Source organism: Mytilus edulis, chromosome 9 (assembly GCF_963676685.1).
Source record: "Mytilus edulis chromosome 9, xbMytEdul2.2, whole genome shotgun sequence".
Classification (NCBI taxonomy): domain Eukaryota; kingdom Metazoa; phylum Mollusca; class Bivalvia; order Mytilida; family Mytilidae; genus Mytilus; species Mytilus edulis.
Window position 1 is genome coordinate 67,061,312 of NC_092352.1, and position 144,179 is coordinate 67,205,490.

A 144,179-nucleotide genomic window follows, 5' to 3' on the forward strand; every position below is an offset into this window, starting at 1 on the left:
TGATGCGACTGTCATACAAGTTAGAGGTTTAGCTAGCTATAAAAACAGGTTCAATTCACTATTTTTTAACATAAAAAAACGTTTGTACCAAGTCTGGAATATGACAGTTGTTATCCATTCGTTTAATGTGTTTGATTTTGCAATTTAATAAGGGACTTTCCTTTTTGAATTTTTCTCGGAGATCAGTTCTTTGGTGATTTTACTTTTTTCAAACCATGACTTAATTCAAACATTTATATCACATTGTATCACTTTTTTGCGACACTCGAATACTTAAAATCAAAGTAAATTCTTCTCGTGCCAATTTAATAGTAATTACCAGGATTAAATTTATATATATTATTCCACTGTATGTTAAATTTAACCATTTAATCAGTTTTTGATTGGTTGAGACCATTCCATGTGACATCGAACAAAACATCATATTCCCCTCTGTAGATGTGGACCTCATCGTATGACGTTACGCGCGTTTAATGTTTTTTTGAATAGCATCAAATAGCGTTAGTAAATATATTACACTCTTCTATTTATTCTGGGACTATTATACTATATAGTTAGTCCAAGATTTATTCCAGCGGAAAAAAAGACTGTTAATCTAATTTTGATCGGTACTGTGTATCAATGCTTATGTCGTGTTTAGTTATTTAAACAAGCGGAAAAGAAAACAAAAGTATGTACATTCATATCTTATATTGAGATAGTAAACAAAGCAAAGGCAGTGGAACAGCTTTTCACAAGATGTTAGTTGTAATCCATCAAAATTTACACTTAAAAATTATATAAATCTAGATACTAAAAAAAGTCCCTACATATTATATAATACTGGTTATAGTAAAGGCCAATTACTTTACGGTTGAACTGCAGTGGTTCAAATGAACACATTTTCCAGAAAAATATTGTTCTTTCCAGCCTCTGTATATGTGGGCAAGATGAGAGCAGCAAACACTATCTGCTAGGATGTCATAATTATAGACTAATCAAAACTAAAACCATTTCAACACTACCAAGATATAATATACAAACATTATTATCAGGGAGTGAACTCATCAGTGATGAGGAAAACGAAAATATTTTTAAATTTGTACAGAGATTTATTTTAGAAACAGGGAGATTTGATACACAACAACTACTTTTATGTCGATTTTGATTTAGATGTTGAAACTTTAATTTAAAGGAACCTTATTTTCGAAACATTTACATATGTCACACCATGGAAATTACACTTCTAAAATAATTGCTGTCTTCATTTCCGTATAGTGTGATAACGACTATGTCATGTTAATTTAATTATATAGAATTATATAGTATGACAATATTTTGATATAATAAGTTGACAAATTATGTGACGTAAAAAAAAACAAAAAAAAAACATTCATTTACGTCGTTTCTCCAATTATCACTCTTTTTTAAATTTAGAATATCATTTTTTTTCTTAAATAATCTAACAAAATCATTATGACTGGACTGTACTATATCACACAAAATCTATTTTGTTTCATGATACATTTGTACATTTGATTGAGATATAATAAATTATATACACTTTTTAACGTTGAGTCGTTTGTGTTTTCTCTTATTTTTGAGAAATTGAGATAAGACGTGGCACGGTACTTGTCTATCCCAAATTCATGTATTTGGTTTTCATGTTATATTTGTTATTCTCGTGGTGTTTTGTCTGATGCTTGGTCCGTTTCTGTGTGTGTTACGTTTCGGTGTTATGTCGTTGTTCTCCTCTTATATTTAATGCGTTTCCCTCGGTTTTAGTTTGTTACCCCGATTTTGTTTTTTGTCCATGGATTTATGAGTTTTGAACAGCGGTATACTACTGTTGCCTTTATTTAAAGCAAACTCTTTTAACATTTGTGAGCAGTACTAATAAGAAATAATGTTATTATATACACATTGATAAACACATTAATTGGCTGTTTTTCAGAAATGTTTTGACTTTCGGTCACACAGCGGATTTTTACAACGATTTTGAGCCTGAATTTTTTTTAATTGTATTCAGGATCCATTACCCGAGCTGTTTTATTATAGTTTAATTTTATATTATGAATCCTAGTTAAATTGTAACATCTTGGTAATTTGATAACTATATAATAGGCTTGTATTGAGTTGTACATTTTTTTTAAAGATTGTCGGTAACTATCTGGTGTCTATGGATTAAAGATCAATATTTAATAGAAAACGACGGTTCATTTCTCATTTGAACAAAGGTTTATTCATGCGCACGAAAAATTATATATCTAGCAATATTGCAAAGTATTTTTCCAAGAAACAAGAAATGTAGAACTAAACATTAACCTAGTTCTAAAAAAAACCACCAACAAAAGATGATTTGTCTGCGCCCACGTCACCAACTTTGTTAAACACTTTTATAAAATCATTTAGTAATTGCAAAGGCGAAGAATAAAAGAAAACTGATGCAATATGATCATATATCAGATTGTTATACGTATAGAAATATATTATCAGTCTATTTTGATATGAACATGAAACTCAACATAGTTTATCCAAGCCACATGAAAAATATGACTGAGTAAAGATGTATTTCTATGTTGTGTCGTGTGTACTATTGTTTTTCTGTTTGTCTTTTTCATTTTTAGCCATGGCGTTGTCAGTTTGTTTTCGATTTATGAGTTTAACTGTCCCTTTGGTATCTTTCGTCCCTCTTTTAACATGATTATAGGGGTAAACTGTGTCTGAACTTATCAATCAGAGAAATTTCGAATGAACAACGATCAGTTATGTGTCCAAACCAATGGTATTACCTCTTTAGAGACACATACAGTATTCAGATCTTGATATGTCGAACAAAAATTGCTGTCAATTCAATATAAAGCCTTCACTGTTAAATTAACAGACTTTTTACATTTCAATGACAACGAACAACACTGTAAAATATCTAAGTGTAATTCTAGATATAATTGTAAAACGTGCGACATGTTAATAACGGACACGTGTTTTACCAGTAGTTTAACTAGCAAAACTTATAATAGACGTAGTCATGATGATTTGGATTGTAAGTCCTCTAATCTAGTTTACGGAATAAGTGTACTTTGTGTGGTTAGATTAATGTAGGCGAAACAAAGAGCAGATTAAAATGTGTACGATATTCATAACCAACAAATCGTTTACCAACATTTCAACCAAATTGACCATTCAGGAAATTCCATTAAAGTTAGCATTTTAGAAAAAAATTTATCACCACACCAATAATCCAACATGAAGTACACCGTTTCGCAGACAAAGAGAAGAGTACTGGATCAGACAATTAGGTACTGCAACAACTTGTGGATGTAACGATAAAATAGATACTGTAGGTAACTTGAGTAGCCCTATCTGTAGTTCAGTGAATGTGATGGAATTATTCAATAGGTCTCTTCGTCGGCCGAGGAGCCATGGACATCGTCGCTATAATCCACCTGATATGCATCTGTTTCTATAGATGACCTTGCCGAACATATCAATAAACCTCTTGGAATTCATCACATTCGCTCTAAACTGTACTCACTTCCGCTTTCTAGACTTAACTCTCTATTGAAATCGTGTGGAGAATGCCACACTACAGATAGTCGATCTACGATACGAAGTATAAAATAGTTGCCATGATGATGGATATTGCTAACAATAGATTATTCAGACCCGTTTTTGAACATTCGGAGGAACTGAAAAAACGTTCATTCTTCAATTTGAAGTTCACAAACAAGGGTATTGATGCTATAAATATAAGTAATGTTCTGCACCATAAAAGAGTAAAAAGCAACATTCCTTCTTACTTTAAGGACCACTCTTCTCCTGTGGTGAATTTACAATCTTAATCATTAAAACATGGTACCAACATTAAAACCTTTGATTTTTCAACTCTTTATACCACAATTCCACATACTAAACGTAAAGCTTATGTTTCTTCAACAAATAGGGCACTAGACGTTTTAAATATCTTGTTTTGGGCAGAAATTCAGCTTACTTTGTGAAAAAATCATACAGAGTCAGGGAGAAAATACACCGAAGAGGATATCACTGCCATGCTGGACTTTTTGATTGACAACATATTTGTTGAATTTGGAGGTTTGGTCTTCCAACAGACTATTGGAATCCCAATGGGTACCAATTGCGCTCCTCTACTTGCAGATCTTTTAATTCTTAAAATTTAACCTTTTTTTATAGTGATGATGTACTGTCTCTTAATAATAACATATTCAGTGATCACTTACATTTAATATATCAAAGTGAACTTGAAATTAAAAATACTACCGACACAGATAAATCTGCTTCATATTTAGACCTTTTTTCTCGAAATGACTCCTGATAGTAGATTGAATACCAAAATTTATGACAAACGCGATGATTTTAATTTTCCTACAGGCTACTTTCCATTTCTGTGTAGCAACATCCCAGCGGCATCAGCATATGGAGTATATGTGTCTCAATTGATACGTTACTCTAGAGCTAGCTCAAAGTACGTTGATTTTGTTGAACGAGGAATACTGCTTTCTCAAAAGTTGCTAAGACAGGGCTATGAATTAATCAAATTAAGGTCATCACTCAAGAAATTTTACGGTCGCCATCATGAGCTGTTGGCCATTATGACAAAAGTGTGTCAGAAATAATATCTGATATTCTTCCTCAGTCATAATAACTTTCCATCATTACCGAACTGTGGAGTTCGTGTTCTTTCTTATTTATTATTTATAACTGTTGATGTAAATGTCCTTTGGTTTTTTGAGTCTTTGTTTACTCCTTGGTTTTGATTGTTATTGTCTTCAAGGAGATGGCTTCAAAAACACTATTCAAAGCTTTTGAATTGATTGCATTATAAACTTGTAAATAACAAATGCAATTGATGATAGTCCGTCGGAAGGGGACTATAAATTGCTGACCCGTGTTACGAGAGAGCCATACCTCTTGCACGTTAAAGACATCCTTGTAGATTTCGAAAAAGAGCAGGCTAATCCCGCTACAAAGCAGCACTCGCAGCAGCAAAGGGGAAAGGGATTAATGTAAGTTGCAATTGTTTCCCAATCCGCTTTAAATAAATATGTTGAAATTAATTTATAACCCCTGATATATGTCAAAATAGATATAGGGAGATGAGGTATGAGTGCCAATGATAAAACTCTCCATTCAAGTCACAATTTATAAAAGTAAACCATTATAGGTCTTCAACACAGAGCCTTAGGTTACAACGAACTGCAAGCTATAAAGGGCCCTTATCTATATTTTATAACATCACAACATAGAAAGACACGCTATAAAATTTCAATTGGAATGACTTAACTCAATCAGGAGACGTAGTAACACAAATGAACATACACTGAACGAATAAATTTGATCTATGATACAGTGTAAATACAAATTTAATAAAAATAAGGGTTTAATAATTATAGTAAAAATATTGTACTTCAGTGAAATGCTAAACAAATTCAGAAAAACATCAACTTTGAAAAAAAAAAATAGGCCATTTGCAATATAAAAATACACAGGTAAATGAAAATAATTTTGTTGTTAACAATACGTCTTCTCTATGTATAACGTTCCGTTTAGGAATACCAAGAAATTTCTTGTATATCAATAAAACTATTCTAAAACTTTGTACATGTTAAGTGAAAATTCACAATTAAAATTTATATAGAAATAAGTAGGGTACACGCATAGCTTGTTTGGGAATGAAAATGAAAACAATAGTCACATTGGCTGATATATTTTGTAAAAAAACTATTTCATCAAATTTTAAGAAAATAGCCTTTTTGTAAACAATATAAGTTATATTATGTAGAGCCTACGGGTTGTACGGCAAAAGGAGGCAAATCAGAATGAACAAATTTAAATTTCGTCAGTATTTGATTACTCTGGTGATTTTAACAAGTTTTCAGTTATCAAAATCGGTTTTACGTATTTTTTAAATTGGCTTACATATTGTAACTTTGAAAATTTCTTCGTAAATGATCAAAATGATCTTTAGACGTAGTGTCTCCTTCAACCAAAATGGTAAGTGGTACATCAGAATCCAGCGGGACTAAAATTTCAAGTGGTCGCGACTGTTACTCAGGCAATTCATTTTTATTGTAAGAATCTAGTCCTGGAAATTTTTCCCAATTCATGCTTCATATTGTGCTTTTTATTTTAGCACATACACTTTGGATCTCTTTTTCTATTCTGGTTTTGAAACTGAATATATTCTATGGTCATGATGGTAACATCTATAATAATAAAAGAACACATTTTAAAAATATTAACAAAGAACAAAACAGTATTTTATGAGTTATTGACATTAATCATTCCTATAGACAAGATTTTGATATTATGTAATAATAATATCTTCTATTAATAATGTTAGAAATGAACTTTACTGTCAAATTCAATGCATATCTTGATTTCCATACAACAATTTAATTGAAAATAGTTTCAGTATATCAGTAAATAATTATTTATAAGTGAATATATCATTGCTGAGGAACGACAGATTTATGCAATTTAGTATTAGATAATGAAAAATTACATTTTGTCGGAATCTCCTATAATTGAAAAGAATTGTACTCTTAGACATATATTGTCAGGATGCAGATTTTTTTCTACTGATATTACATTTGTTACATTTTAGTAGCAGACCTTACTATCTTTATATTGAGTAAATAGATAAACGTTTCCAAATGCACACCACTCCTTAATGATTTGTTGCATATACACAAAGTTCCACTTAGCCGTCGAAGTTTGATACATACCTGACTTTATACTTAAAAACGAACGATATTGCGATGTTACACCTAACTGTTCGAAAAACGTGGTAATTATGAATAATTAAGTACTGCTAAAAATTGTGTCAAAAACCTAGAATTATGCCCAAAACTTAGAATTGTGTCAAAAACTTAGAATTGTGTCAAAAACGGGGACTTCCATTTTGGAACAATCTGTCCATCATAGAAACTTGTCACAGAGGTTACACTCAGACTTGCCTTGTGGTAATTATTTCGATGTATTATTATACCAAACTCAAGTAGTGTGATAGTATGGATGAAACATTATCATTATACAGAGTATATGAAATCCCCTCGCTAAAAAATGAAACACAAAAAACCAACTTCTTGAATTAGACAATGTGTCTGTTTCTGAAAATGGGAAATACCAATATCAATGCAGTATTTGATTTTTTAATATTCTATTTTCGGTTCCAGACTCCGTTCATACAGTTCTGTTTGAAAATAATTAAATTTATAAGAAAAAGAGTTTTGTTGTACATGTACCTGTGATAAGAGAGAAGAATTGCATGCAAACACGTAAAAAATCATTGCAAGAATGACATAAACCTTATTTAGTTTACACTGTTGTACATGCTTAGGACTGCACACGGCTGTTTTCATCATTATCTAAACCAACGACGTATTACTTGTACTGTTTCATACCGAAAATGCTGATCACAATTTAGAACCAATAAAAACAACAAATCTAAACTCCAAGGAATATTTCAAAAAGAAAGTAAAATTGAGGATGTAAATGGAGAATATGTCAAAGAGACAAAACACCAAAGAGCAAAAAAACCTTCTGAAGTGCACCAATGGGTCTTCAACACAGCGAGAAATCCCTCAACCGAATGCGTGCTTCAGTTAGCCCCTTATAAAAAATGTGTACTAGTTTAAAGATAATGGAGGCAATAATAAACTTCAAAACACATAAATGAACTAAATTTACAAATCATTCAAGACTAACAAAAGACAATATGCACCTGACTTGGGACAGGCTAAAAAATGCAACGGGGATAAATAAGTTCTTTCAAATGTAAAAAAAAAAGTCCATCCAACGAATGAACAAGAGGTTTCATATTCATGACTTGGTAATATAAGTTCACTATGTATAGTACTTTTTGGCTTTGAGGGTATACACTGTTCTGTCTGTGTATTTTACCTTGAATCCAATAACACAAAAAACACTATACAGGATAACAATAATCTAAATTTGAAGTCAAATTATCTTTAAATTAGAAAATTACTTTTTAATTGGATTTGAATTGCCTCAATTTCTACTAACTTTAAATGAAGAACTACGATTGTTCATTCAAAAGAATGCATAGGTGAGTAACCTGGTAATAAAGTTCATCGGAAGATCTCTGTTAATGTATATTTATAACTCATTAGTACAAATCTTTCGGAATTATTCAACAGATATTGGCATATTTCAGAGAATCAATATGAAAACCAAAAATGATTCCTTTATAATACGGAAATCGAAGTCAGTTACAAGAAGTCATTACTTTAGAAGGTTAATGAAGTTAAATAGCTGCAGTAAGATACAGTTCCCTGTATAATGATCAAAACAGAACTTTATAACAAAGCTTTTCATTAGCAACTACTATTAGCAGGCTTCAAACAAAAGTTGACATATTTAACGGTTGCAAAAATAAATGCGAAAATAGCAAGATCTCAACGTTACAATGTCCGATTATTTTTTTTAGATCGGATGTTGGTCAATACTAATTTATTTTCTACCTACCTTCCAATATATGTTTTCTATATCGTGTTAAACAAACACTACTCGAAAGATTTTCAAAATGCGGTATGACAATGGTGCACTTTCAGAAAAAAAAAGCGTTGAATATTTTTTTTAGATATATATACCTAGGTCTAATGTACATGATGTAATAGGACCTCACGTAAGAAAGATAAGATTTGATGGAATTCTACTGTGTACGTTGTTTCTTCGTGTGTGTGTGTAGTAATTTCAATTGGTGACACGAATTAAGACGTCACATCATTAATTCTACATACGTATCATGTTGTCGAGTAGGCCATGGAAATGGTCATTGTTATGCATTTATATTTAGGGACTTTACAAATTAAGTCCGGTTTTACTCCGTTAGGGTAGACTTATCTTACTTAAATAGAGTAATAACGCTTGGGTCATGATTTTTCTGTTATGAAAAAAGTGAGGTAGATATTAACCGACATTCATTAAATGAAATAGTGTTCATAAGAAAATAGTTCATTTTCAAGTTTTGTTATGGCTGTCATATGCTTACCGATATATCGTCCCATTGACTTCTTCTGTTATGTGGTTGTTTCATCTGAATGCCAATCAGGTTAACTTTCACAATTATTTTAAAGTCAAATCATTGAGTTAATAATTCGCGTGGATTGAATTGATTACTTAATTATATATAGGTAACAATAATGACAGGTGTGGCATTCACATATTCGACTTTGCGTGTTCCCGATGAAGGTATATCCAGTATGGCTCTTCGAACGCATAAAGCTGATATACACAAGACCGGTTCACTGCGGGTCCGTGACTGAATTAAAGAACCTACGCCTTATGTTTAGCCTGGATTTGTAGAATTCGTATTGTCTTTAGGTAAAGTCACGCTGTTTATAAGGTGCACAGTTAAACCCAGTAGAATGACGAAGTTCAGGTGTCATTATTGCCTGTGTTGATAGCAAATCCTGAATACACCGTTAGGTTGTGCGCCTGACAGAGGCTGTGGTACAGATTATAAAACCGTTATCAACAAATTTTGTGACATATACTATTGGAATCGGATTCGACGCTGAACGTGTTAATTATTGGTAATATTATTTATGTGGTAAAAAAATAGGGCCTGAAATCGTGTAATATTTTATCCACAAAATTGTCCTATATTAATCATATATTGAGTTAAATTATGCGGGTAGTACGTCAATTGAGCATGCACTAAAGCGAATTATAAAACACGGATCGATAACGGTCCCCGAATGTGGACGTCGGTCTCTTCTTTAAAAACATTTGTAGTATAGATTGTGTTCATTTAATTTTAAACACCTATCTTAGTTTTACAATGAATATTTATATTACACAATCCTTTGTGATAACAATGTTACTAGATTTGTAATATAACTGTGACCGACTGCTATTATGTAAGGGATATAAGCCGATAACAGTCCATTCTGTAAAATATTGGACAGGTCTGAGGCCGCAGACTGTTAGAGGCTTATATCTTACTTAAAACATTGTTTAACACGTCGAAAAAGGTAAAATCAAAGAAAGAGCATGAAATGATTTATGTTCATATAGTTTGAAAATTGTTTTGTGAATAAACTTCCTTAACATTCAAATGTATCCTAAATGATGACCCCTTTAAACAGTAGCTCAACTTAAAAAAAAATAGACAAAAAGAAAGTACAGCTAAAGGTAAACAACATGTATTGCTACATGAAGAATAAGACACAGCGTATCATGAATTTTGTGTGCGCAAGGACTACTCATAGTTTCCTCTCATAGTTTCTGGAATAACTTTACATGCGAGTTTGTTTCATAATGGATAAAGTGATGAAAGTATATTCTTAATGCAAAAACGATGAAAGAGAGGTCGTTATAAGTGATTGTGTTCACTCTTGTTTCAAACTTTGCAACTGGATGAAAATCAAACGTGTATTCAAAATCTATTCAGACATTATTTCAGTGTGGATTACAAAGAGGATATAGTCAAAGCAGCTAATAATGGCAAGTTATATATATATACTAGTATATAATATTTTACAATATAGTCCTCTCCTTCTAGTTTCTTGGGGTTTTTTTCGTCCTGCAAGGTCACGTCGCTCGTTTTTCGTTCATTTGTATATAACCCTTGCATGTCTTTTTTAAATGTTACCGAAACGAAATTTTGTCTAAGTTTTATTTTGAAAAAAACCCTTTTATAAAACGATCACTGCGAACAAAGCGCGAATTGGACACACGATTGGTTTGTTTGACAGATAAAATGCGGTAGTATCTTCCTTTAGACTGCTTCCCATATTCATCGTCGTTCATAAGCGAAGTGTTGCATTATATTCATATTTAAGCAATAACTTAAAAAACAACAACTTGTAAATCAACGCCAAAATCTGAAAATTATTATAGTCCCCTAGTTCATGAAGGAAGTTCTAGATTCGCACTTTGTACACATGAAAAGGTTGAGGGTGTTCATGACCCTTGTATTGCGGCATGATATATCAAATTTTAGAAGCATTACTTCGTTGCTTTTTTTATCTTGATTGTAGTTGAAATGATGAAAGGAAGAATGAGAGCAACACCAGAGGTCAATTGTGATTACTTAAAGACGGACGAGGATAAATCTTTTGAAAAAAGGAAATTCATTAAGGTAACAAAAACAAGACTTACAACGAGCATGCTTAACTTATTAAATTAGTGCTAAAGGAAAAAACCCAAAAACATGAGAAAAATGTCTGTGATATAAGTGATGGTAGTGCTACAATTCAATTTAAAAGAGATTTGTTTCCTCAAGAAACCGTTTTGATGATTGACAACATTGTTGAATTGGAAAGTGATTTTAATAGAATGGTTTTTTTAATTGTCATTTGTTCTTTGGTTGTTTTTAAATTTGTTTACATGATGCAAACAATCGGAGTAATAAATACTTTTTTTTTATTTCAGTGATTGAACTATCACCTGTAATAATCAGCTATGCTACCTTTAAATGTCCAATATTTTTAAGAAAGAAGAGGGCTATCCAAAGGTAACATAATAGTTTCTTACAGGTAAATGATAGTACAATCACTGAAATTAAGAACAGGTAAAACAATAGAACGACAATGTTTTAATCAAAGTGCAAAACAAAAATAAAACTGCTTTTACTCATTACAATTGTATTTGTTGATATTGTCATTACAGATTATTAATGACTTTTAAACATTAGATGTGGGCGACGACAATTGTACTTAAATATAACTTGCAGCAAATAATTGAATACTTAGCTGAACTTTTATGATAAGTCAATGTTTGGATCTTATTAAGCATGATTAACCAATGATAGCGGAAAAAGCTAGAAATAGTTACGAATGATAATAGTTCTTTACGTTACTTGTTTAAAGTACTTTCAATATGCACTATTAATCGTTGTCGATTCAACTATATTAAAAGGCTATATAAATCAATGTAGCTATTTGTTCGCTGTGCTAAATATTTTCCGATAACCGATATATAAAAGATCGTTTGTCAAAAAAACTGAAATATTATTAAGGTATAGAATTTCAAAACTAAAACAAAAGTCCTAAAAGTCTATTATCAAATATATAAGTCGAATGTCTCACCAATATGTGATACTTTTAGTCATCCCGAATTTACAAAAATGAAATCAAATCAAAAAAGAACAATCAAAAGTATGCCATCAATAACAAATCCAACCAATTCATAAATAACCCAGAAACGAGTTGTTCTACTATGGATAGGGTACTTTTAAACATAGGCAAAAGTAGTTCACCGATGTATCTCAATAAATAAAAATCAGTAATGAAGGTTAATCAGGTTAGCTTTCAAAAACGCATGAACTCAAAAAGGGGCGATTCACAATCAAAAATATAATACAATCGGTACAATTACAGATAAGTGATCAGTAAGTTAATCAAAGCCAAGGAATGCGAAACTCTTAACTAGTCCAAGGTGAAACATAAATTCGTATTGGTCAACCAATTTGTGATGGTGACCGTTACATTTTTTTTTATAGATTTTATTTCATTTTTCCCATAACTATTTTGAGCAAGGGGCATACTCCTACTATGAAGTATGTATGATATTACAGAGTGTACTGTTTCTTAGAATTGATAAGTCAGTAATTTGAAAGTTGAATTCATACAATCATCTTCAACTGTAGTTTTAAGACGTCTTTCTGTGTTAATAAAGAAAAAAATCAAGATATGAAGCAGTCTTTGTCTTCATTTTAGATTTACTGTAAGTTTCGATTGTGACTATCCCGAAAAGCAAGTTCACTGGGATATATGAGGTGCAAGCACTCCCTGCAATGTTGGTTAACATGGTTAATAAATGAAAGGATCTGTATATACATTTCCAACAACTATAATAGGCAATTGACGAAAATTTCCAAAACGATATTAAAATCTACATCATAAGCAAAATTAAACCACACCAAAAAGATTATGAAACAGTGATAACTCGAAGGAGAGACGTATAATACAATCAATATCTATCACATTCATATTATATTATGTATTATTCGTCTGAATTACAGCACATCAATGTTGAATCTCTAATTTGCGAAGGCAAATATTTGTTCTTCCATAACCAGGAGTATAACTCATGCTACTGAGATATCGTGGCAGCAAATCGCCTTGCACTAAGCCCGGCGCGATATAAATATTAAAAGTTTAAGGCTAGATATATCTAGGATTTTTGTATAAAAACTAAGGAAAACGGCACACTGAGTGGATTGTGAATTAGAACTAAATAAGGGTAAACCTAGAATACATTAAATTTACATTCTAGTTTTGTCTATCTTTACTTGCCATGGATTATATCATAAGCTCGAGATTTCATAGGTGTAGTAAGTACTTTGGCTTCATAAACAACTACACACAAGCCGTGATGTCATTCACCAATTTATAGAAAAAAAAAGGATTGATGTGCGATGAAAGGGAAAAAAATTGATATACAGCAATAGTCGATCATATGATTGTGTCGTTGCACTCTATGTCTAGTCGAATTTCAAAATATAAAACGATAAATGACCATTTGTTACTGGTTAACATACATATAGTTCCCCTTTTGAAAATTGAATCCATCATTCTACATGTTCTAAGCACATCAGTTTAAAAAATACAATATTTTTAACTGCATTTCCACGTCGTAAACATACAAAATAGCCTGATGTGCAACCACTTAAGAATCTTTACATCTTTACAAGGAATGATTAATGGTTTCAAATTAAATGTTAAAAGCCATTAACTGATGTTTGAAAAATTTATTATATAAAAAATAACCTATGATGATCATTGCAATATTTCTCCAACTTCATTGGACTGTGAGATGAGTATAACACGCCAGACTTGATTGATAAATCTAATATTATATCTATAAGAAGAACAATAATGTTTTAAATGCAATGCTCGTTAATCTCAATTGCGATAAATTGAATAATTCCACAAATATCTTGTTTTCTAAATGTTTATATAATGTGTTAATGCTTTAACTACTGCGGGTCTCTCGACCATCGAGACCGGCCAACTGTACCGCGGTAAAAAATATTTACTCATCATAGTAAATTGACTTTATCAACAACATACAATCAGTATATAATAACTTTTTAAGATACTTTATTAGTGTTTGTTCAATTAATTTAAATTACGTAATAAAACTATACTGATATAGTCACAAGGCGGTTTTATTATTGAGACAATTCAGAAAGTCATGATACAATAATTGTCAAAAGCTACATCTCAATAACTACCGGAGTCTTTGTATTGTTTATGTCTGATACGAGTAAGCTATTAAGTCTTATGTACAAAATGGTCAATTTAACCTGGTTTTTAAGCTAGCTTAACCTCTCACTTGTATGACAGTCGCACCAAAGGCCATTATATTGACAAAGATGTGTGGAAAATACAAACAAACATAATAGGTAAACATGTCACAAATAGGGGCTACTGCAGTCAACATTGTGTTATAATCGTAATCACTACAAAAACAAACAAATATGTAACAAAGAAGCACAAAAAAGGCATACATGTACCACATCTTCATATATCTATGTAAAGAAAGCTAAAAATAATTACATACGCAAGTTTTCATTATACGATACAAACAAATTTCAAGTCAGAAGTTCTTTACTAAGAAATTAATTTTCTGCAAATCAAAGTTTCATAACCAAGGTTGAATATGTAGTTTGTGTATAGAGATAAGTCCATTCACACTTTAGAAGCAAACCTATTTCTGAATCTCTTACGTTATTGTTCTCGTAACTCTGCTTTGTGAGATACGACATTTGAGTTAAAATGTACTCTCAACAATATTTCCTATTTCGAGTGACGTCTTTGTAAAAAAAAATCAAATCCCTCTCTTTAAATTTACCTAATTTATTCTCAGTTGATTCACTAAAAAAGTGTGTTTGTTAACTTTGCTGCGATACTTTAGAATTATCTTTTTAGTGGTTCTTAAAAAGAAACCAAGCCAGTACAATTATACACTGCCTCAGATAACACGAATAAGACATAATCAAATAAAGATAAGAAACAAGCTTGACACGCAGAACCAATCAGATACTTTGTTCTTAAAATTATAAAATACTAGCTATAGGAGAACGGACAAAATTCAAAAGATTTTAACCCTTTAAGTAAGTTAGTAAGTAAGTAATGACTTTATTTACAGAGGGTGACTCAATTAGCTTTCGCTAATCTACCTTGAAGCCCTCACAAAGAACAAACAGTACAAATATTACAAAGCTTACAGTTTCTAACATATTATGTAAATGCACTTTTCATACTAACTATAAACTGTCTGTAGAACAAGAGAAAAATAAATTCATTGATATATATATATATACATAACATTCAAATCATTAGAATATTTGAGTAAGTTGTTATAAATCATTTATAGACAAGAAATCAACACATTTTTGTTTAAAAGTGTCCAGGTTTTCGCAACATTTTATTTCATTTGGTAGTTTATTCCAAAGTATAGATGAGCTATATGCAAAAGATTTCTTCATTGAATTTGTGTTCGGTCGTACAACAGCTAAATTATTATTTGCAGATGACCTTAGATTTCTACTATGTAGGTTAACAATTGGACAACAGAGTTCCTTTAAGTAATCAGGTGCTTTATCGTTAGAATTTTATGAACAAGAATAAGTTTATTATATGAAATTCGAGATTTGAAATTCAACCACTTTAGCTCTTTAAATAAATTTATACTAGGTGTTAGTATTGGTGCATCAAGTATAATCCTTGCAGCTCTTTTCTGCATTTTAAGAATTTTTTTATATCCATTCTCATAGCAATTTCCCCATATTGAGCAACAAAAATCAAATATGGGCAGAATATAAGCATTATAAAACAGCTTTCTACTACTTATATCCAAAAATTTCTTAATTCTAGATAGCAGTGCGATACGAGAACTTAAGTTTTTACATACATAGTCAATTTGAAATTTCCAGTCCAAATTTTTGTCAATATATACACCCAAAAGTTTCTGTATTTCAACGGGTGTGATTGGGCTATCTTGTATACATATATTCATATCATTTCCTAGCAAAGTCCGTTTCTTATTTGTTCCAATCAACATAGAAGTAGTTTTTAAGGGATTTATAACCATCCTATTGTTCAGACACCAATTATTTATGGTGTTGGTATCGTAATTTAGTTTCCTTTCTATCTCTTCCTTATTTCTTCCATATGTATGAAGTGTTGTATCATCAGCATACATATCAATGGATATATGAGTGGTTTCTAAAGTCATGTCATTTATGAATAAGACAAACAAAAGGGGACCTAAAATGGACCCTTGGGGAACCCAATATTTGATACATTTAGATTCTGAGGCTGTATTACCAGAGCACACTTTTTGTTTTCTATTAGACAGGTACGACTCGAACCATTTTATTGAATGATAAGATACTTTGTATAAATGTAATTTATGGCAGAGAATGGTGTGATTTCCGAGAACAAATGCCTTTTTTAAATCTAGAAAGACTGTTCCTACAACATTACCATTATCAATACATTTGAGCCATGTGTCAATAAATTTGGCAAGGGCTGTCTGACATGAGTGGTTAGATCAAAATACAGATTGTGCCTCATGTAATACTTTATATTTTGACAGATATAGATAAAAATGTTTTGCGACATGTTTTTCATATATTTTTGATAATTTAGGAAGTATTGATATAGGTCTGTAGTTTTCTGCCATATGTTTATCACCATTTTTAAATATTGGAGTTACTTTAGCTAATTTAAGATTTTCTGGGAAAACACCCTCTAGTATACTTAAGTTTATTAAATACGTTATACTTGGGGCTAAAGCTTTCGATGACAGTTTAATAAATGGACCAACTTCATCAAGTCCAGTTGCTTTTGATGTTTCTAGTTTAGAAAGTAATTTCGTTGTTTCGTCTAGTTTAATAAATCCGTAAATCTAACACCAGCGGGTATTTTATCTTGAACATAATCATTCAAATTATTTGTTTGATATTGCGTGCTATTTGTAACATATTTATCACCTATTGTTGTAAAGTGAGTGTTGAAATGATTTACTATATCTTGCACATTATCATACTCTTTATTGTCAAAATTCATGGTAGATGGAATTTCATTTTGGGTTTTGGGTTTTAAATCTTTGAGTAAAGCCCAAATTTCTTTAGGTTTTTTGTTATTTTCTATTGCTTGCTTGAAAAAGGACTGTTTAAATTTTTCTATTAATTTAGTACATTTGTTGCGCCAATAACGGAATTTTCCCCAATCCCTCTTGCTTTGATAATAGTTTCTTTTCTTTTGAGCGTCTTTTATCTCATCTGTAAGCCAATCTGGTTGGCGTATATGTTTAATTCTTTTTACTTTGACAGGAGCGTGCCTGTTAATAACTGACAGAAATAGTTTATACCACATGTCAGTGGCAGATTGAGTATCACTTATTTGTTCAATTTGAGCAAAATTTGTCTTATTTAAATCCTCCAAAAACTTGTTTTCATTAAAGTTTTTGAAACATCGATACCTAATTTGTTTATGCTGTAAGCTTGGAACATCTTTTTGGTTTATTTTTCTCGTAATACATACTGGATAGTGATCACTAAGGGCTATTTTTGGGACATTTGTTTCAACTATATTTTCAGGGTGAATAGTATAAACATGATCAATGATAGTACTTGATGTTGATGTGATACGGTTACGAGTATCAATTAATTGTACAATAGATTGTGTTAGTAAAAGATTTTCCCATTTATTGTTCAAGCACCCCCCTGTAAAATCGATATTGACATCGCCCATTATTATCCTATCTAGTTCTAATTCATTTGCCTTCTCGATTTCCTTTTCAAATTCATCAATCCACGATTGTGGCATATCAGGAGGTCTGTAGATAAAACATATTAATAGGGATTTGGAGTTTTTCAAATGGATCTGAAGCCAGATACTTTCCAGTGAACTTATTTCTAAATCAGTTCTTCTTTTGTATTTTAAAGAGCTAGAAACGTAAGCAACTACACCCCCTCCCCTTTTCTCACTTGTTTCACATCGATCTTTGCGTTCAAGTTCAAATCCTTTAATACTAATAAAACTGTCTTCCGTGTTACTTGTCATTACTTTAGCATTATGCATTATGTGTAAAAATTTTGAGTCGTTTACTTAGCATAATACTTGTTCCTATTCTTACATTCATTATAAAAAAGAAGATGTGGCATGATTGCCAATGAGACAACCCTTGACAAGAGACAAAAATGAAACAGAAATTAGTTAACTTTATAATTGATGTTGGTAGAGTAACTATATCATAAAGGGTTAACATTAGTGGTACATCTCAACAGGGCAAGTACATAATGTCAATCATTAATATTTTGTACAAATGTTTTTTTTTATTTGTGACAATATTTCAAAAGATGGTTTACTACTTAAAATAAATCATGTCAGACTAAACATCACATTTCAATAATTATAGAGAACACGCATAAAAGTACACTAAATATTTGCTGTATGCCATATTGTTCATCATATATAAATCTAAATCGCTTTATACACCATGTAATTATTATGTTTAAACTAAACAATATAGATTTTTTTTCTATTATTTTTAAAATTGTATAAAATAATAATCAACTTTTTACTTTTGTGGAATTTCGTAAAAAAATATTTTCTAATTTATCATAATCAAGAGATATCTCACGTATAGTTGACATAAATGTGGAATCCAAACAGTGAATATATGTCTCTACGCTCAATTAAGACATCATCTATAATAAAAGGATACAATTGAAAATAAACTCATCATAGATACCAGGATTGAAAATTCGTGTATACGCCAGACGCGCGTTTCGTCTATAAAGACTCATCCGTGACGCTCGAATAAAAAAATGTTAAAAAGGCCAAATAAAGTGCAAAGTTGAATAGCATTGAGGACCAAAAGTTCCTAAAATTTTGCCAAATACAGCTAAGGTAATCTATTCCTAAGGTAGAAAAGCCTTAGTATTTCAAAGATTGAAGTATGCATTGTCATTGGTATCAGATAAAGAACTCGTAACGATACTTTCATCACGAAACCGATCCTCTGTTGAGTTTCACAGTTTCACAGTTTCTCTAATTTTTTTAATGTTGATTAGTGGTTGTTCAAAATATGAAGGATGAAGGATGTTCTACCCCAAGATTATATTACATAAGCTGCATTTGGGAAACATTTCGGTATCATCATGATCATTAGCCTCAATGCCCTTCAACTTTATACTTATGTGACTTTTTAACTTTTTTGACTCGATCGTCACTAATGTGTCTTTTGAAGATGAAACGTGAATCCTCAGTAATGGCACATGGCATCTAGGAAGTAATTTAAAATATGTTGTTGTGTATCAACCGTAATCATTCACTCTAAATAATGCATGAACAATCCTCTGTCGGTGTTTGATTTAAATTTAATAAAATAGAAGACTGTTTGCAATCTCATTTACATTGACACCATCTTCACTAACATATGATACGTTATATTAAAGTACACATACTTATCTTATTTAGTTTCAACTTGTGACTTGTATTGACAATTGTATTGTACATAATTAATAATAAGACTGTTTGCAATCTCATTTACATTGACACCATCTTCACTAACATATGATACGTAATATTAAAGTACACATACTTATCTTATTTAGTTTCAACTTGTGACTTGTATTGACAATTGTACATAATTAATCATTTATACGAAAGGACAGTATAATAGCATTTGCTATAAAACATGTCGTAATGTACGTAATAAGTATCTCGTCGATGCAGTAGGCATACATAATGTCGTCTTTACATTAACTCATTAATATAAGAAATGCATAATGTGTCTTGGTTTAAGTCAAATCCAAGTGAACGTTAGTTGAGCCCATGTTCTTTTTACTTTCTGACTAATGAAAACGCTCGATTTTCTACGTGTTGGGACAAAAAATTTCGCCGATTTCAATATTTGTGCGGATTCGAGTTCAAATATAGTGGTTTCAAGAAGTTTTTAAGTTGTGCGTTGAAACTGTGGACCCGCTAATTAAGAAACTTACTAAACCTATCATGAAAAGCTTATTTATTCTCCAGCCACAGTCGTTTCAACTTTGCACCGTATCCTTTTTTTAAAATATGAACCTCCAAATTACTAATTTGCTTAAAACATCACCTAACTTGAAATCTACATTTACTGTATTATAAATTGATTGAGATACAAACATATTTTAACATACTTTGTAGTAAGAAGAATTCAGAGTCAAATGTGTCATACAACTAAATGCATTTTGATCTTGTAAAAATACAAATTGATCGGCCAAGTGCATGCCAAATAGAGAAACGATTTATTTTGTATGGCATTTTAAAATGTCTTTGTGATTTTATCACTCGGTTTATTCTGCAAGATAGAAAGCAAAACCCCATCTAAGTACTTTTTTGTTTTAACTACCATTTCAGAATATTCATTCCAATCAGAGAAAGGAATATACATTGTACTTACTGGTTATATAAATAAGCAGAACAAATTATTTTATACTTAACATATTAAGTGAAATCTAATGGAAACGTAGTTATATCTAGCAACAGATCCATGAAATTTTTTTTTAGTGAATTAATTTTAGATAGGAAAATAATCTAAAATTGCACATAGTTATACTTAAAATCATTCACAAAAACAATACTAGTACTGAAAAATCCGAGCAAAATAGCAAAATTACCGATCTCCAAGGAAAGTCTTTTATCAAAAGCTCAAACACAGAAAAACATACTTAAATTTGATTTAATGTTTCAGTGCTTAAATGATCAACAATAGTGCACTTTAGTATAGTGAAATAAACATGAAAATAATTACCACAAATGAAACTACATTCAACGTCTAGTTCATCGAGTACTTTTATACGAGTAAAATGCATGAGAGATAACAGATGAGTCCGCTGTGGTTAGTATTTTTGTGGAGAATTGTGTGTTTTCCATTTTTATTACAAATGTTTCGATGATTACAAACCAATTGTCTACTTAAATCATTCTGGTCACCGATCTACTACATAAAAGACAGATAATACCCAAAGAAATGGAAAAAACAATATAAATGACATGCGGCCGTAGTGATCTTCTTTCGTATCTTAATTTCGAAAATTCAAAATGCATGATATTTTTCCAGAGAAGAGAAAAAATACCAAGGTAAAATTATAATAATAAAACAGAACAAACTAAACAAAGCCGAACACAAACACAAACAAAAGTACAGAAACATTAGGATTGAGCAACCTAAAAATGGTGTGAAAAAGTATCATATCGTAAGGTTCACAGAGTTTGCTCCACTATGCTCTAAGAAACTAGTATTGATCCTGTTGAAAAGGTCTGATGAATAAAAACCTTCTACTTAACAGTAAGTTTTGATATAATTGCATTTCTTTCTAAAGGTGATCTTACATCATCTGGTCAACAGTTTCTCATACAGTCCATACAATACACATGATACACATATGATGTTTACGACAAGAATATTGATAAAATGATAAAGAATGTAAATTGAGAAGGTGCAAAAACAAAGTTAGCTAGATAACGTTAGCCTCACAAAATAGTTCACTTTTTAAACATTTGTTAATGGAGTTCGCCTCTCAATTTCATAATAATTAACTTTTCAAAACAGTAGTTTATATTGATAGGGAATTAATAAAGGGATCCAAAGGGCAAAACAAATGTATGAGTCAATGTGCTATTAGCCATTGTAATTTTGAGGGGAAATAATCCCTCTGGACTTTTACAGATGACTTATCATTCATTATACATGTAAAAGATTGATAAAAAGAAAAATGGGGGTCAATGGACAATTTTTTTAAGGCATTCAAATGGATAAAACCAGAGGATTCCGAAATATCTGACAAAAATCCTAAAATATCACAAGCGAACTTCCTTAACAGATTTCATACTATTTCAGTTATTTTTCAAGTATTTGATTTGTCAAGATTATCGATAAATTTAATTCATTTTGTATGACAAATGGTAAGAATAGAGGAAATGAGTGCGAAATTTTTATTGACAAAGTTAAATATTTGTCTTATACAATTTACAATTGAAAGAAATATGTGCAGAACTATAAATCTCGATAATTGTGCACTTATAGAGAATTAAGTCACAGTTAGGAGTTTGAGATTTAATTTCCTTTCCTGAATTGCTACCCTTTGAGAATCATAAATGTCTAAGATTATGCTATTTATGCTACATATTTTGTTTTTAAAATTTTACTTTGCTTGATTAAACTTTAATTTATTTCTTATTAGAATTTGTTGTTTTTTATATGAAATTGATTGTTTTGTCATGTAGGAAATGGAATGTGTATTTTTTATTCAGATTTTAAGAAAATTGTCGTCATAAATGACCCTTGGTATTAAAACTAATTGTAATGCGGTGAATTTATCACGGACTTTTGACACATAACGATAAACAGAACATACGATAAATATAGTGCTATTATGCTGGAAATTTTAACTAGTCAATAACGTTTACGAATGGCTTTACATAATAATTGCATTGGTAAAATGTCAAATATAGTCAATGAAGAGTTAACAACAGTGCAATGTTTAATAAACAATTTCATGCTATTTTTTATTTATAATATTTGAATAGCTTGTTAGTGTATGCAGGATACATAAAAAATATACTTCATATTGGCCACATGCATTGTAAATTGTGATTTTACAAGAGACCATTCTCACTTCGCAAATTGAAATACAAGAAGATCTTTAATTGATTGTGCAATTTGATGTTTGCAAAACATGTCTGAAAAGAAATACTTTATACTACCCTTTAAAAGGAGTGTGTTTATTTTTGTTGTTGAATTGCTATTTTATTGACGGTTGAGATCAAAATGCTACGACATTAAATTGATTTCAGCTTTTAATCTTTGAATTTTCCCTTTTTAGGTAACAACATGCCAGCTGAAACTGCATATGGAGCATTCTTCGTCCAGTTTATACGATGTCCAATAGCTTCTATTTCCTATGATTATTTTGTAGTTAAGGATCGCCTGTTTCAAGGTTAATCATGATACTAGTGAACTTGTTCATTTAATCTCTTTTTGTTGTGTTAAAAATACCAAATAGTCCTACAAAAACTTGAATTTTTCCTCTGGTATGCTGTATGCACCAGCAAATATGATATATCATAATCAACCGCTACAGACCGAGCTGATATTTGTATTAAAGGAATATTTTCTTTGAGGAGAAAACAATGCTTTAGAGCCAGCTATGATTTTTACCAACACTAGGCCCTATTTACATAGAAACATTATATACAAAATTAGTCTGAATAATACCCCGGGATTAAAAGCAAAATACCATGTTATTAGGCTGGAATTTGTACTTGAAAATTGTGTTTAGTTGACAATATGTAAAATTTGTTTTGTCAAACATTACTTCCCTAATGAACAACATTTCTTAGCTGGTTTTAAAGTTTCTTTCATTACAGTACTTCAAATTTGAACACATACAGTAAACTATCAATTGTTGTTAAATTTCAGCAAAAACTTTATATATACTATGTACTTTCTGGTAATTTTAAATCAAATGTTGACAAAATCAAATTATGTTTAAAAAGGATAACAAATATCGTTGTTACGTTGATGTACCTTGATGAGGATTGGAAAATTATTTCCACGAAACCAAATATCGGAAGTTGAAAAATGTCAAATGTTAAAGAGCAATAAATCACAATAACACCGAACTCATTCAATATTCCTGCTATTGTTTTCATTGTCATGATGTACGTCAGATAGATTGGTTGTTTACAAGGAAGCTAATTAACCAAAGATTCGTGAGAGAAGTAAAATAGTTGATGGGACTTTTTTAATGTTTTACGGACACTATCGTCTCTTTACTCATCATGTACGAACAGTTTATATTTGTCCTATACGAAGCCAATGTGATGCTCTTTTTTTTTTATTTACGTGACAGTAAATAATGACACGCTGGATTAATTATTATTCTTGAGGTGCTCTTTGGTTTCTTTTTTTGTCGAATTTATGGGTTCAAGTATAAAATAACATTTTCATTATAATTTACTCAATAAAGTAAGAAATCAGGTATTCCCGAAATATTTTGTTTTTTTATCAACGAAAATTAGTTCAATGTGGTAAGTAAATTAATCTGCATATCAAACTTAGATTTAACATGCCATGAACATCACATTGGGTTCCTCTAGTGGAGCAGTGTCTTCACACGTTTATAATAAACATGTGAATCAAAAGCAATGGACACAAACAGATGTTTCTGGTCGGGGTACTTCATGTAATACCCAAAAGTCTAGAAACCAGCTTTGTTTTAGGCACTGCTAATATTCACATAACACATTTTGAGTTTATCACAAATAGAAAAGAAGTAAACAATACGTACACGGTATTCAAACTCATCAGTCGTTAACAAACTGACATGCAATAGCAAAAAAACGTAAATCGACCACAAGACAAAAATAACAGCATCAAACCACAACATAAAATCTATTCTATTTTCAGAAATAAAAGGTGTACAACTACAATATGTGTGCAATTCTTTAGTGCAGTTTCAGGACTTAGTTTGAAAACTTCGTATAACTGAGTCAGATAGAAACGAGTGTGTGTTTTTTTTTTAATTTTAAATGAATGTATTAACCGACAAAACATTTGTAATTTAAATATCAATAGTAGTATTTATAATGTCATCACTGTATCTATGCGAATGGTGATATAAGAATGTATAAATTCATATGAAATTAAACAATTTGCATTTATGGTGTTTTATGACGTAAATGATGTCGTATTTCAGTTTTACAGATTAAGCGAGAGAAAACGGATGTAAACGAACGCCTGGTGATTACTTCAATATTTATTCATGCTGCTAATATTACAATATAAGCGCCAAAGTTATTAAAGATAATTGATGAAGCGCGATGAAATTACGTAACTGGACATTATTCAGCCAACATGATAAAATAAAACATTTACCCAGACAGCTTTTACGTCTTACGACGGGAAATATATCAAATAAGATATATTACTTAATTAATAATCCACTCCATAAAGTGTTCGACTGCTTAAACTATGTGGTCGAAAAACAATATATATCTAAATATATAGTGATTTGATATGCCTTCTTCTATTTCTGGTGACAGAAGTCCTCTGTCTAAATGCTTGGTCTTGTTATGGACAAATTGGCGATTATAACTACGTATCAATTTATAACAATTACTAATGAAAGTAAAAAAGTTAATCGAAACAACGACACTAAATGTATATTAGTCGTACTTTTTAAGGCAATATCGTAAAACTGCTATCCGACCAGAACGTATTTTAGTCTTTCTAATGTAATCGTATGTCTAAAATTATTCTACTTGGATATGATTAACCTTTACGTATAGTCCATTTTTAGGTGATATCCCTTTGGCTTGTCTGAGTACTTCTGCTACTGCCAATATGTTGTGTTGTAGTCATTTTTTTGTATACATTTTTCCTTATCTGATTTACCTCTGTGCCATTTAGGTTTTCTGTGTTCACATATTTGTTTGTTTTCATAGTGATTAATGTGAATACACATATTTTATGTCTGTTTAGTTTGTTCAAACATAATTGTCAATATAATGACATTATATACGACTGTTATTCAAGTGACATTTTAGCTAGCTATCAACTCAGGTTAATCCACCATTTTATACACACAAAAAGGTTTGTTCGAAATCAGTAAAATGACAGTTCTTTTCCATTCTTTTCCATTCGTTTGGCGTGTTTTGTCTTTTGATTTTAGGATTTTTCCGAAATTTCCCTTGAAGATCGGTTCTTTTTATCCAACATACACCATGTTGCCCTTGGAACTCTCAATTGTCTGCTCTAGACCATGCTTGACCTTCATTGTAGCATCTATCTAATGTATTACTTGTTACTTAATATCAAAAACGATACTGTTTCCAATACCGACTGCTAGCAATAACGTGTAAATTTTATATGATTGTAATAGTTTGATATTGCATGGTGGTAATTGTTGAAAAGAGACAGAAGATACTATTATAAGGGGTAATATAAATCTAAATTCCAGTTAAAAGTAAAATAACAAAAATACTGAACTCCGAGGAAAATTCAAAACAGAAAGTCCCTTATCAAATGGCAAAATCAAATGAAAAAACACATCAAACGAATGGACAACAACTGTCATATTCCTGACTTGGTACAGGAATTCTCAAATACAGAAAATGGTGGATTGAACCTGGTTTTATAGCGCCAAACCTCTCACTTGTACGAGAGTCGTATTAAATTCCATTATATTGACAACGATGCGTGAACAAAATAGTTATCAAAGGTACCAGGATTATAATTTAGTACGCCAGACGCGCGTTTCGTCTTCATAAGACTCATCAGTGGCGCTCATATCAAAATATTTATAAAGCCAAACAAGTACAAAGTTGAAGAGCATTGAGGATCCAAAATTCCAAAAAGTCGTGCCAAATACGGCTAAGGTCATCTATGCTCGGGATAAGAAAATCCTTAGTTTTTCGAAAAATTTAAAGTTTTGTAACAGGAAATTTATTAAGATGACCACATTATTGATATTCATGTCAACCCCGAAGTGTTGACTACTGGGCTGGTGACACCCACTGGGACGAAACGTCCACCAGCAGTGGCATCGACCCAGTGGTGTAAATAGTTATCAAAAGTACCAGGATTATAATTTAGTACACCAGACGCGCGTTTCGTCTTCATAAGACTCACCAGTGACGTTCATATCAAAATATTTATAAAGCCAAGCAAGTACAAAGTTGAAGAGCATTGAGGATCCAAAATTCCAAAAAGTTGTGCCAAATACGGCTAAGGTCATCTATGTTTTTCGAAAAATTCAAAGTTTAAAAAAATTCAAAATTCAAAACAAAGACACAATAGGGGTATAACAGCAACACCTACCCTACCATAATGCTCTAGAAGTGTAAACACCTCAAGTGTTTGTTAGGCATGTCAAGTGTTCAGTTAACAGTTTTCTATGATTCGTTTATCTTATCACCGTCTTTCATCGTTTGACCACGGCACTGTTAGCCTTTCAGTAACTTTGCTTAAATCTTCTCTCTCCTTGATATCTTCAAGTTTTTTTCGACTTTGCCACTAAAGCCCTTTTAGCAACTGTCTATCAAGGAAATCATAAAAGGTAACGTCAACTCTAGACTATCGCAATAACTGGAAGGTGTTTACTCAATATATCTGAATACAGGCGTCCACAGAAACGTACAGTTAACAATGGACAAATGTCATCATCTTCTTTTTCAACCAACCCTCGTTGTCATGTTAAAGATCTGAGTCAATTTGAAGCACACTAACTGTACCGTGATAACTGTTATTTTAAGAATATTGAAACAGTTGTGTTCAACAGTCACCAGACTTCGATTATTCAGTGACATAAAAAGTGAAAGCCAGCTTTTCTATAGAGACGCTCCTCCAAATGTCTAAAATATTTCTTCCTTACAGAAATTATTCAATACCAGCTGATTCAGAGATTTTCTTTGTTTTTTGTAGTCTAAGAAAATTTATAAAGTTTGATTTATCCCTTCATAAAAGGTCAAAGTATTTCTGTTGATCATTCTTTATTTATAAAACAAAGACTAATGTTTTTTCAGGTTATAATGCAGAATAGTCACGAAAAGATAAAATAAATTCTTTTATTATTATTGCACGAGAAGAGTGACATTGATTGTATGTATGATAACAAATGTGATGAATGTTTCAATATGCACACATGATTAACACCGTAATTAGAATATGTAGTGTCATCATGGTCATAGAAACACTGAAGGTCAATTTTTTAATAGCTTAAACACAAATTTCAACAAGAATGTGTCCATAGTACACGGATGCCCCACTCGCACTATCATTTTCTATGTTCAGTGGACCGTGAAATTGGGGGTCAAAATTATAATTTGGAATTATTATTAGAAAGATCTTATCATAGGGAACATGTGTACTAAGTTTCAAGTTGATGTAACTTTAACTTAATCAAAAACGACCTTGACCAAAAACTTTAACCTGAACTTCGCACTATCATTTTCTATGTTCAATGGACCATGAAATTGGGGTCAAAACTATAATTTGGCATTAAAATTAGAAAGATCATATCATGGGGAACATGTGTACTAAGTTTCAAGTTGATTGGACTTCAACTTCTTCAAAAACTACCTTGACCAAAAACTTTAACCTGAAGCGAACGGACGCACTGACGGACGAACGGACGCACAGACGGACGCACGGACGAACGGATGCACAGACCAGAAAATATAATGCCCCTCTACTATCGTAGGTGGGGCATACAAACAGTTCACCCGGGATGAGCAGGCTTAGCGATTCATCGTCGATTTAAGGACATTTGTGAAATCTTTAAAGTGAACGAGCATGAAAGTTAAGTTAAATTATTTGTCGTAAAATTCAGTAGATTACATCGGATAAGCAATAGCAATCAATGTGACATGTCCATTTGCTTATGATTGAAGGAATTATTAACAAAATATCCATGAAGTTGTTCAGCACGACATGGTCAGATGGTTTGCTTTCATAAAAAGCACGTGTGTTTTTGTTCTTTTTTTTATTCAAAAAGGTACATCTTAGAATAATTGAATGTAAAACAAAAAAAGAAATTATGTTCGTCTCGACTCTGAAGATAAGTTTTTATAACGCGTTCATGAGTTTACTGACGTATTTACTACATACACAAATAAGTCTCATTATTAGTGTTATTGGAGGTTTTGATCTATAACATGATTATTGGAAATAACTCATTTAACTTAATTCAATCTATTTCACTGGGAATACAGAACTTAAATGAAACTTTGATCAAAACTACAGTAACAATATCATAATATGATCGAATTCAAAGCAACAGGATATGGCATCGCCTAGAGAATAAAACTACTTATGAAGACAAAACAATTTCGAAATTATATTATGTAGTCGAACTATTAGATAGTCTGATTTTTCACTTCTCACTTAACACAATTTGCAATGTTTTCCGTTATAAATTACTTTTAGGCGTTCAATTGTACTTGACCAGTGATAATGGAGAGCTTTACAATCCTTTATATTCCATTTGTACTAGATTTTTGTACATGGCATTTGGAAGTAGCCGATGATATCATTATACTTGTGGGTACTAAAATAAAGTTACATGTCTCAATCGGAATAAACTCTAGACAGATATTTCACGTTTTTATCAAATGTATAAATTAAGTAATTTTGTTGCAATGCTAAGGAGACAATAGATGCCATCACTTCCCAGTATTAGAGACAGCCTATTTCTTTCGTTGGATATTATTCCATAGTTTAAAATTAATCGGCATTGATTTTGACATGACGTTTGTCAAAAGCACTCTTGAATTCATTTTGTTTGGTCATTTCCTGCTTTAGTAACTTGTGTCATTTTCTATTGTGAATGTCGTTTCGTTTTTATTTCAACACACCAAATCAGTCTCTAGATTTTTTTAATACCATTTATTGACATATCTGACATGATGTTATGCTCAACAAAGCATCTGTTCTGGTATTTTTTGAGCGACATTCAATTACTGCTGTGAGCGGGAAATAACTATCGTATGAACATTGCGTCACACCTGTCAAATGTTGTCTGGTTATTTCTACAAGATTCACTTTTTATTTAAATTAAAAAAATGTTAAGACACGCATAATAATAATAAGTAAATAAATTTTCTTTAGCAATTAGCTTCAAAGGAAGGTAAACAACGATTAGTTTCGGGGTTTATGTTTTATTTATTAAGTCAAATTAATGAGGTATCGATCGACGAACATTTATCAATCATTACGTTGCGTATGTTTCGGAAATGTGTTCTCTGTACTTGGTTAAAAACCTCCCCGATTGAGTAAACTAACCAGTAATCTTGTTCGATTAAAAGTCTTTTACAAAGGACAGTAGATATAAATATCATATTTGACCATATCGTATACCCCGTCACAAAGAGAGAGGTAGAATTTATATATTGATGCACAGGTCAGTAAAAATATAGATTCCGGATGATTATTAAAGTTCCATTTGACCTAACCTTTTGAAACTGACCACAATATCGTTGATCATGCAAGGCAGGATATATCTGATTATGATACCTGGATATTTACCTTTTGCGAGTTATGCTCCTTAGCTGTTTTACGGATCAGATTTATTTTAAATGTCTGGATGAAAAGCTTGCTGGAGTTAAACTAATATTCCTTTACTACTATTGATGATATAAGAACTTTGGATCTTTATTTAACTCTTGATCCTAAAATCATTAGATTTTTAAGAACCTTTCAAACTTGTGACAATTATGCTACATAAATTTTGACAAATCCATTTATTCATATTTGTAAGTTGAATGTCTTTTTACTTCAATGGAAAAAAACTTTGTTATAAATAACAAAAAACTTGTATACTCTTAGGTCATTCAATCTATTTGTTGTGAAAGCTGTAAGCCAGTTAGCATGGACTTTAGATAAATATTCGATAATTAACGCAAACTGGTAAAACAGTGAAGCAAATTATGATAGCGTTTATCAGCCGATTAGAAATATTAGGAGAAATAGCTATCTTGAATGATATATTATATATGTATGCATTAGTTTTGACAAAGTCAATTGATAGTGTTTGAAATCAGATATTTTTTTTTTGTATCTAGTACTGCAATTAAAAAAATCGACGACATCAACAAGATATGCAAAAGTCATTTAATCGAATAAAAACAAATTCGATAATTTTATTTGAAGGGCTTCCAAATATCTCAAACAATCACACGTAGTAAGGGAGATTATCATGATACCGAGTTCAATTTCTTGTACTCAAATGATCTTAGACTTATGACACTAGACTAAATTATTCAAGCAATGTCGATGTCATCGCATTGTTATTTATACTGTGGCTTATGTATGGCTTTTTTTTCTTCTTTTTTCTCTCAAATTGAATTTTCTGCATATCAAAACCATATTATTTGTTCTCATACAGAGAAAAATCAAATGATTATATTGTTGGAGATATCTTGTAGAGTTATATTTTAGTTTTCATTTATACATTTGTAAAGTAAGCACCATTAAATTTGAATAAAACAACTGATTTGAAATGAAAAGTGTGATTACTAGTTACTTACCGACTGTTTCTAATGTTTTGAAATAAATGATGATACAATAACCGCTCTATATCATAATTGATCACACCATCTCTTGAAGAAATATCGAAGAACTCTATGATTAGGTCAATGAAAATCATTGTTTATAATTGGTAATGGAAACGTTACTGCCCCACAAATGAACACTTTTTTTTTAGTTTTAAGCATATTGTCAACACTCGTGCATTTGGAATATTAAGAATATTGTGTATGCAGTTCTTTAACAATAACCGGCTGTTCACCATAGAATTAATCTACATATGACTGAACCTAACATCGATAAGATTGAATTAGATCAAATATCGTTTATATATCAATCTTTTAACTTTAAAAATATCTTTTTTTTTTGTGTTATCGAAAACTAGCCATACACTTATTGCTACTTTTAACGAAAAAGTTTACTTATTTTCGTTTAAAATGACTCTAAAAAATGATTTGCTGGTGTTCGTAACTTTTGTTTACAAAAAAAAAGTGGTGGTGTTCGTTATTTTTTTGGGATCTTGGTAATTGTATCTAGATGTACAATGAGTTAATGTATGTGACGTACTGAGATAAAGGACGATGTGGGGTGAGTCCCAATGAGTCAACTCTCCATCCGAGTCATAATTTATCAAAGTAAACCATCATAGGTCAAGTTACGGTTTTCAACACGGAGCCTTGTCTCACACAGAACAGCAAGCTATAAAGGATTAACAAAAAATACTACTATAAAACCATTCAAACAGGAAAACCAAATGTATATATAAATTGCAAATTCGAGAAACTCTTTTAAAAACACTGTGTAGTTACTTAAACCAAACACAGTTTAATTTTGAGGAATTTGAATGTTATTCATAGCTATTAATTCATTTTGTTAAAACAGGTAATATTTATTTATCAATATGGGAAACTGACTTGTTTAAATCAGTAATGATCTAAACATTTACATTCAAACAATAATTTAAATTTAGATCATCCATACCAAATAACGTACATCTTTAAAATTTAGACAACTTATGTTACAGACATTCTTATCTAAAGTCACGTACGATAATTACTTTACATTAACAAATTCAATAAGTTTAAGTGTTGTGGTTATTAAGTCAAGAACTTCAATATTTATTTTTTCGTCGGTCAAAAGTGTGCTTTATTAGCGGTAGGTATTTGATCAAATTAAATATTGGCGATGTCAATGTCCGCTTTTATAGATGTACCAATGATGACGTGACCTTGTGTTCGCTTTTCCTCTCTCGATAGGATTACTTTTGAAAAGAAAATTCGTCAGTTAAGTGCAATTAAGTCATTCGTTCTTATGATGAAACAAATCTAAGTACAATAATGAATGCATATCTCCCACACTGAAGTTTAGAAATTTCATTAAAAATCACAATTTCAATTATACACTCCCTCTGATAAGAAGTCTTAATAAATTGTTGACTTACACTAGAATCTCAAATTTGGTTCGGTCACGACATTTCATACGAACATCGATTTGTGTTTTTGATTAAGTTCTTGCTTATTACGATAAAATGTATCAACTAATAAACTGTCTCACGCAATAACTTTGTGGCTTCATTGTGCGTAATGGAATGGCATCGTAACCCTGTCGGGGTTGTAGCAAACAATTTGTTATATTGTCGTATCTAGAACAATTATCATAATCACAATAATAGTAGAAGTGGCCATGGCCAAGGCTGTACTGGCATCTGGAGTATGATTTCGATTTATGCTTTTGTTATTCCTGGCTTTCGAATTTGGACGCCCTCAGCATATATAATCAAGCTCATAAAGTTTATCATAGAACTTTGTGACAACACCCCCCACCCGCTCTGGTGCCTTTTACATTTACATTGTCGTTCAAGACATCCGAGGCAAATAAACATTGACGAGAAAAAATATATTGTATATTTTGTTAAAAGTTTGCAATTACTAGTTTCAGTGAGCATATGCATTTGGTCGTTCATTGCATTGGTGAAATTCTTCATATAACTGCATAAATAATTTGCTACGTTTTTATTTGGGCTACATTAAAAATGTAATTTGTATTTGCTTTATGAACAATTACATAGTATTTCATGAAAATGGTGAGCAACAATTCAATTGCAAAAACAACTTTTTAAAATTAATATTCCTTAAACAAGAGAATAGAACAGACCATTTTATAGAATGCCAAAGAACCTAGATAAGATTGGTTGACATTTTGTAAATTCCATTTTTTTCAAAATATACTCTAACTTTATATGGAAAAGAAAGGCAAACGATACCGAAGGGACACTAAAAGTCATTAGTCGAATATAAACTGACAACACCATGGCTGAAAAGATGAAAACAGACAAACAGCAGTACACAAAACACAACATAGAAACCTAAGTACTGAGCAACAAAATCTAAAGTAATCTTAGGTGCTTCGGAAGGATAGGCAGATAATGTACCTCATGTTACACCCGTCGTGATGCTTAAAAAAATGATGCACATGTATATGATATAACATGTGGTGTTGAATTTTGTACGACTTCATTCTAGTGATATATATACTAACTATCAAGTTTGAATCTATTCATGATTGTTATGCAGTTCTGATGTTGACATTTTACCGTTTCAATCGCACTCTTAGTTAAGTGACTTAATAGAACATAACTATCAGTAGCTGTATTGTCGAAGACCGGAGTTCTTTTCCTGTTACTGTGTCAGCACAATTGGATCGAGCCAGTAATCTCCACGCTTGATGCAACAATGCTGTCACGAGATAGTGAATAAACATAGTTTCAACTTTAAAAACATGCTTTCTGGAATAAAATATTATTCTATTATAAACAAGTTAACTATACAAATGCACTTGTGTTAATATGTCTTTTTAATGCGTTAAGCCATTAACTAATATTTTATATTGTGTCTTTCTGTTTTGATGTTACACTATTGTTGCAGGTAAAAGTGAAGGTTGGTACCTATTCGAACGTTTAAACCCGCTGCAATTTTTTGCACCTGTCCTAAGTCAGGCATCTGATGTTTAGTAGTTGTCGCTTGTATTTCTTGTTTTTTATACAAATTAGACCGTTGGTTGTGCCGTTTGAATGGTTTTACACTAGTCATTTTGGGGGCCCTTTATAGATTGCTGTTCAGTGTGAACCAATGAGCCGGGTTGCAGACCGTTATAAGACCTCTAATGGTTTACTTTTTTAAATTGTGACTTTGATGGACAGTTGTCTCATTGGCACTCATTCGACATCTTCTGTTATCAAATTACAAAAAACATATTTTAAAAAACAAATCCGTACATTTTCTATTGTATGCAACACATATTTTTTTACGATTGAACAAATATAAAAGTAGATCACACTTTTTCAACCTTAATCAATCACTTTCAACTAAGACAGTAGAAGCACGAATTCAACAAATTTCACAAACGCAAAGGTTGTTGCACAATGCAATTAAAAAGGGAAATGGGGAATGTGTCAAAGAGAAAACAACCCAACCAAAGAGCAGACAACGGCCGAAGGCCACCAATGTTTCTTCAATGCAGCGAGAAACTCATGCACCCGGAGACGTGCTTCAGCTTTCTCATAATCACATATTATATGCTGGTTCAGTGATAATGGAAGTCATACTAAACTCCGAAATATATACAAGAAACTAAAAAAAAATCATAAAAGACTACCAAAGGCAAGAGGCTCCCGACTGGAGACAGGCGCAAAAATGCGGTGGGTTAAACTTTTTTGGGAGATCTCAACCCTCCCCCTATACCTCTAGCCAACGTAGAGTAAAACTCAGTTCAAAAGATGTCATAGTCCGATATCAGGATAGTTAACAATATCTGATATCGTCCCAAGACTTAAATTTTTCTCTTTTATACCCATCGGTTGTTCATCGTAATCGTCAAATATAGGGGTCGAGGGATGATACCCAGGCTGATATGGAAAAGGCCATATATTAATCGCTTTATCATATACTTCCGACAATAGTTTTATGTAAGGCAAATAAACTAATGCAATAACTAAAACAGTCAAACATTTTATAAAGAAAATTAAAATTATGAATCAAATATACTATAGTTGTCCAACAACAGCATTATACTCCTTATATATTTATGGTAACATTTCCTATAGAGGCATTTTGAAACATTGAAAATTTGGAAGAGTTTGACGATCATTACTACTCCATGTTTGTTGTACTATAAAATGATTCATAATTGTCAATGGCATTTGTTAGCAAGTATTAAACTATCCCCACAAAAGTTCCCGTAAATTTTGACGTCGTCATAAAAAACATCTGACGTCACAATGGAAAAGTAAACAACCGATACCGGAAACACCGGAAGTAACTTGCACGAGATGCACTGATATGGGTTTTTTGCACGAGAGGCACTTCATATGGGTTATCAGCCCGGTTGGGAAGATATGGCTTGTGCACTTCCGCCCATTACACATATGCAAAAGCTATCATATTAATGCTAAGTATATGATAAATGGCCTTATAACATTTTTTTATATGAGCGTCACTGATGTGTTTTTTGTAGACGAAACGCGCGTCTGGCGTAAATATAAAATTTTAATTCTGGTATCTATGATGAGTTTATATACATACTAGGTTATGGTTGCTGCGTTCACACAATAGCAAATGAACAGCAATGTTTTGTGGACTTTTGGAAATGTCTTAAAGACATGAATAATGCCTTTAAGGCATGAATAATGCTTTTAAGACATAAATAATGCCTGTAAGACATGAATAATGCCTTTAAGACATGAATAATGCCTTTAAGACATGAATAATGCCTTTAAGACATGAATAATGCCTTTAAGATATAGAATAATACATGGCAAAATCCGTATCGCATGATGTATCACCACGAGAAACCAATATCAGTCCCGAGGGCTGATATTGGTCGAGTGGTGATACAGCATGCGATACGGATTTTGCCATATTTTTTCTGTTTATCATATATTTTAATAGAATCAGATTCATGGGATATTCATTGTTTTTTTATCTTCCGAAATTATAAGCTAGAAAATAACTTTTATGATTTTCCTGTATTTTTCCAGCTGACTCTTTTTTTATAGACTTCCTTATTTGATTAATATCCCCATCGTAATGTCCCCTATAATCTTACTTCATTCTCAATATACGTTCAAGACCATGTATTAAAATGCATCCACTAACGATACTGTCCTATTATTTCAAATTAATTTAGTATTTATCAAATAAATGTCGATAAGATGTAGAAATGTTTAAAGTTTTATTATTTACTTGGCGATTATATTTTTCATTTTAATTTTCTGACGAGGTGAACAGCAGCAAGACAATTTTTCTTGATAGTTTGCCATCTTTTCTAACCAAATCAAAATCGTAAAAATATGCATTTGTGTCAGGTAATGAAAACAAACTTAACGAAAATTATGACAAAATGAACAATAAAACTTTAAAACTTTAAAATATTTTAAAATACATGTTATTGTGTCTTATATATAAAAATCACTCGTAAGTTACTGGGTAGTTATTTTTGGGAGAATATCGATTTTAGTTGAAATGACAGGATATTTTTTTTTAAGTGGGAACTCATTTTTTCTATCATGCAAGGAACTACAGCAACTGGACGTCATAAATCAAACGTTGATGTCACTCAAATTATGACGTCACGCCAGGTATGCGATACGGCCTTTGCCATGCGATACGGGGTATGCGATACAGGATAGGTGACCAAGATTGGAAAAAAGAACCTTTATTAGATATACAAAAGTGCTGTATTTTGTATTAAATATATGATAAACATGAATAATGCCTTTAAGACATAAAAACATAATGATTTTGAGTATAGTGTAAATAAGCTGAAGTCCATTTGCGTTGACATAAACATATATTTTTCTTATAGGTAAGTAATGATTTAAGCCAAAAAATCGTTCCTATTGACTGGATGACTAATGACGTATGAAAATGAATTTTTCATGTTCATCTTCCATTTGAAAATTCGACAAATATAACGAAAGTACTAATATCAATCTATGTCAACAATGAAACTCATTTTCGAAACTAATTTCAATTCACCAGAAATACGTAATAGCTGCGGACGTAATTATTGTTTCAAAATGATGCATTTGTGCAATGCATGAATACTTTCTGATAAATTACTCAATGTTATGGGCATCAGCTTTGAGGCATGCACTTTCTCGTTAATAGAAAAGGAGATAAACAAATTTATGATTAACAATTATTATAGCATATAATTCATTACAACTGTGCAAATTTTAATTAAACAAAAAGATTCCACTCCATATGCTTGAAAGGTTATAATTTTAATAAATTTGTGACATTTTGCAAATTAAAATGTTATCCATTTTCATATTACTTTTATTTTTGTATTCTTAATCACATATCAGATCGATTTGAGAAAAGGGAGATATTTTGATATGAATCTGTATTAATCTGACCTTTTCTTACTTTTTCTTGAAATGATCATGACTTCACTGATAAAAAGTATTTTGCCATGACTATGCAATCTGTCTTCGTCTTATGTGTTTAAATATCCTATTGATATCTTCCGTTGCTCTTCTATTATAAATCTGTAAATCTCTTAAGGCAGTGTCTTTATAGGTTAACCTAGTACAAGTAAAAAGACGAACATTAAAAATTAATCAGCATTAATTACAGGATACGAAATTTATACTTAACGTTACTTTCTTATGTTAATTGTATTTTGAGACATTCTAAAAGGAAGTTATTTTGATCCCGGCCCCACAAAACATTTACAGAAATGCCACATTAGTTAATTTGGTATATTTCTTCATTTTATTTTCAAATAATGTTAAATGTGAGACTGTGTTTATATGATCTCCAATATCAAGTAAAACGTTCATGAAGGGTACAACCATATTAAGGACGTAAATGTATACAACCAGGTTTATAACAGTAAAGATTAAAACCGAATTGTCGGTTATGTCAATGATATTTTGAAGAAGATAAACCAACACTGTACGTTGAGAAGGAGACCATGTCAATGTTCGTACACATGATAAAATTGAGAATCCATTGGGGAATGTGTCAAAGATACAACCACCCGACCAAAGAGCACGTATCTAGAGGCGGGATTCAACTCCTAATTTTTTGTTAAGATTCATTACATTTTTACAGATTTTATCTATTCATCACATGCGATATGACATTTTTCCACTCCAATTTGACAACAAGATCATTACGCAAAAACATAATCAACCGGTCGGGAAAAGTATAAATTGCCTAGAGTCAGAAAAATTTCAGTTTTTGTTATTTGTGTTTATGTATATTGCTTATTATAGATTTTCGTATCAACGTATTGTTTATTAATGCTTGATTCCATGGCGTAACTTGAACATGTAGCTAGTCAATAGTTTTATAAACGCTTCAATAGCTATACATTTTGTGTATCTTAGCGTATAAATACCGTCAACGTGTTGTTTTAATAAATAAAATAAAATCTAGTTTTACGTTATAAATCTTAATAGATCTTTAAGTGATTTGTTGCGAGTCTATTTTATATAACAGTTAAAATTTTCAGTCGTTTTCACTTTACATTGACTTATAGTTGTTAACTTCTATGTAGTTTGGTCTCTGGTGTAGAGCTGCTTAATATTGGCATTCATACCACATTGTATATGTATATCAGCCTTTTATAGCTGACTATGCGGTATGGGGTTTGCTCATTGTTGAAGGCCTTACGGTGACCTATAGTTGTTTTAATTTCTGTGTAATTTTGGTCTCTTGTGAACGGTTGTCTCATTTGCAATCATGCCACATCTTCTTTTTTATATATCGTTAAATTTTCCATAGTCGTTAATAATAAATTAATATTAATGACAAATATACAATAACAACGATTAATTGTTTTCTGCTAGAAATAGTTTAGTTGCCTTTTTGTGTTTACAGCTTATCGTAACTATGCTCAACCAGTGGTCCTACATTGACAACAGCTTTACATATATCTGTTTTAGATCCTGGTACTGCAAGGTAAAGAACCTAGGCAAACACGATTCTTACATTATAATATTAAATTTAGATTATTTTGCCTACAAATACATCAAACTATACTTATCTATATTTATCTATTTAATCACTCCCACAATGCATTATTTCACACTGAAAAAATATTTACAATAGACCAAACTTGTTACCGATGTGAATCTGTTATAAATTCATCACATTTATACTACAATTGTCATAATTATGGATATTTACCCTACAATTGATTTGTTTTGTTATGTTGTTGAAATGCGTCGTCTATTTTGAAAATATCAGATCTCTGTTTCATGTTCACCACAACAATTCTATACAAGAATAAAAAAAAATACCCATTATATTACAAAGTGTTTACGTAAATGAAATGCAACATGACTTTAATTCAGTTAAATTATTTGTTTTCACTTGAATATAGTTATCAAAAGTACCAGGATTATAATTTTATACGCCAGACGCGCGTTTCGTCTACATAAGACTCATCAGTGACGCTCAGATCAAAATAGTTAAAAAGCCAAATAAATACAAAGTTGAAGAGCATTGAGTATCCAAAATTCCAAAAAGTTGTGCCAAATACGGCTAAGGTAATCTGCTCCTGGGGTAAGAAAATCCTTAGTTTTTCGAAAAATTCAGTTTTGTAAACAGAAAATTTATAAAAATGACCATATAATTGATATTCATGTCAACACCGAAGTGCTGACTACTGGGCTGGTGATACCCTCGGGGACGAAACGTCCACCAGCAGTGGCATCGACCCAGTGGTGTAAATAGTTATCAAAAGTACCAGGATTATAATTTTATACGCCAGACGCGCGTTTCGTCTACATAAGACTCATCAGTGACGCTCAGATCAAAATAGTTAAAAAGCCAAATAAATACAAAGTTGAAGAGCATTGAGTATCCAAAATTCCAAAAAGTTGTGCCAAATACGGCTAAGGTAATCTGCTCCTGGGGTAAGAAAATCCTTAGTTTTTCGAAAAATTCAGTTTTGTAAACAGAAAATTTATAAAAATGACCATATAATTGATATTCATGTCAACACCGAAGTGCTGACTACTGGGCTGGTGATACCCTCGGGGACGAAACGTCCACCAGCAGTGGCATCGACCCAGTGGTGTAAATAGTTATCAAAAGTACCAGGATTATAATTTTATACGCCAGACGCGCGTTTCGTCTACATAAGACTCATCAGTGACGCTCAGATCAAAATAGTTAAAAAGCCAAATAAATACAAAGTTGAAGAGCATTGAGTATCCAAAATTCCAAAAAGTTGTGCCAAATACGGCTAAGGTAATCTGCTCCTGGGGTAAGAAAATCCTTAGTTTTTCGAAAAATTCAGTTTTGTAAACAGAAAATTTATAAAAATGACCATATAATTGATATTCATGTCAACACCGAAGTGCTGACTACTGGGCTGGTGATACCCTCGGGGACGAAACGTCCACCAGCAGTGGCATCGACCCAGTGGTGTAAATAGTTATCAAAAGTACCAGGATTATAATTTTATACGCCAGACGCGCGTTTCGTCTACATAAGACTCATCAGTGACGCTCAGATCAAAATAGTTAAAAAGCCAAATAAATACAAAGTTGAAGAGCATTGAGTATCCAAAATTCCAAAAAGTTGTGCCAAATACGGCTAAGGTAATCTGCTCCTGGGGTAAGAAAATCCTTAGTTTTTCGAAAAATTCAGTTTTGTAAACAGAAAATTTATAAAAATGACCATATAATTGATATTCATGTCAACACCGAAGTGCTGACTACTGGGCTGGTGATACCCTCGGGGACGAAACGTCCACCAGCAGTGGCATCGACCCAGTGGTGTAAATAGTTATCAAAAGTACCAGGATTATAATTTTATACGCCAGACGCGCGTTTCGTCTACATAAGACTCATCAGTGACGCTCAGATCAAAATAGTTAAAAAGCCAAATAAATACAAAGTTGAAGAGCATTGAGTATCCAAAATTCCAAAAAGTTGTGCCAAATACGGCTAAGGTAATCTGCTCCTGGGGTAAGAAAATCCTTAGTTTTTCGAAAAATTCAGTTTTGTAAACAGAAAATTTATAAAAATGACCATATAATTGATATTCATGTCAACACCGAAGTGCTGACTACTGGGCTGGTGATACCCTCGGGGACGAAACGTCCACCAGCAGTGGCATCGACCCAGTGGTGTAAATAGTTATCAAAAGTACCAGGATTATAATTTTATACGCCAGACGCGCGTTTCGTCTACATAAGACTCATCAGTGACGCTCAGATCAAAATAGTTAAAAAGCCAAATAAATACAAAGTTGAAGAGCATTGAGTATCCAAAATTCCAAAAAGTTGTGCCAAATACGGCTAAGGTAATCTGCTCCTGGGGTAAGAAAATCCTTAGTTTTTCGAAAAATTCAGTTTTGTAAACAGAAAATTTATAAAAATGACCATATAATTGATATTCATGTCAACACCGAAGTGCTGACTACTGGGCTGGTGATACCCTCGGGGACGAAACGTCCACCAGCAGTGGCATCGACCCAGTGGTGTAAATAGTTATCAAAAGTACCAGGATTATAATTTTATACGCCAGACGCGCGTTTCGTCTACATAAGACTCATCAGTGACGCTCAGATCAAAATAGTTAAAAAGCCAAATAAATACAAAGTTGAAGAGCATTGAGTATCCAAAATTCCAAAAAGTTGTGCCAAATACGGCTAAGGTAATCTGCTCCTGGGGTAAGAAAATCCTTAGTTTTTCGAAAAATTCAGTTTTGTAAACAGAAAATTTATAAAAATGACCATATAATTGATATTCATGTCAACACCGAAGTGCTGACTACTGGGCTGGTGATACCCTCGGGGACGAAACGTCCACCAGCAGTGGCATCGACCCAGTGGTGTAAATAGTTATCAAAAGTACCAGGATTATAATTTTATACGCCAGACGCGCGTTTCGTCTACATAAGACTCATCAGTGACGCTCAGATCAAAATAGTTAAAAAGCCAAATAAATACAAAGTTGAAGAGCATTGAGTATCCAAAATTCCAAAAAGTTGTGCCAAATACGGCTAAGGTAATCTGCTCCTGGGGTAAGAAAATCCTTAGTTTTTCGAAAAATTCAGTTTTGTAAACAGAAAATTTATAAAAATGACCATATAATTGATATTCATGTCAACACCGAAGTGCTGACTACTGGGCTGGTGATACCCTCGGGGACGAAACGTCCACCAGCAGTGGCATCGACCCAGTGGTGTAAATAGTTATCAAAAGTACCAGGATTATAATTTTATACGCCAGACGCGCGTTTCGTCTACATAAGACTCATCAGTGACGCTCAGATCAAAATAGTTAAAAAGCCAAATAAATACAAAGTTGAAGAGCATTGAGTATCCAAAATTCCAAAAAGTTGTGCCAAATACGGCTAAGGTAATCTGCTCCTGGGGTAAGAAAATCCTTAGTTTTTCGAAAAATTCAGTTTTGTAAACAGAAAATTTATAAAAATGACCATATAATTGATATTCATGTCAACACCGAAGTGCTGACTACTGGGCTGGTGATACCCTCGGGGACGAAACGTCCACCAGCAGTGGCATCGACCCAGTGGTGTAAATAGTTATCAAAAGTACCAGGATTATAATTTTATACGCCAGACGCGCGTTTCGTCTACATAAGACTCATCAGTGACGCTCAGATCAAAATAGTTAAAAAGCCAAATAAATACAAAGTTGAAGAGCATTGAGTATCCAAAATTCCAAAAAGTTGTGCCAAATACGGCTAAGGTAATCTGCTCCTGGGGTAAGAAAATCCTTAGTTTTTCGAAAAATTCAGTTTTGTAAACAGAAAATTTATAAAAATGACCATATAATTGATATTCATGTCAACACCGAAGTGCTGACTACTGGGCTGGTGATACCCTCGGGGACGAAACGTCCACCAGCAGTGGCATCGACCCAGTGGTGTAAATAGTTATCAAAAGTACCAGGATTATAATTTTATACGCCAGACGCGCGTTTCGTCTACATAAGACTCATCAGTGACGCTCAGATCAAAATAGTTAAAAAGCCAAATAAATACAAAGTTGAAGAGCATTGAGTATCCAAAATTCCAAAAAGTTGTGCCAAATACGGCTAAGGTAATCTGCTCCTGGGGTAAGAAAATCCTTAGTTTTTCGAAAAATTCAGTTTTGTAAACAGAAAATTTATAAAAATGACCATATAATTGATATTCATGTCAACACCGAAGTGCTGACTACTGGGCTGGTGATACCCTCGGGGACGAAACGTCCACCAGCAGTGGCATCGACCCAGTGGTGTAAATAGTTATCAAAAGTACCAGGATTATAATTTTATACGCCAGACGCGCGTTTCGTCTACATAAGACTCATCAGTGACGCTCAGATCAAAATAGTTAAAAAGCCAAATAAATACAAAGTTGAAGAGCATTGAGTATCCAAAATTCCAAAAAGTTGTGCCAAATACGGCTAAGGTAACCTGTAATAACTGATTTTTAATATAATGTTTATTCTTATGTCTGTGTTTTTCTGGTAAATAATGTTAACGAATATCAAGTGTTTTGATACTCGTATTTAGAAGTAATGAGTGTTAAAATAGCTACAATTTTCTAGGGATTCATCATTTTGCAAGTTGATATAATCTGTTTCATCAATTCGGTCCATTACAACAGACCAAGACTAACAAAAAAAGGTTGCGTGGACTGTAAGATTGTTTGTAGACATTTCACAATGTAACAATGAACCCAACTTTTTTAAACGATGTGTGTGTATGGTGTAGTCCTTATGGAGTTTTATTTTCCATATATTAAGCCATGAAAATAATCAAACACACGAAAAAAAAAAAATTCTTCATGTTTAATGTTGAATCAATATAGTGTTTGTAATAACATGATAATGTTTTGAACTAGTATTGTGAATATAATTGGATTTTTTTGGAAACTCGTTTTATTCAATTCTATGAATTTCAAGATTACCTTACATAATATAAATTTCACATGTTGTGGCGTTGATTCATTTATGTGAATCGCTGTTTATATGGTGTTCTGTGCTTTCGTAAATTTATGTTCATTGTAATTCAGTGGTTAGCAATTTGTAATGTACTACACGTATAATACAGTTTTTAATGTATCTCTCTATGATGAGTTATCTTGCTTTTGACTGTACTCTATATATCCTTGTCACGTAGTTTTGTCATTTTAGCTGTAATTTGTCATTACATATGAATGGGAGGTTTGGTTAGCCATAAAACCAGGTTTAACCTACCAATGTGTCTTAGATATCCTGTCATAATGCAGGGATATGACAGTTGTTATCAAAAAGTTCTAGGAATTTTAGCGTTTGATTTTATTGCAGTTCAGTGTTCCTCTTGTTGTCTTTTTTGTTTTCCTCGAATAGTTTATGTGTTTCCCTCTGTTTTAGTTTGTAACCCGGATTTGTTTTCTTTTCATCGATTTATAACTTTGGAACATCGGTCTAAAACTGTTGCCTTTATTTAAACCAATAGTTGACAAGTTTCTATCAATCTCAACTAAGTTTGATAACTTGGTTTCCGTAAACAAGACAACATTGTATTTGTATTTGTTTGACTTTTTAACTATTTTGATCTGAGCGTCACTGATGAGTCTTATGTAGACGAAACGCGCGTCTGGCGTATAAAATTATAATCCTGGTACTTTTGATAACTATTTACACCACTGGGTCGATGCCACTGCTGGTGGACGTTTCGTCCCCGAGGGTATCACCAGCCCAGTAGTCAGCACATCGGTGTTGATATGAATATCAATTATTTGGTCATTTTTATAAATTTTCTGTTTACAAAACTTTTGAATTTTTCGAAAAACTAAGGATTTTCTTACCCCAGGAGTAGATTACCTTAGCCGTATTTGGCACAACTTTTGGTAATTTTGGGTCCTCAATGCTCTTCAACTTTGTATTTGTTTGGCTTTTTTACTATTTTGATCTGAGCGTCACTGATGAGTCTTATGTAGACGAAACGCGCGTCTGGCGTATAAAATTATAATCCTGGTACTTTTGATAACTATTTCTTCATTTTCCTTAGTATTTTTATAACTACTTAAAAGAACTGATCGTTCTTATATTAGTTACAGTGTATATAGTGTTCCTTAATTTCAAGTTAAATCTAACTTAGACCAGTTTTAAACAGTACCTCAAATATGTATATGATGCAGGAGAACAAATTTAAAGTGCAATAGTAAGACGCTAAATTTAGGTAATCCGTGCATACAGATGCATACAGCATGCATACAGTACAATAAACAAATCTTGTTTTATGTCGATTGAAGACAATCAGTTGAAAGCAATAATTTTTCTACTTTAATCAAATCAACGGTACTAATTTTGTTGCACCAGATGCGCATTTCGACAAAACATGTCTCTTCAGTGATGCTGGTGGCCAAAATATTTGAAATCCAAAGCTTATATAAAAGATGAAGAACTATAATCCAAAGGTCCAAAAAATATAGTCAAATCCGTGAAAGGAATCAGAGCTTTGCATGAGGGAGATACATTCCTTAATTTATAATAATTTCTAATATTTTGTAACAGCAAATTTTAATAACACAAAAAATCCGTATTTTCATGCCAGTACCGAAGTATTGGCTACTGGGCTGGTGATACCCTCGGGGACTAATAGTCCACCAGCAGGGGCATCGACCCAGTGGTAATAATAAAATCAACGGTACTAATTTTGTTGCACTAGATGCGCATTTCGACAAAACATGTCTCCTCAGTGATGCTCGTGGCCAAAATATTTGAAATCAAAAGCTTATATAAAAGATGAAGAGCTATAATCCAAAAGGTCCAAAAACTATAGTCAAATTCGTGACAGAAATCAGGGCTTTGCATGAGGGAGTATATTGACCTCTAAAACATAAACAATATCACAGAAATAACGATTTTAAAATGTCTTCCTTAACGAGGAACTCGAGAAATAACAGGAAATTCAAATTTATTAGTTTCCTATTTACGACCACAAAATGACTGTCGTAAATGCAATGAAAATCTTTTTACGACTTAAAAGGGATGTTGGAAAGTAGAACTCACATCATCAAGGATTTTATAATCAAATTAGTTATTTTTTAACAACGAGAACATGCGTTTTCAATATATAGAATTATTCTTTTGTATTATAAGTTATTATAGGTTCTGTGCTCATTGGTTAAATCCAATGAAGAGTTATCAAAGTATCAATGACGAAAATTAATTAAAAGAGATAGTTGTTATTTAAATAACAAAGGAAGCGTACCGACGTCTGGTTAAAAAAACCAGCAATCAACTGTATTTGAACAAAATGATAAAAAAATTTAAGTTTCACTAAGAAAGTCTGTTGAAATTTATTCAACGATATTTGTTTTTACTTATTACGTCTAAAAATATGTTTGAAGATGAGCAATTACCTAGTTATAATCTTTTTTATTTGGTTGTTTGCAAATACTATTCTATATATAGATCATCAATCGCCGTACGACTTTTAAACATGTAAAAATCCCGTACAATACCTCGACATTACATAGGGTGAAGCAGTTCATATAAAAACAATTTTGGCAAATAACTTGTTCATAAAAACCGTATTGTAAATAAGGCAACTGAATCCCTAGTGCATGAAGCAGAATGATTCGACAGTATAAAGGGGGGGGGGTTGATTAAAACCATTGCATTTGGACTTAGTCAGGTATTGATCATTGGTAACATATTTTATGCATGTAAAAATCATATAAAAAAGAAGATGTGGTATGATAACCAATGAGACAACTATCCACAAAAGACCAAAATGACACAGATATTAACAACTATAAGTCACCGTACGGCCTTCAACAATGAGCAAAGCCGATACTGCATAGTCAGCTATAATAGGCCCCGATAAGACAATATAAAACAATTCAAACGAGAAAACTAACGGCCTTATTTATGTAAAACAAATGAACGAAAAACAAATATGTAACACATAAACAAACGACAACCATTGACTTACAGGCACATACATAAAAAATGTGGCGGGGTTAAACATGTTAGCGGGATCCCAACCCTCCCCCTAACCTGGGACGGTGGTATAACAGTACAACATAAGAACGAACTCTAAAAATAAGTTGAAACATGATCTTTTCATTATGAAAAAAAATTATAATTTCAAAGTTTTGTAATATAGTTGTTAGATTAATGTCGATTGACTTGAAGTAAAATACTCAACAGATACATGTTTACGAAGGTCAGATTCAAGTATTTTTCTGGGGAAAAAAGATAAAGCAAATAAATGGTAAAGTTGAAATCATTATTAGAATCGTTTAGGTTGTTAATGACCAAGGTTATTCGCCACAAAATGTAAACTAGTATTTCAAAGATGTAAACGAACGTGAGTTTGAAAGCTATCATAGCGATTGATAATCTTTTGAATTAAGATATAACTAAGAAGGCATCAAACTATTGAACATTGATTTCATACAGCATTACTTATGCCAAAAACATGTCCATCCAGATGCCTTTGAAGCCTTTAAGGAAAGTAACGCGTTTGATGATTTTATTTTCAGTTACGTCTGTTATTGATAAATTATCGATATGTTTGATATAATACATCTGCCCACTGATAAAGTTATATTGTACTTAATAACATTTACAAATGACATACATATTATATTTTCTGCTTTTTAGGTTATAACTACATGTATACATTACTTTTGATGTGATTAAAAAATACTTCAATTTGAGATCTACAGAGAAAATTTGTCTGTAAGCAACATTTTTTATTAGAATAGTATTTAAAAACTCATTAAATGTACTTAGTCTAGACTTTTAATTTGGTACGCAAGACATAAGAATTGGCAGTTGCGTTCCAATCAAAAAATTTTGACTGCCAATTAAAAAAATAGAAGTTTAATAGCATTGTAAGCCATAAAATATGAAAATTAATTCTAAATACGGCTATCTATATTTGGGTGTAAGACATATATTAGACAAAAGATGTGAATCATGGAGAGACACACGAAAATGATATTGGGTTAAATAATATTAAATACAAACTCCCCGCGCGCCTTTTAAATAGTAATCGCTGGAAAATTAAACAAAAGCATATACATATATGTATTGCCAGGTTTATGAAGGCATAATTGGGAAATAATTTATGTTTCTAACATTCGATATTTATTAAAAGTTTCTAATGAGAAAGTTCTTTATAATTCTGGTCTTTTGTACTTAATGACGAAAATAACAAAATATGTTGTTTAATATCTGTTATATGAAATTTGTCGCTTTCTGCCATTTATCATTGTAATGAGAGTTATTATGTCACGGATGCATTGGCTATTTATCATCATACGCCTTTTTATTTTTTAGTAAAACAATGCGGTTAACTCATAAATTCATAAACACGAAGGAGATGAGGAATTATAATCATAGAACAACTAACATATACACGAAATGACGTAAATGATAAGTTGTTGTATGGCCTTCAAAAACTACAAAAGAGCTTATTGCATAGCAAGATATAAAGGATAAGGAGAAAACAAAATGTTCAAAAATTGAAATATTTTTTATTTTAACTGTATGTATTTAAATGAAACTGTATGTTATTAATTATTGCTCTATATACCCTCATTTATTTATTTCGTTCATAGATATCGTATGGGAAAATGTATGAACATAATACTTTACTGACAAAATGTTGTAAATTTTGTTCTAGTAACGTATTTCAAAATCATAAATGTTAAGTTAAGAAATAACACAAATTGTATGAAAAAGGAAGCATGCGGGTTGTATTGTGATGATTAAACACAATATATTATATTACACACACAAACATGTTCTCCTACTAATGATTTTTAATCCTGGTGTTAATAAAAATGTCAGTAACTTAATCTGTAAACATAAAAACTGTACGATAAAAATAAAAGTAAGTGATCTTCCCATGTGTGTCTGATGCTTAACTTGTCTTATTAATTTGTAGTAAATTCGTCTTCGCAGAGATTTGTGGAACGAAATAGGATTTGAAGGATGGTTTCTTGTCGAGGAAAAACTGTAATTAAATTTTAGTAGGTTACGTACATATTTGTCAAATGACTGTGTTTCCTATTTTTTAAAGAGATATTAATGTATTTTTATTTTTAATTTACTTTTTGTATAACTTTTAAAAGAATGTCGATATTCTTATTAATACATCTACTACATAATGTGAGTGTTTTTATATACAATGGATAAGTATCTCATGATTTTTTTTACTAGTTTGCATATAATCAACGGTTAACAGCAGGTTATAGTGGTCGAGTTATACTTTTATTTTCAGGGGTTCTTTCCGATTGATTAAAAAAGGTCAGATACGTTATTTAAAAGTAAAATGATTTTTTCCTACTTATTGCATCGCATATTCTTTTTTTTTTATCGAGATAAAAGTGGAAATCTAAAGAGTTAAAACCTCGCCATCGGATATTTTTTATTACATGTAGGTGAGGTTGGTGAGCATAGCAGTTCTTTGATGCTTCCTTTCAAATTTTGATCAAATTTGAAGAAAAAAAAAACGATTTGAAGCTAGACATACTGGACTGGTCAAACTAAACTTGAAAATGGCGATAACATACTTATTATCTTGAATTATTTAAAATTGTTTAATAAGTTTTTTGCGTGAGATTGCTCATAATGAAAGAATTCGAATGCAAAATAAATACCTTTGTAATGCTACAGAAATAACAATGCCACCCCAGTATATTGTAATGCTTTTTAAAAGTATCGATCAATAGGTAATGATGTAAAGCTGTTTATGTGTGTTACAGGTTCATATGACATTGACCTTATTTTCATAGTTCACTGATAAATCATGTAAATATATTGTTTCATGGTTTAGTAACTTTCTTGGATAATACATTGAGCATGTTATTAAGTTTACCTTGTATTGAACTCTTTGATTTAATCTTTATCCTTTAGAATCTCACGAATGTTTAAAGTAAAACATGCATATAACATGTAGATTGTGCATATGTTATTTAAATTATGATTGTATAGCTAATGCGATATTGTCATCAAATTGAATTAGATACCCTGCATTTATCTTATTTAATTTTTTTTTATTGCACGAATAGTAAATACGTGTACTTTATACTTAATGGTTAGATAAAACTGAACTCAGTTTAATGTATCATTTAAAAAGTAAAATCACAAAAATACTGAATTCGGAAAGTCCACAATCACATGGCAAAATTATTGTTAGTATGAGAGGTACCACTAAATTATTGTTAGTATGAGAGGTACCACTAAATTATTGTTAGTATGAGAGGTACCACTAAATTATTATTAGTATGAGAGGTACCATCAAATTAACATGACGCCACTTATTTTGGTTTTAATCTTAGTCTAGCCTTTATTACATTAATGTTTTTTTCAAGATATATGTATACAGAAATACCACGGTGACCATTGATTTTCCCCAATTAGTCTTTGCCCTTTCAAAAAAATGTGCTTAATTTATATTTGTTTCAAATAAAGAAATAATAACCATCACTGGAAGTTCATCAATCAAATGTTCACCTTTTGTATACTTGAATGTGTACAAGTTTTAGTAACCATTTTACCTCTAGAATATTTTATAGAAACCCCAAATAAGAAAAAAATGGTGCTTTGAAATATCCAAAATATATGTATATGACCCGGAAATATTTTACTGCAATGAAAGGGTAAGGGATAATTACCTATAACTGAGATTATTTTTTCGACCCATTTGCAAAATGATGTGACATACTTTTATAAGGTGGTATTCATTCCTGGTATCTGTGATGGGTTTATTTACATCTATATTATAGTACAAACAAATGTGATTAAAATTGTTTAACTATCCAGTTATAAACAAAAATGGTCTTTGATGCTGTCGTTGCATACTTTTATAATTTGCGCAGGATTGTTTATGCTTTTCCGAGCCTTTTCTAATGCTGAAGGATCTAACATTAGTAGAAAGTTACAGAGGTATCACAGTGACACCAACAATCACCAAACTATTTGAATATGTTCTGTTACCACGTCTTACCAAAAACTTTATCCAAGCAGACATGCAATTTGGTTTTACAGAAGGTCTCTCTTTGTTAATAGCTGCCTTTCTCGTATCAGAATGTAAATCAGAATCCAAAAACGTAACTTTAAAACCTTTATATATGATTGCGGTAGACAGCCAAACTGCATTTGACGTGGTTTCTCACATCATTCTTCTAGATAAACTGTATGAATGTGGCATACATCCAAAGCCTTGGTCTATAGTCAAAGATATTTATACAGACATGTCCTAAAAAATAAAATGGAAAGGTGAAATAAGTGACAAATTTCCAATACAATAAGGAGTGCGACAAGGTGGAGTCCTTTCCACTCACCTATATAAGGTTTACATTAACAACTTATTGAGTAAACTCATGAAAAGCCGTGTAGGAATGAAAATTGGCAATATTTACACTGGCACACCAACATGTGCAGATGATATAGCACTTCTGTCTGATGATATTGAAGAACTACAAATTATGCTACACACTGTTCTATGAAATGCCAAACAGGACAGGATCACAATTCATCCAACAAAAACAAATGCTGTTATCATCAATAAAGGCAAAACTGTAAGAAAAAACCTACAATGGAATCTCGGCACCACTTGTATAACACAATTCAACCAAACTAAACATCTAGGTATAATAAGAGCTGAAATTAAAGAAAATAACATAAATATAAAGGACAGACTGTCCCTAGCCCGTAGGACACTCTACTCACTTTAACAGCGGACTTCATGGATCAAATGACTTGAATCCTATCACCTCTTACCAAATATGTCGGAGCTATGTAATACCTAAACTTCTTTTTGGACTTGAAATACAACCACTAAAACAAATAGATATTGACCGCCTTAGAAAGTTCCACATAAACTGCATAAGAAAATTCCAATCGCTGTATCAAAGAACAGCCGTCTGTGCCGTCTATCTAAGTATTGGTGCCCTATCCATAGAAGCAGAGCTCATCAAACGTCAACTGAGCTTTTTATATAGCTTTCTAAACAATAAAAATGATAGTAAACAACAACTTAATCAAAGACAGATCTCTATCAACATCAACAACCCAGGAAGTTTTATAACATAGTATCCAAAACGTTGAAATTGTATAACCAACCGAATCTAGAATTCTTACTGAATAATCAAATGAACAAATTACAGTGGAAACATCAATATAAGATAGCGATTAATAGCTATTGGTCAAAAACCTATAAAGATCAATCAGCCAATAAATCAACACGGAAACATCTCTGTGTAGATCAAGTGGAAATGGGAAAACCGCATCAAATTTGGCTATCTATTGGGTCATCAGTCACTGAGATGAAAAGGTCTATCAACTACTGTCGTAAAGCAACAGGAACATTTCTACTACAAACCAACATTCAGTAAAAATAAAGACACTGCAACATGTCCATTTTGTGGTCTAGAAGAGGACGATATGATACACATGCTCACAAGTTGCATACTGCTACATGATATCAGAAAAACACATCTATTTTAAAAGATTAAAACACATCATCATTGGATACATTGGACTAAGACAATGGAATGAATTTATTTTTGATAAACAGTCAATAACGCAGCTGATAGTTGATCCCAGCTATTACAGTGAAGCATTGAAATCCACATCAAATTTAGTACAACAAATTTTTATAACAAAAGCAACAAGTGAAATGTGCTATGAAATCCATCATAAAAGACCGAAATTAAAACTAGAACTGAATATTACATATCGGTTCCCAACCAACAAACAGCAATCATTCTTAGATTTTAGAGATACTATTTTTAAACGAACAGTATAATATAGTAAATTATCCTTATCATAATATTTGTATGCTGCATGAAAGTAACTGTTTTATGTTTTAACTATTCTCCACATACATGACGTACTTGTGAGAAAACCAAACAGTGTTTTTAAAAATTATTTTATTTTATGGTGGACTGCATGAAATAAGAATAACGTTTTAACTGTACAAAATCCTATCCGAAGGGAAGAAGAATTTTAATAGCTCAATATGAGCTATCTTTTAGACAATGTGTTTACTCTATAAACATCTTAACCTTCCTGTAGTATAACCCAAGGATATGGATGTATATAGTTATCAAAGGTACCAGGATTATAACTTTGTACGCCAGACGCGCGTTTCGTCTACATGTGACTCATCAGTGACGCTCATATTAAAATATTTATTAAGCCAAACAAGTAAAAAGTTGAAGAGCATTGAGGATCCAAAATTCCAAAAAGTTGTGCCAAATACGGCTAAAGTAATCTATGCCTGGGATAAGAAAATCCTTAGTTTTCGAAAAATTCAAAGTTTTGTTAACAGGAAATTTGTAAAAATGACCACATTATTAATATTCATGTCAACACCGAAGTGTTGACTACTGGGCTGGTGATACCCTCGGGGACGAAACGTCCACCAGCAGTGGCATCGACCCAGTGGTGTAAATAGTTATCAAAGGTACCAGGATTATAATTTTGTACGTCAGACGCGCGTTTCGTCTACATGAGACTCATCAGTGACGCTCATATCAAAATATTTATTAAGCCAAACAAGTAAAAAGTTGAAGAGCATTGAGGATCCAAAATTCCAAAAAGTTGTGCCAAATACGGCTAATGTAATCTATGCCTGGGATAAGAAAATCCTTAGTTTTCGAAAAATTCAAAGTTTTGTTAACAGGAAATTTGTAAAAATGACCACATTATTGATATTCATGTCAACACCGAAGTGTTGACTACTGGGCTGGTATATATGTTGCACATGCTTTGCACTATAGTGTTGTATATATATTAATGGATGACACTTTTTAACTTGCACATGGGGGTTGGAGTTGTTCAACAAATTTTTACATTTTAAAACTATCCGAGGTATATAGTTCTTTAAAAAATAATCTTAAATAATAGAAGTGAAAACAACTCCGTTTCTACTTGGTGTTCCTAATTGGAAGGAAATACGAAGAAGAAGAAAAATGCTTATTTTAAATTCTAATATAACTTTCAGTTATTGCGAATATACTTGGTATGGTCCGTTGTGTCTTGTATACAACCTTCTGTGCTGATTACTGATTCGATAATTCATGCTATTTTAAGATGATTGTTCTTCTAATATTAAAATGTTACATCGCTATTCTAGTGCCAAATGATCGCTATCAAATAGTTTATACCCCGTCCCAAATCAGGAGCATGAATTCCTGTGGTCGTTGATGGCTATCTGCTATACTTGTTTTCTATTTCATGCTATTGAATTCCGAAGCAATTATTTCTTTCTTTTACGCATTGTTGAAGGTCGTAAGGTATATTTATATTCTTATCCTTTGATTTGCAGTTGATCGGTCTCTCAGTGTCTAACATACCATATTGTATTGCTTACTTTCGTAGCAAGTACATGTAATAAGAGATCCATAATTAATTATGCAATGATTTATTTTTATATATTTTTTTTAAGATACAGATAATGATGGACAGAACTTTCAGGCAAATGAAGAAGTACCTTCTTTCAATCAAGCTGTCTAACAAAAAAGACAACCACAATTCTGTGATAAATAAAATCAAATTGAAGCTGTCACGAGGATCAAGCTTCGAATATATTTACATTGTAAATATCTTATATCCTCTGATATCCATGCCATCCATCACCTTTTATACTTCTATGTTAATCCCCTAATGTCATATGAACATTCTATAAGTTGAAATGTTATTTTCGGATCATGATGAATCAAAGATTGTGTTGGTCAGAATTCAATTGTGTTGAGACCTTGATTAATACTAATGAATTGGGTAAATTCTCTTAAGATTTGTGTTTTTAATTTGTATGTCAAACAAGATGTGGTTAGAGTCAATGTCCGTGAGGAACTCTATCTCTAGGTGAAATATTTTACTAGACTTAAAGCAATGTAACAATATTTGTACGGAGTCCATGTGAATATCTGAATATATATGAAATAGATTTTATTGAGATAATTAATAACTTCAACAATACAATTACACTGGAAATATATTTTTTTATGTTGTTCTGACTAATGCAGCTTTATGTAGTAATTCTTTTGATGGCTGGACTACTATTGTGTGAAAAAGTTGTTAGTATGGGCACTATAGTATTGTGTTATGGTATTTTAGTCATACTTATAAATTAACTGTTTACAGACCTTTGAATTCTTTTTAAAACTTTTTAACCTCAGGAATAGATAACCTTTGATGACAAAACTTTAAGGAATTGTTGGTCCTCAATGTTCTTCAACTCCTATTTTATTTGGCATTTTTGAACCCTTTTCTTATATTCGAGCGTAACGCTCCTGTGTGGACAAAACGCGCGTCTGGCGTAAATACTGGTATCTAAGATGAGTTTTTTAATTCCGATCTATTCAATGTGTCTTCATTTATCAAATTGCTTGATATTGGCAGCCTCACAAATATGTGATACTTCTGGTTGTTTGAAAGTCATTCATCTCTTTACTGTCCATTATGTTACCTTTGTGAGTTTACCACTGGCGTAGATACATGTATTATGTCTTTATCATCATTCCTCTATCTATTGACAAACTGTCTATGGTTTCGAAGGTATGCAACAGAAGTAATATAACAAAAGTACAGAACTCCCACGAAAATTCCCTAATCAAATATCAGAAGTTAAAACACATCAAACGAATGGTCAAAAACTGTCATATTCCTGACTTTGTACTGGAATTAGTATGCTTCTTTACAAAGTTAGATTTTCTCTTACCTTTCATCAGCAATTAAATTCAATGATGTGGTCGACCTTTCAATTGATGATAGTTAATAGTATTGTAAAGCGTAGCAAAATCTTGATAATTGATATTTGCCAAATTATTAAGATTGTGATTGCAGATATTTGGGGTAGATCTTTCAAAATTTATAATTTACATCTGATTGACAACGTTTGTTTAATATACCTAATCACAATATTCTAAATAGGTACAAGAAGATGCAGTATGAGTGCCAATGACACAACTCTCCATCCAAGTCACAATTTAAAGAAAAAACATTATAGGTCAAAGTACGGTCTTCGACACAGAGCCTTGGTTCATATCAAACAGTAATTATAAGCTATTTAAAAAGAGCCCCAAAAAGGACTATTGATAAAACATTCGAAAGTGAAAAACAACGGGCTAATATATATTAAAATAAACCAAAAAAAAGAGAACCACATCAACAAACGATAACATCTGAACATCAGGTTTCTGACTTAAATAAATGCAAATAAATGCAGTGGGTTTAAAAATTAAAATAGGTATCAACATTCACCCTTACCCGAAACAATAGTATAACATCACAACATAGTCATATATTACTGTTAAATAAATGGTGGTAAAACCCGGTTATATAACATGTTTTTTGAGGATTTCTTTATAAATTTAAAGTTAACAGTATGAAGATCGGAGATTTACATCGTCTTTTTTTCTTGAAAAAAAATGTAATTACTACGCATGAAATAATTCTGATTTGTTTTTAAGGTCATGTTTCTTGAATGCACTGAAAAAATACACTAGTCAAACTGACTAGCTTACCTAGTCAAATTGACTGTCCACAGGATGACTATGTCAAAAGTCAATTGACTTATTATTTTTGTGTATTAACTAGCTTTGCTAGTCATTTTGACTCTGTTAAAATAGTTTTTGTACTAGACCAATAGTCAAGTCTACTTATCATCCTAGTCAAGTTATCTCTTGCTGCGAACGCAGCCTGACTAGCCAGTCCCTAAGATAATGCATGTTCCACATGCATTTCCTCATTCTCAAGAGCGTCCAGTGAAGAGAGAAAAGGATTTGACTGCAAAATCTAAACATAGGCTTAACGAAATCAATCAGAAATAAACTTCAGGAAACGACTGACAATAAACCCCATTAAAGAAAACATGTCCTCGGTTGATAATTGTCTCATTTATATTATACTAAATTTCTCAATTATGTACTTCTTGTTGATTTTATAAACCTGTTAACATTTGTGTATTTTTTTGTTTTTTTATGTTACTTATTATTTTAGAACACTAACATTAAGAATAGTAAATAAAAATACTCTAAACAAAGCAAAACATTTAATATCATTTATTTTGATAATTCTGGTCCAAACTTGGTCATCAATTGTTCTTGGTCCTACCAATACTTCTTGGACTGTTTGGAATTCATCCCTGTTCCCTGGTTCTACTTCCCAGATCTGCAAAATACAGAGATAGAATGTAAGATGTGAATAGAATTGAATAACCGATAGTGAAGTGTGTAATGAAACTTTAGTTTCACGGACTCATTTTTTTTTATGTCAGCCAGGTACAACATAATGATGTACTCCTGAATAGTGATTATTTCATTATGCCATATACACGCCACTTCCTGTTTCTGACCTAATATTTTTGAAATATTTAACTTTTTGGTTGTTTCTTTCAAAGTACATGTACATGAGCAGCAATGAATTACAGAAAACAAATAATTATTATGCATTTTTATGAAATATACAACACAAGTGCACTTCTCAGCAGAAGAACTGGCTCAAGACAGCAGATGCATCTTTCCAATCCTAAAGGAACGAAGATTCCTTGTGTCGTAAAAATATAAGTTGTTTCAGTTTGAATTTTGCATTTAAAAAAGTAAAGGTTAACTGAATTCATTTTTCGGTTCTTTATTTTCAAATATACAAATGTCCATTTAATTTTACTTCAGTTTTATTTTCAATATTTTCTGTTCTTTGACCATACACTTTTTTCTTCATTTTTTTCATTAATAAGGCCGTTAGTTTTCTCATTGAATTGTTTTACATTTGTCATTTCGGGGCCTTTTATAGCTGACTATGTGGTATGGGCTTTGCTCGTTGTTGAAGGCTGTATGGTGACCTATAGTTGTTAATTTCTGTGTCATTTGGTCTCTTGTGGAGAGTTGTCTCATTGGCAATTATACCACATCTTCTTTCTCATACTTATTTAAAATAGTAATACATTTTTGTACACTTACCAAAATTTTGCCATATCAATCTGTTTCTTTCTATTTTTAAGTAACTGATATTCTTGAAATCTTATGTACAATGGATCATTGATATATATAGGTCAACTTTGTCTCCAAGTCCGGTTTTTCAATTTTTTTGTTTACTGGTTGAATAACAGGTGTCAACTGTACGGTCTGTTTCTGAAGACGAACTTAGAGCAAAGCAGCAGGATCACTTGCACATAAACAATATGCACAGATTCTTTTTTCTTTTGTCGATTTTGTTCTCTCTTCTTTCTTTTGTATTTTCGCTTTGGATTTCAGGAAGGTCTACCCATATAATTGCTGTAAATAAAATAATATAATTGTTTAAGTATATATAACCCTTAAATTGTAACTGCTTCAAATTTTTTTAATGTACCCAACACCTGGAGACTTTATTATAGTTTATATAGCAACTATTAGAATTAGGAAAATAGATCTATGTTGGTTATAAGTAGTTAACATTCTGAAATTTCATTTGCCTTTATCTATTTATATATGTTTATCTATATGTGAATGAGACATTTCATGTTTCGTGTTATATTGCAACATGTCTGATTTTTTTTACATGTATTGGTTAACACATACATGTATTGGTGTTCTTTACGCACCCCTTTCTTTATACTTCTGAACAAACTGACAACTAACTGTTATTAACATTAAAGTCAAATGACAAAAGCCATCCAAAAGCAAGTTGTACTTTATTTAGAAAATATATATTTTACCTATGTTTCTGCTAATATAATGAAAAAATTAGGGTTGTAGGTATAAAGCAAATACAAGGACAAGAAAAGAGATATATATTGTATGCAGCTTAAAATATTTGCAACACGGAAAAAAATTATTTTCAAGTCCTGTCAATCTTGAAGCCCCTACAAGCTTTTACACCCAAACCAAGCGACTTTAAAGAAACGAACAAATAGGTGCAGCTGGTAGAATCAATATAGCCATATGGTAACTAACGGTAACCCAAAAACAAATCATTAATCAGTGGTAGATCAAGAACTTTATGTAAGGAGGCTCACTTACTGACCTAAAGGGGGGGGGGGCTACAGTTTGTTCAGTGATTCCCTATATATAAGCAACCAATATTCCCACAAAAGCATACTTGTCGGATATTGGAAGAAAAATAAACTATAATAGTATCAAATTGGAAATATTCATAACAGAAACAGACAATTTAAGTTTGTGTATCCTCATTGTAGCCGTTTACCAGCTATGTTGTTTTAGTTATATTTGCGATTTCTTAAAAAAATAATACGTACTTTAACAATATTACATTAAAAAATGACAAACTTTGCAGAACATAAGAAATATTTACCTTTTTTCTAAGGAAACGATGTGAACTTCTTGTCCATTTTCTTTGTTATGAAAGCACGTGTTGAGGCGCGAGAAGATGTGCGTCGGCTATCCAGATGTTTAAGATAAGACGACATAGCGGGCATCATCAAATTTCACTATGCATGCTGAGTAAAGGTACTAGGTTAAACAGTAGCGATTTGATCTACTAGACATCTAACTGAGATTACTAGACAGACTAGTCATTCTGACTAGGTATTTTTTTCAGTGTGGTGTAGGGGTGGGTATTTGTATTTCCAATATTGTTGTTTATTCAAAGGTATTTACTAAAACATCACAAAATAGTTATTCCCATATATGATAAATTATATTGTTTAAGATTTTGTCAGTTTAATAGCAACATATTTTTCCTAAGGAGAAGATAGGTATCTACAGTAAAATATCTTCCAACTGCAATCTCTAGATTAGTTTAAGTTAGGAACAATGTACTCATTATACAGACACATGGCTCACTCCTATTCGATAACTCAATTAATTTTGAGACGAGTGCATTTTCTCTTAAAATGGAAATGATTAAAAACATAATCTACATTAGATATAGTTACATCATGATTGATCGTGAGACGATTTTAATTATCATAAAAAGGAATAAGTTTCTGTTTTATAATAAAATGCAGTGTCGTATGAATAAATATAACTATCAACGAAGTAACATTGATACGTATTCTATTTACCACCCCTATAAATGGGGTTGGGTTAGGGGTTTTTTGGAATTATTTTTCAACAAATGACGAACAACAAAACAATTTGCGAAAATATATTTTTAAAACAAATTTGCTTCTCAATCAGCAAACCTTTAATTTGTCCCTTCAGTATAATAAAGAAGATGTGTTGTGATTGCCAATGAGACAACTCTTCACAAGAGAACGAAAGATACAGAAATAAACAACTATAGGTCACCGTATGACTTTCAACAATAAGCAACGCCTATACCACACAGTCAGCTATACATAACAGGCCCGTAATTACAACATAAATGTAAAACAACTCATACGAGAAAACTAACGGCCTAATATATAATTTACGTACAAAAAAGTTAACAAAAACCAATTATGTAACACAGCAACAAACAACAACCATTGAATTACGTATGCAAGCTCTTTTCATAATTATCTGCCTCCAGTTGTTTGCACTGTGCGTTTTTAATGAAAACTAATCTAGAATGTGTACACTGATGGACCATTTAAATGTACATGAGTAATTTACTAGAAGATTGATTTTGTCTATAGAAGGATGTACACTCTTGATGTTCATCATCAAAATGGCTTTTCTGTATTTGAATAACAATATTAACGAACATACCGAACTCTACATGCGAGGAAGTCAACAAAAACCGACAAAAATCAAACTTTAGACTATTAAACGGAAATAATTAAAGAAAAGTCTTCAAAGTCGGGACTTGGTACAAGTATTTTCCAAGAAATGTGAGTTAAATCTTGTTCTACGGTTTTATAGTGGTTACCTTATCCTCACCCTTGTATGACAGTTGTGTATAACTCCGTAATATTGTAAAAAAATTAAGGAAAGTTATATTCTCGAATGTCTTTTACTTTAGCGCAGTTGTCAAAATTAGGCAAAAGATACCAAAAAGGAGAAACATAAAACGACCGAAGTGAAACGTACAAAATTATAACAAAATATTGAAACAAAAAGAGACAGTCAACATAACACTTCAAAAAAAAATTTCTGTTAGAAAATATATCGACTTAATAATTAAATATTAGAAGACATGGAATTGTATAGTATATATTTGTAACACACAAAGTAATGTACAAACCATTTTATCAAACAATAGTTAGCATTTTACAGTTATTATAGACATACACAATATAAGCTAATGAATGGATGCCATAGATTTGTTTTTAAATACATGTATTCGAAATACTACAGTTCATTCTTTACTCAATTAGTCTTCTTTGTGAAAGAACCAGGAAACGAAAGCATTTCTTTGATGTTCTCCTCAAAATGTAAACCGATAAAAGAAAATCATATAGTCCCGTTACCAATTTGTCAAAACCACTAATTAACTTCAAGTTGATAAAAGCTCATAAAAACAACCATCATTTACTACACCATGTACACAATACACAATTTGTAAATAGTAAATTAATGTTATATCTCCACATTCCTAAAGGATCTTGGGTTTCCCTATCGAACATATCTCAATATCTTAATATTTCAGCATCGAATTACACAAATATTAGCATTCATCATAGTCGTTGCTATTGTGTCTTTTATCACGAACTAAACCAGTTCCTGCATTTGCTGATTCATCTACATACTCAGTCATAGTCTGCATCATTGACCCGTTCCTGAATTTCTCTGACATTGCAAAGGAGCGAACAGGATTTAAACATGTCACGTATTTTTTCTTTATCCTCTTACATGGCCTACATGGACAGAAACAAAACGCTTCAATGAATCCTGAACGAAATCTGAAATTAAAAGATACAAGTTTTTAAGATAGAAATTATGCAAATTATGTTAGATTATGTAAGATGTTTTCATTATCACCTATAAAACATATATCAATGGATTAAAATGAGGGTATAAAAACATAGGCTGCAAATTATAACATATACAAGGAATTGCATACTGTTAAAAGGATAAATGCTATTTTTTAGAACATTGAAACAGGCTTCAAATTTAAACACAATTTTCTGATAAAGAAATCTTGAAATTTGTTCAAAATAAATTCAACATTGAAAATATCAATTCTGTCTTTAGCATGAGTGCTTTCGATTTTTGTAAGAGAGGTTGGATCAATGTGGTTTCTCTCACAAGGTCAATATTAAATCTTTGTTCAATCTACTTAAAAAAGGAGCCTTCATAAAATATTTTTAAAAAAATCGACAATTTAAGATGATGAAATTATTGTTCTGAGCTACATATACAATATTGCAAACGTTTCAAGGGTTATAAAAGTTTGCACCAAAAGACATCTTCAACAACAATTAATGTATCTCCATTGTCAGAACAATACATTCTCTTTATAGCTTGTTGTTCGGTGTGAGCCAAGGCTTCGTGTTGAAGCCGTACCTTGACCTATAATGGTTTGCTTTTATAAATTGTTATTTGGATGGAGAGTTGTCTCATTGGCACTCATACCACATCTTCCTATAACTATTCAGCTAGGAACGTCCTTTCTAGTAACATGTTTTTTTTTATTTGGTATAACATTCAGAAATACGCTAACATTTTTAAAACACTTAAGAACACTTATCCATCTATAACGATGCAGTGAATGTCAGTTAGGATTGAGGGACATTTCGGAATTTGTAGTAATGTGAAATAAATTCAAAAGATTTGACCCTATCTGTTTGGTTGTTCAATTAAATTGTACAGAAAAAAAGAGTGCAAAAGCTGTGTATTGACAGGTAGAATACATTCCAGTAAATTAACTGACAAAAGTATGCTAACAAGATAACGACCATATTATCTATACCTATATAGACATATTCTTCCTAACTTCATTTCACTATAGTCATATACATTGTTGCATCAAATTTCGACCCTTCTATGAATACACGTTTAACAATAAATTGACTTTAAATTAATATTGGTCAGACGCGTTTCTAATGATTCTTTTCAAGTGAGTTAAAAAAATAAGTTATGTCAACAAAAATTGGTATCCCGCGAATAATAATGAATCCAAAATATACCTTTCATTCATCCAACAGTATATAATGGGGTTGTACATAGAGTTACTCATTGCTATCCAATAAATCACCAGATATATTTGTTGTACGTTTTCAGCCAACGTTATATCTGGAACGGATGATGCCAACAGAAAGTAGAGATGATATGGTAACCAGCAGACACCAAACACAATCACCACAAAAATCATCATTTTTACAACCTGCAAGAAAAGAGATACACAATAGTTAATTAATGGGCCAACAATATAACAAAGCCATGTATGTTTGGCAAGGTGGTACAGTCTTTTATACATACTGTGTTTTTTTTTTGTCATTTAATTAGAATGTTCGTTTGAATTCCATGTTTTAGTTACTTTATTATTGATTAATGATGATGGAAACACAAAACAAGAATAAATTGTTGTTGCAAGTAGCAAAAAGAATATCATAACGGTTTCCACATTAACGCTTCCTTTTTCATCATCAATTATACAATTAACAACCTTATGGAATACGAAAAGGATACTAATATTCTGACAGACAGTTGTGTATGTGAAATTCAAATTAGAAAGAAATTATGTTTGACTGTCACTAAATTAACTAAACAAGCAGTTATAGATTTAAACCCATGTTAAAAACATACGACCATATAGAGTCAGGTAGCGAGCGAACGATACATGTATGAAAGAACTGAAATAGCCTATCCTCTCAAAGTCTCATACTTGTGCGTGCGATTGACTCTCTTTATTTCTATTGGTTTATATATAATATATGTCCAAATCAATTATTAAAAGGCAGACGAGACAACACTTTTGTTCTAATACCAAATACAACGAAACACGCCTTTTGCATCGGTAACCTACACAGATACATCGTATTATTACATAAGTTGACAATTGCAACTGTCAAATGTGTGTAGTGTCGATTTCTAAACTCTGCTTAGGTGAGAGGAAAAAAAAGGGGGGGGGGTATTCGTAGAACAAGAAGAGCATTCTATTACATACTGTTTTAATACGAAGAAGTACGCACTTAACTTATCAATTGACACGATAAACTAAATTAAATTTCGAGACGAACAGTTCAAACTGTACCAACGTCGTACATTTTTATAAATTTATATTTGTTATCGTCATTGGATTTTGTCAAATGTCTTAACTTTTGTAGTTATACATCTTATTTTTTTCTGTTGTATTCTTGTGTTAAGGTGGAGAAAACTGATCATCTAGTTCATTTAATAGATTTTAGTTTGATTCAGAAGAACACCAGCATAGCTAAATAATACAATTAATTATCTAATTACTACTACTATTCAATATTAGTTAGTAATGTAATTTTCACTGTTAATAATAAACGTTAGATAAGTCATACAAATGTACTAATCTTGAACTTCATCTAAATTCTTTCTTAATTTTGGGAACTCGATCGTTTTAGAAATTCAAATGTGACGTCACTTTGAGCGTAACACTGGTTTTGGCTAACAAGGCTGTGAATTTTTGTCATTTATCCGTTTTGGTTCTGTAGCTAGTCACCACTTCAGTTTAATCATGTATATCTATTGTATAGTCATTTTATAAAATTTACTGTTTGCAAAAGTATGTATTATTCTAAATAATAAGGATGATGTAAATTTTTTTAACCAGGTACCTGTTGTTGGCTATTACTCGTTTTGTTTCTCTGTCCTATATTTTCTCCAATTTATTTGTATTGTAGTCCTGTCATGTAATGTTGTCATTTTAATTTTGTAATTAACATTGCCATCAAAGCGGAAGGTTTTGCATGCCACAAAACCAGGTTCAACCAACCATTTTTATCTTTAAATGCCCTGTACCAAGTCAGGGAAATGTCCATTGTTATATTATAGCCGTTTCTGTGTGTGTTACATTTTAACGTTGTGTTTCTGATGTGTCGTAGTTTTCTTATATTTGATGTGTTTCCCTCAGTTTTAGTTTGTAACTCGGATTTGTTTTTTCTCTATCGATCTATGACTTTCGAACAGCGGTATACTACTGTTGTCTTTATCAATAACCTTTCTCCTATTAAATGTGCGTCTTGTAGGATGTGAAATATAACAATCATGAAACCACTTTAAACTTCTTTCTAGCTAAACATATAAGTGATTATACTACATAAATGACATTTATAAACGTGAAAGAAATTACCCTTCGTTTAGACTGTATCCGGTCATACTGTAGTTGTGTATTTTCTCCAATCGCCCTATGACCCCACAATTCTTTTCCAATTCTACTATAAGCTAAGATCAGTATAGCCATCGGTATCACATAAGATACAATTATGATTACTACATTGTACCTGGAAAGAAACAAATAAATAGTTGTTATTTAAGATATAAACTGCTAAGTCTACGGAGATTAAGATCAAGTGTATTTTAAATTAAAACATGTCTAAAAAGTGTGTTTACAAGTTTTAAATAAACTCATCATAGATACCAGGATTAAAATGTTGTACTGTTACGAAAAGTAACAATTTTCATGCAGTTTGCAGATTAAGTTTAGCTTAGTGTAGGTGTAGAAACGAACTTCAATCGAAAGTAGATTATTTATTCTTTGATTTGTTGTTATATTGTATTATATAGGATTTGTATCATGCATCTACACCACACATCTGTTTATTTTATATTTGTAAATAAAGAATCGTATTTAATTCTCTTGCTTATGAAACACTGCCGATGTTTACGTAACCACATTATGCAATTTGTACTTGGTCTTTGGCGTATGGAACAATACGAAAATATGTATAACATTAACAGTCAGACATATTTATGAATATTTATGACAAAAAACAAAAATTCAATACAGACCAGAAATCAATTTTGCTCTCCGCAGGTGTTCCATCTGACCATACCGGACCACAGGTTTTTTGTGTTATATTAGGATATGTTATAAGTGTCCCATACATCAGGTTTGGCAAGGCTAGGGCTATAGAAACTGTCCATATACACAAAATCGCAAGAACTACTCTTCGTGTTGGTCGTGGACGTAGTGGATGTATAATAGCCATGTACCTGAAATGACATAAATTAAATATAATTAGAACATGAAAACAAATCGTTATGTTCATGCGTCCAATGCTCTTTCTGGATTCATCTTCACCAGGAACGCTCAAAGCCGAATGTTTTAAAGCCAATGTCGTATAAGAACCTGAAGAGTTGAAGAGCTATATTAACCCCGAAAAAGGCCTAAAAACGTCCAATGTATTTTTGCTGTCAATGGTTTTCTTTAGTCGTGCATGTTATATTGGGTTAGTGTTGCTTATTCTTTAGTTTTCTATGTTATGTCAAGTGTACTATTGTTTGTCTTTTTCATTTTTAGCCATGGCGTTTTTAGTTTATTTTCGATTTATGAGTTTGACTGTCCCTCATTTACATATTTGTGTTCGTTGTGCATTAATTCCATATATATTTCTTAACAAGAAATTACAATGTATATACACTTGCATCCATGCATGTCGTTTTGAAGGAATTTTACTTAGTGCACTTTAAATAATACGTTACATATGTTCAAACTAATGTAATGCATCAACAATGTAGATAGAAGTTCGTTTAAGATTATCCACAAAGAAGCCTAAGTTAAAATAAATGTTCTTCTTGCATTTATATTATTTGATGATCGTATATTAGTATAGTATAATTCATTTTGTATCTTTTTAGATTACATTACCCTAAAGGTTTGCTGAAATGAAAGGATAAGCTTATTATATTTCCAGAGTTAACCCAAAGCAATGAAACAGCTTTATCTAATTAAAACTTCTTTAAATAATGATCATATGAATTAAATGATACTTAAAATTTTGATATATAGGATAATGCTGGCATTTGAAATACAGCATTTTGATATATCACTGAAATTAATTACAATGTACTTCCTAAATACTCAATCAAAACAAATAACTGTATGTTATCTGTACTATGTTTTACAATAATTTGGCAGTGGTTATTTATACCTGCAGCTGCCAGATACATTTGAACATTTTATGAAAGTTCATCTAATTTATTAAAGTATGAACTCAGCATCCTTTTCCTCAGTTGTGTATATTTATATCACATGTTTTTGATATTTTTTTTTCAAAATCACTCAGTTGAATAGTCAAAAAGTGTGACCGTTGCATTCTACCCAGGCGTGACATGTATTTTTTTTTATTGTTGTTTGTTTTAAGATGCAGGAAAAGTTTTTAACGATGAAATTTTGTCTAAAACTATAATTTCTTCTTTATTTTAAAAGAGAGGTGTCTACTAGTATGTCAAGGAGTACAGTTGAAATTATTCATTACATCTACCGAGCTACAGAAAGAACTAGATAAAATACTTAAACCAATAATTTTGTCATTGCAACTATGTGCCGCAGTTCCCAATTCCCGATTCAAATTGTCTTTATTTTGTCTACAGAGAAGTGTTGCAAGATGACAAAAGTTATGGTCATGTGGGGTTTTTAAAAATCAAATCTCCAAAATTGAATTGTTTATGCATGTATCCAATCTTTGATAAAGGTCTTAATTTTACCAAAAACTACCAATTTCATAAGATAGATAAGCATTTCGATATTTGTACTAACAGCTGCAATGTTTACGTTTTTAAAACGTGTGGAAATTAATTATACTGAATATTTTTATCCAATAAAGGAGCGACTTATTTATCTCGAGTGGGCTTTTATTTTCCATCTTGTAGCCACAAAGTACATGATATTAGTTCAAATTTCTCTAAAAATAAACGAAAGAAACAAAACATTCATTAATCCCTGAATTAAACGGTCAAACACGGAGTTTTGTTCGAAATGCTACAAATGATGTACTATCGTGTTAAACATGATTGTTAAAAATTGTTAATGTATTTTTACATGCATTTGTCATCAATGGAGTTATCAATGTTTTCTATCTATGCTTCCTTGATTTAGTGTCGTTGGTTACTGTTATAATTAAGTCATCATAGTTACTTTTGCAAATTTTTTATCAACAATAATTCATTGACTTTTACAGACATTGAAAGATCTCGTATATCTACGAGAAGAGGGGTCACGTACTTCAGTATACTTTTTAAAAATAGCATTTTTTAATCAATGAAGCATCATACGAAAAGTTCATGCTTATCATTAAAATAACTACATGTACATATGATTTGACAATTTTTAAAACACTTGTTAAATACTTATTCGAGGAAACAATAAATGATCTTGCATTTTGGATAAACATTACTTTAAATATTCCAGGAACATTTCTTATACTTACTTGCTATGTACCGAAGTGTTTTGTCTATAATTTCTTTATTTTATTGCTCTATCGATATATATAAATAGGGAAAATTTTACTAGGCTTGCATCCAAGCGAATGTTTTTTTTGTTGTTGCTTATATCAGATGTATAGGGTTATCACGTGGTACGAACACTATATGTTATTCGGGATATTCACTTGGAATACGGTCTCATACACCTTGTCCGTTTTTAGCAATTAGTCGAAGGGGATAAAGGGCACTGACAATTTTAAGGAATGTGAGCCCATATATCATGTGAACCTCAAATACCAATTATATAATACTGGGGTGTCCTGATTTGAACATTGATAACCTTTCGGATTTTCGTGTTATATAGCCAATCAAATTGCAGGATTAGCTGGGATATTTTATTTCAGTCTGATATTAATAGATTATCGTTGGTCATCTCAACGAGATTGATTTTATCGCTTGAGCCGGTACGGCGGGTGTGAGCAAAGTAATTGTGTGGAGAGGACCAATTATAATCTGTTTATCGCTATTTTACATATGACGACGTTGTTAATGCCATTGACTACAGCACGTGCACCCTTTGGTTCTAGCGAAATTTTGCATATCACTCTACTTTGATGAGAAAGGAAATAATCAGTCAGTAATATCAAAGGAAAATTTCGTATATTAGCGATAATATCATATATATTAGTGCTCGCCAATTCATTATAGTTGAATTGTACACATACATGTATAATAAAATATTAATCGGAGTACAGGTGGTAATTCACATAATTATATTTGGTCAACTGGCAATTGCAATTGACTGACAATCAGTCACTGTCGTATCAACCAGAATACTGAGTTCATTTTGTCGACAGTGGGCTAGTTATAAAGAACATTCAACAGTAGAAACTGACAACACCATGAACAAAAAAAGAAAGACAAATAAAACGAACAATATTCCCTAAGTGACCTATCACACAGAAAATCAAAGTTTAAGAAATAAGATAGCTAATTGAAATTACTTGACCAATGTTAACTTTCACCATTATGCTCTTGTTTCTTGATTTTGGCATGACAATATATGAAAAAAATACCATGAAATTATTATAAATTTTTAACGATAGCTTTTTGTTCTGATTGCCACGCACATGCGCACAGCAACATATTTTTCACAGAAACAATTTTGAAACTCAACAAATACAAATGTCATAAGCATTCAGATTCAGATCATTCCCCTTTGAACATTAGTTATGTAAATTCTGTTCTTAATTTTCTAATCATCATCATAATTGATTACACTCTAGATGATTTACTTTCATGTTAATCTCTTCCTGACGGTTGTTTTCAACACATTTTGTTCAGTACCCATTAAAAGTGAAAGAGTGATCAATCACGCCTGTTGTATATTACCTAACACTTTTATCAGTAGTTATAAAAACACGGAGACCGTTAATGACCCCACTGATAAGAAGTTAAGTGAAATTCGTGTGAAGTCAAAAGCTAAATTCGTAAGTCGCCACCGTTTAACTGTCGCCTATTGTCATAGTCATCATCAACTAATGTATTCAGTTAATTGACGACATGCTGGTAAAAAGAGGTAGCTTACAGACCAATTATCCCTGAATGTATGTCACAGCATAATCGTTTTCAAACCGTTTTCCAAATGTTAACAGTATACACATATTTTATCACAACTTTACATGCCTACTATGAATATGTAGAAAACCAACCAAAACACAATTCAGTACAACAAATGTACGTTTTTCTCTATATAAGGCTCACCAATGGCGCTGGAAGAAAATATATATAACTGATGTCGTCACTTTCTTTCCAAAATTGTTTCTCTTAATTATTCGTGTGAAATTTGTAAGGATATTGTACGGTACATGTATGTGTTGATCTCTTGGCTGAAAGCCGTAGGCTATAATCCTTGACCTTGACCGTTGGCAAATTGTCTAAATTCCTTAAAGGGTTAACCTATATTTTGCTTAAGAGAAAGTGCAGCGGAAGGGGACACTTCGCAATCACAAAATAAAATCGATTAGATATGCATTTAAAATTGATTTGAGCAGGATTACGGGTAGATAATTTATGCTAACTTAAACTTTGAAATTTTAATGATGACACCAGTTTTGCACTGCAATAGATCAATGGCGACCATGGAAGTGTTGTTTTATATAGTTAAACTTAAAGGGAGCATTGTCCTTCTTCTGGAAGGAGACATCAGTTCAACTGTACAGTACCAATTTTGACCGGACGTAGCTATGCATACGAGTATATTTCTTACTCAGCCCAAACGACGTCTTTTGTTTTGAAAGTTCTACCCTTACACAGAGAAAACGACAAAATTCTTATCATGGGCTACTCTTGTGAATATGGTTTGATCTGCCTGATGCCTGATAACATATATTTGCCCTCCTCCCCTTCCCAAGCCCTGTGTGTGCATATCATTCGATGTCTCTGAATCATCTACAGATGTAATACATAGGTGGAGAACGTGTATATTTATATTATTAATATAAGTCGTGTTTCTAACCATGTAGACAAATAATAAGTGTTTATAGATTGCTCAAATTGGTCAGTTTAAAAGATTTCATATAAGAATCAGTGATCATAAAAATTTAAGGAGAGACATTCTTACCAAAACCGTTATTTATCAGACTGAGGTAAAGCTGTGTTTCAAGATACACTGCTACAAAATGTACCTGTTTAAATTGTGTAAATTATCGAATGTTTAAAGATAAAAATTGACAAATATCTGTAAAATTTGCTATCCTGCATCAAAATTAATCTTAACAAATATCCATGTATTACACAGACATTTTTGTTTTGTTTTATGGATATTATAGTTGAATTATTAGAAATTTTTAATATTCATTATGTAAACTCTTTGATATTGAAACTCCATTAAGATTTCAGTCACTTAAATTTGGTCCTGTGAGTAAAACAAATCCAGGTGAAATTGGCCATTACCATATTCACAGGCGCTGACAGCAATTATTTTTAAGCATTAAACCGAAACTTGATAGCAATCCAATTATATCATTTTTTATGTAAATGCATAACTGCACTGCTGTCTTATGTGCCTGCTATATTTCAATGTCATTTTAATTGGTGATCTCTTCCTCTTTCTTAATAGATTTTAAATTAAGAACTGTACAGTTTGCGTAAAAAATTACGAACCCTTTGAACTAAAATGCAGAGGAATTCCTCTTGAGAATTTATCAACGCTCAAATATTACATCTTTTATCTGATAATTTTTGATGATAATGCACTTGCTTCACATTTCATGTAATATGCTTTTATTAAAAGAAAGTACTTCTTACAAATCCGACATAACATGATAACATTCATAATACACGTGTTACACGTGTAACGCAAATTATGAAAATACTATTTTTTTGTCTTCCATGTACGTTTAAATAAAAGAACGCACTTTACGAAAATCAAAGACGATATTTGACAGGACAATGGTTTATGTTATGCGTTGTTAGCATGTTTCTCGTAAAGATTTATTGTGATGAATTGATAAAGCACATTTTAGACCAATTTATAACAGTCTATTATTTAAGTGCCTGCACTGTATGGTACAAAATTTATATATTTAAAAAAACGGTAGCTTTAATAAATTACCACAAACAAATAATATTGTATGATAAATTATCTTGCACCATTCTCAATTCAAGGTGAAAATGGATAATCACTTTTAAAATGGAACCAATTTAAACGCGTGGTATTGCTCTTAGTTCGGTAAACGTATTCATATTGATTTTTCATTCAAAACATACAACTATTTTTGGATGCATATTATCGAAGTGATTCATATCCAAACATGAAACAAACCCATCGTTTTATTGTTTTTTATGACACTGCTTTAATTTCAGCTGCAGCTATTTGTAGTTTCAATATATAGAAATATCTCGTGACTACATTTTCCTGTTTTCAAAATGGAAATATATCTATTTTTGAGCATACGACTTAAAAATACCTGTATAGATTCAGCTTCAATTTATTTTCAAAGGTAAACATATCACTGTAATCATTAGAGACAAATAGCTAAAAAGAAAAAAAGGTATCTTCAACTCCTGTACTGGAATCGTAGTTCTATCCTACTAATGTTTATATACTTTTTATACTGAAACAATGTTCTAGACAATATATGAAAAGAGAAAAGGACACACAGGCTTTGATAATGGCAGAATTATATTTACCATTCACGAGTCCAAAGACTCAATGACTCCACATTGTTAAATGAAAAGAATCCAAATGGGGAATGTGTCACAGACAAAGAGACAACAACACAACCAAAGAATAAAAACCCACCTGATGGCCACCAATGGGTTTTCAACACAGCAAGTAAATCACGCACGCGGAGGCAGACTTCAGCTGGCCCCTAAACAAAAATGTGTACTTGTTTAGTAAAAATGCTCTTGAATATATAAATGAACAAAAACTTTAATTAAAACAAAATGTTGCCGACACTGCATTAATTTTCGTACAAAAAAATATATTATTGTTCCAACAACTTCCTTACAGCATTACAATTACTTTCATTAAAGAAAACTGACACAATATTGACTTCTCTAATTGAAATTAGTCCCTAACAATACACTTGGAAACTACTTATACCTTAAGAAAGTACTTAAGACAGAAATACTGTTGAATCACCATTCTGTATTGTCATTGTTTGACATTTCTGTCAATAACTATAATGCTGACGATCAAATCATTTATTAGATATTCAAAGTGGACAAGATTGATAACAAAATACGGTCAAATTGGGTCTTCAACGCTGAGAGTAAATACCGCGCCCGGAGGCGTGCTTCGGCTCTTTCCAGTAAACAATAATATAACTAGATTTAATAAGATATGCTATACATGAGTGCCACTGAGACAACTCTCCATCAAGTCACAATTTATCAAAGTAAACCATTATAGGTCGAAGTACGGTCTTCAACACGGAGCATTGGCTCGAACCGCACAGCAAGCTATAAAGGGCCCCAAACATTTACTAGTGTAAAACCATTGAAATGGGAAAACCAACGGTCTAATCTATATACGAGAAACACTTATGAATTACACTTGTTTCCTGAATTACGTCTCATTCCTCTTAACATATGTTTTAACACAGTTCGTGTCCTTTTTTCGAATTAGTTGGTGCTTCCCGAACGACCTGTTGTAAATATCTAATGTCTCTATTCTGGACGACAATAAATAATACAATATGTCGGTTTTGCAAGGTATGTCCGCCGGAATGAAGGGCGAGATTTTCAAATTGCTGTTAGAAAATAAGGGTATGCTGTAAGAAGGCATCCTATTGCTTTGAAACAGGCCACTTATTGACTTAAGAGAGTATTAACTTTTTAAAAAGAAAGTGACACCGACTCTATTCTTGCAGGAGGCATCGGCTTTAAATTCCCCATTACAACCAAACATTGGTAATCAATTATAATTCCCGTGTAGCCAAAAGTATCAATTTTCATACCATCTTCAAAAGTTTAGCATATTTCAAATCTTTGGGGGGAAATAAAACAAAAATAATTATGAAACCGATGGACCTAAAGAAAAAAAGACATACAAAAGTACAAAAAAAAAAAAACGCAACACAAAACTCAAAAGATCATTGTGTAACACCTACAAGGCTACATCACAAACATTATTTGAAACTAAATCTGAGATGTATAATTTCCATACAAATTGTTGCTTTCAACTCTGAAACTCATGCAGAGAATCATATATTATTTAAAGAAACACAGTATGAATGTTGTAATATCGTATCTTAATTGAAATGTAAAAGTCTATACGAGAGCGAAATATCATACTGACTTTAATATCGTTTGAATCAAGGATAAAACCCTATTAATGCCGAAAGTCTTAAAAGATCTTGAAGTCTTAATTTCATAAGCCAACACACAAGTTTCCGAATCGTTAAGACAGTTGATAATTTTAATGTGGTATAAATGTAGCTTGTACTTGTGTTTTTCTTATTTGTTACATGTATCAAAGAATTAAGAAATTATTTTTGTAGTGATTGTGCCGGTACCTTTTTTTTCACTGATTAATATTTTAAAGCCTCAAAAAAATATTTATAACACACCATTTGTTGTACATATGCTAGTCCGTAGTACGGAACTGGTTATATCGGTGTTTATCTAGGTGTTTCTCTGTTTATAGTAAATGTTGTGTTAACAGATGTTTAAACGAGGAGCAAAAGATACCAGAGGGACATTCAAACTCATAGATAGAAAATAAACTGACAATGCCATGGTTAAAAATAAAAAGACATGCATACAATAGTACAAAAGACACATCATAGAAAACTAAAGACTAAGCAATTCGAACCCCACCAAAAAATGGGAGTGATATCAGGTGCCCCGGAAGGCTAAGCAAATCCTGCTCCACATTTGGCAACCGTCGTGTTGCTCGTGTTATTACCAACTCGGGAAAAGTCTCATAATTTCTCAACTTGTATAGACTCTTCCGGCGATCAAGAGCTTGACATGTTATATAGACACTTTTCTATGGTTGAAATCTTTGACTTGATAACCTTTGTCGCGAGAGATTACTGTAACATTAACGTATACCCCGAAATATTCATAGACATCTATATTCAAAACAGAATGATCAATTTCAAAAACAAAATATGCCAAATTATCAATAAACTCATCATTGATACCAGGATTGAAATTTCATATTCTACAAGTGTGGTCTGATATTACCAATAATGAAAGTAATTGTTTTCAGAAAGAATCGATTTTTTTTCTCGGTTTTCTCTGCTTACGCTAAACTTTGAAATAAAAATAGTATTTTTAAATGTATGTCATTATCTTTTGTAAAAAGTCAATTGATCAGATTATTCTTTTGGTATTCCAGAATCAGAATTTCCCAATAGTCTACCAGAATTAGAAAATGAGATTAATAACCCAAATGTGTGTTACCAACTAAATGATCAATCTAGCGGCAAAGGAGGTTTCAAACAACTGGCCCTATTAACTTTATAGAATAAGAAAATATGGTAAAATTATGATTGTCAATGAGATATGATCACTCAATCAGAGACTAAGTGGCGTCAAAGTTGCCATTGCGTTGACTCAGGATAATGAGATGTGACAGAGTATTACTAACAACTGAACATTTAGATATGGTTGTTCAATCGTTGTTTGCTTAACGTCCAGTGGCAAGTATTTCATGCATGTGTATGACGAGAACAAATTAACAATACATACATTAGTTAGGTCTTGTAATAGAGACAGGCCTGGATGAAGGTGAGAACATTTAGTCTGCCTCTAAGTTATATATATGATGAAACTTACTTATTAATAAAGGGACACTAGCTGTCAAATTCATGTTCACCGATTTTAACCAAATTCTCATATTTGCTTTATAACAATGTAAAACATTGATCCAAACTATTAAAAGTCTGAAATAAACATTTAACAGGACACGGGTATGATACATACGTAGCTTCGTTTCGTGTGTATTTTAGTCTATACGCCATCTAATTAACTATCGAGTTGACCTGTAAAGTCATCCGATGACCATAAAAGCGATGTAAACATAAATATAGATATAAATAGATTAAGCTAACTCGTGCTGTTGATTTGTCTAGGTCTATTTAATTTCATATTAGAAATGAGAAAATTTATGTCTATCATCGTGTTTACCTATATAATATGACATGTTTTTTGTGGATCGAATCAGTCAATCAAATGATTTACCTTAGATTCACTTTCAATGTTGACATTCTTTTCCTTTAAATAACTTTACACATACAATTCACGTGTTATCCATCTCAAGCTAAGGGGTTAAATTGAAGTTCACATGAATACGGATTCAATAAGGTCGAATTATTCACTTGCAAGTGAATAATTCATAATCAATGTTTTTTTAGCTTAATTTGACAAAATTAAACCATATTGGCTGCTAAAAGCGAAATATAATTTTACTATTTGCATTTTATTAATGATTGAGCCAAAAAAAATAGTATATTTATTTTAGATTTTTAATATATCTCGTAGCTAGTGCCCCTTTAAAATGCTTCTGATAAGGTGATTGCATGATGTGTACAATATCAATTAATACTTTGTAGAACACAAATAGTATGAGAGGAAATTAAAGGTATATGTATATGAGATTGTATTGTGTTCTAATAATACTTATTCAAAATGTCATTTAATTTCGTGATTAACAAATTTACCTTTCAAATCATTCATAAAAAAAAAATATCTCTATTTCTCATTATAATCAAGAATGGAATCTATATCTGTACTTGGCAGTAAAATGCACATTTAATGAACTGAAAAAAGATACTAGTATTAGAAGAAAGCCATTGAAGTTTAAACTATTGCTTAATGAACTCGGAAATAACTTACAAACATAATAAAGGCCATAGCCATTATTGATGGCTTGTTTCAGTGAACATATTAAGATGTGACATTTGACTGGTCAAAATAACGAGATTTTTTTGTCTTAATGAAGTGTTTTTGTTCTGACCAAAATGGCTAAATTTTCAATCAATGGTCGGATATTGCTGATATTTCTAGGAACGTTTTACATCCTTGAAAATAAGTCTTATTCTATACATTCAAGATAAAATCTGATAATTATTGACCAATTTCGTAGAAAAAAAATCAGGCTAAGCATGTCCATAGGGCAGTCACCGCAGTAGGGGCGCCGTAATCGGCTGTGAAAACCGGTTTATTGTAGGGGTTGAAGAATAACTATGGTGTCAGGAGGATTCTAAATTGGATTTTAGGAAATAAAAGAAACAATGTTTCAGCCTATAATATTGTAATCTCATTATTTGGATTTCAAATATATTTAATAAACAGTATAATTCTCTAACAGCTTCAATTGTACATGTATAAAGATATTTTGTATACGAATTACATGTAAGTCTTTTTTATTTATTTGACTTTTTTATATTGGTTTGTGTAGTGTATCGCTTATCATAACGATCCCGAGCGAAGAAATCGTGTTGACTATTACATGTATCAATACATGTACATCATATATTATTATAAACCTCTGGTCGGGCTTTTCAATAAAACATGTTGCAATTGCGATACGCTCAATGCATATGCAAGTTTTTTTTAAGGCAACACGGTGACTTCTCACTGTATCCTTTGGTTAAATGTCCATTTTTTGCAATGGTATTAACAATTAATGATTTATTTTTTGCTATAATCAGATTATTTCTCTAAAAGTGTCTACTTGATGTGAAGTAACTAACAATAAACAACAATTAATCATGTTCTTGGAAGTTTAATGGAAACACTGCTACTATGTGAACACAAATGTTTTGGTTTGCTTCAAGTCAAACAAAAATTCAATTATCTTTATTATTTCAGCAATAGAGCCCTGACAAGTGTGAGCAGTTATTCTGGAATAAACTCTAGCAGTAATCAGTATACCATTATTGTGTAAAAGTATCTTAATTTTCTTGTCACTTAATTTATTTAACGTTTTTCTGAGATAACCATACAATTAGAGGTAGTAACATCAATGTTTCCTTTGAATTTTCCACTTTTCTGATTTTTGTCAAAACCGATTGAAGAAAAATAGCCAAAACAAAATGTATGCTAAAATTTAATCCCTTTGTCTATCAGTTTGCTTTCAATGCCTAATTGTAATCGATTTTATTGCACTGCATCTGTTATAAATTATATGAAAGTTGGGAAATACTTATGTCAAAATCGACATATTTAATAAGGCACCATTTAAGAACATTTGAGTATCCCCATCGACGTCGTTATAGCTCACATTTTTGTTAGTGATAGCTATATGCGTTTTTTAAGCAGTTAAACTTGCTCATGGCTTGTTTTAGTGCATACCACTCGTGCTCGAGAAACATGTTCTGTATTTATAAAATAATCGGTTTATAAAATCGAAACAGATTTGGCAATGAAATTAAACCGGTATAGCAAATACAAAATAGTCCTAGGCAATTGAACGTATCATTTTGTATAAAATATGAAACTTGTTTTGTTCCCTATAGCGCTTTGTAAATGTGTGATGATAATAAATTATATTAACATATGTCAAAATTATGAATAGTGTGAAAAATACTTTACTGTTAAGAAATTACATACCTATCTATTGCGATCGCCATAAGTGTCAGAACACTTGCAACTACTGTACAAATAGATATAAACATAGTAAATTTGCACCATATATTTCCGTACCACCAGTCCTGGTACATAAGAAAAGTTGAAGTGAACAATGTGTTCAGAATTGAAATCAAAGCATCAGCTACTGCTAAGTTGACCAAGAAATAATTAGTCACTGTCCTCATACGTTTGTGCGCCAAAACTATCCATATTACAACTAAATTACCCACTGCTGCCACCAAAATGAGTATTATAAATGCCGTTATGAAGAGAAACTGTTGCCACCACGGAAGCCAAAACATATTTCCATATTCAGTGTGGTTCAACGTTGCTTCGTTAGATATATTAGCCATAGTTTGTTCAAGTTCGTTCACGGAGGTTGCTGGATTAAAACTTTAAAATAGAAATTTCTGCATTTCTTGTGATACGATGCACATGTGTGGCTTCTGGCTTACTTTCCAATAAACGTTCGATAGAGACGCACTGATGACGGAAAATACTATTATAGTTTTTAAGTCTAATATTATTTCCTTCAGTCAAATGTTATGTAAAATATGTTTAATGATATATAAATAAATGCCTTAAGAAGGAATAACGTGTTTTAAATCTAAATTCGTGTGTTCATGCTGAAGAGGTGATGTTTTCTAATTTCTTCTCTCAATATATAATAAATGTATCTTTTTCACTCGTCTTCCAATTAGCAAACATCTGTAGCTCTGTGTCTTATATACTAAACACGCTAATTAAGCGTTACTTATCTATATACATTGAGAGACAAATAAAAATACCTCCAGCGACAGTAAAATACAATTGAACTGGTAATATAAAGTCTTCACAGCAGAACATTAGCTTATAAAACCACTTGCTAGAACGAGCAGATTGATTGTTTCGTTTCACAGATTTACCAATCAGATAGAAGGGTTTCATATACCGATAAGAATTAGCCTCCAAAACAATAATGCGTTCATCATTTGGTTAAAGATCAACTGATTTCGACTAATAGATCCATTGATCACTACTATAATTGATCACGAGGTAAAGATTGATATACATAGGTTTTTTGTACAATATTACATTAATTCAGAAATCTATTAGTCATATGTACATTCTTATTAAATATATAATATTGCCTTTATTTGTATTTTTAACGGAAAATTAATTTTCTATTAGAATCATTTATACTCCTATATTTCTATTTAAGAGATATTCCTAATATGCGAAAAATAACATATTTGTATTTTCTGAATCACATATTTAAAATCAAAGACTTTTCTCACCTCATTAAGAAAAGTCGGAAAGTTTAGCGGATTCTATGTGTGCATGCGTACCAGCCTTAATCTGTATTTAATTAATTTTGTAGGTTACCATGTAACATAATGTCTACAAGCCAAAATTGGACATTCAATCGATGTTAACCTCATTTTATTGAAAAGCCGGATTAAGCTGAGCAGGTAATTGGATTTTTATCTGTGTTGCGGAGCAGCATTCATATAATAGCTGTTTTGTCTACGAGTATAATATACAATTAAAAGATCTTTCGATGAATCTGAAATCCTCATGACTTGGTAGGCCTTAAAAATTATGGCAGCTAGCCAGATCGGTAAAAATCCCCGTTTTTTGTTTTGGAATTTAGTCTTATTGTTGAACTCTGCAATATTTCAAAATGACTTGACCTAGTGGAATATAAATGGTGACTTAAAGAGAGGAGGAAGATGTCAAAGGGACATTTAAACTAAAATCAAGACAAACTGGGAACGCAATGGCCTCAAATGCGCAAAGCGATGAAAAGACAAACAACAGTCTAAGAAACAATATAAAGAAAAAATAAGACTGCGCAACACGGAACCCATAAAAAATCCAGATATGACTCGGCTGCTCCTAACTTATACACAGATCCGTCTCTGCAATGTGGCACCAGTCGCATTGCTCATTTAAAAGGGCACTAGCTGTCAAACTCATGTTCACGGATTTTAATCAAATTCTCATATTTGATTTATAACAATGTAAATCATTTATCCAAACTATTAAAAGTCTAAAATAAACAATAAACAGGGCACTGGCATGAAAATACGTATAGCTTCGTTTCGTGTATATTTTAGTCAAGATGCCATCTAATTAATCATCGACTTGAACTCTTGGTGATAAGTATCCTTTGGTGGTGTTAAGCTGTTGAACAGAATTAAACTACATGTAGTACATTGTATAACAACGCCATCCATGGTCACAAAGAAAGAGTCAAATGTCTATATTATCATTGTTCTTTTCTAATAACTTTGAACATTGGGGAGCAATATAATAATACGTGTATTATTTTTTTTTAAATGAGCTGGCCATTGTAAATAATGTTTCATGGCATTTCGCTTATTAAGACAATGCTGTGTTTTCAATTTCAACACAACCATTAACACTATTGTCCTCGAATTACGGATGTTCGTGGCGTGTGTTCTCTTCAAATAAATGCTACTTTTATAAAATGTTAATTTCTATTTAGAGAAATAAAGAAAGCAAGATAGATTGTATATCAATTTATAACTGAAGTACAACATGCCTTTGTTTTAAATAAGCATCTTACAAAAATTTGTTAAATTGGTAATTGACTGTAACTTGACCTTAATCATGCACTTTGTTTGAATGATTTTAAAATTTATTGCTTCAGAGTTAATGAATCGAAAATGAGAGATACAATGTAGTTAAACCTAGAAGACCTTTTGTTAACGGAAAAAAATCTGAAACAATAGTGATGTATACTGATAGGCAGTTATTGCTAAAAAAATATATAAACTTGAAAGTTAATGGGCCGTAATCCAATGCAATTTATTTTGAAGAACATAATGTCTTTCGTAATTATACCACCTGCTTTACGAAGCGGGCGGTTAAAGGTGAAAAGAAGTTCGTTCGTCTTTCTTTCTTCATTATATATCCGCTACTTCTATTCAGCATAGAGCAATGCGTTGCTATGAAGAACATTACACATACCATCTCACATACATGTATCTGCTAATACACATATCTGCTAATACTGGTCGCTCGACATATATTTTAGCAAATTACCATAAAACTGATGCATTAATTTTTAAGTGTATCAGATAATAATGCTCTCGTTTTAGTTCTTGATAATGCTGTTTTGTTCATTAGTGCACCTGGAATTTTTCAATATTTGTGTTGTTTTTACTAGTATTTAATTTAGTCTTTTCTATCTATATTGTCCTTAAAAACTTTTCATTTAAAATATAAAATTCAGTTAGTGTTAAGGGTAAGATGTGATAATATTTACCGATACGTAATGAATTTGTGGGTGTCTAAGGGTTAAAACATATATTTTTAATAGATTGTAATTATAATATTATAATTCATTTCCATCGGATATAATATGTTACGTATTTCATAAACAAAGGTTACATGACAGTCACTATTGAAGCAATTATCTGCAGACTCACCGATTCCTTATACGCACGAATCACCCCCGGTTTATGGTTATAGTTTGTATATTAAATATGCTGTTTAAGATGTAGTGTTTTATGGCCTGTTGTTTTCCTTTTAGTTGTATTTCATTTTGTTATGTTGTTAGATATAAGAAGATGTGGTATAAGTGCCAATGCGACAGCTCTCCATCCAATATATTGTTGTCCGTTTTTACGTATACTTTCAAATTATGGTTTTTGGTTGTCCGCTTTGTGACATTGTCTTTTTGTTTAAATCCACACCCTTCTATTTATATTTTTAATGATCAGAATTTCAAAGTATTATGATATATATTTAGATGTGTATCGAATTTCTACAGACATAATTGAACTTTCTACCATAGTCAGTAAGTCTTCTATGAAATATTTATTGTCAGAATAGAGCATGATGATGCTCTCCGTCACATCTAATTTGTTTCCAATTTCATTAAAAAAAAACGAAAAATTTATTTAGGCATAATAGAAATCAAATCACCTCATACTAAAAAATATAAGTATATATAAGAGCTTCAATTTATATTTTGATTATAAAACACACCAGTAGTTACTTAGTAACGACTTCCATAATATACCAAAGTCATATTTTAACTTCGATTAGGCCATTTATGGATAAAATATCATAAGATTCGTTTTCTTTTGGTAATTTAATGTTAAAAACGATTTTCCTTTCTTTATGGGGGTAATGAATATGTTAAAAGACGCTTTACAACTAAAGACTTCCTGCTGCCTAGAATCACTCAGTAGATCTTTAGCACTGCGTCATTCAAACACATATTCTAATTAAAGCCAGCAGTATTTAAAAAAAAAGAAGTGTATACTTTCACAGGTTGTATTTTTTGAGAAATAGATCAATTTCGGATGTTGAACAAGGATTGCCGATGAAAAATTAGTTAGGACTTCATTTCAACTGCCATCTTTTATTTCTTTTACCAGAGAGAGAGGATGTATAATTCGTAACAATAAAAGAAAGAAAACACCATTGGATTGATTCAGGATACACGATACAGCTAGTTTAAATACGTTGATATACATACGTTGATAGATTGCAATTAAATAAAAGACAAGGGTAGATAATCGATGATCGATGATCATATTAACACGTTTAATAAATTTTGCATACAATTCTTTTTTTTGAAATCCCAGTGAATTGCATAAACTCCTAATTAAAAGAGTAAAGCGTCTCCTGGCATGTACAAATCATCAGCTATGCGCAGATACAGACACATGCGCAGTCAATGCACACTCAGAATTCTTTATTATATTTTTAACGAACAGACACTTTTTCTACACCAGCCAAATTGAATCTTTAGTAAATTGAGAGTATGACTCATTACTGCACATAGATTTAATGAGTTACCCGACGGATTTCACTACTGGTACAGGAACTATTGACCCTTCAGAAGCACCTGCACTCATACATCGTACATCAGCGACTTGCGTGTTGCTGTTTTTTTCCCCCTCAGTTTTCTGAGTAGTTTTATGTAGACTTTTGATGTCATTTGGTAATAATTTCATTTTTGGCATTGGTGTTGTCTGTTTTTCTTAGAATTTTGACTTTTCCATTTTTTATCCCCTTCCTATTTTCTTAATTTTTGTGACGTTGACTTGTCTAATATTGGCTCCATTAATTGAGTAGTTTTCATTCTAACAATTGAAAGTTTCATTTATTTTTCTCATGTATCTGTTCTATTTTCACTTTGGCTTACCGTCTTGTTTTTCTTTAAGAAAGCAGATTTCTTAGTTGACAGAAAAAGTCACAACGGACTCAAATTAGTTCAACTTTGATTCTGGAGGACTGCGTAACACATTAATTTACTTCGTTTACTTTTTGTGATTGATGTTTTATGATAATTAAATATGAAAAAGCGGTATGAACTTTATCTAATCGGCATGTGTAACAATTTTGGGCAGCAATATGCATGTCAGTTTAATTTATTTATTTCATTTTATGTCAAACAATTTGAAAAAAACACGTATGATCTGTAAATAGCGTAAAGGAAAAACGAAAAACAGCATTCGAAACAGCTTGAAATCAATGTTATATTTTAGTTTTAAACGATTTATCAAAATGCACTCTATTTCAAATCAGTCACTGTAGAATATATGTTTGTCGATCGTTAAGTACATGTACGTTTCTAAAAGAAACTTAAAAACAAAACTACAGTACATGTTCTTGTCGTTTTGATAACACAAAAACAAACTACTAAATTTGCATTAAATCGTTCACTTTTGTGTTGAAAAACACTTCGCTGTAATAATATGATTAAAAAAATATAATAAACCAGTTTAAACTATATAACTCTTACATTTGTAATAATATGATTAAAAAAATATAATAAACCAGTTTAAACTATAACTCTTACATTTGTAATAAAAATTATATAAAACCATTTTTAGATTTTTTTTCAAAACAAGCCAAAGATCTAGAAGCTCGTATATCTTCACTACCAAATCACCGACCAAAAAAAAACCACTGTTTATCAAGGATAAAAGAAATAAATAGTTTACAGACACCGATCTTGAAATGCAGCATATTGATGTCCATATTTGATATTTCTGCCAACTTTAGTAAAACTTATTAAATATATTTTATAGTAATAAAAGGTTGGAGATTATGGGAATACGTTCATGAAAAGGAAACAGAATGACACGCAAATGATTTACTCTGGCCAATGCACTGTTTCTTCCTGATCTTTTTATGACGCTACTGTATATAATTTCACAAAATACTATATCACATATAAGCAGTTTAAATCAGTGCAAACTATGAACTGTATTTTTTTTTAAATTATTTTTCTTGTACTTGAGCTATTGATACCATCATACAGTTAAACCACATTAAACAAACTAAAATAAACAAGAAATTGTCCAATATCTTTACATTCTAATAAAAAAGTTTTAACAAAAATACAAAAAATACAAAATAATTTCTATAGGAAACAAATGGTGGCCTAAGACTTGTTTTAAAGCTAGTAAAATCACCTGATCGTTCCAGATAATTATTTTGTTATATCAAATTTTGAATTTAATTTTTAAAACGCTAAGATTTTATCCACAGGCAAAGATGGACTTTTTCGTAATTTGCACAAGTTTTTGAAATGTTGCAATTGGTTTGTAATTTTCTTCAACATCATATTTGATTTTAATTTCTAACTTTTGATTAAATCTTATACTAATAACACTGGACACTTTTAATTTGCAAAACACTCATTTGCAAATCCGCCGCCACCTCAAACAAGAGCTACAATATCATGTATATAACCAAAATGTGCGGAATTACATGGGATTCAATAATTTCATTGGTTTTATACTGTTACTTTCATATTTATTTTGCAATTTGAATTATAAAAACATGGGATTTTCAATATCCCATGGGACAGGGCAAAATCCCATGGGATTTACCATTATCCCATGGGATTTTTTTTGGTCCCATGGGATTATTGTAGTCCCATGGGATATTTGTTGTCCCATGGGACAAAAAAAATCCCATGGGACTATAATTATCCCATGGGATTTTTAATATCCCATGGGACAAAATAAAATCCTATGGGATTAAAATTATAAATATATATATATAAATATAAAGTTATGTGTATGTTACAATGAATGCTGTTTGGTAGTAAAATGTTTTAAATGTATACGAGTTTTTTTTATATTTTTTATATATACATATATATAATTTTTTTTAAATTTTGTCACAAACATGTTTTTTATTTGTTTATATGACAATAAATATTATTCTTATTTTGGAATGTATAATAATAATATTTTACAGTCAAAGAATAAAGTCCTTTCACTGAAACAAAACCCTTCCCTGAAACAAAATGATGAAATTTCTAAATAAATGAAAAAATATTGTTTTGAAATCTTTGTCTTGTTTATTCTATTATGAAAAATAGAACTGAAAAAATATTTCATATTCTGACTGAATAGTTCACTCTTTTCATGAGGTAAGATTTTCTTTGTTATAGGTTCATTGCAATACTTGTACAGGCAAACAATTTGAATTATATATAACTTTGTGGTGTACATAATAGTATGCTTATAATTGCAAATTTATAATATAAACACTTTTTGTTAAAGTTTTTGCTTTCTTTATTCACAGCTTGCTATGTACAATTATTCAGTCCACTATATAAGAGTGAAGTCAATAAATAATTTCATTCACTAGAATATTCCAGCAATTCTTAGACAAAACATTTTTTCAATCTGTTCTTCAAAAGATCTTCCTCTGTACATCTTTATTGAATTGAGAGATTCAAATGAGAAGACAAAGCAAGTTTATTTGGACAACAACATTCTAATATCTTGTTCATTCGTTCCATCTTTCAATTGATAATTACATTGTTGTATTTATATGATCAAGTTCTTGTGCATCAATGATCGTGATGATATGACGCCTTTTTGTTTATAGTCATCATGTTGAAATTTCCTCTTTCAAATAAATGTAGGAAAAAACATGTTCCATTTCAAATTAATAAAAAAGTTGCACTATGGAGAAAAATATCAGCTTTAAGTTTTCCGTTCAGTATTGATCTGTGAATGATGACCATGAAAATCCAGATTTCTGACCTACAAATACACAAACTCAAAAATTATCAGTGAAGAGATCAATAAAATGGCTATTTTATCATGTTTATGATTAATATGATAAACTTTCATTTAAATATTCAAGTACTAAATTACAGAAATCGCTTAAATTTTATAATAGTTTAGTTAAAGTACAGCTTATTTAAAATTATAATAAAAAATATAGGCCACCGATGAGTTAAATAAGATATTACATTTTTAATGCCAAAAAATGGCTTTTTTGCACCAAAGGGAGATAATTTGGAGCTTTTTCAATGATATATGCATTTTAAAAGTCATCTGGGGCCAAACCGAATTGATTGTTTTGAATGATTTGGTGTACCATATGATAAAGATATAAATAAATTGAGTTATGAAAAAAAAATATTAAAACATTTTTCTGAAATTGTTATACCCTAGAGCCTCCTTAAATGTCATTTGATCTCTATTGGAGAAATGTCTCATTGGAAATCAGACTGCTAAGTGTTTCTTATTTTTATATCAACCCAGCCATATTATACCTGTCTAATATCAGGAGCTTGTACATAGTTCAGTGGTTGATGTTGGTTCATACCCGTCATTTTTATTTTTCATAATTTTTTGTTTTTATAAATTAGTCTGGTATATTTGACGTTTGAATTGATGCTCTGTTTCAAATTTGGTTAGTGTTGACTTTTATAGATTACTATAACATGTATAGGGTATGGGTTTTCTCATTACTTACAGGTCATCAATGGCCTCTAATAAGTAATTACAATGCTTACATCCACTAAATTGAACTCTGATGGATAGTTTTCTCTTTCATCATACCACATCTTATTTTCATAAATATTTAATTATTATTCAAGGACAAAAATTTTTATAACAGTGGACTTACCATTTAGGCTTTGTTGACCTCTGTAAATCTTATTTTGTTGATAATTTCTTCTGTTTATAGTTTCCCCTTTATCTTTCATGTTCTTGCCCTACACATAAAAGGGTAAACATCATTTAATGACAAAAATAACTACTACATGTATTACATAATTAGTAGGCAACTGAAAATTTTGTCTTATTTGTATATAACATCAACTTACTCATCATTCTTGCTGTTCAATATCATGAATATTATCATTATTCTATGAATATGAGGTCACAGTAAAATTAACCTTGGCAGGCAGACATCTTTTTTTATATGATACCTTGTAGTCATTCCATACAACAAGTAGACCTATGCTTAAAAAATCTAAGGCCAAAATTAAAAATATGTTTGTTTCCCCTCCCCCCACACAGGTCAAAAATAAGCGCCCGGGTCAAAAAATTATTTTCCACAAAAAAATCGAAATTATTTTTTTCCTGAAAATAATTTGTTTCCATTTTTGGAAAGTGCTTGAAAGCAGAAGGATTGATAATCTAAATAAATACACTCAAATTGAGCACAAACAACTGATAAGTGGCCTGGACTGGACAAGTCAAACCATTCATGTGACCATGCTATGACAATCACATCCAGTTAAAAAAAACTAGAGACTCTCAAGGGCCTGTGTCGCTCACCTGTTAATGTGTTTACTGATGTCGGCCATCTTCGTTGGTAGGCGGGGTCATTAGACACTTTTTTTTTAAATAGATACCCTAGTATTATGATTGTGGCCAAGTTTGGTTAAATTTGGCCAAGTAGTTTTAGAAATGATTTTTATACAAGTTACAAAAATGACGAAAAGTTGTTCAATATTGACTATAAAGGGCAACAACTCCTTAAGGGGTCCTCTAACAATTTTGATCATGCTGACTTATTTGTAGATCTTACTTTGCTGAACATTATTGCTGTCTACAGTTTATCTCTATCTATAATAGTATTCAAGATAATAACCAAAAACTGCAAAATTACCTTAAAATCACCAATTTTAGGGCAGCAACCCAACAACAGAATGTCCAATTCAACTGAAAATTTGTGAGGGGATATATCTTATTCTGATGGACATTTAAATCTTGAAAGATTTGCCCTAAATGTCTTAGTTTCAAAGATATAAAGCAAAACCTGCATTTTACCACTATGTTCTAATTTTAGCCATGTCGGCCATTTTGTTTGGTAGGCTAAGTCATCGGACACATTTTTTAAACTACAAACCACAATAATAATTGTGGCCAAGTTTGGTTAAATTTGGCAAAGTAGTTTCAGAGAAGAAGATTTTTAAAAAAGTTACAAAAAATTATGAAAAGTTGTTAAAAATTGACTATAAAGGGCAATAACTCCTTTAGGGGTCGACTGACAATTTTGATCATGTCGACTTATTTGTAGGTCTTACTTTGCTGAACATTATTGCTTTTACAGTTTATCTCTATCTATAATAGTATTCAAGATAATAACCAAAAACTGCAAAATTTCCTTAAAATAACCATTTCACAGCAACCCATCAACAGGTTGTCCGATTCGTCTGAAAATTTCAGGGCAGATAGATCTTGACCTGATCAACAATTTTACCCCATGTCAGATTTGCTCTAAATGCTTTGGTTTTTGAGTTATAAGCCAAAAACTGCATTTTACCCCTATGTTCTATTTTTAGCCATGGCGGCCATCTTGGTTGGTTTGACAGGTCACGCCACACATTTTTTAAACTAGATACCCCAAGGATGATTGTGGCCAAGTTTGGTAGAATTTGGCCAAGTAGTTTCAGAGGAGAAGATTTTTGTAAAAGTTTATAGACAACGGACGCAGGACGACAGACGACGAACGCCAAGTGATGAGAAAAGCTCACTTGACCTTTCATGTCAGGTGAGCTAAAAAAAACCTGCCTTCCTGGTCTGTTTACAAAGGGTAGACCCGGGGAGGGGAAACAGACATTCTTTTAAATGTGGCCTGATAAAATGACAAAACCAAGAAAACTTATCATTGACCAAAGAACAATAAAATGCGGTCATGGTTTATATATGAATCTGCCATTCAGACATGCACACCTTACAATTGTTTCATATCTACCAAATATAATCTACCTGTAACTTTAAACATATGATAAACTGACAAAACAATGCAGTGTTTCATTGACCAATGAACCATGCATGAAAATGAGGTCAAGTTCATATAAAATATGACAGACAGCTAAGTGCATCTTACAATTATTTCATTCACTAAATAAAGGGGCCTTATTGCTTACAGTATCCGGAAAATTGACCAAACCACAAAAACTAAATATTTTCAAAGTTCCTTATACCCTGCCAATTTGTTATGGTTGTGCCTGTTCCAAGTCAGGATCCGATAATTCAGTGATTGTCGTTTGTTTATGTGTAACATATCTGTTTTTCAATTTTTTTGTACATAAATTAGGTTGTTAGTTTTCAACTTTCAACTTGGCTATCATGTGTAAAATCATACAAGTGTTGGGAAAACAGGAAGTTGTCGAGTGATGAATCTGAAAATGCATCACACGGTATAGCTGACTTATTTAACCCTGAAACCAAATTTCAGAAATCCTTCTATTGTAGTTCCTAAGGAAAATGGGACGAAAAATATTCATCGGACGGACTGACTGACGCAAGGATGGATGGACAGACAGGGGTAAAACAGTATACCCCCCCCCTTTTTTAAAGTGGGGGTATAATTTTAATACGGGGCTATAAAAACCCATGCAAGATGTCAAAACAAAAAGAAGTAACCTAATTCTTACTTGTTAGGGGCTATTTATTTATTGTCGGTTATACATATAACAATACAACATATTAAAGGTCTGTAGAGCTTTTATCCGACATACATATATATGACAAGCACAATACATGTGTACATGAAACATAAAGCTCATCACTGAGATAGTAGTCTCAGATAGAGGGAGGCGGGGTCAACCAAACTCCCCTATTCAATCTGAATGCAGGACAGAAAGTCACAGTCAAAAAGTCACACACTGTCACTGGACAAAAAGTCACAATTTAGTTTTGAGATTATTTTTCTTTGAACAAGAAAACACTCTTTTTGTATTTTTCTTGAAGTTTTATACATGAACATGATGTAGCAACTTTAAATTAAAATTTATTAAAAACAAATAAATCAGTGCATTAGGTTTGCGCACATTACCATTACATTTGCGCACAAAAATCATTACATTTGTGTGCAGCTTTTGATTACATTTGCACGCATTTTTTAACATGTAAATATAAAAAAAAAGATATAGTATGATTGCCTTTTACAGCTGACTATGCGGTATGGGCTTTACCTCGGGCTTTGCTCATTGTTGAAGGCTGTTTGGTGACCTATGGTTGTTAATGTCTGTGTCATTTTGGTCTCTTGTGGACAGTTGTCTCATTGGCAATCATACCATACCTTCTTTATATTGGCTTATGGTTGAAGGCCGTAAAGACCTCTAGTTGTTAATGTCTGTGTCATTTTGGTCTCTTGTGGACAGTTGTCTCATTGGCAATCATACCACATCTTCTTTTTTATATTATGAACAATTTCCTAAAATTAAAAATGAATATATGTAATAAAAAGAAGATATTTCAAAATCTTTTTTCATTTATATTCAATCAATTGTCAACAAATTGTTTGTGACTTTTTGTCCTATTCACTTTGTTACTTTATGCCTGAGTTTGACATGTGTTTGACTTTTTGTCCTGTGACTTTTTGTCGGAATGTCCTGTGACTTTCTGTTTTTGCAGAAGTCCAGGGAGTGTTAAAAAATCACATATGCAAGTTGAGAGTCAACACTTACACAGGGACTACACAATACTTTTTCAGAATGTCAGCAAAAAAGAATCACTGGTGACAGGGGAGTGTAACCGATGAATTGATCCTGAATCAGATAAGATTTTCCCGGTACGTCTAAACACCGCTCAGGAGGACCTCCTGGGTGCACACATGCAGGGCATACAAAGTGCACTCATGGCAGACCCTATATAGTCGCCGTCGTATCTGCACACATGATGGATGTATATATTCGTTATAGATCGTCATACACTTCTCATTTTAGAGTTAAATTTGCAAGCAACCTCTTAAGATTCTAAAATAATAATGCTACTAAAAATATATTATTTCCCCCAATTTTCGCAATTTTTTCGCCATATAAAATATTTAGCCACATAAATCTCGAAGTTATTTACCGGATAATATAGACTGTGCTCCTGAATAAAGTTGTCAAATACATTAATTTGTGTTTTTTACTTCTACAAGAAATTTGATTCAAATGCTAATTACGCACCATTTGCTGAGCAGAGAATCATTCTAAGCCAGGAACCGTCTATACTAACTGATAACAGTAAGAATAGAAAGTCTCTGTAAAAAGGCAGTCAATACTAACAGAACTGTATTAACTTAATGATACATGTACATCAAGTTCCAGCACCTCACCAAGCACACTTGCCTTGCATACTGAGATGGCAAACTGGTGTGTGTCAGTATTTTAATATAAAACTGCGTAGGTTCATATCGTTTGATTCAACGTTTGTTTTGTTATTTTTTAAGGATCGTTGTAAAATTATATCCAGAGACATATATACACAGAGATTGGCAACTCCGTGAAATCCCGTGAAAGATCGCGGCCCGGGATGAGATTCTCGTCGATAAATATTAGAACATGTAATCAAGTCAGGGATGGAAAACCTCGATAGATAATCAAGAAAAGCAAAGGGAAAATTATTTCAGATCATCTTATAATTTCTTTTTTTTTAAAATACTTGAAATCGTTATATTCATTTTTATGTATTTATTGAGAAAAATATTTTTTTCGGCATTTCATATAATTTAAAAATTCAAATCTGGTAATGATCAATTGTTATTACAAGAAACTTTTCTTTACCGCATATCTTTGCAATATTTTGCTCCTTAATTACACAGTGAAATTATGTGTGTCCGATTTTTGTGTATATATGTCTCTGTTATATCTAAATCTTTCAGTGTTAAAATACGATTTTAAATTGTTCAATTCTTTCTATTTCATAATTTTGTCAAAGTCTACTTTTTAAAGTTTTAAATTTTACAGAAAAAATGAATATTCCAATTTGATTTGAAGAAAATCTTTTTGAACTGTCATGACATGGTGTTGCAAAGCTGATTACAGGTAACTATAACATACAGTAATTTTCCATTACGACAGTGCGTGTATTCTCGGGTGTGTATAACGTATAGTTTTCTAGAGAACATCCTGTCTTCGTGTAATACAGATTGATGACATTATACAACATTTCTTTGGTTAAATGTGATAAGGTATCTGTGTCCATTCCCTATTTCAACACCACTAATTTTTCGAAGAAAAAAAATCAAAAAAAAAATTATATGAAATTAAGAAGAAAAGTAGCAAATATAAACTTCAGTAATTGCGCATTGAGTAAACATAATTCCAATATTGCATGAACAAATCCGTGAGAAAACGTATATATACATGTATGAATAAAGATGTGTTTTAAAAGACCTATTGGCATTATTTCACACTAGGACCTAAGATAACTAGAACTAAGCAATGGTTGATCCAGAAATTTTCATAAGTGGGGACTCATTGACTGCCTTAGAGGGGTCACGTCCAGTCATGCTTCCGTGATTCCCTATATAATCTACCATTTGTTTCCCAAGATTTAGGAGGGGGGCTGGTACACACATATATATATAAATATACCTCTGCGTCGGAGCCAGCCATTTGAAAAGAAGAGGGTCTCAACCCAGGACAAAAGGGGGAGGGGGTGGTTCCAACCATATGTCCCCATTCAAATACATTGATCGTTCAAAAAAAGGGGTGGTTCCAACCCCCGAAACCCTCCCCCTGGATCCGCCACTGATACCTAGTATGCATATAATTAAGAACAGCTTTGAATATATGCATATAAAATAATGGTACGTTTAAAAACCGTTCAGGATCTCCTGGTTGCACACAGGACATTAAGTAACTTAGGACATGTATATATAATAGTAAGAGTTCAGGGTATACATTCGATAACTAACATATTTTATAATTTTGTAATTTTTGTTTTGATAAAATCAGAGACATATAATACATGTATTGAGACATATATAATACATGTGTCTCTGAAAAAATCAAACCATCTTTAAAGAAGTTATTTCAGTTTGAATCGACTGTCTTTTGCATTAGAATTCCAAAACGTTAATGTTATTTACAAATGCCAAAACCTGCAAGAAAGAAACATTTATATTCGGTGATTTTTACACTAAACGTTTTCGTAATTTGTTTTAAAAATATTAAAAAGTACATGTACATCGTTTTTTCAAGATTTGTATAGTAACTGGTTTAATTAAGTCCCCTTGATGAAATTTAACTGCGAGACGCTAATTAATAAACTATGATCTATCTATCGGCATCCGTCGTTATTTGGGATACGTCACGGATGACCGATGGTCATATTCAATACGATATACCAATCATCATTTGAATTTGGGCAATTGATCTTCAATAATTAGGACTAATTGGTGATGGCAGAGAATAAGTCGCTGGTGATGGTTAAAAACATATAGAAGTAAACTTTGCAAAAAAAAAGGTTTCCTCGGAAAAAATTATGAAAATATATGAATATGCTAAATAATTTTTTTTTCCGAAATAATAATTAAAGACGTTTAGAAATAACAAATTTTCACAGTTGGGAAATTTTCAATTCAAGTTATTTCATTTTGAAAACGTTGAAAAATATAGATCTTATTATATGTTAAATGTGGGCCGCTTTTTTGTTTATTACCCCCCCCCCTTTTTCCTTCTATAAAATTTAATTGTAAACGATTTTCGTTCTTAATTTGTGTTTGCTCATTAACTGGGGTTCATGCTGTCAAAAAAAAATGTCTCCTTGTGTAAAAGTTATTGATAAGAAAAAATTGAAGCTTCCAGAAGAATAACGGTACGTCTAAACACCGCTTGAAGGACCTCCTGATTGCACTCATGACATACGAAGTGCACTCAGGACCCTTTATAGTCATCGCACACAAGATGGATGCATATATTCTTTATACGCTTCTTATTTTAGAGTTAAATTTGGTAGAATTTGTAATTCTTAGAAAATAATAAGGGCACGTGTCACTGATTACACAGCTACTGAGCCATGAATTATCCAATCAACAAAATTAATTGGATTATCTTTATTGCGTAAACCCCTGAGGGTTTACGCAGTATATATTGGACGAGTGATGTAGTCTTTCGGAACACCGGATGTTAGTCGGAACACTTCTGGTCTTTCTATGACCACCTTTCAAATACATGCGCAATAGCTATGACCACCTTTCAAATGCATGCGCAATAGCTTACAAATCTGTTGAATATGCATTAGCATCTTAAGTTGCTATAGAGATATTTTACGTATGATCTGAAATTTATTATGATATAATATTTTCTTGCACACGATTACAAGCTGCTAATATTAACCTACATGCGTAGTATTTTAATTAGTCAAACGATGTAACCAGCTGTGTTTAGATATGAGATAAGATTTCATGTAAACAATGCGCTTTATATTCTGAACGAGAATAATTAAAAATAAAAACTTTAGAAAGAGTTTTAGTAGCATTTTATTTTAGATTTTACGTTCAGTGAAGATGTACATGTTGTAAAAAGCAATCTATTTATTTTTTTATACTGAAATTAAAGGGAAGTCTTTCTTGCATATGATTAAATTACAGTTATTTTTTTTTTGGTTAAATATTGCAACTTTAATAAACAAAAAATGGTTATTAAAAATAAAATTAAATAGATATTGAATATGAAAAAATAAAATATTTTGAACGAGAACAATTAAAAATAATATCTTTAAAAAAAGTATTAGCACTTTTTGAAATTTTACGTCTAGGATAGACCAAGGACATGGAAATATAATCATAAATACGTGCCTCAAATAAGTGTAAAAACGAGGATTTAAAAAAAAATCGTTTATTGAAAATAACGTTAAAATTAATTATGAAAGTTATGTCCGTATTTATTTTCATTAATATTGCAAATTTAAAGTTATTTTCTTTGTTTAAATATTGCAACATTATTTACTTTTTTAAATAACCTCTGAATCCTTTTCGTCATTAAAAAGCGACTGATAAGTATAGATATTCAATATGAAAAGGGGGGGGGGGGGGGAATAACCGTGACTGAAATCTAAATCTAAAATTTATTTTAAAAAAATACACATTTGACCATGCAGATGTAAGAAATGATACTTCAAGCAATGAAACAACGAATTAAATGTGACACTTTAATTACGACTGATAACCTAAAAATGAATCATGCATGCATTTTTAGCAGACTTAACCAGGTCGGCGATAAGATATCGAATATAAAAAAAGAAGATATCGGGTTTGGTGTCAATGAGACAACTATCTGCAAGAAACCAAAATAACACAGAAATACAAACTATGGGTCACCGTACGGCCTTCAACAACAGGCAAAGCACGTACCGCATAGTCGGCTATAAAAGGCCCCGAAATGACAATGTAAACCAATCAGTCAAAAAAGAATATTAACAAAGTCCGTATCATCGTATGCGTAACTTAGTTACTCACCAGAGGAACTTTACGCAAGCGTTTAAACACGCGTTCCATAAGTTTGAAGTACGTCGAAATGCAAAGGTATACGCTTGGTGAACGCTTTTACTTCAGGAAAATTTTAATGGAACATAAAAAAAAATCATTCAGCTCAAGCGTTTGTCAAACGTATATACATGTACCTGTAAACTGCACGCACATAATATACACGCTACACGAGCGTTGAAAACGCTACAGATAAGTTTTAGACACGTTAAGGGCACATTGCATACAAAAATACTCGTCGCCTTAAAGCTTTCATTTAGGAAAAGAAGTCCGATACGGGTGAAACTTCATCAAACCTACAGAAGATATTACACCCTCTCTAACCATGCAACATGGGACTAGACATAGAAGTACAGGAACTACTCACATTAGTTTGAGCTGTACAAGATCTACAAAAATATCCCGCCTGCCTCAAAGGTGCATATAGGATCGACCATGGTCCAGCACTAATGATACAAATACCAACCAGAGTTACAATGACGTGGTAGTAAGTCTTTAAAGGCCACCGAGCGGCCTCCAAAAATGAAAAAAAAAACTACTATTTAGTCGGCTATTAAATGCCCCGACCATAAAGATTTAAAAACAAAAATCAAACAAAACTAAACAGCCTTATTGATAACAAAATAATTTACGAAAACAACTTGACCGACATGAATTATGAACAACAACCACTGTACTACATGTTTCTGGCTTTAGAATGGACATTGGCACATAAACAATGTGGTGGCCATAAACCCAACCCTCCCAAATGACCCAAACCTTAAAGACAACACATTGCAAGAAAAAACTGTAAAATATCAGTTGCAATTCGCGTCCCTAAAATTATGGGTACGGTGCACAATAATCACTTACATAAAAACAATAGACACAAATCACTGAAATAATCGCACTTACCGAAAGCTATTTCAAAGCTAGTGAACATGTAGACGAACCAGTGGACATAGACGGACTGGTAAACATGTAAACAGACGGGCGAATGTGACAGACTTATTGACAAACATTCACATATAGACAGACCTGCAGTTGGGAATGTAGGAAGACCAGGAGAAACGCTAAGGTACGCTTTACGCACACCCAATACACGCTTTAAGCTCGTTGTGCAAACGATACAGATATGATTGACAGGTTGAATGCATCAAAATTACTAGCGTTTTGGTAGCGTGCATGATTTTTTTACCTCGGCCGACGTACGTCGGATCTATACGTTGATGTGTGAAGCCGGTATTACATTATTTAAACCACTAAACAGGCAATGTCAGTTTCTAATTCTTATGCACAACAAAAGTAGTATAAGACAATACATCTTTATTAAACAATTATCTAATATATATATAATGCCAAACAAGCATTTTGGTTTACGATTGCATTTCTTTTTTTAAAGAAAGCAACTTGTTGTTGTTTTATACAATTGTTGTTTTATACATTGTCACAGTGTTGTTAGTACAGTGTGACCATGCGGGAAGTAATATTGTGACGTCTAGAATGAATATCACGATGTTTTAAGATTTTCGTCTTTTATTAAAATTTCGTTCCATAAATTTTTAAGTTTTATTCTTAATTTTATTATCATGTCCTGGACCAGTAATTAATTCTTTGCACGAGTTTGAAAAGGGAAATAATTATAAATGTTCATACTTTAAAAGAATTTATATTAATTAAAGTTTTGTATATGGAATCCGTTCTAAACGGTAAAAGCCGTACTTTTCAAACAATCAAACTCATATACATGTAGTTAGATGTTATTTCTCATTTTTATCGAACTTGTCCAGGAATTTTATTTTTGAGTTATACGAATATTTTAAGAAATCCGTTTTTATTAAGTTTTTTTTCTCTAATTAAAGTCGTTTTGTCCAGTTTCACAAGCCTGAAACGAATTTCAATGCGAAAATAAATTCTGAAAATGAACTTGTCTCCGTTTTCGTCTCCGTTTTTTGAAAATTATGATATTTTGGGTATAATTATTTCTAAAAAATATGTAAGTTAGATTGTAGTAGCGAGAAATTTTAAAAAAGAAGATGTGGTATGATTGCTAATGAGACAACTATCCACAAAAGACCAAAATGACACAAACATTAACAAAGAAAGACTATTTCGAAGACAGTTTATTAACACGAAATCCGTTCAAACCACGACTAAGTCTTCGTGCACAGATTTCCGTTAAGGTTAAACTGAATATTGTACATAATTGTCTTCTCTTGTATAATGGTTTGTTGAGAATAAAGATATACAAATGTAATAAAATTTGATATTCAGTCAACATTGTGTTTGTTTAAAAACTTGATTTAGAGAGAGAGATAGAGAAAAGAATCACACTGAAAAACAAAAATCGAACTTGTTACAGAAAAAAAAACGCAACTATAAAATAATTTTCTTTATTCGTGAACTGCAAAACACAACAAATTAATTTACCCGTCTGACATCATGAAAAATAAACTGAAAAAGCACATCGAATGAGATATATGTTTTATTTTTTCTATATGCAAATTCATGTTAAAGGTAAAACTGAACTAAACAATACAATTCCTAAAAAACAATAAAGATAATCCAATCAATTTTGTTGATTGGATAATTCATGGCTCAGTAGTTGTGTAATCAGTGACACGTGCCCTCATTATTTTATAAGAATTAACATATCTATCTAAGTTCGATTCAGGCGCGGATCCAGAGGGGGGAGGGGGGTTCCGGGGGGGGGGGGGGTGGGTGGAACCCCCCCCTTTTTTTGGCCGATCAATGCATTTGAATGGGGACATGTAGTTGAACCCCCCCTTTTTTTGCCCTGGGTTAGGACCCCCCCTTTTTAAAATGGCTGGATCCGCCCCTGCGATTTCAACTTCTACCAAAATTTAACTCTAAAATAAGAAGCGTATAACGAATATAAACATCCATCATGTGTGCAGATATGATTACGGTAATGGGTCCTGAGTGCACTTTGTATGTCCTGAGTGCACTCAGGAGGTCCTGAGCGGTTGTTTAGACGTACCCGAAGAATAAATCATTTCCTGAACCTAAAATACATTTATCTGTAATTAAAGAAAATTCGCCTAAAACATTCTCTCATATATTTAAACAATTAATTGTAAAATAATTAATTCAACGTCGGACTTTCTGTCTGTTTACTAATACTTTTCTTGTTCAGTTTAGTTTATACCCATAATAGATGAACGGAAATAAGTACTTCTTTTAGGAAAATTTACAATTAGATGAACGGAATTAAGTACTTTTTAGGAAAATTTACAACTCAAATTTTCAAAAACAAAATTCTACACTTTTTACCTGGATGTTTTTCTCTGTCTCGAAGCCGCAACCTTTGACCCCGTATCAAACGTAGCGACCAACACCTCACATGACGTATTCTCGATGTTGAGGTATTGACAATATACAATCACGGTTACGGTTATATGTTTTTGGTGGACGGCTTACCAACTGGTAATTGCGCCCTGGTAACTAAATCTGGAATTAGTCCATAATAGTAATATTTTACTTTAGAAAAAATTCCATTAAAATAAAAATTTAAGAAAATAAATATAAATTAAAGGCGACTTTTTTGTTTATAGGTGGTGCGCCTTATTAACCTATACTTGTTTAAGCTTATTTTATTAAATTTAAATAAAAATAAAACTAATAAAATAAATTAATGTTTTTAACTTCTATAAGGGATTGAGACTTTTGTTTTTTTGAGACTTCGGTTTTTGACCTATACTTTTACATCTAATGTTAACTAAAAGAAAAATACTATATGTTTGTTATGCTTTTCTTTTTTGTTTTTTGTTTTTTTCTTCATATGTGGTTGTAAGTGTTATGTGTTAAAAATAACGTATTGTGTCACTTGTTTATGTTTGTTTTAATTATGATAGTCAGTTGCTCTGTCGTATTTCTTGAATACTATTTGTAGACTATGTTAGATCAGATGCCCCAGCCAGTGGTCCCGTGAGAATCGTGTATACGCACTATCCCACGGAAGATACAAACCATGATAGTGTAGGTTAATTGCAACCTGGAAAAAGGCATCGTCGTGTGCTCTGACTGATGATCAGGCAGGCAGAAAACAAGCCCATGTCTAACTCCCGAAATGCAATAACTGTTTCATGATATACCCCCCCTAAAAATCCAAATTTTGTAGATAGAATAAAAAAAAAAAAAAATGAAAATAATTAAATAAATGAAACTATTTCTTATTATAAAAAAACGGGACATTTTACTTCTAAATTAATTACAAGGGTAACAGTTTGAATTGTACGGGCTTTTTTTGTCATTTCAGTACAATCGATGTACTATGCGCTGACTCCACTGTTTTTTTTTTAGCTCCGTACATGTCAAGCTGGATTAAACTTAACATAATTTCATGCCCTGTATGTCACGACTACCATGTCTGGGGGCGACCACTGGTTGGCACCGCTAATCTACATGTCTACAAGTAATGCATACGACTTTTTAAATGAATTTGTTTGTAAGTTAAATCTTTAGCCTCTTAATTGAATACTGAGTAGAGAAATTTTGTTTGTTGGTTTTTAATCTTTAATGCTAAGGGTACTTTTCTAGTACTACCGATATGCTTAAAAAAAATATTTTGCTATTTTATAAGTTCGTAACGACACTTATTCTTCTAACTATATGTTGGATGGTATCATTTGAGATTCTCAACCTGAATATTAGTACTTCAAGCTTTACATTATATTATTTGTGCTGGATTAATTCCTAACGATGAAATGCATGTATATGTGTGTAAAAAAAAAAAAAAAAAAAAAAAAAAAAAAAAAAAAAACCAACAACAGTATGTTCATGTATTGTCTACCCTTTCTGTGTTTGTTTATTTCTCAGTTGAGCTATTTAATTGATCTTGTAGTTTTGTTGTTTACTTATGTAATCAAACAAAGAAAATGTGGGTGCGTTTGATTGGGTGTTTGGTTCATAAATCACGTCCTTGTTCCTGTGTGTGGATATACTATTGTTGTAACACGTGTGTGTGGTGTGGTATTGGTTTGCTTGAAGAAGTTGGGTAAGTTTTGTGTTTACATATGTATTTTCTAACCTGTTTTTTCTTCTTATTCTTATTCCAGTTTTTTAAATTTAATACGGGTATAATCCTTTAATGAATATGTATAAATATATATATTTGTCTTTGCATTTTATAGCTTATGTGGACTGCGATTTACAGAAAATTATCTGTACTTATGTAACCCTACCTAGTCATGTTGAATTTTTTTTCTTTTGTTTTCTTTCTTTCTTTTCAGAATTTAATTGCAATTTACTCATTGTTAAATACAAATGTCATATGTTTATATATCCCCTTTTGTAGCATAGATAAAATTAATAATGGGTAGGACTGATTGTGCTTTTTCACTAAGCAAACTTTGCATCGAAAAATTAGTAACTCCTTGAGTTATCAACTCTTGGAGCATGACATTTCTGTTATCGCTATATGTAGCGCACTCTAGCAGAAAGTGTTTTACTGTTTCAGGTGCTCTACTGCAATTTTCACACATCTCAGAATTTTTAACTCCTATTTTGAATAGATGTTTATTTAGTTTAGCATATCCAGTTCTCAGTCTATACATTATAGTTTCTTTGCGCCTTATCATTTTTGGTAAGGACACCTTAAATGATATTTTTTTCTTTATTTCGTACAAGTGTCTACCCTTTTTGTTGGAATCCCAGCTAGTTTGCCACATATATACAATCACATTTATCAATCACATTTATCAATATACAGCAAGTAAGTAATTTGGTGTTGAATGCCAGTAGATCAGAATTTGTTAATTGAACTTTACCTGTTTAAGGGGCACTAGCTGCCAAATTCATGTTCTTCATCGATTTTAATTAATATCTTTATTGCAAAATTACACCCATGAGGGTCAAGCAATACAATGAAACAATAATTTTATACTATACAATGCAATACAATGAAATACAATGTAATACAATGAAATACAAAATAATACAATACAATATATGGAAAAATAGAACATTAGAGTTCAATTATAAATGTATGTAAAAAACACCATCATAACCTTGCCTGACATGGGTCTGACTCCCTCAGTTCTAAAGACTGTTTAATGAAGACTCCAATATGACAAACAAGTTCAGGGATAGGGTTTAGAATGTGTTTAAGTTTATTGAATGCATCAAGATGCTGAAATAATGGTACATAGTCTTTTAGATAAACAAAAAGATTAGAACGCAAATATGTGTTAATGTCACAATACAAAAAGAAATGATATTCGTCATCTAAGACTTCACATTTTTTACATAATCTTTGTGCTCTCGGAATGTTTCTGTACCTTCCTAATTCAATGCCTAGGGAATGATCACTTAGTCTAAATTTTGAGAGTAACTGCCTATGTATAAAATTATTGCAATTTAAATATTCCTCAGACTGACAATTATTTTTTAATTTCCCATAAAGACAAAGTTTGGATGAGGAATCCATTTTTGAAAGTTTAATTAAAGTATTTTTTTCATATTCCTCTGAAACACACTTTTTTATATTACATTTTAACATGTTTTTTGATTGTTTAAAAGGTACATTATTATTAGAGTAATTTTCTGGGTTTATTTTCATTTCTTTAAAAATTTTATCTGCAAATGAGTACCAAGAATAAATTCCTTCTGAATGTAAATTTATGTTTGTTTGTAGAGATTCTTTAACCAGGGGATTAATATCATTACAATTTATTCTATAAAAATACATGAGTGTTTGAGTTTTTATATAGGAGTCCAAAGTAAATCTACCTAATTCTGATCTAGCACCTATGTTAGTGGCTGTCTTTTTCAGTCCTAATACTGCTTTACAAAATTTAGAATGAACCTTCTCAAAGGGATATTTTTCTGCTAATGCAAGAGTATCACAAAATGTATTATTTACTGCAGCTCTATTAGATGCTCTATAAGCTGACTGAAAATTATCCATAAACCAAATCTCAGAGTTGTATGTCAAAATAGGTCTTATAAGAGTATCAAATAATTTACATGACAAATTAGTGGGAACAAAATTAAAATTTGACATATATTTTCTCAATAAAAATAAAACTTTAATGCCTTTTTTAGACAGCTCTTCAGTAGTTTTTGTAAAATTTCCCCTATAGTTAATAATATTCCCTAGAAATTTGAAGTCCTTAACTTCAGTCAAAAATTTATTATTAAACAAGAGGGGTGGGGATTGTTTATAAATATTCTGAAAAACTAGAATTTTAGTCTTGTTTGTATTAACACTCAATTGCCATTTAGTGCAATATTTATTTAGTTTATCTAATGCGTTTTGAAGCCCCTGGTGTGTCTCGGACAGTAACACTAAATCATCTGCATAGCTGAGAGTTTGGATACTTGAAGTATCAAGAACTGGAGGGTTACAATTTACATCAAAAATTGAATGTAAATCATTTATATAACAATTAAACAAAGTAGGACTTAAACTGTCCCCTTGTCTTACACCTCTAATTATTGGAAAAAACAAAGAGTGTTCATTGCCAATCTTCAGTGCAGACTGGGATAAACTATACATGTTTTTCAAAGTAGTATAAAATTTCACACCAACACCATCATTTATCAATTTATACAACAGGCCATTATGCCAAACAGAGTCAAAAGCACCACGCAAATCTACAAAACAAGCAAACAGCTTTTTCTTATTTTTTTTCAAATATTTAGTGACAAGAGTTTTTAAAATAAATATGCTATCAGATGTTCTGTGATTTGAACGAAATCCAAATTGATGACTGGAGAACTTATTTTCGTAATGCTTTACTAGTCTTTTATTCAAAATAGAGCTATATAATTTTGCTAGACAGTTTAAAATAGAAATGCCTCTATAGTTACATATGTCTTCTTTATCTCCAGACTTATGGATTAAAACAATAAATGCTTTTCTCCAGCTGGTGGGGTAAATACCAGATGATAAAATAAGATTAAAAAGTTTAACTATGGCTGTAACTGTAACAATGCTACTATATTTTATAATTTCATTAGATATTAAGTCAGGTCCAGCGCTTTTCCCTGATTTTAATTCTTTTATACAGTTCTTTACTTCTGATATTGAAAATGGACTATCAGTATAAATATTATGTTCTAAAGTACTCTCAAGCATATTTAAATCTTTTTTAACTTTTTCTTTAAAAGAGTTATCATATTTTTCAGCCTTACCAAGATTTTGAAAATGTTCTTCATAGTTATTTAATTTAATATTTGAACAATCATCCTGTTTAGTGTCTTCATTTTTTAATTTTTTAAGGAGTTCCCAATATTTTTTGGGGTCATTTTCTTGCAAATTTGTTAATGTTTCATATAAGTTCTTTTTAAATACAATTTTCTTTCTCTTTACTAATTTTTTAAGTTTCTTAGCATGTGTAAAAAAGTTACATTTTAGCTCTAAATTAAATGGTTCTCGTCTCAGTTTAGCTCCTATTGCTTTAATAGTTTTTTTAAGATCACGTACTTCATGGTCAACCCATGGTTTTCTGTTTAGTATTTTTTGTTTAACTTTTTTATATCTTACAATTTTACATGATTTATTTGCTAGGCCCTCAAAAATATTTTTTATATCAGAAGTTGCCTTTTAATAAAATTCACATAACGTGTATATAGTGTTGAATTGTTTATTAAAATGTTGCGCACAATCTTGGCTGATATGCATAAAACCATTATATTTCATGACACTGCATGAAAAAGAAATTGACTTATCGCATAATACCAGAACCAGAGACATATATATTGTATCTAATATCTCTGCCAGAACTAAAAAATAAACTACAGTAAGTCCACATACACATAAGAGGGTATGGATGTGAATTAACAAAATAGAGAACAAAGGACAAAGAAAAAAAAGGAATAAAGAATAGTGAAAGAAAGAGAATAATGGAAAAAAGTGTAAGTTATTAAAAATATAACTAAAACAAGAATGTGTCCCCAGTACACGGATGCCCCACTCGCACTATCATTTTCTATGTTCAGTGGACCGTGAAATTGGGGTAAGAACTCTAATTTGACATTAAAATTAGAAAGATCATACCATAAGGAACATATATACTAAGTTTCAGGTTGATTGAACTTCAACTTCATCAAAAACTACCTCGACCAAAAACTTTAACCTGAAACAGGACGAACGAACGGACGAACGAACGGAGGCACAGACCAGAAAACATAATGCCCCTCTACTATCGTAGGTGGGGCATAAAAAGAAGACAGAAAAAAGACACCCCTCCGAGACGAGCCTTACATGCACTGTTATTACCCAAGGTTAATTTTACGGCGGCTCATTTTATTTTGGCTTAGAAATAAACATAATTGACAAGTTTCCTTCCCCTGCATTCTCGATCCCACATGTAAATAGCACGGTGATTTCAAAAAGACATTGATACATAATTACAACACTTGCCGTCAGTATTTGAATATATTGATTAAGAAGGTATAGAAGATTAATGCACGCACACTATTATCCACCACTGGCCTAAATAGTTAGTCCGCAAACAACGAGGGTCATAAAAACCCAGCACTTTGAACACAGCCACCGGCATGGTGTGAATCTGAAAGCTTCCCACTATATAGATCCATTTCTACCCATAGAAAACTTTTGCCTTTCATTTATCAAAAATGAAATATGTTGATATTAATGGTATATAAGAATTATTGGGGGAATTCAAACCATTCCTATTGTAAGTGATAAAACTAAATTTATATCAGGGTGATTGAAATGAGGAAAAAAAAGGGGGAATCAGGAGTTCAGGGCCCCCTGTTTAGGAAAAGAATTGGTTGATTATATATGGAATCACTGAGTCATGGCAGGAGCAGGCCCCTCTTAGGCAGTCGGTGGGCCCCACTTATGAAAAATTCTGGATCCACCACTGTGGTCATGGTGGTCTTCAGTTGTATTATCTTTTAAAAAAAAAATTACACCTGTATAGTGTATATTCTTTAGTGTAAATCAAGGGAAAATACTGTGAACTATCTGTGCATTGGGGCTTATTAAAAGGTATTTCGGGGGGAAGAAAGAAGGGAGGGTGAGTCCATGGGAGGTAATCCCCACCCCTTTCAATTTGAGAATATGCTATTATCTTGTAAACGGTCCAGATCCCCATCCCTAAACCATATATATTCTTGAATGGGACGATAAAACAAATCAAATGAGATTAAAAGGAGGTCTTTGGGGGTTACCCCACTCTGTTCAATTTGAGAATGTGCTATTATCTTGTGAACGATCCAGATCCCCACCCCTAAACCATATATATTCTTGTCGGGGACAATAAAATTAATAATGAAATAAAATAAAAGTGAAGTCCCACCCCCTCTAGTTTGAAAACTTGTAAACGGTCAAGATCCCCACCCCTAAACCATATTTATATATTCTTGTATAGAACAATAAAACAAATCAAAGGAAATATAGGGAGAGTCCATGGGGTTCACCCCCACCCCCACATGTTTGAGAAACTTTTAAATGGTTGAGATCCCCGGCTGTCATCCAGTGGTTAGGTGAAAAAATTTCAGGATCCCTGATCCCCACCGTCAAACCATATATATTCTTGTATGAGACAATAAAACAAATCAAATGAATATAGGATCATCCCCTTTGTCTTGGGTTGGGAACCCCCCTTTTTAAAATAGCTGGATCCGCCCCGGCATACCATCTAGCTAGCTATAAAGGCTTTAAAAATATGAAATCAAACAAGGAAATTAACAGTGTAGGCAACTGTTTTGAATTTAAAAAAAAGTCTTTTACATATATATATAACAATGTTAAATTTTTTGTGCATTTATTTTTGCTTATCGTATTTTCAATAATAGACAAAATTGCATGATTGAATATTGTAATTTAAGAAAAATCAGCATACATGATATAAAATGGGAAGTGGAAACTGGGAATTTGACAAAGAGACAACAACCCAATCAAAGAGCAGACAACGGCCGAAGGTCACCTATGGGTCTTCAATGCAGTGAGAAAAATTCGGCACTGGTCTTCAGCTCATAAATATGTATCAGAAATGAAAACGAGATACAGCTTTCAGTTGTATTAATAAAAACCTCACAATAAGTTCTGAATATCAGAATATACAGTATTGCAAGATTCTCTCAAAATGTACACATAGAGCTGAAAAACTGTCAGTGACTGTAAAATTAATCATGCTTACATTAAAGTCCATGGAGTCCATCTTAATATGCATACTCTCGTACAAAGGAATATAAGTATGCAATAGACATCAAGTTTTCAAAAATAAGAGTATCTATGCCATTAATTTACGACAAGATCTTAATCAAGTAATAATTTCGGTTTGTTTAAATATTTCGGAGGTTAGTATGACCTCCTCTTTGGTGATGATGTTTTCGTTTTAAAGTTGGGAAAATTGTTTGTACATGTACCAACAAAAATAAAAACACAAATTCAATCTAGAATTATGTTTTTATCATTTTTTTATGTTTAGGTTGTCAGCAAGATGAAAAGGACAAGTATGCAGTTCAAAATTCAAAATGTGGATAAGTTGAGGTTCTAGGTCTTACCTTTGCAGATTTTCATATTTTGCATGAATGAATTCAAAGGTTATATGATGGACAGCAGAGAAAGAAAAAAACAACTTTTCAATTATCCTGCTCCTGGATAAATGTAAAACATCTTGTTTTTCGGTAAGTTTTATGCTCTGTTTTGATAGTGTTAGTGCATTCATCTTTCCAGTCTTTCCTCTAAATTGTAAGTTTTTGGTGAGTGTTCACCATGAATTTCAGTAAGTAACTTGTGGATTTACATGTATATACTCAAAATTTAGTACTAATATTAATGGGATTTTAGCATGACATCCTGCCAAATGCTTGTTAATCATGTTTATGTTCCAGAACAAACAAGTATTTGGACTGTACGCATACAGTCTGCCCAATTTTAAGAAGTTGGTCAAGTTTATTACAAACAAATGTACAGTACAGATCAACATAACTGAAATCTTTAATAGATTAATACAAAAAGTTTAATTGCAGTTAAAATAAAAACACAGGTTTGGTTGAGCTGGTACCAGACAGTACAAGTATACTTAAATGGTCTGACTGTACACATATGGTGGGACTGTAAGTTCTGGACCATAAAAGTAAGATCTGAATACTGATATGGTCTGGAACATTTATACATGTCTTAAAATTAATATCAAACACATTGGTGTTTTTGAACTTGGTAATAAGTTATGTGATAGAACTATAATGTTTTGGGATATCAAAATCAGAAATATCCCATTTTTACTTTTAATAAAGAAGAAGATTATTGATGTATGTTTAAATGTATATTAAAATGAGACAGCAAGCCAACAACACAAAAAAAAAGGATAAAACATACATATTTTGTTTGTATCAATGTTATAATTTCCAATATGTTCAAGGTATTTTTTCATTGAAATAAAACACAAATTGAAATCTGTCTGAACTTCAAAAGCTTAAAGAAATATTGTTTCTGTTGTCTGCATTTTGTATAATATATTGCAAATTCTTGTGAATAATGGAATGTTATTATAGTTGTCTAAAGTTTTAACTTTTAACAGGGGCGTAGCTACCTAAGGCTCGACTAGGCACGTGCCTATACAAAAATTTGCCGATTATACCCCTTTTGGAAAAAAAACCAAACATTTTAATTCTAATGCGTATTATTGCCAAATTAGGGAACTTGACTCCAGAAATAGCAAACAAAATTTACAACTCTTACCGTTCGGATTTAGGTGAAAAAAACAGAATTTGAAGATGAGATAGCATGATGAAAAGCCCGTTGGCGTATTCGTATTGAAGACAACAGACCAGATAGACTTCTTCGTGTCCTTAACGTAACAAACGCCGATTTGTACCCTTCAGTGTATAGGATTATTTGGATTTTTATTGACAATGCCTGTTTCATCGGCAACTAGTGAAAGATCCTTCAGCGCGATGAGACACGTCAAATCCTACCTTAGTCCGAGATTACTCTGACGTTCAACGGCTGTTTTGCCAGACAAGATGGGCCGTGGGACGGCCCTAGCTTGTCTGGCAAAACAGCCGTTGGACGTCAGAGTAATCTCGGACTAATCCTACCTGAGATCGACAATGGGAGACGAGCGACTTTCAAATCTATCTCTTCTTCATATCCACCGACACCTCAATGTTGATGTTGATGCGAGTATAACTGATTTTATCGGCAGAAAAAACCGCCGACTTGACTTTGAGTAAATGTATTTGTTTATGAAACTGTATCTGAAAGTTATTCATAAAAGTTCAGAAATATTAAATTTGTTTAACCATTTTTTGCCAAAATTTGAGTTAAAAGATTCGTTCAAAAAAGTTGAAAATCTTTTCCTTTTCTCACCCTCTGTGGGCCTTAATCTAAAACTAGTCTGATATACACTGGGCTATTGTAATTATTTAATTTGTTTTTCCAGATTTTTGTTTGTACTACGTTAATTCAGGTGTTAAGGTAATATTATTCATAATTCTTCGAACTTTTCTTCATGAATATTATCATGATAAAAACCAGTAAATATGATACTTTTGTACACAAAATTATGCAACTAAAATGCTGAAAACCGTTTTCCGTCGGGGGCCCTGAACCCCCTACCATGGCTCCGCCCTGGAGTTGCAGGGGGCATTGAGCGGCCCCCAGACCCACTGCCGATTTGTGCCTACAGTTGATCTGAAACCTAGCTACGCCCCTGTTTAACATTGATCTTTATACTGTAAAATTCATAAATTATTGCGTGCATTTATTATTGCGATTCTGTCATTTTAGACTTAAATACGATTTTAAATTTTACGATTTTGAAAAATCCTGTTTAATCCATATAAAATATTTCATAATACGAGTTTAAATTATTGCGTTTACAACTCCGTTGCATTTTTCGCAATAAAAAAAAACTTGCATTAATTACGAATTTACAGTATATATATATATTATGTATATAACTTGGGAAAATACCCAAATTTTATAAAGAAGAATAAATTAATTGATTGTTATATGGTATTAGAATAGGAAGATGTGGTATATTGCTAATTTGACAACCCTCCATCAGAGACCAAAGGATGTAGGCCGTTAGCAACTGATGACACTGGACAACCTTTAACAATCAGTAAAATCCATACCGCATAGCTATTTTTATTGAAAATCATATTATTGCTACATGTATGAAAACAATTTTGTATAATCCATTACTTTAGATTTTATTGGTTCTTTTTCAGAAGGATTGAAATTCACCACCTAAAATAAATGGAGAAAACATAGAAACAAGACCAGAATAAATTCAAAGAAAAAAGTTGGATCAGTTATTATTTTCATCACTCAGTCAATGATTTGAAGTTCTTTTAAATTCAAAAAAATATTGAAACCACAATAATGTCAAAGTTCTGTGCTGAATGTCCAAAAAGTGGACTATACCAACAAACAATGCTGGATGATAAGAAACTATTAATGTTTTGTGTTGAGGGATATTGTGAAAAAAAATAGATTTACTTAAATAGCTACTAGTATGTTAAGCCTAACAATAGAGTTTTTATTGATTTCAAATGGCAAATAATTGTGTTTCAAGAAAGTATTCTATAATTCATGAATAAACATATATTGATACTTACATTATCTGCTTTGTTGTTTAAAAGTTTAGTTTTGAACAGTTAAAGAACAATATGCTAAATTAACATTTCCCAAGAAAAAAAGATATTCAATTAAAAAGCTTCATCTTATAATAATTTACTACCAAATAGAATACATTGTAACATACACATTACTGTTTATTTATATCTATATATTTACAATTAGAATCCCATAGGATTTTAATTTGTCCCATGGGATATTAAAAATCCCATGGGATAATAAAAATCCCATGGGATTTTTTTTGTCCCATGGGACAACAAATATCCCATGGGACTACAATAATCCCATGGGACAAAAAAAAATCCCATGGGATTTAACCAAAATCCCATGGGATAATGGTAAATCCCATGGGATTTTGCCCTGTCCCATGGGATATTGAAAATCCCATGTTTTTATAATTCAAATTGCAAAATAAATATGAAAGTAACTGTAGAAAACCAATGAAATTATTGAATCCCATGTAATTCTGCACATTTTGGTTATATACATGATATTGTAGCTCTTGTTTGAGGCGGCGGCGGATTTGCAAATGAGTGTTTTGCAAATTAAAAGTGTCCAGTGTTTAATTTACGAAATGTGCGTCTCGTCTTGAGTAACACATTACAGCATTGTATCTTTGATTTGTTTTCACACCGAGACTAAACATTGTCAATAAGTTACTCATAAACTATCAAAGATCAGCTATGAACATCATGTTCCCAAAACAAAAATAAAAAACCCCACTAAGACCTTGCATAAGACAATCACTGAACACCTTCCTGACCCAACACTGTATATTGACGAATATGATCATGATAGTTTACATGTATTGACAAAGCCAGATATATTAAATGTTTAAGCTATTAGAAATAATTGACAATCTGCTTATAACGAGATCCTTTTGCATGTACGATATAATCATCTTTTGTTTGTCATTAAAATATCGTCCTCAATATGCATGCGATAATTGCTATTGGAATTTATTGACTGATTAATAAAAATATATCATTTTTAAGTGTTATGACGTGTTGCAACTAATTATCAGCCTTATATTTGACTATCTGTTTTGTATCAAATATCAATTTCATGTACTGTAAATCTAATGAAATACGGACAAGCGTCACTACCTACTAAATCAAGTCAGAATAAATTGAAAAGCACCATTTGTGGTAAAAATAATCAACAGATGCAAACCACAACTGTTAAAATGCAATGAAATCTAACCATAAACGCAATGTTTGTTCTATTGAATTTAGAAATTGCTGATATAAGGATTTGAAAAAACTTAAACATAACAAATCAACATTGTTCGCTCAATTAATCTTTATTTTCCTGAAATTAAATTTGCTTCTGGCATTATTTCATAACAGTATACGCAATCAGAAATAACGTCTCCCTAGAGTGCGTTTTCTTACAATGACGCATAAATTTGTTTCAGCAGTAAAATATTGTCTTGTGGAAATCATGGTAGTTACGATACACTTTATAATTAAATGTCCACTAAATTATTGTTACAAAAGATTATAGAACAATAACAAGTTGCTTGCTAAAGTTATTTTGAAGTATTATCTTTGCTTTTCTTTTGAAAGGATAATAAACTTTCTTCTGCATTAGAAACTCTCATGAATGAAGTCGGTAATTCAAAAACCTGCATTTTCGTCATTGTGCTATGGTTATTCTTTTACATAACATTAGATGATGTTACTCATTCAGGCCAAATAAAAAAAAGATTGTAATAAAATACAATTCAGTTAAAATTATTAATTTTGTCTTAAAGCTTTCAATATTGGATCATAGAACTACGGTTGAATGAATTGAAATATTGAACTAGAAATAAAAGAAAAAACAGATTTTCCATAAAGGGTCATCTATGAATAGGAATCTATGACAAACGGGATGATTACTATTATGAAAGAATAAATTTCCAACACCTTAGCAGCAACATATCAACATTACCTGCATATGGAATATACATTTCGAGCTTGTAGCTGTCAATACGACACATAAAACGTCACTTACGGTGTCAGAGAAAAAAACCCACATGAACCAAGGTTAAGTCAGAAACGTCTCGTCCTTTTTCCCAAAAAGTTAATTGGAAGATACAAAGACCTTGTTGATAAATATTCTATATCAACTTTACAAATGAAACATGCTTGTCTTGAATAATAAATTCTAGGTACTGACGTTGTTACATTGTAAGCATCTTGATTACGTCTTATAGTGTTTATAAGTGTCTTTGCATATTGTTAACTTTAACTGTTGAGTCCATTTGTTTTTATATACTTTTGGCTTGGCTCGGTTTTTATATACCCCGCCATTGTTTAATTCTTCTATTGTCATTTTTTGTATATTTGTTTTTCATTTTTTTATGAACTTTGTCTATAGCTTTTCTATATGCCATTTTACTGTTCTTGTTTGAAATAATTATTTGTCTTTATAGTGATAAAACACAACAGTATCCAAATTTTTGACAATTTTACCTAAAAAGTATTATGTTTCGCTCACACATTGTTGTCTCTATGCGATTTTCGTAGACGTTAAAAAAGATTCCAGGTTTTCGAGACGAATTAGAAATCCTATAACTTTACTAGATGTAGACAGTTTGGAAAACATATAATGTTTGTTTTCCGTTAAGGAGCGTTTGGAGGTAGACTTCACATTGCAGATAATTTTCAACAATAAGTCTAACCTATTATATTACTTTGTTATACGTTTAAATCCACACCATCATCCATTTTTTTTTATAATATGACAGTGATAAATATGAAAGTAGTACATATAGTTTAGTCTTATAAGGTCATATTAACTCGCTCGTGTATTTTACAACAGTTGAGAAATTTCTGTAAAACTACAAAATTTTTACACCAGGGTTTTCAATATCACAATCTGGTCCAAATATTTAGTATATCTTAATTTTGTTCTTCAATGATCTCCAACTTCGTACTTTATTTGGCCTTTAACTATTTTTCGATTTGAGCGTCACTGATGTGTCTTTTGTAGACGAAACGCTCGTCTGCCGTAAGTACAATATTTCAATCTTGGTATCTATGATATGCATGATTAGTTTATTTATCATCAGTACAAGGACATCTTTAGTGGTCCTGTTGTTCCTTTGTTTTCCTTTTATAGTTGATGTGTTTCATTTGTTTCCCAGATTGGTTTTCTCTCAATCAATTTGTTACTTTTGAACACCGGTATACTAATGTTGCCTTTGTCTAGACTTGTGACAAAGGTACGTGTAATAGTTGACACTACCTTTGAAATCATCGTCCTGGAAACTACATGACACCATTCAGACAAAAACATTATTTGTCTATCAAATAATAAAACACATACTAAGGACTTTTACAAAATATGCATAATTGTATTAGTATCCTAACGCTGATAATAGGTTTTGTGTGTCCAGTAAAATCGTTAACCTTAAAATAATTCTGCCAATTAAGTTTTTATTTCTACATTTTGTACATGAATGGCTGGAGTATTCTTCTGTTATGTAGTATATGCCAGTACCAAGGTGTATTTGATATTGCGTAATGGTATATGCCATGATAAGTTATAATGCACTGCCACGAGCAAGTTCTGTGGTTAAGCTTTATAAATCACATGCATCTATTACATTATGTCAATCATGTCCCAGACGAAACGTTCTGGCTAAAGTACACATGCATTATGTCATACCGAGTATACAATGTTATTGAAGTAAATAGATTAGTTATTTGACAGTGTTTTCATTAGGATAAAACATTTTGTAGTTACAGCAAAGTTTAAATGACTGATCTATAGCAGACATAAAAGGGTAGCCAGACCATATATATTAAAGCATAGTCATAAAATAGACAAGATAAAACCATGAAAAAAAATGGAAATCCAAAAAAAGGTTTAAGTAAGTTTTTTAACAGCATTTTTTGTATGGGAAGATTTTGGATTGGGAAAACCAGATCGCGGACTGTTTGTATTATCAATCCGAGATCATGGATTGCGAATCCGAAATCACAAATAGGAATGCCAATATCTAGGATGAATTTTAATTTTTATTTGTCCCTTTATTACCTCCGTGAAATCAGTTTATTGAAATCATTTTCAATACAAATAATCTTATTCCGAGATCGGTTATTTAGATTTGATAATTGGAAATATTATTTCAATAAGTTATTCGATAAATGAAAAATATAAATTTGCCAACTCTATTCTAACATTAAAAAAGCGTCGAATCGAAATTAATGGGGTACAAATATTGTAGTTTTTAACCCGTTGTCGAAAATGAAATAATTATATATATATTTTTTTAACAATCATTCTATTAATAAAATCAAATTAACAAAAATATCCTCAAGGTATATTCAAGAAAAGGGAATTCTATTAAACCAGACAACCTAAAAAGAACAACTGAAAGCAACTGCCATACTCCTAATCTTTACTTGGTATGCGCATTTTTTCAAAGATTTTACATTATTGTTTATTAGAAAATTGTTTACAAACGCAAATTTAATGCTACACATCCTTTTAATAACTTCATTATAGCTGGGTTCCTCCGTGGAGATTCGACATATTGCAAGTGATTTACATATGGCAAAAATAGCCATTTAACAAAAAATGAATCAATCAAATAGTAACGAGCCGAATTGAAAAATTTAATTAGTCAGGAAGTGTTAATATTACTATTGAATATTTTACTTTTACCACCTCTTTCTTTCCCACAACCTCCGCAAGGAATAACAGCATCATAAACAAAAAACTTTCGACCTTTTATATTTTTTTTGGTGGGGGGGGGGGGGTAGAATAAATATTACAAATATGATACATGTACATGCATATAATAACACTTTGGGTTGTTAATAAACATGTACGTAAGTGTTCTGTTTTGAATCTATTTGTCTGTTTGAATCAGGGGATCATGTATTGTAATTCCGTATTTTTTTTTATACAAAAACATCTGTGTTATATATCTGTTACTCATGGCGGTATTGACATTTCTTTGTGGTGTTTTTTTTTTTCGAACATTGATTAACGGAAAACATGCAAGTCCTCTTGACCATTTTTTGTTTGTTTGTTATTTGTCTAATAAATGTATATATGGATAACTATTTCATGCATGAAGGACGAAAAAAAAACTAATTAATCTTATATGTAGGTTCTGCAAAGCGGGTCGACCAGTATGATGGGTGGTATACCTTTGATTGATATTGGGAAATACAAGGCATTTTGAATAGGAATGGAGCATTTTCTTTCAACAGACTACATACATCAAAAAGGAGGTGCTAGAGCGCTAAACCGTGAATGAAAATTTCCGTACATAAGTATAATATAGACTTTAATGTGCACATTCTGACCGGGAGCGATTATTCAATTCTTAAGAGTTTCCGAAATAATTCATATATTCAAGGGCTATGTAGGGATCGACTACTCTCTGTCATAAACTTATTTCTTTTAAGTTTTAAATTATGTGACTGTGTGAGATTTATAAATCACACTGGCCGAAATTTGTCGTTAGGCAAGCATCTGAAAGGATTGCTAACTCACAAGATAAGGAAGTTTGCTTATAATTTATAGGTTTTTGTCTTTATTTATAAATCAAATGTATGTCCTTTTCTGTTTTGTCGAGTATCCAACCAACCTCTCACATGTAACTGCACTATTGATCTCCGCAAATCGGAAAAAATCACATCAAGATATACATAAAAAATACTGAATACAAAATAAATGTGTCACAAATTGATATCAGCACTTGTTTTTAAACAAAGAATGGTTTAATCTCGTTATTTAGTTATTTATCTTTACAGTTAAAAAAAAAACCAAATGTTTGTTCCAGGTTTAAAAACTCGAAACTATTGATTATTTTAGCTCGAAATTATTGTTAAGATGAGGATTTAACGTGTACGTTTTTCTTCTCAAAATTTGTCCCTATACGCAGATTTATAATATTTTCCTTTAATCATCAACACATATTCGGTATAGTAACGATTATAACGACTGATAAATGTTGTTGTCTCTCTTTAAATGACAGCTAAAAACTTGCAAAACATAAGGATTCTAAAGCGTAAACTATTTTGTGTATACGTTTTATTTCAGAATGTATAATACCAGGATACGCTATATCTTATAAGGGAGAGATCCGTTTGCGCCAAAAATGCGTCCTTTTGCGCCACAACTTTTTTTCTCTAATGCTACGTTTGCGCCACCTGTTTAAAAATTACATGGTATCATTTGCGCCAAAGATAAAATATACGATTGCGCCAATTTAAAGAAAAACATTCCTTAAACAAAGAAAACATTTTTCTATTACAGTTTCCTGATTTGGAAGGCAAAAGGCAATCTAAAAGTGGAATATAAATTAAATGTCCATTCCTGAATCCATGTATTGTATACAATTGCTGGAAATACTTCGGACAACACTTAAATGTTCCATCAGCAAACATATCTTCTACCCCGCATACAAAGAAACTTCAAGCTAGCTTCACAACCGAGAATAACAATGCCACTTTCAATATCATTTACTAAAACAAACTCTTCTTCTTTATTTGTGATCACTCTAACTCACTTAAAATTTCTTGAAATTCTACTGAACTTTTTGGTTGGGCAGGGTACAGTTATCTTCTCTCTCTGTACATAGACTGTCTTATGGACTTCAAGTAATTTTTCTGTAGATGTTCCTCTTCATGATGGAATAGCTCCGAACATATGATCTTAGCTGGTCTTTCGGATATATTTTCTGTACCTTTTCTTTTGCATGCTGTTCGAAGTATTTGACGCTCTTACTTTTGTGGGTCTGTCTCATGTATATGTGCAAGATTTCCACTCAGACAAAAATGATACTAAATATGTATTAATCTTTAATATGTACGATCAATATGTGTTCAGGTAAATTGGCGCAAATGAGTTCCGAAAACTGGCGCAATTGATACATTTGAAGAAAAAAAATTAGGCGCAAATGATACCCCTGAAAAACAGTAATTGGCGCAAAAGGAGTGTTGCCTCTTATAACTAGTGCGTTATTTTCTATAGGTTACGTTTGTCTTTGTTTCCAGTCCATCAAATAATGTTCATGGTTCAACTACCAGTAACATTTGTATTTATCTGACAGGGTTGAGGACATAGGCGTCATTGTACTGATTCATAGGTTATAAAATGTATGTAAGTTTTCTTGGTCAGGTTTGTTTCTCGAATATTGTAAGCTATTATAGGTGAATGGGTTGCAAGCTGTACATGTATGTTTTAATTGCATTACAGTGTTGCAACTCTCCAAACATGTTTGTTCAGTCCGATACGGTATGTGTCCATTTTCATCAATTTCAGTTCATTACCAGTTTTTTTCTAGTTCCTTGTCCAAAACTTTGGAATCTCAAAATGCGGGATCATCAGACATTTTGATCCATCTAGTATCATTTCTATTAGGAATTTATCACTTTTCTTGTTAGTGATCTTACTACTTACTGGCCGACTTATATAAAAAATAGACGCCATGCAAATGGAAAATAAAAAATCAGTGTGTACTGCTTTTATATCCTCTCTTATTTCAAATTCTACATGAACAAGCTTAAGCGATTCAATGAACTTGAATTTTTATTTTTCGCTTACAAGATGTACGCGATTATCATGTAATCAAATTAACGGTACCAATTTTCTTGCACCAGATGCGCATTTCGACAATACATGTCTCTTCAGTGATGCTCGTGGCCAAAATATTTGAAATCCAAAGCTTATATAAAAGATGAAGAGCTATAATCCATAAGGTCCAAAAAGTATAGCCAAATCCGTGAAAGGAATCAGAGCTTTGCATGAGGGAGATACATTCCTTAATTTATAATAATTTCTATCATTTTGTAACAGTAAATTTTAATAAAACAAAAAATCCGTATTTTCATGTAAGCGATTATCCAGATTAACTAAAGTATAACAATATATAACCTGCATACTTTGTTTCATTGTTTTCATTACAAAAAAAGTAAACATCCACAAGTACTGAACCCCGTGGAAAGTTCAAAAAGGACTAATCAAACGGCAAAATCAAAAGCTCAAACACATCAAACGAATGGATACCTACTGTCATATTTTCTTATGTAGAAAATGGTGGATAAAACCTGGTTTATTTTAAAGCTAACTAAACCTCTCACTTGTAAGACAATCGCATCAAATTCCATTATATTGACAACGATGTATGAACAAAGCAAACAGACATAATAGGTAAAAATGTAAAAAATTGGGGTACAGCAGTCAACACTGTGTTATAATCTTTATCACTATAAAAATTAATGTAACAAAAAATCACAAAGTTGCTTATAGACAAAGCAAATTAGCAAAAAATAAATTTGCAATGCACGGAATGCACGTTATATGTTGTTACACTTTTATTAGTTAACCTATTTTGCTGCCTTTACCCAAGTCCCTCTCTCGGATCGAAACTATTCTTTAAAAAGCGAAGATATACCATCAACAGCTGTACATGTATGATATTAAGCCGTTTAAAACCTATATTTGATGTTCTCTGATCGCAACGACGATGAACTATTATGAATGTGCATTATTGTTTATTTGAAAGACACTTTCATAACATATATCTTCATCTAGAATCAAATTCACTAAAGAAAAACAGTTATGAAAGCTATAATAAACGTCAAGTTTGATATACAATATATGCATTGTACTGTATATTTAACATAATTACCAGAAATAATCGTTTGTTATATATTTTTTAAATCTAACAGTGATTATGGAAATTTCAGAATAAAACAGAATTTAAAAATATCAGCACTAATATGATATGACATACTTGGATACTTTGATATATGGCCATGATAATTATACAGTTTACGAGGATTTTTCTTGACTACAATAAACCACAATTGCAAATAGATATATGGTCGCCAGAAAAACGTGACAAAATAGAAAATACAATGTGTTATCTTCAACAGACAATCCCCATGATACACATTTACAGATGGACAAAAGGAAATGCAATTATCTAGACTCAGCATTTTTCTTTTGTTTGATTTTTCATAAAATATTTGTCTGCGTGTATACTGTTATTCAATACAAATGCGTCTCATTTTATTTGTTAAGATTGATTTATGCCATGTATATTTCCATATGTTTTGATACAGATCAATGCAAATCACTTCAGTCTTGTTGTTTTTTTCAATTAATGGATCGAAGCAGAAATAAAATATCACAGCTACTGCTTTCTTAATGTAAATTTATAAATGCTCTACTATATTTAACAGCAGTGCGAAGCTAGAAATAATTGAGGACGCAGTCTGTATTCTCATAGAATTTTTTCAGCATTGACGTTTCTGTTCGTATAACCATGATATTTACTTACTAGATAGGTTAAGGACGAAACATATTATATGGTCTTATGTGATACAAAAAAAATCATTAAAAGGGTATGTTCTGCTTTCACAATTTATGATCACAATTCAAAATTATTTGAATTAAAGCTCTCATACAATTTAGTATTGGCTGTTATAGTCATTAAACAAATATTCGAACAATACGTTTCTGAAAACCCATTCATCGGTTTCTATCTAGGATAAAATTTGAGAAAGCCAAATACTTACGCTTAAGAAAAACCATATTAACAATCACGATGTATTAGTATAAATTTTTTTACCTAAATGAGGAATTGAACAGTGTTTGTCAAGGGGATATATACGAACAATTTATCATTTGTCGACTGATAGCAGTGATACAAGTGCGAGATATGTCAGTTTATAGTTATATATAGTTGTGTATGATTTATCATAATCCTTATCTAAATTACGTTGTCAATTTTTAAGTGTTGTATATTCACTGTATTTTTACCGATTTTAACTCAACTGACCCAAATATTATACCTTAAAAGAAAAAGAAAGCAATTAGAGAAAAAACTGATATGAAAAAATAATCATCTACAAAGAAATGCATAGTAAAATCAGACAACCTACTTAATATGAGTAATTGCCGCTAAAATATCATTTTTTAGCGATTTTCACTGTTTGGAGTAATTATCTTAAAAACAGTTATAGATATAGAGACTAGTTGACGATAAACGTTACCAGAACATTTAAGTCTACAAATAAGGTCAACATGGCTAAATATCGTCGACTAAAACAGCACAAAGATGTTATGGCCTTTGAAAGACTACTTCAAAGATTTATTGAATAAAGAAAAATAATCATGTTTTTTAACTCTATACGGTCAATCATTGACTTTTGAAAATATGAGACAGTTGAAAAAACTTATGTGTAGAATCAATTTGTTCTTAAATGATACTTTGTTACATAGTTTGCGATTTTTCTAACCTCTTATGGAACACTTGAAGCTAAGGGAATTAGAAGCTAAATATCTGAATTGGTCTCAAAACCGAACACTAAATGCATGCTATTTTTTTAGTTGTTATTGCCGTTGAACTAGCTGTCAGTAACTGCCAGTACTCTCAGATCTGTACTTTAGTGTCTTTTTGTTGTCGGGATGTACAAGAAGCCGACCACGTCAACTCTGTGTTTTTGTTAGAAATATCTGACTATGCAGTTTTGGCTTTGCTAATTTTTGAAGGCCGTACTGTGACCTTTAGTTGTTAATTTCTGTGTCATTTGGTATCTTTAAAAGAGTTGTCTAATTGACAATCATACCACATCCTTTTTATATAAATTTTATCCCATTCCGTAAAAATTGTTTATCAAAGAATACAAAAATAACAAAAATTTATAAATTTTAGAAGTTTAAATTGGTTTTTTTGTTGTTGTTGTTGAATAAATGTTTATCTTTCGTGTCTCATGCGATACTATTATGTAAAATGTATCAATAACACACCATATTACTTCGTTGCCGTTGTCAAAACAAGTTCTGACAAACCAGGAAAACAGTTAAACAAAATATATTACTTCGACATTCATGTTGCAATAGTTCAGGGAAACATGCTAATGAAAAACTGTAAACAAATGCTATAAACCTGTAACTTCACATGTTTCTTCATTTAAGCGATAAAATTACATTTCGTTTTTATCTCGTTTTCATACATAATGATAGTGTTAAGTGATATAATTTATGCAGCTGCCAGCTCCCGTGTTAAGACTATCAACAAACCATAGTCAAAGAGAGAGCTATTATCATTATCATCACAAAAGTATTAATATCTTTTAAGTAGCAAGCGTAAGGGTGAGATAATGAGGAAAAAGTGTTTTCAAGCTGTTCAATTTGAATATTACCAATGAACTGCTAACAAATAGGTTATATGTTGCATTTATCTCAAGAACTGGCAATTGATAACTCTCTTAAACAAAATGCAACAAAATGATATATTCATTTGGTGTTATGCATTAGGGAAGCTTGATAATAACAAGCTATGATTAAACCATGGAAGCAAAACAAGCCCAAAAAGGCAAAGGTGAACTTCCTAATGTCACTGTTTGGTCATCGGAATCCTACGTGTGAAACATTCCAAAGGAGATAAGTAAAGGTCAAATTTAAAAGAAGAACACTTTTTTATTTGTTTCTGAAATAACTTGTCACAAAAATTCTCTGAATTATAAACTTTACAAAAACACAACAGGAGTCTTAATTTGAAGAGGCATATCAAAACATGTTTTTGCTCACTAACATAATTATTACTGGGAACGATCACATAAAATCATTATCATGTGTCTAACATTACTTTACATTAACCAATGAGTTTAGGACTGTTCAACGTCTCGGGTCAAAACAATATTCCTTTCGCCGTACGAGAAACCTCACACTATTCGGTTCTGAACAAAACTAGAGGCTCTAAAGAGCCTGTGTCGCTCACCTTGGTCTATGTGAATATTAAACATAGGAAGCAGATGGATTCATGACAAAATTGTGTTTTGGTGATGATGATGTGTGTGTACATCTTACTTTACTGAAAATTCTTGCTGCTTACAATTATCTCTATCTTTAATGAACTTGGCCCAGTAGTCTCAGTGGAAAATGTTAGTAAAAATTTACAATTTTATGAAAATTCTTAAAAATTGACTATAAAGGACAATAACTCCTTAGGGAGTCAATTGACCATTTCGGTCATGTTGACTGATTTGTAAATCTTACTTTGCTGAACATTAATGCTCTTTACAGTTTATCTGTATCTATAATAATATTCAAGATAACCAAAAAACAACAAAATTTCCTAAAAAAAACCAATTCAGGTGCAGCAACCCAACGACGTGTTGTCCGATTCATCTGAAAATTTCAGGGCAGATAGATCTTGACCTGATAAACAATTTTACCTCCCATGTCAGGTTTGCTCTTAATGCTTTGGTTTTTGAGTTATAAGCCAAAAACTGCATTTTACCCCTATGTTCTATTTCTAGTCGTGGTGGCCATCTTGGTTAGATGGCCGGGTCACCGGACTCATTTTTTTAAACTAGATACCCCAAAGATGATTGTGGTCTAATAAGGATTAATTTGGCCCAGTAGTTTCAGAGGAGAAGATTTTTGTAAAAGATTACTAAGATTTACGAGAAATGGTTAAAAATTGACTATAAAGGGCAATAACTCCTAAAGGGATCAACTGACCATTTCGGTCATGATGACTTATTTGTAAATCTTACTTTGCTTAACATTATTGCTTATTACAGTTTATCTCTATCTATAATAATATTCAAGATATTAACCAAAAACAGTAAAATTTCCTTAAATTTACCAATTCAGGGGCAGCAACCCAACAACTGGTTGTCCGATTCATCTGAAAATTTCAAGGTAGATAGATCTTGACCTGATAAACAATTTTACTCCCATGTCAGATTTGCTCTAAATGCTTTGGTTTTTGAGTTATAAGCCAAAAACTGCATTTTACCCCTATGTTCTATTTTTAGCCATGGTGGCCATCTTGGTTGGTTGGACGGGTCACCGGACACAATTTTTAAATTAGATACCCCAAAGATGATTGTGGCTAAGTTAGGATTAATTTGGCCCAGTAGTTTCAGAGGAGAAGATTTTTGTAAAAGATTTCTAAGATTTACGAGAAATGGTTAAAAATTGACTATAAAGGGCAATAACTCCTAAAGAGGTCAACTGACCATTTCGGTCATGTTGACTTATGTAAATTTTACTTTGTTTAACATTATTGCTGATTACAGTTTATCTCTATCTATAATAATATTCAAGATATGAACCAAAAACAGTAAAATTTCCTTAAAATTACCAATTCAGGGGCAGCAACCCAACAACGGTTTGGCCGATTCCTCTGAAAATTTCAGGGCAGATAGATTTTGACCTGAAAAACATTTTGTTCCGGTCAGATATGCTCTAAATGCTTTGTTTTTTTTGAGAAATAAGCCAAAAACTGCATTTTACCACTATGTTCTATTTTTAGCCATGGCGGCCATCTTGGTTGGTTGGACGGATCACCGGACAAATTTTTAAACTATATACCCCAATGATGATTGTGGCCAAGTTTTGTTTAATTTGGCCCAGTAGTTTCAGAGGAGAAGATTTTTGTAAAAGCGACGGACGACGGACGACGGACGCAAAATGATGGGAAAAGCTCACTTGGCTCTTCGGGCCAGGTGAGCTAAAAAAAATTTGGCTCTCAGCTCAAATACATACTGTTGTCTTGTGCTCGTGATGTCATCAACGGTTTTCATGAGTGAAACGAAATTTAAAATTATATTATTTTGACTTTGATATTGTAACTGACTATTCGAATTATTTTATAAAATGTGGCACACACTTTTGAATAACCCACGTAGTGTGCGCCACAAGTCAAGATCGGTTTTGCAAGGGTACATCCGGGAACATTGACAGTAGGTTTCAATACCTTCCGTTGGTTGATGAAGTCTTACTTTTGATTTTGTCAGTTTGTATGGACCTCCAGTTTTTTAATTCACCTTGGGGTTCGGTACTTTTGTAAATGATTTGATACCATCCAGTAGTTATGTTATCAGTAATCACCATACTTCTTACAAGACTAATGAATAAAGGGAGATATTTACGCCAATTAGATTGCAGACTAGTTTATATAGATATTTAATGAAAGTTTTCATAGACAGAACAACTATTTCATAGTCATGTCCTGAAATTACAACTGTACATTCTAAATCAGTAATTTATTTTAATTTTGTTTAACAAAGTAGTTTATACTTTGAATTGGTGATTTACATTTATTCAACTTTGGCATATACATATACAATGACAATTACAATATTCATGAACTCTATTACCAAAGTAACCTTTGAAAATAGTCATGGTCGGGCACGACGTTTTTATATTGCAGGTTACATGTACCTGGCTTTCTATATAACTGCTCTGAAGCACACAACTTAACAAGCCGTGCGTTAGACTAAATTACACTTCACTTAGTAATTGTATTAAATAAGTCAACCCTTCTATCTAGGAAGGAAACAATGATCGTAACTCGTATACCAAATGACAGGCTATTTCCCTGTGTCCATTGTAATTTCAAATAATACACGAGACGAAATGTACATTCACTTACATCTTAAGAGGACATGTAATGAAAATAAATCAAGTATAGTAATAACGCCAACAATATGCGACAAATACATTTTGTTAATAGTTTCTATTCATTAATCTGGCGACAGCAACTTAATGCGACCAGACATTTCCTAAAGGGAAATCAACTTTAAGATGCATAGAGAGAAAGAGCATGTCTTCTAAATCTCCTAACTTTGTGTTTTTGTTTTTGTTTTAACGTTTATATCCATGATTAATCTGCTTTTACTTGTGATAGCATTTATCACGACATGTATATATTGAATATTATATTAAAATGAGACTACATGCAATACTGTCATACTGTCTATCAAATATATGTAAAAAAAAATAAAACTCTTTAAACTGCAATCTGACTGGCGTTAATCTCTCCCTTTATGTATTATAGTCGTGCACAAAATAATGGGATCAATGATATCCCGTCTGGATCACATCTCTTGAAGAGTGAAAAAATACTAAAAATCTTAGTTAAATTCAAAAAGGGGAAGTCCAAACAAACTGGCAAAACCAAGGTAAAGAATGGAAATCAACTGACATGTTACCAAGTGACCCCTTACAAAATCGAACTTGTCCTGTATGAAATTCAACGAGATTGTCTAGTGGAACATTTGCTGTCATCTATAGTATTACTAACCTTAGAATAACTTTTAAAAACAATTTACTGTGCATATTAAATGTCAAATCCGTCCAACGCAGACTTATTCTGTAGTTATATAGTTCATGACATTATGTCATATGTAGAATATTAAAATATCATAATATATGTAAGAAATTCCGGCGAAAATAACTTTTTAAAGATTATTCAGCGATGGTAAACACCAAAAAAGGTAAAAATTATCATATTATACATTGTGCTTAAGGTTACAAAAAATGGTCAAATGATTTTTTTTAATTATCTGGAAAAAAATTAACTAAACGAATGGACGATATGAACGGATATAAGCATCACTATACTACTCAGTCTTATCTTCAACTGACACGACTCATATGAAATACTAACTCTACACAATTGAAGATATTTTTTTATATATATTTGCTTTTTCCGCTTTTTTTAAGACTCATATTGTTAAAATATTTGAATTGTTTTCATATTTAACATTTCATTCTATTTGCATGTTTATATATTTATATATAAATCATTTTTGTTATTTAATTCTATTCATATAGCGTGATTTGGCGAAAATAGGATACGCCCCTTTTATTACTATATAATGACCTGTTGGAGTTATTATATAATTTGTTTTATTTATCTTTAATGCCACCTTATCCAATAATGTGTGTTTAATGCAATAAAATATGTTGTTTAGTCCAGAAGACCAGGTGGCATTGTCGTTTTTGTTTATTTACCCTTGCAGTTGTGATAAACAACGTAATCCTTCATTACTGCTTTAAAGGAAATGACTATGTTCTTCATTAAGGGATGTTCAATAATAATGTTTCCCAATAATTTGATATATGTAATAAAACAGAAATAAATTGCAACGTTTATTAACTTCCAACATTGCCATAAATGAGAAAGAGACTTAATGAGGAATAGCTTGTTGCTTTTTTGCTCAATAAAAGTTTTATTTTGGTCCCTTAGTCAGTGACAATTAAGCATTGGTCTTGTTCAGAAAAATAACCAAGATCATTTTAAATCAATTTATACAGAGAATCTGCGTTTTCCTAATTTATAATTACCGCTGACTTATTCCTTATGATAATGAATGAATGAGTTCGATATCCTTATTTAGTTTTTCTTAATTTTGTGTAGCTATAAAAAATGTTCTCTGTGACTCGGCCTAGTTCTATTCTATTTTGATTTATCAACTATAGTCAGTCATTTTAAGTGGCCAGAATTTCAAAGATTTAGAGCAGTGATTGTTTTTCTGTTCTGATTTCTACAGATCGCACCCTAGTGTCACTTTTCCTGTTCCACGGATAGAGATAAAAAAAAAAGCGTTGTGTCGAGATCTCAAAAATCTGGTTTAACATTAGTTTTAGGTCATCTTCCTGTCCAGAACCGCGTTATTAAATTGTCTTCAGTTCTACTTGAAAGTTGTTGGTCTTTAAGACAGGAAGTAACAAATGGAATTTTTTAACGACCTTGACTGGCTATATAGCCCTTGCATGGTCGGTACAGGTAGTAGACCTTTTCCACCTCCTTTTATACTCGGTACGATTTAAAGTTAAGAACATCGGTGTCTCGAGATAGATATATCGTTTAAGATGATAGTCAACAAAAAGCAAAATCACAAAAATACTGAACTTAGAGGAAAATCAATTCGAAAAGTCCATAATCACATGGCAAAATCAAATAACAAAACGCATCAAAAACGAATGGACAAAAAACTGTCATATTCCTGACTTGGTACAGGCAAGTGTTATCCTGTCGGAATGTGATAATTTAATCAGATGCCACTTGATATTTTTGTTATTTTCATAAATGACTTCGAAATGATACATTTGCTATCCTCTATCAAGACAGGAAGCAAGTTCATACTTTCAAACGTGCATTTACATTACTTTGTATGTACATGTACACCTGTCTTTGATGACAAAAAGTATAAACACATGACACGTGCAATGACTGTATTCAATATGCGTAAATTGTTTTGAATATGTCATATTGAAACCTTTCAACAATTTACAGTTTTAAGGTCTAAGATGAGTGTTTTTTCAATTATCACCTGTTTGCACTTAACATACACGTGTGGAAGGTATACATTTATTGTAAGTGAATGATCAGAGCGCTTACAACGATTGATTTGTATTTGCTTAGCGTCCATAACAAAATTACTTACAAAGGAAAATATCATTACTTCCTGTCTGAAACAAGTCGGGAATAAAAAGTAAAAAAACAAAAATACCGAACTCCAAGACAAATATGCCAGTTGCATACGTTATTCTAATTGAATTAGTAGAGCGAATGGTTTTGACAGTTTTTATAGACTTTCTGTTATTCCGAATATACTCGAAGTTCAGTTTTTACATTTTGTCTTTTGTGGATTTTGTAAGAAATAAAATTTGTATAAATTATTAAGTTTGAGGATGTGCGGTCTATTGTTAAATTGCCATAAACAAAAACAAATGAACAGACATTAAAAGAGATTCTGAAGTAAAAAAGGATATATTGCCGCTGAATAGCTATTATGTCCAAGGAAAGAACAACAAAGACGTAGAAAAATAATTAAGAAAGAGTAAACGGATTACATAATCTGACTTGATACAAGAAAACAATTTATAACAAAATTGCTACGTCGTAGCGAAATGTTTCGCCGTAAGCGTCATGAGTAGACTACGGAACAATGGTCACACAAATAATACCATCATCTTCGTCTGAAGCTGAGGTAATTACCCCCAATTTGTTGTCATTTCTGTTGAAATGTGACGGTCATTTTGACAATATTAGGATTATTATACAAATCTGGAATAAACTGTCATCGTTCATGCAAACTAACATTTAACAGAAACAGATGCAAAATTGTTTGACTATTTTAGAGTTTAGGACACTACAAAAATGTCTCAGAGTGTCATTATGTAACAATAATAGTATAAAATTGATACTCTGAAGTACTTAACGCAGACGGTTGACCTTTTGAATGCTACAATTATGGCTTCGAAACCTCGTAAGTTAATTGTTCTCCATTACATAACAGATTTTGTTAAGAGATTTAAGATTGTAATGCTTTTTTTACATCAGACATATATTTGTACAAGACGACAACTATACATGATATGACAACTATACATGATATAAACACATACTGTATTGTAACATAGTGAAAATGAAAAATAAAAGCTTAATGGCAAAAAAACTAAAAACTAATAAAAGACAAACAACAGGTAAATTGAGTATACAACACACAACAGTGAGTTTCAAGAACCCCATCAAAAAACCAACTAAAAGCAATCTTATCATACATTGTAATACAGAATTAATTCATAAAAACAATTATAATTATATCTGACAAAATGATAACATTCCTTTCATCTTTACTTAATTATTTGGATTATAAATATAATTTTTTGTATATATTTTGTCCTTTTCAGATTACAAATTCTTCGTTCGCGCTCAATATCAAACCATATACCGATTTCTATTTGAATTTTTAAATTGAACATCGCAGCATTGGTATACAAAATCGTTTATATAATTCAAATTCAACAGATAATGTTTTACCCATTCTTGAAAAGAGAATAAGTACGAAAATAAGAAATTGTGTTATGACTGCCAACGAAACAACCATCCATCACGCGATGATGCATTGCTTGTTGTCGCATTGCAAACATGTAACATGACAATGCTGTATAGTGAACACCCAATAAATATTGAGAATCATGAGTGCAGATAGTAACGAATGTATTACTAATTTAATGATAAATGAAAGTATATCTAATTTTCTCCTTATGCATAAATAAACTAATCATAGAAACCAGTAATGAAATTTTATATTTACGCCAGACGCGCGTGTCGTCTACAAAACACTTATCAGTGACACTCGAATCTAAAATTTTTATAAACGCCAAATCAAGTAAGAAGATGAAGAGCACCGAGGACCATAAATACCTAAAAGTTTTGTCAAATACAGCTAAGGCAATTTATTCCTTAAGTAGAAAAGCCTTAGTGTTTCAAACATTAAAAGTTTCGTTATTAGTTAATTTATAACTATGAACATATCAATGATAACTCAAGTCAACACAGGAGTGCTAACTAATGGGCTGGTGATACCCTCGGTGAATTAAAACTCCACCAGCAGTGGCATCGACCCAGTTGATGTAAATAAACTCATCATAGATACCAGGATTGAAATTTCATATTTACACCAGACGCTCGAATCAACAAATGTCAAAAAGGCAAAATCAAGTACGAAGTTGAAGAGCATTGAGGACCAAAAATTCCTAAAATTTTTGTCAAATACAGCTAAGGCAATCTATTCCTGGTGTATTTTATAAATAGCGACCTTTCTGATCTTTTCAAAAACTGAGGACAAAGAGTTAGATTTTTTTGTGTTAGTAACAAAGGAAGAGACATGTACATTTAGTCCAGGAGAAATTAGATTTTTGGCAAAAACATCAACAGTGCCGTATCTTCTACACGTTTGCGTTAACTCTATTTGTTACAGAATACCAGCTTTAATTAATGCGTATCTCGATTAATAGTATTTTTGTCACAACCCTGCCAATAAGCGATTTCGATAATCCTTAATCAGCTGGTTCTGACGCAAGTTTGTAGTAAAAATTAAGCAATGGAGTTAAACATCAATAACGACAACACAAGATAACTTATCTTTTAACTTATCTTTTTTAAAATACATCTTTGAAGAAATCACATAATAGTCTTTACTTTTCCATTTTCTTTTGATAAATGTGATGTTAAATTAATTAACACAAACTTCTTAAACGTGTTAGAAAGTACATCAATTTTGCTGTTACGAAACATTTTATGTTTATATATTATTTTTACGCCTAACGAAGGATAATAAAATAATGTTTTCTATTAAAACCATGGCATTTCCGTATTGATTTCATTTAACGAGACCAGAAATTGATATTTTTACCTTTAAAGCCTGACATAAATCTTCAGTAATGTTCTCCTTTGTAATCAGTACCTTCTTCTGAACATGAATCTCAATCTTCATTTGATAGTACCTCTGAATCATTACTGTGTCCATGTACGTATAACAATTATATTTTGATGTTATCGAACTGTTTATGTTAAGATGTTGGAGAACAAAAAGGTATCAAAGGCAGTTTTATTATTTGTATCATCCTCTCATTGTATGATGTTTTCGTTTTCGTTTTGTTTTTTGTGTTTTTATTTGAGGGAGGAGTTTCATTGTATATGTATGGACTTTTTATTTGTGAGTTTACCCTCGGAAATTGATTTGTTCTTTTAAAAAATACTTAAATGCTCCTTATTCGATGCAAGTTTACCTTTGATAAATATTTACCCTCATTGTTGAAGATATTGCAGTGATCTAGTATTCCAAATTGATGGATTGGTATACTCAATGAGTTTTGCTTCATATTGGTCGCTTGACTGTCTGTAATTCGAGTCAGTTCTACTTTACTGCCACGGTATATCTAAATATATTTTATTTTTAAATCTAAATTTTCTTTTAATAAATTATGTAGAAATAATCAACAATAAGCAAAACATATACCGCAAAGTCAGCTATAAAGGGCCCCAAAAGTATAAGGACAAATTATCTTTGAACCGAGAACACAAAGGCCTGATGTATGCACAAATTATTAAACGGAATTAAATGACACTCATTTAATTCCTGACTCATGACTTGGAAAATGCACATACATAATGACATGCTGTACATATGTTAACGTTGAATGCAGACGCTATTTTACAACTTCCTTTTGATGCGTGAATTCTGTTAAGAATTTTCGTTCCATAACCACTTATTTGTTTTTCCTTTATGCCATAAATGTGTGGTGATGCACTTAAACTGCGAATTTATGATAATTCTAGTTCCGCACACAAGTTTGCTCCACTCGTTATATTATGTATAGGCAGGGACCATATTTTGTTAAACAAACAAGTTTTCCCTCTTTGAAAGATATTCGTGTCTTTCTGGTTTAGCAAAAATATATCCTAAAACCATACAGGGATTATAATTTATAACACACATTAACTATGCAATTATAAAATTCAAGATAATGAAGCCAAAGAAGTTTAGAGAGATTTATTATACATTTGATTTCATTAAAAGATATGCTTTTATTTGGAAGTAAAATCCTTCTAACCATTCAAGTTAGAATTGTGTATATTTATAACTTTTTCTCTATTAAATTCATTGACAATGTGCACGCTGATGAATTAATCTTTTGATGACATAGATAATTAAGGTGCAGATATAATTCAAGGTGGTTCTAGTAAAACATATAAATAACACTACAGTGAAATCAATTTCAAAGAAACACCTGGTTGCTCTCTACCACGCCAATAAATGTTTTCAGAATAGATATAAAGAAATTTCCGGGATTTGAAAAACAATAGGAAGAAAGTAAATATTCAATGTAAACTTTTTTGTTCTTTGTTGAAATTTTTGTATTTATTAATATTATCATTGAGAGGCGATTTATAAAGTTTAAACTTTTGACCGTAATAGCCTTTTATTTGGAAATATTTGACCATGGAAGAAATATTCAAATGTTACTTCCTTGATTTGACGAACTATAAAACAGCTCAATTAAACTTGGGTTCGAAATTGTGAAATTTCGTACCTGAATTGACCTTTCAATTTTTTTATTCGAGCGCCACAGATAAGTCTATTTGTAGACGAAACGTACGTCTGTCATACACAACTTAAAGCTTAATATCTACAATGATCTATGATGACTTTATTGATGCAATATAATATAATGGAATATAAAAGATGTACACATTGCTTCAATTGAAAGCAGCTTTACATCGAAGCTAGGACATTCCGTACTCAAGTTGAGCATTAGTGAGCCGATATACTCTATAACGTATGGTCTAATAGTGATTGATTTGAAAGATGTGCTTTGCATTGAAAAATAACACTGGAAGAATATTTATTTTTGCTTTTTATCTTTTTCTCATTTTTTGTCATGTTGAGAGCAGTATCTAATTATTATTTTAGGTCACCTGAGATTTTTCTCGATTTCCAGGCGACTGTAGAACACCCGGGGTTCTCTATGAAGTGTTCTGTAGACTTTCGTTGTTTTTAGTTTTTTGTTACCCTATATTGTTGTCGGTTCTTCGACATAAATTTTTCGGTTACTCCTTTGTTCTCTTATGCCTATTTTTATGGCCATTGGTTTTTATGGCCATTGTTATATTATTATAGTTTGATCCTGTGTGTGTTACATTTTAATTTTGTTTCTGTTGTGTCGTAGTTCTCTTATATTTGATACGTTTCCCTCAGTTTTAGTTTGTAACCCGGATTTGTTTTTTTTTTTCTCTATCGATTAATAAATTTCGAACAGCGGTATACTACTGTTGCCTTTATTTATGCCCATTTGTAGGCATTGTGTTTCTTCTGGTCTGTGTGTCTGTCAGGTTAAAGTTCTTGGTCGAGGTAGTTTTGGATGAAGTTGAAGTTCAATCAACTTGTAAGTTAGTATACATGTTCCCCATGATATGGTCTTTTAATGGTGCCTTCCTTGAACGCCAACAAAAATTTTCAATAGATGTTTAATATAAAAAACAATAGGTGTTTTTATAACTATTTAAATGGTTTAAAAAAGTATTCAGATGTTGAAACTTATTTGCGTACTTGATAAAATTGCAACATTTTATCACTTTTTGTTCAGAAAAATAGTAGATTTTGGGGTTGAAATTATTATGACTTTGAAGAAATAAAGAAAATTAAAACCTTTTTATTACTTTATTTTAAAACAAAATGTTTGGGAAATGGAATTGTTTATTTACATACGACACATCAGAAATATTAAATTCTATTTAAATACAATTATTTCAAACTAATAAAAGGATATGAGAGATGTATTCAATTCCATATCATTTTAAATATTTTATTAGTTAATTTGATCCATTTGAACTTTTCAATTGAGCAATTAATTAAACTTTACCCTTGTAATAGACTGGTTTTTAAAGTGAAAATTGCTGGTCTAAAATATACAACAATTGCTATCAGATCACATATGTAGTGCCTTTTTCCCCCACAACAAAATTTCAACAAAATCTATAAATAGGGTAACAAGAATTATGATGAGTTGACACCACAACAAACACTTGAAAAATATATTATGAATCACTTACAATAAAAAAAAGGGTGTAATATTAAAACCAAGAAAAATATCCTAAACAACTGAACAAAATATCAAATAGCAATCTAACTCGAGAAACAAAGTTTCGACAAATTAAATCAAGTAATAAAGGAGGATTTTACAGCACACACAACTATAGAAATATTAAAAAAGCATCAAAGAGTTTATTGTAGAACTTTTGCAAACTGGAATTCCTGAAAATATGCACATGTTGACTTTGTGATGCAACAATTTTCAAAGTTTTATTTTAAGAGAAGATCAGTGGCAGAAACAGTAAGAAATGATTTTCTACAACTTCACAAACATGAATTTGATTTAGCTACCTGGAGTTTACCTATCTGTTTGATTTGTATAAGCATGTGCTTTTGTTTGATAACTCCCTGCACCTATTCCTCGGGTGTGTTCTCATTTCGCCTTAACTGTGAATTCCAGGTAAAAAAGGTAAAAAATATACTAAGGCCAGATGGGAATTGAACTAAGGCGAAATGTGAGTTTAGATAAAAATATTAAATAAGCAAATTAAACCTCTGTGTTTTTATAGCAATTTAAACAACAAGTAATTAGGGAAGTGTTTCTCTTGGATTGTTATTTTTAATAAAAGTTACCATTTTTATGATTTTAAAAGTTGTAAAATCAGGAAAAATCTACAATAAAAACCATTTTTAAGTAGGAAAGTTGCTTCTCTTAAAATATTGTTTGTCTCATATTTAATAAAAGTTGAAACTTTTTTTTAATTTTTAGCAGTTAGAAAAATCTAAATTATTTAATTATCCTTTATATTATGCAACACACAAAAAGTTTAATAAAACAGAAAAGCATGTTTTCCCACATGTTCAATTATATAACAGAAACTTTAATAAAAAAAAAACTTTAACTGCAGACTATATGTAATGTAACTGGATGATAACCTAAGTCCATTTATAAGTAAAATACGGAACACAAGAACAATTTTTTTTCTTTCTAGATACTAGCTTTTGATCATAAACAAGCTTTTGTCCAAGTTTGGTACAAATTTGGGATAGAGAAAGTAATTAAAATTTTAAAACTTGACCAGAGTGAAAGTAATGTTTCCTGGCAGAAAAAACTAAGTCCATTTATAAGTAAAATACTGAAAAAATGAATTTTTATTTTTTTTAAATTTACATCTTCTGATCATAAACAAGCTTCTGTCCAAGTTTGGTTCAAATCCAGGATAGTTTATATTATAACTTTTTTTTTAAACTTTAACCATAGAGTGAATGTTATGTTTCCTGGCAGAAAAACTAAGTCCATTTATAAGTAAAATACTATCATTATATATAGTAATATTCATTTGATGTTTATGTAAATAATTCTTGTGCTTTATGTATTAGTGCTGTTCTCTCATATGATTCTTTATAACATGTACATTATTACATTATTAATGAATACTAAGGCAAACTGGGATTAATTTTATATTATAATTTTGACAGCTAAGTCGAAATGAGAATAAGCCATTCCTCGAACGCCAACACAATTTTACAGGTAAATTGACAGTAGATCATAGGATGTTGGCATTCAAGGAATAAACCCTTTTAATGCAAAATTAAGAGTTTTTACTCCATTTTCACAGTCCAATTAATGAAGAAAATGATAGATGTAATATAATCTATATAAAATATCTGAATTCGGTTTAAACGACATCCAACGCGGTATTAACGATATAAAATTAATAGATTTGCTGCCGCACCTGCAGAACAAATTGCTTCTTGTGATAGATTTGGCACTCTTCTCGTGTACTTTTATTTTTATTTGTGGTGTTGAAACAGTTTCGTGATATTACAACAACCTACATTTTTTAATACCTATCTCAATCATGTCAAAAGGGTTGCAATCGTCTACGAAGCATCGTTCATTATAACCGAGTACTTATCATTGGCAGCAACATTGATGTCGAATTACAATGAGTTATAATAAACCTCCATTAAACACAGTAACGCAATATAGCCTAACGGTTTTGAAAGGATTGAGGTATAGAAAGACACGTTATACTCTAATGGTACTAGATTATGTTGATTAATATAATCGGGAAAAAAAATCGACTTTTGAATATAAAAAAAGATAGATCTACTATATTCTCCAAAGTACCTTCATATTGAGATTATCATTTATTTATGCTAGACTAAGTATACTATCCTGTTTCGGGAAAATCTCTGCTAATAATTTTATTTGAACCATTGATGATTGACTGTCATTTTCTAGTCTTGAAAAGGCACTTTGTGTATTGCTTTCTGGTACGTCTAATTGTTTAGTAGAGGTTGATTAATTTGATGTATTTTCGCCAAATTGTACATTCCTTTTATTTAATCTAACATATAACTAACTGATCGATTGACATAGCTTTCTGTCTTATCACATGTAGGTACATTGATAATGTATTAAAAATGTAATGAAGTCATAATGTGTAATAATTTAGTACATCAAATATATTCATGATAAATGACCCCAAATTTCTAATCATTATATATAAAAATAAGTAGATGTGGTATGATTGACAATAAGACAGTTATCCACTAGAGACCCAATCATGTAGATTGCAAGTTTTCACCAGTCTCCGCATGGCCTTCAGTAATGAATAAATCCAATACCGTATAACAAGCTATATAAGGGCCCGAACTGACAAAATATAAATTAGAATGAAATTCATAACAGTGTAGCTATGGCCATTCATTGACTGGGGAAAATTAGGTGAACGTTCGTCTGTAATGCCCACTGCTCACGACGTACTTATCATAGAAATTTAAACTGTGAGGTCACCAAAGGTTCTAAACGCCTAAATAAAATAATTAAAAATACTAATCAGGAATAACCTTTGTAATTTGAAAATAAATAAAAAAAGGCCTTCAACACGGAGTCTTGGTTCACACCAAACAGCAAGCTATAAAGGTTGAATACTTAAAATTCTTTACTTGATTTTTTGTTATGGTTTGACCATCAATTTTCCAAATATGATATCGCACGTTCTTTCAGATTATTTTTTTTACTTAAGGTAGATGGGGTGTCTAATTTATAATCCATAGAATCTTTTAATAACTTGCCAAAATGTAGTTCATATCCTGCTTGTTTAAAAACATCAATAAAAAGAATGGGTCACCGGACTTATTTTCACGCTACAGGTTGTTCAAAATTGTCAAGATTTTGTATAGATTATGCATGGAAAACCCATTTTTCCGCCATAAAACGCAAACCACACCATAGAATTTTGAGATAAAATATGAGAAGATAGCTTCAATATTATGCTTTCAGATAAGAAAAAGAAAAAATGGGGTAACCGGACTCGTTTTCTTGCTACATGCAAAAATGGGTAAATTCCTAACACATTCTATTGTAAAAGTAACACTATCTGAATTATCTGCCCTTGCATTTGAGTTGCCTCCCCTTATTTGACAAAGTTGGAAAAAAATGAATCAAACAAAAGAATTCTTAGTTTTGTAAAATACAATCATAAATATGATCAAACATGGCATTTTCTATATTATAATGAAAATTCTTACACATGAATTACCTACTACTATAAAAATTTGCACATTTCATCAAAGATCTAGACCTTGTTTTCTAGTATTTCAAAATTCAAGATGGAGGAAGACACCCTATCTACCTTAATTGGCTTTAAAAGTTACAATGCATGATGTCGTCTGTTTATGTAGTTCATATGTGTTTTTCGTTTCTCGTTGGTTTTCCCGTTTGAATGGTTTTACACTAGTAGTTTTGGGGCCCTCTATAACTTGCTGTTCGGTGTGAGCCAAGGCTCCGTGTTGCAGGTCATACCTTGACCTATAATGGTTTACTTTTATGAATTATTACTTGGGAGGAGAGTTGTCTCATTGGCACTCATACCACATCTTCCTATATCTATCTATATCTATACATTTTTTTTTCAACAAAAGAATACATCAGAAGAATATAAGTTTTGTAAGAAACGTGAGAAATTGTGTTGGACTTGAAGATAAGGCAAAGTGACAAATACCTGAAAGAATGAATCGTTTTATGGTATTAAACAAAGAAATCAAATGATTTTTTAATTATCCAGAACTCTTCACAAACAAAACCCACATGTATACGCATTGAATAAATAGTAGGCCATTCTTAAATGGTCACACCGTAGAAGTAGTTGTGCTCTTAATCAATGAGATATTTTGTGAATTAACCCCATCAACTTAATAGGTTTTTTTTTACAATGGATAAACCTATTGTTTTATTATTTTTAAATAATATCATCTCTGAACATTATCATTCTTATAAATGACACGGTTGTATGTGATGATTATAATAAATATTTTAAACAAATTCCTTTCAAGCTTTGTAAAAAGAAAGTTTCATTTTATGTATCGGAATGTGTAACAAGTGAATATTCCAATCCCCACTGAAAGGCCTCTGACAGACTGGGTGAGCATAAAATCATAGCCGTTGACAAACAAGTTACAACCTACAAACGTTTTACTGTCGACCACACTGTTATGCAATTAATTCTATTTCAAACGAGAAAACGAATTATGTACAAACAAGAATGTGTCCCAAGTACACGGATGCCCCATCCGCACAATCATTTTCTATGTTCAGTGGACCGTAAAAATGGGATAAAATCTCTAATTGGGCATTAAAATTACAAAGATCATATCATAGAGAACATGTTTACTAAGTTTAAAGTTGATTGGACTTCAACTTCATCAAAAACTACCTCGACCAAAAAATTAAATCTGAAGCCGGACGAACGAACGGATGAACGGACGAACGAACGAACGAACAGACGGACGAATGGACGCACAGACCAGAAAACATAATGCCCAAAAATGGGGCATAAAAAAAACAACGAAAAACGAAATTTACAGACAACAAACAACGACTAGTTAACCATACAACAACTGTTTATAGACTTTAGACAAGCGCCCATGGCTGAACAACAACTCTGCGAGCGTTCAACTCACCAATAATTTGAGACAGTGTTGCAGCAGCACCCCACAAGAACATACTGTTTCAAATCAGTTTTAAAAAGATTCAACTCATTAGATCGACATAAAGCATATAGACTAAAGGTACCACCATTGCAAGAACAGTCGTGGTTGCTGAAAGCTAGTTGAAAGCCACTAACACCAAATAATTTTTTATGAATCATGCATCCCTCAGACTATAATAATAATGTCTGCAAATCCAGTGGATTAAACGCAAACACGTCATATACATTCTGATAAAAACATCACCTATAGCAATACCGAAATCACAGTTTCCTCAATGCTTAGAACTGTAAGTGTTCGTAACTGTATAAAAAACATAGTCCGTCACGTTATCAGTACACGTACAGAACAAAACATCATCTAAGGATCATAATACAGTAACATATCGACTACCTTTTGACATAAATCTATGAAAAGGATCGTAATAAACCAATGCGCTATATAAACAGCTCCACATTAAATAACGAGACAATGAAACAAACCTACATCATTACACTGCAAGATTAGGTCAAGAGAACATCAAGGCCGAAACGAGCAACATTCCTTTCCACAAACTTTAATTTTAAAAAGAGTATATACGTATAACACTTAAACATCAAAATCAGCAAGATGACAGCTTTTGCCATATATATTAAACTCATTTACAGTTGGCTGCCTTAGATAAAATATCTTGCAACAGAAAGACTTCAACGCCAAATATTATCACTTTAATGTTGAAATACGAATCTGGTGCAGAAAATTGTACCGTTATACTGTTATAAACGGTAAGTGTCGAATTTATCAATCAAATGGAATCCAGACGAATGCATTGGCTGCATATGTAGCCTTGTCATAAACTTTTATAAACCACAACACAGAAACAAGTATGCCATCAATAGAGCGCAGTTAATGTCCATAGGAATTCTCACAACCTTCCGACAAACTTTATTCTGAAATTTACATATTAGAAGTTAGCAAAGGAAAATTTACCACTTTGATTATCTCATTACTCTTCAAGTCTGTTTAGTGTGTTTGTTCCCTAAATGTAATCACATTTTCGAATAAAAGAAAGGAAAATCAAACCATTTCAATTTTTGTGTAATAGATTAAAGGAAATTTCCACCGATACCGTAACTATCGATTATATCTCTTCGACTCTGGTCAGACAGTATAGTCAAGAGCTTTTTCAACTATCAAAACATTAATAACTATTCTTACCCGGATCACCTTTTCAAATAATTCATCAGCAGAATATTTTATTGCAGTACGGAGATTAATATCATTTCAAATCTTTATATGGTAACATTTTATTTTTAATATCATTCCTCATGAGGAATGTAAATGTAAAGGGTTATACTTCGGCGGGGGAAGACAACAATTGATGTTATCGTAAATGGTATTGCATTGCGGCATACGTGACTCTTGTCGGGTAGTATAGCCAAGAGCTGTCTAACCACGTCACATAATCATATTACTGAATCATATTAAGAAGAGAATGAGTGTACGTTAATAACGCAGCAGGCCATCAAAACTAACAAACCAGAGAAAAAAGTACGGTCTTTGACAAAAGATTAGTGGCTATCAAAACAAGATCAAGATCTAAATATCTTGTCAGAGTATCGACAAGTTTTGAACAAGCGTTAATGTACAAAAATGTCTCACGTACTTTAATTATCATGATTGAAGCTACGACGAAAGTTTTGTATATGAAGATTTAACTGTAACGCATAAACTTTACATTACCAATGATCCATGTAAATGGGCTTAAGATAGAAAAAAAATACTAGCCGGACGACTTCGCTTTAAAATAATTCCATTCTATCAATAAATATGATGTATCTACTGGTTAAGATATATAAGAACTAGTCATAACTGCAAAAATTAAAAAAAATGTCCAGTTAACCAAAAATAAGGTATCAAAGATCAGATGAAATCTGCTAGACGGAAATGTCCATATACATGTAACTAATCGTTCTATATCATTTTCTATAAATGTATGTCTGAGCGTCCCGCCTCAATATTTGTTCACACAACTTAAACCACTTACATTTAGGTACATGATACAGTATTAAAATGAATAATACATACTTTTGGTAGCAATAAAGTAAACTCCAAAAATTTATAACAAATCGTACATTTTTTATCGGATTGCCTTTTAATATACTTCCATTTTTACAATTTGTTTTAAGTCTAGTAGTTATATTTAGAAAAGCGTTAGTGCAAATGGTCATTTATGTATTACGATTTGAGTGTTCATAATATTTTCCAGCTCGAAAATAACCTCAGAGATCTTTAAGGAGGAATTCAATAAAACCAGTTTCTACAAAGACTCGAGAAGAATTAATGTCAACTTGAAGTTCAACGAAAGATAACTCAATTGGTTGTCGAAAAAGTGCACCAGTCTTTTATATTTGATTTCGAAATCTGTCAAATATGAGCGTGTGTGAAAATCGGTCAATTGTGCACTGGACCACTGAACTGTGCTCTTGTACAATCGACATGTCCAGTAAAACAAATGGTAAAGAAGTGCGGCTGTACAGGATGTATATCTACGCAGCCAAGTTCTATTAATTTAAGAGAGTTCCTCGTCCTCAGCGTGCATGGGTGATTAACCATTTGACGTCAAGCTAACAAAAATCAATCCATCATTTCAGTTTATAATGTGTTTATGCACCAATGTCGCGTCTGGGTTTTTCTGTAAGTTTTTTTTCAGTTATGTATTATATATATTTATTTGTTTGTAGTTGTGTACTTTAAACAAATTGCTATATGTCTTCCTTTTCAGTCGATCACGACAAAAACCGTTTTGCATTTTTTTTTACACAAATAGCCTTCCTGTACTGTAGTTTTCCGCTTGGATCAAGTTTGCTGTTCTGTTGACTAGGTTATATTACATGTATACGTGTGTTGGAAGATTGCAATACTTTAGATATATCATCACATTTATTAGATACTTTCTGTACATATATAAAAGTCATATAGAAATCGGAAATTATATAAAGGGACTTCATCATTTATCAACACACACTTGGTCAATTACTGCTACAACCTCACCGGCCTATCACATCAGTTTTCAGGACGAACATTTATAGTCCTTCTCAGAAGGCTGTAACTGAAAAAGGATAAATTAAATTAAATCCTGTTCTTTTAATTATCACACCGATCCTAATACCTAAATATAAATTAACTTATCTCATCTTTCTTTTATTATTTAAAACTGTTTATGTTAAGAAATGAAACTGCTTAACTTATGCTCATAGAATAAAATCCGCGTTCGTTACCATTCCTAAACTTTATGTTGTTCGGAGGTTTTCTCTGGTCTGTGTCTGTCATATTTGTTGTTTTGTTATAAATAAGGCCGTTGGTGTTTTTGATTTTATTTAGTGTTTATACAGCTGTCCTAAGTAATGATTCGTTTATTTAGTGTTTGTCGTTGGTTTATGTCTGTCATATTTTTTTAGCGTAAATTGGATTGTTTTAGATCAGACCCGTCTGTTTTTTGTTCGAACAGCTTTACAATTTTCATGTTCATGTTTTGGAGCCTTTTATAGATAATCCTGTAAAATGATGTTCATGATGTTTTTCTTTATATTGTTAAAAACCGTACGGTAAATAATATTTGTTTACATCGTTTGGACTTTTGATGGGTAGTTGGCTTGTAGGCAATCATACTACATTTTTGTAAAGATATATTAAGGTCAAAAAGGATATTCATTTTAAAAGCACTTTCTGATATTCCTTACATACCTCTCTCTTGTAATTCCCTATCATCACCAATGACACCATCATTTGTGAAATCTATGCTGGCTTCTATCACCTCAGCTTCAATATACACAGACGAGTGTTTGCCTTTATCCTTGACCCTTGCTGTTGAAGCAGACGATACACTCGAACTTTCTCCGTCACTCCGAGAAGATAATGGTACCGCTGTTGACGGATTTGTCAGCGATGAATAACGGATACCAGATGGGTTATGACCTCTCTGCCAGAGTGCACTGTCGTTATCAACTACGTCAACAACGACTTGCTGATTATCTATAACTACGGTTCTCTGTAATAAGTTACATATGTTTCAATTGTTGTCTCAGAATGTTATCTCATTATAAAGCGTTCAATACACTACAATCAATCAATTGTTTTATAGATATAAGAAGATGTGAATGAGTACTAATGCGAAAACTCGCCATCCAAGTCCCAATTTGTAAAAGTAAACCATTATAGATCAAAGTACGGTCTTCAACACGGAGCGCAGATATTTTAGTATCTTGGGTAACATTTTATTTTTCATAACCAAACTGCATTGTCGCATTTCTTTCCAGCAATATTATTTGGTTGAAAATGGTTTATAATGTCAATACTGCGATCAAAATATTGATTTTTTCAATCATGTTTCTTTCTATCGCACTAAAGCATACTTTGATATAAGCAAAAAATGTATCCATCAGTGTAATGACTTATTGAGATGCTGGTAGCATAATTTTCGCACAACCGCTTACACCAGTAAAAGAGATACTGGTCGATATGACATTGCACTAATGTGTGCACTCTTTTATATATCATACGATGGATAACACTGAGCAACAAAATGTTAGAGATTGTTGTTTTTACGTCACTCATATTCCGTCCTCCTAATGTATTGAAGACTTATGTAACAGTTAGAGTATTCTGTTACACAGTTCCGTTATTTATATAGTTCGTTTGATTATATTCTTAATCTATTTATGTGTTCCAGTCTAGGAGGATTATTCATCTTTAACGTTAAAACATCGTACCGTCGCTACCTTTCCCTCTCTCATACGTATCCGTTACAGGAAAATTGCAAGGTCATTACGATCACGAGGAACATTCCGTTGAGACGTCATCTTGGACACAATTCGTGGCTAACAACAGAGTGAGTTAATTCTAAAACATTGTATTTGAACCCTTCGAATTGCTATCTATATATTTGAACCTTTTCTCCGTGAAATACTTGAAATTTAACCGTTCTTGAAGTACAACATTTTCCCGCATTCAACGGATTGTGCTATCAATTACCTTTGACATTTTGTTATAATAACATTAATTGAACACATTGTAAAATTGTATTTTATTTGTTTTTCAGCTTTTTACCATTTGTTAGATTGGTTTAAGAATAAATTGTCAGCACCTAGCTGATATTCTTATTGCTTGAGCCCAATCGTGGTTATACTTAATGGTCAGGCCATTACATAGAGAGTTATCGATGCAATTAAAAAATAAACTTTAAAGTTACTACAAATACTTAGTTCCTGCGAAACATTAGATTCATGGCTTAGTTCCTCGAAACATTAGATTCATGGCTTAGTTTCTGCGAAACATTAGATTCATGGCCTAATTCCTGCGAAACATTAGATTCATGGCTTAGTTCCTGCGAAACATTAGATTCATGGCTTAGTTCCTGCGAAACATTAGATTCATGGCTTAGTTCCTGTGAAACATTAGATTCATGGCTTAGTTCCTGCGTAACATTAGATGCATGGCTTAGAACCTGTGAAACATTCGATTCATGGCTTAGTTCCTGCTTAACATTAGATACATGGGTCTATATTTAATACTTGACCATTATAATTATTCATCAAGTTGGAAACTGGGAAGTATAGACACTCGTCTCTGAATATATGTTTTCAAAATACCTTA

At 31.7% G+C, this 144,179-nt stretch overlaps 3 protein-coding genes and 3 long non-coding RNA genes across 7 annotated transcripts in view; 1 reads left to right on the forward strand and 5 right to left on the reverse strand.

The window, feature by feature from the left end:
* Positions 1 to 16,865: 16,865 nt before the first annotated feature.
* Positions 16,866 to 18,065, reverse strand: LOC139490115 (uncharacterized). Its single transcript, XM_071276966.1, has one exon. It carries the CDS (start codon positions 18,063 to 18,065, stop codon positions 16,866 to 16,868), a length of 1,200 nt encoding a protein of 399 aa, XP_071133067.1.
* A 39,030-nt stretch (positions 18,066 to 57,095) lies between these two features.
* LOC139488839 (uncharacterized) lies at positions 57,096 to 59,567 on the reverse strand. Its single transcript, XR_011656090.1, has 3 exons — positions 59,341 to 59,567; positions 58,008 to 58,322; positions 57,096 to 57,219 (listed from the first exon to the last, which is right to left on the reverse strand). It is a non-coding gene; the product is annotated as an uncharacterized lncRNA (long non-coding RNA).
* A 1,541-nt stretch (positions 59,568 to 61,108) lies between these two features.
* LOC139488838 (tachykinin-like peptides receptor 99D) lies at positions 61,109 to 79,335 on the reverse strand. The gene is made up of 5 exons (XM_071274783.1): positions 78,324 to 79,335; positions 65,835 to 66,038; positions 65,176 to 65,326; positions 63,041 to 63,237; positions 61,109 to 61,813 (listed from the first exon to the last, which is right to left on the reverse strand). The coding sequence occupies exons 1-5, from the start codon at positions 78,692 to 78,694 to the stop codon at positions 61,579 to 61,581; spliced, it is 1,158 nt and encodes a 385-aa protein (XP_071130884.1). The 5' UTR covers positions 78,695 to 79,335; the 3' UTR covers positions 61,109 to 61,578.
* Positions 79,336 to 85,873: 6,538 nt separating this feature from the next.
* LOC139488840 (uncharacterized) lies at positions 85,874 to 91,397 on the reverse strand. Of its 2 annotated transcripts, XR_011656092.1 has the most exons (3): positions 91,048 to 91,397; positions 87,249 to 87,336; positions 85,874 to 86,374 (listed from the first exon to the last, which is right to left on the reverse strand). It is a non-coding gene; the product is annotated as an uncharacterized lncRNA (long non-coding RNA). The 2 variants fall into 2 exon arrangements; XR_011656091.1 differs by lacking the exon at positions 91,048 to 91,397 and having other exon boundaries at positions 87,249 to 88,439.
* A 13,492-nt stretch (positions 91,398 to 104,889) lies between these two features.
* Positions 104,890 to 110,385, forward strand: LOC139488841 (uncharacterized). The gene is made up of 3 exons (XR_011656093.1): positions 104,890 to 105,234; positions 107,243 to 107,441; positions 109,995 to 110,385. It is a non-coding gene; the product is annotated as an uncharacterized lncRNA (long non-coding RNA).
* A 31,069-nt stretch (positions 110,386 to 141,454) lies between these two features.
* LOC139488842 (uncharacterized) overlaps positions 141,455 to 144,179 on the reverse strand; it is a 15,278-nt gene continuing 12,553 nt past the window's right edge. Inside the window, exons 6-7 of the mRNA XM_071274785.1 lie at positions 142,272 to 142,575; positions 141,455 to 141,636 (exon numbers count right to left, since the gene is read on the reverse strand). Of these exons, the coding sequence (XP_071130886.1) occupies positions 141,623 to 141,636; positions 142,272 to 142,575 (318 nt within the window). The 3' untranslated portion in view covers positions 141,455 to 141,622. The remainder of the gene's footprint in view (positions 141,637 to 142,271; positions 142,576 to 144,179) is intronic.

Coding starts and splice junctions, on each gene's coding strand:
- LOC139490115 (XM_071276966.1), bottom strand. CDS start 18,065: ATGCATAATGCTAAAGTAATGACAAGTAACACGGAAGACAGTTTTATT.
- LOC139488838 (XM_071274783.1), bottom strand. CDS start 78,694: ATGGCTAATATATCTAACGAAGCAACGTTGAACCACACTGAATATGGA. Junction 66,039..78,323: donor ATGGCGATCGCAATAGATAG/GTATGTAATTTC, acceptor ATGTCATTTCAG/GTACATGGCTATTATACATC. Junction 65,327..65,834: donor GAGAGCAAAATTGATTTCTG/GTCTGTATTGAA, acceptor GTTTCTTTCCAG/GTACAATGTAGTAATCATAA.